At 38.6% G+C, this 138,542-nt stretch overlaps 5 protein-coding genes and 1 long non-coding RNA gene across 7 annotated transcripts; 2 read left to right on the top strand and 4 right to left on the bottom strand.

Annotated features, from left to right (window-relative positions):
- Positions 1-15,712: 15,712 nt before the first annotated feature.
- On the bottom strand, positions 15,713-17,768 carry LOC132556683 (protein phosphatase 1 regulatory inhibitor subunit 16B-like). Its single transcript, XM_060221117.1, has one exon. The coding sequence runs from the start codon at positions 17,188-17,190 to the stop codon at positions 16,507-16,509; it is 684 nt and encodes a 227-aa protein (XP_060077100.1). The 5' UTR covers positions 17,191-17,768; the 3' UTR covers positions 15,713-16,506.
- A 19,064-nt stretch (positions 17,769-36,832) lies between these two features.
- On the bottom strand, positions 36,833-38,035 carry LOC132556671 (rhodopsin-like). The gene has a single exon (XM_060221105.1). It carries the CDS (start codon positions 38,033-38,035, stop codon positions 36,833-36,835), a length of 1,203 nt encoding a protein of 400 aa, XP_060077088.1.
- An 18,930-nt stretch (positions 38,036-56,965) lies between these two features.
- LOC132556704 (uncharacterized) lies at positions 56,966-57,676 on the bottom strand. The gene has a single exon (XM_060221139.1). The coding sequence runs from the start codon at positions 57,674-57,676 to the stop codon at positions 56,966-56,968; it is 711 nt and encodes a 236-aa protein (XP_060077122.1).
- Positions 57,677-59,947: 2,271 nt separating this feature from the next.
- On the bottom strand, positions 59,948-116,538 carry LOC132556717 (uncharacterized). Its single transcript, XR_009554479.1, has 3 exons — positions 116,473-116,538; positions 82,367-82,483; positions 59,948-60,316 (listed from the first exon to the last, which is right to left on the bottom strand). It is a non-coding gene; the product is annotated as an uncharacterized LOC132556717 (long non-coding RNA).
- Positions 86,147-90,252, top strand: LOC132556716 (fos-related antigen 1-like). 2 transcript variants are annotated; one of them, XM_060221159.1, is made up of 4 exons: positions 86,147-86,439; positions 87,392-87,778; positions 88,423-88,530; positions 88,704-90,252. In XM_060221159.1, exons 1-4 carry the CDS (start codon positions 86,347-86,349, stop codon positions 89,205-89,207), a joined length of 1,092 nt encoding a protein of 363 aa, XP_060077142.1. In that variant the 5' UTR covers positions 86,147-86,346; the 3' UTR covers positions 89,208-90,252. The 2 variants fall into 2 exon arrangements, with proteins under 2 accessions (XP_060077142.1, XP_060077141.1); XM_060221158.1 differs by lacking the exon at positions 86,147-86,439 and adding an exon at positions 86,743-87,036.
- Positions 116,539-130,365: 13,827 nt separating the features above from the next.
- Positions 130,366-133,381, top strand: LOC132556703 (uncharacterized). The gene is made up of 5 exons (XM_060221138.1): positions 130,366-130,423; positions 132,041-132,229; positions 132,359-132,663; positions 132,887-132,994; positions 133,190-133,381. The coding sequence occupies exons 1-5, from the start codon at positions 130,366-130,368 to the stop codon at positions 133,322-133,324; spliced, it is 795 nt and encodes a 264-aa protein (XP_060077121.1). The 3' UTR covers positions 133,325-133,381.
- The last annotated feature ends 5,161 nt before the right edge of the window (positions 133,382-138,542 follow it).

Here is a 138,542-nt window from a genome sequence, read left to right as displayed (position 1 = left end):
AACCACTAGCCATAAAGATGGTGTGGAAATCACAAAAGTAATCCAGTTAAATTTTCCAATAACTCTTTCTAAGGTACTCTGAACTATACATAGTGTCATGACTGTTTTACACGGTGAGTAATTCAGATTGTGTAGTCTGTTCGTCCGACCATTCTTTTATATGTTTAGATGGTGAATAATCCAGATTGTGTGAGCTGTTCGTCCGACCATCCTTCCATGTGCTTAAGTGGTGAATTATTCAGATTGTGTGGTCTATGTATCCGACCATCCTTTCATATGTTTAGATGGCGAGTTATGGGAATTGTGTGATCTGTTCGTCCGACCATCATTCCATATGTTTAGATGGTGAATAATCCAGATCATGTGGTCTGTTGGTCCGACCATCATTCCATATGTTTAGATGGTGAATTATCCAGATCATGTGGTCTGTCGGTCCGACCATCATTCCATATGTTTAGATGGTGAATAATCCAGATCATGTGGTCTGTTGGTCCGACCATCATTCCATATGTTTAGATGGTGAATTATCCAGATCATGTGGTCTGTTGGTCCGACCATCATTCCATATGTTTAGCTGGTGAATTATCCGGATCGCGTGGTCTGTTGGTCCGACCATCATTCCATATGTTTAGATGGTGAATAATCCAGATCATGTGGTCTGTTGGTCCGACCATCATTCCATATGTTTAGATGGTGAATTATCCGGATCGCGTGGTCTGTTGGTCCGACCATCATTCCATATGTTTAGATGGTGAATTATCCAGATCGCGTGGTCTGTTGGTCCGACCATCATTCCATATGTTTAGATGGTGAATTATCCAGATCGCGTGGTCTGTTGGTCCGACCATCCTTCCATATGTTTAGATGGTGAATTATCCAGATCGCGTGGTCTGTTCGTCCGACCATCATTCCATATGTTTAGATGGTGAATTATCCAGATCGCGTGGTCTGTTGGTCCGACCATCATTCCATATGTTTAGATGGTGAATTATCCAGATCGCGTGGTCTGTTGGTCCGACCATCCTTCCATATGTTTAGATGGTTAATTATCCAGATCGCGTGGTCTGTTCGTCCGACCATCATTCCATATGTTAAGATGGTGAATTGTCCAGATCGCGTGGTCTGTTCGTCCGACCATCCTTAAATATTAATCAGTGGATCTGATTTTAATTGAATGTTCCAGTTCTTCTGATTCGAATATCAATTAAAAAATATCTCAGAAAGTGGAATTGATCGTGATTATTGGCCGAGACGGCGTTCCAACCTGCCGCTTCAGAAATATTAGAAAATGCATATATAAACATCTTTAATGAGGAATTAATAGTGAAATTCTGTCCCAAAAATGGTACGGGAAGGCAAATCGTACCTGAGTTTGATGGGATATTGAAGTAGATTTTAACTGCTGTTAATTCCGTACCAGGTACTAGTTTATGAGCCGGAAATGCATTGTTCAGTTAAACTACACAAGCTATATTAGATTAAAGGGTAACGAACTTCAACGGTCAAATGGAATAATGTATGTTTTACTGTTACAAAATATACGGCCTATCTACAGTTGTTGTTTACTTGGTAAACATAGATATGCCTAGGACTATTATCTCGCTTCCTGAGAGGTCGATTCAAATAAATCATATTTACTGGTAAGTGACTGTCGGTGTTGATGTGATAGTAAAATTTATTGGAGTTGTCGAAAGGTTTCCACAGAATACTCTGCATTGTATAGTTGTTGTCTGTTAGATGCGAATCAAAATCGAAAAAACGGCTATTCACGATAATTAGATGGAAAATGATGACAGCATCAACACACTGCTAATTATCTGCGCAACGACTTATTTACCTTTTCAGTTACATTGTAAAATCGTTTTGTTTCTCTTATCAGCGTTTCATTTGATATTCACCTTGATGTACAGCTAAATGAACAACACATGTATGCTGATAAGGTAGATTATATAACAGGGATGCGAAGATGATGGCGAAATAATCGACGTGGGTATGCGTTTTATTTCCAAACGGTTCTTATATAGCAAAACAAAATGGAATAAGATGACACCTAAGTTGACTTTGCTGTCTGTGATCGCCATGATAAAGTCCGCTGAGATGAGAGAAGACAGATTACACCATGTTCTCTTGCAGTTGCAAACATTTATAAAGTGATATGTCATTTCCATTTCACAAGCCAATTCCTCAGCTCTGCTATGGCAGTGATGTCTACAGCAGGTGTCATTCTGATGTGGATGAGTATGAAAATAATCATATATGAATATGCGCTCGTGTACTCTCATTCTAACTTCATCCAAGATACGTCACACACAGCCTCTCACGTCTTTTTTTATTTGCGACATTGATAAGAACAGTTAAATCATTAGACAATACTGTGTAATTAAGCGTTGTTATATCTTCAGTACATCAGGTCTCAAAATTTAGGCTCTTGGTATCACTGACGAGCCCGAGACGATGAAACAGTTGTATGATACAGTTTAATTTGTTTTGTTTGGCTCTACTGTATCTAATTATGTTTTTAAAGTAAACGATGATTTTTTTCACTTTTGTGTCTTTTGTACACTTTTATCTATCGTTGTTACATCATCCGTACAGTATACTATAACACAACTGATTTAATCGTCCTGATGATTCCCTTTCTGTTACTGTCTTAACCTGAAACAAAATCAACACATACATTACGATTTAGATCGACATCGCCTGGACCCATAGCTATTTCACTGTTACAGTCAATACAACATAATATAGGAGGTCACCATTGCACCGAACGAGTCTCCGTTACTCAACATGTTGCACTGAATGCGTCATTTCGTTTTCACATCGCATCTTGGACAAGGCCGGTTTTTTTCTGGAGATCAGGTTTTCTCATCAAGGAATGGGAATAAAAAACGAATAATTTATTTTCCTTTTAAAACTGACGTTTTTGAAGATAATTTTCTATTTTTGTAGGACATAATGTTTAAATTTCGACTTAGCCTGATACTGTGTAGCTCATGATATTTTCATAAATATTCGAGAGGTTTGGACGTATTTACACAGTGAAAAAAATGTTGGAAGTTTCGACATGTTAGTGAGAAGGTTTAATGCCAATTTTACAGGTTTATGATAACTTAATCAACTTTTTGAGCTTTTCGTGAGATAGTACATGATGCTTTGAAAAATTTTTATGGTTGCAATCAAAAGCACATTTGATATGATATACTTCGCGCCTTGACATGAGAACGAGGCATGGCTGATATTGATTAATATCTAACTGGTATAGTAGTTAAACAGTATCCTGGCTATCTTTGTATGTTAATTCTGTTGTATTACAATACCTCTGTTACACGTTGTTTTGACCATCCTGCGAAAGCGCCTTCGACTGCAGCGCTTGGTGATGGCTACCTGTGGCACTTCCAAAAGCCAAGCACTACCACATGTTCATCGCCGTATTATTGCCAATACTGAGAAACTGAGCGGCTCTGTCCAGCATTAAAATGGCATGTTTCCGTTCTTTTCCACTTAAGCATGAACATTCTAGAGTAAGGTGATACAGAATTGTTAATCAACTACAGCTAATGTGCCACGAATCTCTATAGAAACATATAACTGCGCGAACCCTAATCAAATCGTGTTTCTTGTATTATTTAAAGTTGGTTGAAATGAAATCGTTAAGTTATTATCGTTTGAAATACGTTTGATAAACATAGAATAGTGTTTCTCGTGTTAACCAACTTTGATGAAAACGAAATCACTGTGTATTTCGTGTTAAATAACTTTAATGAAATAAAAACCCGTGCGTAATTAGAGTATAATGACTCGGTACAATAGTTTGTTTATTAATCATGAAGGCACTGATATTCACCATTAAAGTTCTGGTATTTCCCTTATTAATCGTGGTGAATTGCTTCTTGTTTTGTTCATAAACGTTTCAACACCTTGAAAATATTCATACGCAAATTCAATTATGGAAGTTGTTAGTCTGAAACTCGGGCTATAATGAACAAGTGAACCGCTGAGGGAATTCAATTACAGATATCCAAATTGTGCGGAAATACAAGACCATTTGTCTTCGAAGTCTGTAGCCAATCTCTCTGGAACGCCAATTGTCTGAACACGAACATCGGGCTCGCTGATGAAGTAGAGGAGATTTACGTGTGATCACCACAGACCATTTACGTCTGAGCAGTTAGTAAGACTAGCGCGCCATTAGCACAGTAGTTTTCAGCAATCAGTAGCCGCTTACATCTGGACAAATCATTGATTTTGTCATATGAATGTGAATGGAAAATATAAGTTAATGCGAAATACGTGCGAGACAATCAACTTGTAATAATGTGTTCCGACTTTGTCACAGGGCTGGAACATGTACGTGTAGCCAGTTCGGAAATGTGTCACAAACATATGTAGCGAGTTATCCAAGTACTCTCAACACCTGGTTTTATTTCAGAAGTCTCCGTGTAAATGTTCATAATACTCTAGTCTTAAAGAGTTTGTATTTAAGCTATGAAACCATTACCATGTCGGTATATTCTCCCTTCCTTTTTTTTCGTAACCGTTCATCTGTACCGTTGGTGTTTGGCTAAAGGTAACACTGTGAATTACTCCATTCTTTTCTATACAGTCCTTTGCCACTGAAAATGTGCCACTGAAAATGGACACGAGTTACTCACAGGAAGGGAAAAACTTTTCAAAAAATAATAGAAACAAACAACGGTCATCATGTGACCGGTTGGGGCGTCATGCTGACATGACAGGTAGGTTAAGGTAGTACACCTTCGACGCCATCTTTATATGACTTCAGACACACAAAACTACAAACGAATCTTGTAGAGTTCAACTTCAACTGCTCATTTTTAAGAAAGTGAGATGTCCCCGTTCCTAACATGTGAGATGTCTTTAGCAACATCTTGGATATCAGTCGTCATCTACCAGCAGGGCGGGAATCGATCATTGTCGCATTTATGACTTCCGATTGTCGATCTAACTTCCGGTGGTGAATGTTGGTCCGCCTGATGTCTCGTAATCACGATCGTCCATGAAGCTGGCGAGGGCGGCACGTTATCTAATAAGGATCACCATGTCAGCTTTGTCGGTCGGAGTAAACTGATTACTTATTTCGTTAACGAGGTAAATGTGGACACCCTAGAATGTAGCAGTCTACAGCAGTTCAGACTGACGTGACTCGTCTTTCCAATAAACCACAATCCTATTATCAATGCAAGATTTGTGTCGTTAGCTTCACTTTTACTTTCGCCTCCACAATTACTACAAACTCTCGAATGAGTCTTGAATTTGAATGTCATGCGTCAACAAATAGAGATCACAAACGAACTTTGCAATGCAAAACCGAAGGTAAGGGATTCATTTGTAATATGAAATTTAGTTAGATTCTAATTTCCTGTCACAATTTATATATTTACATTTGAAAGTCCGGCCGTCTGCCGTTGTGACAACTGCGTACCGGACTCTATCGCATAAACGTATAATAAAACCGAGGTGTTCCGAACTATGGAGGTCGTTCGATTTCTTCGGATTTTGGTTTTGGTGTACTGTTTCAGTATTTTTGATACAGGATGGCTAAGGCTAGTTCATTACTTGGACATTTTTTTTCCATTATTGCTATCAAAACTTACCTACTTAATTAATAAACATGGATAACACAGTCAATCTAACCCTAACTGCTTGTATGTCGTCGATTCCGACACATAATGCAAGTAAATTCGGCCTCGACAAATGACATGTTTTGCCTGTGAATGGAGACGACACTTACAAATACACTTTCCAAATGATCTTCTGATGAAACTTCATGCCTATAACTCTCGTGTCGACGCGAACTGTCCGTACTTCTAGCGTCGACAGGTGTTACCGATAAAGCTCGCGTCGACGCGAACTGTCCGTACTTCTAGCGTCGACAGGTATTACCGATAAATCTCGCTTCGACACGTAATGCCCATCCATTATACTTTCTTCTTTCGGCAACACGTATTTAATCCCGCTTAATGCAAAGACACGTGTCGGCACGTCCGACTCATACTGTATGTAAATCCTACATTGTCGCGTAATGCCAGTAGATCTTGCGTCATCACGTGAAGCCCATGACATTCGTGCTTTCTCGTTAAGCTTTCGACAACACGTAATCTCTGTAAATGCATATACTAGTGTCGACGCATCCAACACTTAATGCCTGTAAATCTCTTGATGACACGGGTCGGTGCGTTCGACAGGTAATACCTGTAAATCTCTTTATGATACGTACTTTCCTGTAACTGAAAAAACACGGGTCGGTGCGTTCGACGCGTAATGCATGAAAATCTCTTGATGCGTGCTTTCCTGTAATTGAAAAACACGGGTCGGTGCGTTCGACAGGTAATGCCTGTAAATCTCTTGATGATGCGTACTTTCTTGTAATTGAAAAAAACACGGGTCGGTGCGTTCGACGCGTAATGCCTGAAAATCTCGTGTGCTTTCCATAAATCCCGTAACGAATTTTGATTGATTATGTAAAATGCGTGTTTGTACGTCCGACATCTGAACGTCTCACATAAAGTTTTAACAAACTGATTACCATTTCCTTTGTGTAATGAAAAATAAATGGCACTAACTTTCAAATAACAGACAGCGATAATAAAGAGCTTGTAGTGTATGTATAACTCTCTGTATCAGTTTGTAGTGTTCTGGGAGGGCGTGCTATATACAGATGTTTAAAAATAACGGTTCTTTTCATGTTGTAAATGTTATCTTGAGTGAGCATCCATGAATTAGAATCAACTGACAACTGATGTATACTAACGACTCGTTTGTTCCATGTGGTAGGAACTGTTAGGTTGTAAACTTCTTCCTGATTGAATATCAAAATATGAACAACGACTGTGTGTAGATGTTCCAGTCCGAAACGGCTTAATTTGTACTGAAATTGAGTATAACATGGTAATCCTTACGAAGGATTACACCAGCCTCCATATAAACACTCTTCCAGCGACGGAAACTATTTAAAAAGGGTATCTGTTTTCTCAGGCAATTTCGTATAAACGATTTTGAGAGAATCATACCCGGAGGTTTATTTTGTGTTTGGTGTATTTGTTATCGAGTTGGTTTGAATAGAGCGACTGTTTAACACTATAAGCTGCACCAGCACTAATCTCGAATGCATGCTCTATGTTTCATATTGTGTTATTAACTTAACATCAAAGCTTGTTCTACGAAACTAACTACCTTCTCGGAATAAGGTGGGTACCGCCTACAGATGATGCTTTAATCGAGAACTTTGTAACAATTAAATAACGAAACAACGTTGGGGCTCTTAACACTGACGAGTCTTAGAAGGACGAAGCATCTATATGACACAGTTTCATTCATTGTTTAGTTCTGTCGTATCTCACTCCCAAACGTATTAAAACGTACAGCTGTACACTTGTGTGTCTTTTGTAAAATATTCTCAGCGTCTCAGCGTAAACAGGAAGCTGCGACATTTTGTTATGTTTCCAAGACAACGGTCCCGAATTTGATATAACATCAGGTTATTCTCCAAAGCAACGCGGTGAATTTTAGATCTGATTCTATATCAGAGGAATTTGGATTGGCATACACAATCGGTTTTATATGTTTGGCACGTCTCTCTTATACAGCAATCGGAGCTGACCTGACAGGAAATCGCTTGTAGCAGGCATTATCCCATATAGGCTTACATGTACCGGTTAGATTGATCCTCAGGCCCCACCTTGAAACCGGGATACAGGCTTGGTCAGTACGTCACTCTACGGTACTTATTTTATATAGGCGCCTTTTCCGACGCCAGAACGCACAATGTTTTCTTAAATGGACGATCTGGCATACACACCCAATCCAGGGGACTTTCTTGCAGAGTACATGTAGCTTTCATGAATTAGACCGGCGGTACATGGGGGGCATGGATTTAAGTCCATCATTTTTGGTAAACATTGCTTGTCATAGACTAGTCCTTTGCTGGGCGTCGCCTGTCTTCCACGTGGTGAACATTGCTTGTCACAGACTTGCCCTTTGTTGGGCGTCGCCTGTCCTCCACGTGGTGAACATTACTTGTCACAGACTTGCCCTTTGTTGGGCGTCGCCTGTCTTCCACGTGGTGAACATTGCTTGTCACAGACTTGCCCTTTGCTGGGCGTCGCCTGTCTTCCACGTGGTGAACATTGCTTGTCACAGACTAGTCCTTTGCTGGGCGTCGCCTGTCTTCCACGTGGTGAACATTGCTTGTCACAGACTTGCCCTTTGCTGGGCATCGCCTGTCTTCCACGTGGTGAACATTGCTTGTCACAGACTTGCCCTTTGTTGGGCGTCGCCTGTCTTCCACGTGGTGAACATGATATACCGGTACCACCAGACCTCTTGTTATTTTAGAAAATAGTTAGGCAAAGTAGTTTAGATTCGGCTTTGTGCGTACACCGCTTCTATTAAACTTTACCTTATTTGTGCAATGCATCTATATAACTAGGACTTAAATGAGCAAAGCTTCTGTTAGGTTTTGATTTCCCACTTTTTTTTACCTGCTCTTGTTGCAGGCTCGACGTTTTCTCTCAGATCTTGTAACAGTCGTCAGAAATCTCTTTTCTCAATCTTACCTTTGGGGAACGATGCCCATCTTGATTTATTTTTATGACCTACAGACAAAACAACGATAGCTTTAAATGAAATCTTGAGATTAATGGGGGTCGTCATGGTATGCATGTAACTATGACGATCTATGTTCGATATTCCAAACATGGTCGACATACAGGAAGTCTAGACAAGACACGGAACTGCTATTAACGTTGCTCTTAAAATACCGATCATTAACTTCCGGTTTCTTTCGTAAATGTTCGATCAACTAATTATCTTTTAACCATCAATAGAACCTTTCCGTAGTCGCGTTATAAGCTGTAATTTGTTTCGACTAAGCTGGCAGAGTGATTTCCTGGAATCCATAAGGCCTATATCTGGCACCACGGAATGGCGTGTCGATGACAATAGTCACTTAATAATGGGGCTCCGACGAACTGTCAGCTTCCGTTATTTTATGTGTTTTAGTCAGTAATTGAAATATATGTGGGAAAAAGCACACTAACCAATTAAACACGGTCTAGGTAACCAAACACAAGATGTTTCACGAAGTATTTTTATACTCTTATAATTACATAGCTTTATGTCTATGTAGAAAAGTAGCTGGGAATTTGTTGTTGTTTTTACGCTTTTCGTTGTTTATAACGCTTTGTTCTTTAGCCAATATACTTACAGGTATATATAATGACTGAATAGGCATTATTGATAGACATAGTATATCAGAGAAGGTAGAAGATGTATTCAAAACACATGTATTCTATCAAATGGTTTCCTGATCTCAGTGAGGCGAAATTTTATCTCTCTAAAAGCCGTTGAAGTGTTTTATTTTGCTTCACGAGCAACATTACATCCATAACTCCACTCCCTACACCCACTCATCAATTGTTTGTGGGAGTCACGCCCTATCTTTGAGGAAATATTAGTAAAACTCCATCCTAGTGTTACAGATACTTCCGGGATCGCCGAACGAAAGAGTTTACTTCCCATCAATGTGTACCCAGGAGTCAGGTTGATGTATAGTCACCATTATATGTACTTGATATACCTACTATCTCGAGAGCGGAAATTTATCGGTACGTACCACGTGTAAACACATAAAACTGTGTAAAATGCACCCAATGACTCTTTCTTGTTTATTTCCCCGGAAAAGATAGTCGTGTTGGGGTTGGGGTCTATACTTATCTTACTAATTGAAGAAAATAAAACCTGCCTTTCAGAGACAATGTTGTACTTTTGTGAGATAAATACAGGACTCCTCCCAACATTATTGGTGTACGTGGTGGGACCTAGATGTTTGAGTACTCCCAACATTATTGGTGTACGTGGTGGGATCTAGATGGTTGAGTACTCCCAACATTATTGGTGTACGTGGTGGGACCTAGATGGCCGAGTCCTCCAAACATTATTGGTGTACGTGGTGGGACCTAGATGTTTGAGTACTCCCAACATTATTGGTGTACGTGGTGGGACCTAGATGTTTGAGTACTCCCAACATTATTGGTGTACGTGGTGGGACCTAGATGGCCGAGTCCTTCCAACATTATTAATGTACGTGGTGGGACCTAGATGGTTGAGTCACCCCAACATTATTGGTGTACGTGGTGGGACCTAGATGGTTTAGTCCCCCCAACATTATTGGTGTACGTGGTGGGACCTAGATGTTTGAGTACTCCCAACATTATTGGTGTACGTGGTGGGACCTAGATGGCCGAGTCCTCCCAACATTATTGGTGTACGTGGTGGGACCTAGATGGTTTAGTCCCCCCAACATTATTGGTGTACGTGGTGGGATCTAGATGGTTGAGTACTCCCAACATTATTGGTGTACGTGGTGGGATCTAGATGGTTGAGTACTCCCAACATTATTGGTGTACGTGGTGGGACCTAGATGTTTGAGTACTCCCAACATTATTGGTGTACGTGGTGGGACCTAGATGGCCGAGTCCTCCCAACATTATTGGTGTACGTGGTGGGACCTAGATGGTTGAGTACTCCCAACATTATTGGTGTACGTGGTGGGACCTAGATGGTTTAGTCCCCCCAACATTATTGGTGTACGTGGTGGGATCTAGATGGTTGAGTACTCCCAACATTATTGGTGTACGTGGTGGGACCTAGATGGCCGAGTACTCCCAACATTATTGGTGTACGTGGTGGGACCTAGATGGTTGAGTCCCCCAACATTATTGGTGTACGTGGTGGGATCTAGATGGTTGAGAACTCCCAACATTATTGGTGTACGTGGTGGGATCTAGATGGTTGAGTACTCCCAACATTATTGGTGTACGGGGTGGGACCTAGATGGTTGAGTCCTCCCAACATTATTGGTGTACGTGGTGGGACCTAGATGGTCGAGTCCCCCAACATTATTGGTGTACGTGGTGGGATCTAGATGGTTGAGTCCTCCCAACATTATTGGTGTACGTGGTGGGATCTAGATGGTTGAGTACTCCCAACATTATTGGTGTACGGGGTGGGACCTAGATGGTTGAGTCATCCCAACATTATTGGTGTACGTGGTGGGACCTAGATGGTTGAGTCCCCCCAACATTATTGGTGTACGTGGTGAGACCTAGATGGCCGAGTCCTCCCAACATTATTGGTGTACGTGGTGGGACCTAGATGGTTTAGTCCCCCCAACATTATTAATGTACGTGGTGGGACCTAGATGGTTGAGTCACCCCAACATTATTGATGTACGTGGTGGGACCTAGATGGTTGAGTCCCCCCAACATTATTGGTGTACGTGGTGGAATCTAGATGGTTGAGTACTCCCAACATTATTGGTGTACGGGGTGGGAACTAGATGGTTGAGTCCTCCCATGTACGTTATTGGTGTACGTGGTGGGAACTAGATGGTTGAGTTCCCCCAACATTATTGGTGTACGTGGTGGGAACTAGATGGTTGAGTCCTTCCAACATTATTGGTGTACGTGGTGGGATCTAGATGGTTGAGTACTCCCAACATTATTGGTGTACGGGGTGGGACCTAGATGGTTGAGTCCTCCCAACATTATTGGTGTACGTGGTGGGATCTAGATGGTTGAGTCCCCCCAACATTATTGGTGTACGTGGTGGTATCTAGATGGTTGAGTCCTCCCAACATTATTGGTGTACGTGGTGGGATCTAGATGGTTGAGTCCTCCCAACATTATTGGTGTACGTGGTGGGATCTAGATGGTTGAGTACTCCCAACATTATTGGTGTACGTGGTGGGACCTAGATGGTTGAGTCCTCCCAACATTATTTGGTGTACGTGGTGGGATAGATGGTTGAGTCCCCCAACATTATTGGTGTACGTGGTGGGATCTAGATGGTTGAGTCCTCCCAACATTATTGGTGTACGTGGTGGGATCTAGATGGTTGAGTCCTCCCAACATTATTGGTGTACGTGGTGATCTAGAACATTATTGGTGTACGTGGTGGGACCTAGATGGTTGAGTCCTCCCAACATTATTGGTGTACGTTATTGGTGTACGTGTACGTGGTGGGACCTAGATGGTTGAGTCCTCCCAACATTATTGGTGTACGTGGTGTGACCTAGATGGTTGAGTCCTCCCAACATTATTGGTGTACGTGGTGGGATCTAGATGGTTGAGTCCCCCCAACATTATTGGTGTACGTGGTGGGATCTAGATGGTTGAGTCCTCCCAACATTATTGGTGTACGTGGTGGGATCTAGATGGTTGAGTACTCCCAACATTATTGGTGTACGTGGTGGGATCTAGATGGTTGAGTCCCCCCAACATTATTGGTGTACGTGGTGGGATCTAGATGGTTGAGTACTCCCAACATTATTGGTGTACGTGGTGGGATCTAGATGGTTGAGTCCTCCCAACATTATTGGTGTACGTGGTGGTATCTAGATGGTTGAGTCCTCCCAACAATATTGGTGTACGTGGTGGGATCTAGATGGCTGAGTCCTCCCATGTACGTTATTGGTGTACGTGGTGGGATCTAGATGGTAGAGTCCTCCCAACATTATTGGTGTACGTGGTGAGACCTAGATGGTAGAGTCCTCCCAACATTATTTGTGTACGTGGTGGGATCTAGATGGCTGAGTCCTCCCATGTACGGTATTGGTGTACGTGGTGGGATCTAGATGGTTGAGTCCTCCCAACATTATTGGTGTACGTGGTGGGATCTAGATGGTTGAGTTTTCTGTGATATATTTCGTCAGATTTCGAGATATACACTAGTTACATCGAACCGGAAGTGGATTGTTCGCGTTGCAGAAACCCAGACTTATAAGGTTCAAGCTAGCACATTCTGCCACTGAGAAATAAATAGGTGTAAAAACCGCTGTTTGCATGCAGAACAGTCCAAAGCCATTTTTCTTAATTAACACCGATCTCTCCGAGAGTAACTGCGGTCTCTTTATGGTATCTTTTAATGGACCGCAGTGCACTGTGGGAGATTTTTGTATAGCAGGTGTATTTATGTCGCATACTCGTGTTTAGCTGGTATTCACGTACTTCATCAATAACCCAAATCCAGTAATTGTTCCTCTGTGAATTCGGATTTCAATACAGATTCTGCCCTCTCTCCTATAATCTATCGGGCATGTCTAAAAGTCATGGTAGGTTCTAAACAAGACATATACCGAGACAATTGGTCTGAACAGTTCTGGCTACAGTTGTCATTGTGAATATTCCAAAAAATTAAACTCTCGACAGATTAGTGGTAATGGTAGGTTTACAGCCATAATTATAGAGAGATTCCGTGTAGTAGCGGCCATTTTCAACATGCTGGGGCGTAAGTTATTGAAACAAATGAGTGGAAATACTTAGTTTACAACATTTAATTGCTTTGACACAGATACAAAATATTTTTTTAACAAATTTTTTATCTTTCCGTCACTGTGTGATTTTTGACCATTGCCCGAATGAATTTGGTGCTTTATAAAGGGAGGAATTCAGACTAACGGTCCGCATAAATCGCGGATAGTTAGTGAGAACTGTTCGAACTACGAGACAGCGTGCTTAATCCATCATTGCCCTTGTTAATTTACTCCTTTCAGTATTCTGATTCAGGATTGATAAGCAGTAGAGTAAGGTAGAAACCTTTTTTTTCCTTTTACAATTGCGGAAAAAATATTCTAACTTGTGCCTATTAGTCTAGTTTGCCCGGATGGATGCTCACGAGGGGTTTATTGTTGGAGGAAACCAGAGTACCTGGGGAAAACAGACGTGGTCAGGCAAAAGACTGACCTTTCAACGTCCGTTCGGGGAATCAAGCCCCGGACGTCTGTGTGAAATACGAATGTGTTACCACCACACCACCCGACCACTATGGAGTGACGTATCATAGCAACATTGCCTGAACTACCCGGTCACCAGACTATTGATCAAAACGATAAGGGTATACTTTTCTTTCTTTTTCATTTGCTTGTTTTGTATCCAGGATAGGGACGAACACAAACACTGCAATATGGATATTCATCTCTGATTAGTTCATAGGTAAAAAGGTTTGCTGTATCACATAATTTCATGGATACCCGGTATAACTACCCACATGTACCGCGTGGAGGGCTGTCTGATAGGCTCATGATTATTTTCGTCAGTTTCCAAAAATCTTAAAAAAAAAAAAAAAAAACTCGTGTAGGACTTTCAGCCAGTCAGTACACCAAACGTAATATCATCTATATGATGGATGTACGTTTGAATTTGAATGTCATACAACAGAGTTACAATGCAATTGTGGTGATTGTGATTTTATGTTGTACACTTTTCCCCAGACACTTTACCGTCTGCAGTGGTATTGGATGGGAGAGGAGGTCTAGCGTAGCACGAGAACCTCCCGAGGAGGTGAACATAATAAACACATTTTATCAGTCCTAGCACGTGTAAATATTTAATTTAAGAAGAACACACATGTAGAGAGGAGGCTGAAAGGCAGTTTCATATTTCGGCTACCGTCAGATGCGGAACTACAAAAACTAACTGAATGCACACAGACTCGAGTCCAAAGGAATCTTGAGCCAGTATCTGTAACGTACTGGTTAAGTGGCCACATGTCTCTAACGACTTGTGAGATGAAGTGACGGAAAGTTAATCGAGTCTTCGTCCTGACCTCTATAGTGGTAACAATTGTGTTGGTGATATTTACATATAACCCTACTGTTGTGTTAAAAAGACTTTGTAAATAACAACATATACAGCAGAAAGACTGCGCTGTCATAACTAAAGGCATACAGGAAAGAAAGGTTGTGTTGTCAAAAGTGATGATGCATGGGTTACAGAGGATACGCGGTTCAAAGTTGAAAAACATGTCACAGAGAATACACGGGTCACAAAGGATGCACGGGACACAGATGATGCACGGGTCACAAAGGATGCACGGGACACAGATGATGCACGGGTCACAGAGAATGCACGGGTCACAGAGGATGCACGGGTCACATAGGATACACGGGTCACAGAGGATGCACGGGACACAGATGATGCACGGGTCACAAAGAATGCACGGGTTACATAGGATGCACGGGTCACAGAGAATGCACGGGTTACATAGGATGCACGGGTTACATAGGATGCACGGGTCTCAGAGGATGCACGGGTCATAAATGACCAAACATTGGTCACAAAGGTTGTCTCACCACAAAATTAAACACTGACTTACATGTTACAAAAGCCGTTTTGTCACTGATTTCGGCCTACATGTCATAGATGTTGTTCACCGTGTGTACCGTACTAATCACCGTGTGTACCGTAATGATCACCGTGTGTACTAATCACCGTGTGTACCGTACTGATCACCTTGTGTACCGTACTGTTCACCTTGTGTATCGTACTGATAACCGTGTGTACCGTACTGATCACCGTGTGTACCGTACTGATTACATTGTGTACCGTACTGATCACCGTGTGTACCGTACTGATCACCGTGTGTACCGTACTGTTCACCGTGTGTACCGTACTGATCACCGTGTGTACCGTACTGTTCACCGTGTGTACCGTACTGATCACCGTGTGTACCGTACTGTTCACCGTGTGTACCATACTGATTGTGTACCGTACTGATCACCGTGTGTACCGTAATGATCATCGTGTGAACCGTACTGATCACTGTGTACCGTACTGGTCATCTTGGGATGTAATCAATAAGTTAGGACGAAAATCCTCTACGTTTTGCGTCATAGATAAGGCACAAATTAAAATGGAAACCCTTTCCCGTTTATTGTGATATCAGAAATAGTTCCACCATTACATATCCTGTGTTGACTTATTACATAAATCTTCACACGTTCATTACACATCCTTCTCGCACGCATTCATAAAACATTCACGATTTGCACTAATGAGACATGTTCTCCTCACGTCTGTATCGGCGATACGCACCTCGTTCTGTATAGCTCCGTACACATATTGGCCCGGACATAAATACAATTTATGTTTATGTAAAAATAGAATTGTATCTCTAGCAGATCTTGTGCATGCACTCTCCTGTATATCAACATAACACAGATTTATGTTATTTATAGCAACAGAGATTGGCAAAGTTTACAAATAAATAAAATTATGTAAATAAATTTCCTTCATTTAAATAGAATCACATTTCCTGAGCATTTATTCCAGACATCCTTCACGTGCAGAATTTGGACAAACCCTTCTTTGATCAACGATTTACGTCAAACCTTTTCAGTAGCAAAAAAAAGGAGTAAATTCGAGATGTTTACACAAGTATTGTAAACCCTGTCAATGCTATAGTCCTAATAAAGACATAGACATCTAATTTACATTGTACCATCTAGAATACGTGACGTTTCGGTAACGGTATCTGATCACACACCAAGTCACAACACCCGATGTTTGTTGTGGTAGTAAAATTTCCCTACTAAGAAAGACGTTCCACTGAATATTTCGATACCTGAATGAGAGGTCAAAATGTCAATTCTATAGCTGACGTAATACTGGAGACACGGACATCGTGACAAAGAAGGTGTATGGAGTATCATTCTATTTTCATCATTGGCTTACTTCTTCTCTTTTGTTTGTTGTTGTTGTCAATATGCGTTATTTTGGTACCCCCATTCACAGTGTTTGGTACCACACTCACCTTTCCGTCATTATCCTGTCTCACGGTGAAGGCATATCGTTGCCACACATTTTTCACCAAAGTAAATAAGAATTTCATCACAAACATAACGATTTTAAGAAATTTTGACCACATATTTTGTAACTTAGTAGTGATGACTGTTTGAAGGTACAACTCGGCATGGACACGACTGTACATTTCCATGGTAAGCATGCGGACAATGCTTATATCTTTGGCAACGTCTACAGGTAACTCCATTTGTTTCGTCAAAGAAAAAACATCGGCACCAAACACAAGTAACAAACTGGAGATCTGTAGGAATCCACATGCTGAGGCGGTGTGTAAGGGACTAAATCCGTGCACGTCCTTTGCATTCACATCCGAGTTACCACACAATAACATTTTGACGGCGTCCAGATTGTTGCTGAGAACGGCGTGGTGGAGCGCGGTCAGTCCGACGTGGTTTGTTTGGTTTATGTTAAATTCACCCCTCCGGTTGTGCAAGATATGGCACAATTCACACACGTCACCATCTTGTATAACAGCGCTGAGAACCGAATCAGCTGGAAAGGTGATTTTCCGAGCGTTTCCGCTGGGCATGGTGACGAACTAGCAATGATACTTAAAAACCTTTCAATTAGTTAAATTGATTTTTAGAGAATGTATTTACTTAAGTACAAAGTATTACATTGGCTCGTTAGTGTCCAGTGTTGAATCATATTACATGTTTTCGTGTAAGATAAGGCGCCCTTTGATCAGCGACGCCAGAGCATTGCAATAAGAACTCCTAGAATGACCATATTCTTAAACACATAATTGTGCTCCGATTTCATCCATGCTTTTTACCGGAGAATAGTCATTAGTCAATCTTAATCCTCCTCCAGCTACGAGATCCGCTTAATTAACAGTACAAGGCCATTTATTTAAGACCTTTACCAGCCGCACGCCGAACTCGTGTTTTCATTAGATGCTTTCTACACTAACTCTTATATAAACTGTCGCTCTTAACAATCCTAATCACAGTTGAACCAAGGCAGACAACGATCGAAGTCTCCTCCTCAATCAGCAATTGGCAGACGACATATTTCCTTGTGGATAACTTTCCAACAAACCTGTCTGCCAGAATGGTACGCTGATTATCTCTATCCAGCACGCGGCCCGTTCACTCACCAACACAACGTAATCGGCTGCTCTGCACAGTGGTTTGACCTTTAACCCCATGCAATGTTCATCTCTCGGGGAAGCGCGTCTAGTTTTACTTTACTATAAAGAATGTATACATGCACCGGTTTAGCAGGCGAAACTTCTAATGAGTCGTGTTTTTGCATAAATATACTACACCGTAGTACGCCGAAAGATAAATATTGTAGATTTTGTTTCGGCCCGAAATCTCTCGTGACTACTGTTAACAGAAGTTATTTACGGAGAGTAAGTTTATAAAAATATGATTTAGCACGCAACCTAAGAGCTAACTACATCCCGCCCTACGAAACCACGTGCTGCCATTTGATATCCAGACCGGCTCTTTTATACCATATATACAGAGACGTATATATCACTGAGTAGACTTCGACCTTGACTGGACGTAGTATGGACTTCCGGATCTGTGTTGTGTCGGATCTAAAAAGAGAAAAGCAGAGTATTAAAATCATTAGACACTAGACGTACACTAGTCACAAACAAGTCAGACACTAACCTGCCTCAAGACACCGCCAAAATCTAGAATAAAACTGGACCATAACAACATATTAAACACTAACAAGACACTGGACATTAGCAAAACACTGGGACTAATCCGGGTCATACTAGATATTGGGCACAAACCAGACACTAGACACCAGCACCTCACTGGAATTAGTCCGGGTCATACTAGACACAGGACACTAGCACCTCACTGGAATTAATCCAGGTCATACTAGACACAGGATACTAATAAGACACTAGACACTAGCACCTTACCGGAATTAATCCGGGTCATGCTAGACACAGGACACTAACCAGACACTAGACACTAGCACCTCACCGGAATTAATCCGGGTCATATTAGACACTGGACACTTACCAGACACTAGACACTAGCACCTCACTGGAATTAAGCCGGGTCATATTAGACACTCGACACTGACCAGACACTAGACACTAGCACCACACCGGAATTAATCCGGGTTATACTAGACACTGGACACTAACAAGACACTAGACACTAGCACCTCACCGGAATTAATCCGGGTCATGCTAGATACAGGATACTAACAAGACACTAGACACTAGCACCTCACCGGAATTAATCCGGGTCATACTAGACACAGGACACTAACCAGACACTAGACACTAGAACCTCACCGGAATTAATCCGGGTCATACTAGAAACAGGACACTAACCAGACACTAGACACTAGAACCTCACCGGAATTAATCCGGGTCATACTAGACACTGGGCACTTACCAGACACTAGACACTAGCACCTCACTGGAATTAAGCCGGGTCATATTAGACACTCGACACTAACCAGACACTAGACACTAGCACCTCACCGGAATTAATCCGGGTCATACTAGACACTAGACACTAACCGTACCTTGAAAATGAAGCCGTACCATAGTTAGACATTGGTTACTACCTCGCACACTTGAATTAAACCGGATTATAGCTGGACACTGGATACAAGCCACACAGTGTAATTAAACCGGATTATAGCTGGACACTGGATACAAGCCACACAGTGTAATTAAACCGGATTATATCTGGACACTGGATACAAGCCACACAGTGTAATTAAGTCGGGTTATATCTGGACACTTGATACAAGCCACACAGTGTAATTAAGTAGGATTATAGCTGGACACTGGATACAAGCCACACAGTGTAATTAAGTCGGATTATAGCTGGACACTGGATACAAGCCACACAGTGTAATTAAACCGGATTATAGCTGGACACTGGATACAAGCCACACAGTGTAATTAAGTCGGGTTATATCTGGACACTTGATACAAGCCACACAGTGTAATTAAGTAGGATTATAGCTGGACACTGGATACAAGCCACACAGTGTAATTAAGTCGGATTATATCTGGACACTTGATACAAGCCACACAGTGTAATTAAGTAGGATTATAGCTGGACACTGGATACAAGCCACACAGTGTAATTAAGTCGGATTATATCTGGACACTTGATACAAGCCACACAGTGTAATTAAGTAGGATTATAGCTGGACACTGGATACAAGCCACACAGTGTAATTAAGTCGGATTATATCTGGACACTGGATACAAGCCACACAGTGTAATTAAGTAGGATTATAGCTGGACACTGGATACAAGCCACACAGTGTAATTAAGTCGGATTATAGCTGGACACTGGATACAAGCCACACAGTGTAATTAAACCGGATTATAGCTGGACACTGGATACAAGCCACACAGTGTAATTAAACCGGATTATAGCTGGACACTGGATACAAGCCACACAGTGTAATTAAGTCGGGTTATATCTGGACACTTGATACAAGCCACACAGTGTAATTAAGTAGGATTATAGCTGGACACTGGATACAAGCCACACAGTGTAATTAAGTAGGATTATAGCTGGACACTGGATACAAGCCACACAGTGTAATTAAGCTGGATACAAGCCACACAGTGTAATTAAGCTGGACTAAGTCACTGATCATTAGCTACACGATGGCATTAACCCACACTGGACACTGGTTGTGTATAGAAGTAAAGTTGGCTATAGCTATAGAATTAAGCCGAGCTAAAATTAAGCATTAGCCGCACATTTAAATGAAGCCGGACTATAGCCAGACAATAGACTCTAGCTAGACATTGAAATTCGTTCAGATTCTGGAAACAAGTCAGACCTAAGCAAGACATTGTATCTTAGCTAGAAAACAAACGAGGCCGTGGGACACAAAACCAGCAATGACAAATAGCCATGAACTGGACATAAGCCGGACACTTGCTAGGCGCTGTATAGCCGAACTGTAGCTTTACAGTAGCTAAACACTGGCTTAACACTAGCCAGACATGGGACTCTAGACACTTGCTGTTTCCTGGAGATCAAATTCCACAGGAGGCGACTAATGTGGAAAGGTTGTGGTGTTACAATCATAAGATTCTACTGCACCAGTTGCAACATAGTGTCCTATCTCCGTCTTCACCAATAGCACATCCATTTTGTCTTGGGTCTTAAAACGTCCGTTTTCAACTATGTTCAGTTATATCCATTTTGTCACGCGTTCTTAGAAGTCCGCCTTCAGCTTTTTCTCTCGCGGCCTCAAACGCACCTCATTACATGATATTGCAGTTGCCGAGAAAGTTAAAACAGTGGAAAACAGCAAAGAAAAACATGATTGGAGTTATTTTCAGGGAATTGTAGAGCCTTTTTGATAAACATTGGCTTTCTCGGTCATACCCAAATCAGCAGCCACTGACTGGCAGACAACAGATATTAACGACTCAGTGTGAGTACCCGCTAATGAAACCGTTGCCCAACCCTTTTTGAAGTCTCATTAACGTACACAATTCATTAAGGCGATCGGTGCGCTTCCGGAATACTAATGAGTGTTATTGTAGTAATCTAGGCTGTGGTATTTATGTACTTAATTACTGGGAAACAAAATGTTGTATTTGGAGCAACGTGTTGTCAGTATCCTAAAACTGAGAAACATTACGCTGGCTATACTTAACAATTGCCTAATACATGTTGTCTGTACTCTGACATGTTGTCTGCTGTCTAACACTGGGAAAAAACATGTTGTCTGTATTCTGACACTGGGGAACAACATGTTTTCTGTATTCTGACACTGGGGAATAACATGTTGTCTGTACTGTAACACTGGGGAACAACATGTTGTCTGTACTCTAACACTGAGGAACAACATGATGTCTGTACTCTAACACTGGGGAACAACATGTCGCTGTACACTAACACTGGGGAATAACATGTTGTCTGTACTCTAACACTGGGGAACAACATGTTGTCTGTATTCTAACACCGAGGAACAACATGCCGCTGTACTCTAACACCGGGGAACAACATGTTGTCTGTACTCTAACACTGGGTAACAACATGTTGTCTGTACTCTAACACTGAGGAACAACATGTTGTCTGTACTCGGACTGTGGGAAACAACATGTTGTCTGTACTCTAACACTAGGGAACAACATGTTGTCTGTACTCTAACACTGAGGAACAACATGTTGTCTGTACTCTAACACTGGAGAACAACATGTTGTCTGTACTCTAACACTGAGGAACAACATGTTGTCTGTACTCTAACACTGGGGAACAACATGTTGTCTGTACTCTAACACTGGGGAACAACATGTTGTCTGTACTCTAACACTGAGAAACAGCATGTTGTCTGTACTCGGACTGTGGGAAACAACATGTTGTTTGTACTCTAACACTGGGGAACAAACATGTTGTCTGTACTGTGACACCGAGGAACAACAACATGTTGTCTGTACTCTAACACTGGGGAACAACATGTCGCTTTACTCTAACACCGGGAATAACATGTTGTCTGTACTCTCACACTGGGGAACAACATGTTGTTTGTACTCTAACACCGGAGAACAAACATATTGTCTGTACTGTTACACTGAGGAACAACATGTTGTCTGTACTGTGACACTGAGGAACAACATGTTGTCTGTACTCTAACACTGGGTAACAACATGTCGCTTTATTCTAAAACCGGGGAACAACATGTTGTCTGTACTCTAACATTGTCGAACAACATGTTGTCTGTACTCTAACACCGGAGAACAAACATGTTGTCTGTACTGTTACACTGAGGAACAACATGTTGTCTGTACTGTGACACTGAGGAACAACATGTCTGTACTCTAACACTGAGGTACAACATGTTGTCTGTACTATAACATTGTCGAACAACATGTTGTCTGTACTCTAACACCGGGGAACAACATGTTGTCTGTACTCTAACATTGTCGAACAACATGTTGTCTGTACTCTAACACCGGGGAACAACATGTTGTCTGTACTCTAACACTGGGACAACATGCCGTCAGCACTCAAACATCGGGGAACAACATGTTGTCTGTACTCTAACACTGGGGAACAACATGTTGTCCGTATTCTAACACTGGGGAATAACATGTTGCCTGTACTCTAACACTAGGGAACAACATGTTGTCTGTACTCTAACACTGAGGAGCAACATGTTGTCTGTACTCTAACACTGGGGAACAACATGTTGTATGCACTCTTAAACTGGGTAACAATATGTTGTCTGTACTCTGACACTGAGGTACAACATGTTGTCTGTACTCTAACACTGGGTAACAACATGTTGTCAGTACTCTAACACCGGGTAACAACATGTCGCTGTACTCTAACACTGAGGTACAACATATTGTCTGTACTCGGACTGTGGGAAAGAACTTGTTGTCTGTATTCTAACATTGTCGAACAACATGTTGTCTGTACTCTAACACCGGGGAACAACATGTTGTCTGTACTCTAACACTGGGACAACATGTTGTCTATACTCTGACACTGAGGTACAACATGTTGTCTTTACTCGGACTGTGGGAAACAACATGTTGTCTGGTCTCTAACACTGAGGTACAACATGTTGTCTGTACTCGGACTGTGGGAAACAACATGTTGTCTGTACTCTAACACTGGGGAATAACATGTTGTCTGTACTCTAACACTGGGAAACAACATGTTGTATGCACTCTTAAACTGGGTAACAATATGTTGTCTGTACTCTGACACTGAGGTACAACATGTTGTCTGTACTCTAACACTGGGTAACAACATGTTGTCAGTACTCTAACACCGGGTGACAACATGTCGCTGTACTCTAACACTGAGGTACAACATATTGTCTGTACTCGGACTGTGGTAAAGAACATGTTGTCTGTATTCTAACATTGTCGAACAACATGTTGTCTGTACTCTAACACCGGGAACAACATGTTGTCTGTACTCTAACACTGGGACAACATGTTGTCTATACTCTGACACTGAGGTACAACATGTTGTCTTTACTCGGACTGTGGGAAACAACATGTTGTCTGGTCTCTAACACTGAGGTACAACATGTTGTCTGTACTCGGACTGTGGGAAACAACATGTTGTCTGTACTCTAACACTGGGGAATAACATGTTGTCTGTACTCTAACACTGGGGAACAACATTTTGTCTGTACTCTGACACTGAGGTACAACACTGGGTAACAACATGTTGTCAGTACTCTAACACCGGGTAACAACATGTCGCTGTACTCTAACACTGAGGTACAACATGTTGTCTGTACTCTTACACTGGGAAACAACATGTTGTCTGTACTCTGACACTGAGGTACGACATGTTGTCTGTACTCTAACACCGGGGAACAACATGTTGTCTGTACTCTAACACTAGGGAACAACATGTTGTCAGTACTCTAACACCGGGTAACAACATGTCGCTGTACTCTAACACTGAGGAACAACATGTTGTCTGTACTCTAACACTGGGGAATAACATGTTGTCTGTACTCGGACTGTGGGAAACAACTTGTTGTCTGTACTCTAATACTGGGACAACATGTTGTCTGTACTCTGACACTGAGGTACAACATGTTGTCTGTGCTCGGACTGTGGGAAACAACATGTTGTCTGGTCTCTAACACTGAGGTACAACATGTTGTCTGTACTCGGACTGTGGGAAACAACATGTTGTCTGTACTCTGACACTGAGGTACAACATGTCGCTGTACTCTAACACTGAGGAACAACATGTTGTCTGTACTCGGACTGTGGGAAACAACATGTTGTCTGTACTGTGACACCGAGGAACAACATGTTGTCAGTACTCTAACACTGAGGAACAACATGTCGCTGTACTCTAACACTGAGGAACAACATGTTGTATGCACTCTTAAACTGGGTAACAATATGTTGTCTGTACTCTAACACTGAGAAACAGCATGTTGTCAGTACTCTAACACCGGGTAACAACATGTCGCTGTACTCTAACACTGAGGAACAACGTGTTGTCTGTACTCTGACACTGATGAACAACATGTTGTCTGTACTCTGACATTGGGAAATAACATGTTGTCTGGTCTCTAACACTGAGGTACAACATGTTGTCTGTACTCGGACTGTGGGAAACAACATGTTGTCTGTACTCGGACTGTGGAAAACAACATGTTGTCTGTACTCGGACTGTGGGAAACAACATGTTGTCTGTACTCGGACTGTGGGAAACAACATGTTGTCTGTACTCTAACACTGAGGAACAACATGTTGTCTGTACTCTAACACCGGGGAATAACTGCTGTCTGGTCTCTAACACTGGGTAACAACATGTTGTCTGTACTCGGACTGTGGGAAACAACATGTTGTCTGTACTCGGACTGTGGGAAACAATATGTTGTCTGTACTCTAACACTGGGGAATAACATGTTGTCTGTACTCTAACACTGGGGAACAACATGTTGCCTGGTCTCTAACACTGAGGTACAACATGTTGTCTGTACTCGGACTGTGGGAAACAACATGTTGTCTTTACTCTAACACTGAGGAACAACATGTTGTCTGGTCTCTAACATTGAGGTACAACCTGTTGTCAGTACTCTAACATTGAGGTACAACAAATTGTCTGTACTCTGGCATCAAAACAAATATGATCTGGTGAAAACATATAGATATTACCTCCGAATAGCGTGCTGCCTGTGATTACTTTGATATTTGTCAATCCTTCCCTGGATTTGACATTTCAGTAATAAACAAGATTAAATTGTCAATTCGTATACGTTAACATTGAAAAAAATGATTTTACAATTAATCTGATGGTAACTAAGGAATGGTAATGGATCGATAAGACAGGGAAGGCGGTACAAAAAGGAAGCGACGGCTGATGAATCTTAAATAAAGATGAAGCGATGCAACGGATTTTTAGGAAAACCATTCATAAATATTTATCATGGTTTTTGCAGCACCTATTTTGACGGTCGTAAATGTCGATGATAACTTAAGAAGAAAATCTTGACTGAAACTAAACTATGGAACACAACGGGAAAATATAGCTGTAAATAGTAGGGTGGTCAAAAATGTATTATTGTTAATGGTAGGGTAGTACACGATATACCACTGTTAACGGTAGGGTGGTACACAATATACCACAGCTGACGGTAGGCTGATACACAATATACCATTGCTAACGGTAGGGTGATACACAATATTCCACTGTTAACGGTAGGGTTGTACACAATATACCACTGTTAACGGTAGGGCGGTACACGATATACCACTGTTAACGGTAGGGTGGTACACAATATACCACAGCTGACGGTAGGCTGATACACAATATAACATTGCTAACGGTAGGGTGATACACAAAATTCCACTGTTAACGGTAGGGTTGTACACAATATACCACTGTTAACGGTAGGGTGGTACACAATATAACACTGCTAACGGTAGGATGGTACACAATATGCCACAGCTGACGGTAGGGTGGTACACAATATACCACAGCTGACGGTAGGGTGGTACACCATATACCACAGCTGACGGTAGGGCGGTACGCAATATACCACTGCTAACGGTAGGGTGGTACACAATATACCACAGCTGACGGTAGGGTGGTACACAATATACCACAGCTGACGGTAGGCTGATACACAATATACCACAGCTGACGGTAGGCTGATACACAATATACCATTGCTAACGGCAGGCTGATACACAATATACCACTGTTAACGGTAGGGTTGTACACAATATACCACTGCTTACGTTAGGGTGGTACACAATATACCACTGTTAACGGTAGGGCGGTACACGATATACCACTACCAACGGTAGGGCGGTACACGATATACCACTGCTAACGGTAGGGTGGTACACGATATACCACTGCTAACGGTAGGGTGGTACACAATATACTACTGCTAACGGTAGGGTGGTACACAATATACCACTGCTAATGGTAGAGTGATACACAATATACCACTGCTAATGGTAGGGCGGTACACAATATACCACTGTTAACGGTAGGGTGATACACAATATACCACTGCAAACGGTAGGGTGGGACACAATATACCACAGCTGACGGTAGGGTGGTACACAATATACCACTGCTAACGAAAGGGTAATACACAATATAACACTACTAATGGTAGGTTGGTTCACAATATACCACTGCTTACGGTAGGGTGGTACACAACATACCACAGCTGACGGTAGGGTGATACACAATATACCACTGCTAACGAAAGGGTGATACACAATATACCACTGCTTACGGTAGGGTGGTACACGATATACCACTGCTAACGAAAGGGTGATACACAATATACCACTACTAACGGTAGGTTGGTTCACAATATACCACTGCTTACGGTAGGGTGGTACACAATATATCACTGTTAACGGTAGGGTGATACACAATATACCACTGCTAACGGTAGGGTGGTACACAATATACCACAGCTGACGGTAGAGTGGTACACATTATACCACTGCTAATGGTAGGGTTATACACAATATACCACTGCTTACGTTAGGATGGTACACAATATACCACTGTTAACGGTAGGGTGATACACAATATACCACTGATGACGGTAGGATGGTACATAATATACCACTGGTAACGGTAGGGTGGTACACAATATACCACTGCTAACGGTATGGTGATACACAATATACCACTGATAACGGTAGGGTTATATACTATTTTTTTTTATTTTTGAGGAATCTGATCGGTACGACCGTCGTGACGTAGTATTATCTGTCTTGTTTTAGATCACACTGATTACCTATAAAATTCTGACCGTCACATACCTTGGTAATACATGGAATGTCCACACGTAACCCATTTCACATGTTGATATCTATGTCGTAAAGCTTACGTTCTTCCAGATGTTTGCATCTTGATGCAGCTCGAAGATTTGTGTTCAAAAATATATTGATGCGTCATGAAGGTTCTTGGTGCAAGCGTGTCGGTGTGGAATAATGAAGTTTAGCGAGTCTTCTTATAATTCCAGTGCAATGGGGTGAACACAGTCAATTGAGGATCTTGTATGTTGGATACATCATATTGATATGGCAAAGTTTTGCCGAGATTTGTTTTGGAAGAAACATAAAATTGTATAAACCAGCATAAGAACAGTACACTACAGAATACGTAATCAGGATATCGTCCATGACGAAGATTTGTGTATAAATTATAAGAACAGTACACTACAGAATACGTAATCAGGATATCGTCCATGACGAGACATTACGGCGGTATAAATTCATAAGAACAGTACACTACAGAATACGTAATCAGGATATCGTCCATGACGAGACATTACGGCGGTATAAATTCATAAGAACAGTACACTACAGAATACGTAATCAGGATATCGTCCATGACGAAACATTACGGCGGTATAAATTCATAAGAACAGTACACTACAGAATACGTAATCAGGATATCGTCCATGACGAGACATTACGGCGGTATAAATTCATAAGAACAGTACACTACAGAATACGTAATCAGGATATCGTCCATGACGAGACATTACGGCGGTATAAATTCATAAGAACAGTACACTACAGAATACGTAATCAGGATATCGTCCATGACGAGACATTACGGCGGTATAAATTCATAAGAACAGTACACTACAGAATACGTAATCAGGATATCGTCCATGACGAGACATTACGGCGGTATAAATTCATAAGAACAGTACACTACAGAATACGTAATCAGGATATCGTCCATGACGAGACATTACGGCGGTATAAATTCGACAACGCCTTCAATATTGCGATTTTCCAATGGTTATTCCAAGAAAAGTTATAGCAGAAAATAAACATTTACATTGCGATTTGTTTGTTTTGTGTTGCACATGGCAGATCTAACAAAGCACATGCACGCACGCACGCACACACACACACACACACACACACACACATACACACACACACACACTCTCTCTCTCTCTCTCTCTCTATCTCTCTCTCTCTCTCACACACACACGCACGCATACACACACATACCCACACACATACACACAATGGAATTCGTCAACTAATCATCTGGTTATCTTATATTACGGCCGGCAATGTCCCAATTAATATATGAATAAGGTTTTGAATGGGGAAGATGGACTGTGTCGTAGAACAAGGATGAGGCCATTTAAAGTTTTGTTACTTTGTAATATCAAAATTCTCACTTGCTCTATAAGCATCTACACAATTTTAAAAGCTAAATTAGACTGGAAGCACGGTCTAGAGTGAAGATATTTTGAAGAGTTTTGTAAACACGGAATCGACTTTCGTAACTCTCGTAAAATTTAAAAAACCTTATCTTTTACAAAAATTGGAAATCAAGGTAAATGGAACACACATCTCGAAGCTACGCCAAGACGTGAAGGCAACATGGATGCTTTCTACATAATTGTGCACTTGAGGAATTACTTTTAAGTGCAATAAGACCAACCGCACAGAGATATACTTAGAGAGTTTTGTTTTACTGTAGTAAACGATACCAGGTGTTCTAGCTTTAGCGTACATTATGAATGTGATACTGTTTACAAACAGAGATATTGTCTTTGGTGCAATCGGTTGAGTTAATACTAATAAGTACGGGGTCCAGGGTTCGAATCCTAGCGGAAGCCTTAAATAATGACCAGAACATTGTTTTTTGTTACAATATGTTTTGACCTTTGCGTTGATCGTTCGTCCATGTTCAGAACAGATGAATCCATTTGTAAACGTGACTAGGCAGGTGTCATTTAACAATGTCCCCGTCATTATTCAGTGAGATATACACGTTTGCCTGACAACATTCATAGATACCTGCCTTCTGACTTTTGACCTACCCCAAAGACAGTTTCAGCCCCAATATATCTGACCTTGAATCTAAAAACAGTGTTCAAACCAATTTGACCATAGTTATATATTCGCATTTTATATGTAAAATAGATACACGCTCTCGCTTGTCTAACACGGTGTAAACAATTATCTGTAACCATGGAGACAGATAACAGACAGACAAAAACAACCGGACTTGTCGTTGCCACCATTATAACACATGATACATCAGCGTGTCAGCCACACTATGTACACAAATAATTTACGGAGCGACTCGCGAAAGGTGTTGTTGAACATCAGACACTAGTCCAGGGTTTCAAAGTCTGACTCGCTTACCACTATTTCATGAAGATTATGTAATATTTGAGGAGTTTCAACTCGTTTTACAGGTATTGTGTACATTGACTGTCTTTTTGGACTTTGAACCAAGTGAATTGACTAATGTAAGATATATAATTTGTAAATGTAGCGTTGTGTATGTGGGAAATTCACTGATGAACGTACAAGGTGATGGGATATTAGATTCCAGCTACTTAAATATAAAGTTTGTGTGTTGGGTCATTTTGAATTCAAAATATTGGTATTTCGTCACTTAATTCATACTTTTAAAAGTAGCTGACCAGTTAGGTAGGTCAGAGATTATCTGTCCGACATCCGAGTAAATCTGGGTACAGACTGGTGTTGCTTGTTTTACAAGATCTATCATTCATGCACACTCTTTAGTCTATCGGACTGAAATTGGAAAGATTTCAGCGTGACACCGTGGTACAGACTCTTGTTATTCCCTTGTATGATACGCATTAAATAATAGATAAGTACTAAGCTCATGAGAGGTTAACATAATGTATTTTCGGTAAAAAACATACTGTTACAAGTACAATAGATTCAATTTGCTACTTGGGTAACACTATTGATTTGTGGTCTACGTTATCACAGCACCAGATCTTGACACTCAAAACAGAAACATCAGCACATACCTTAGTGGTTTTATGTCGGTTACCATCAGCCAGAGTTGGTGTTATCAAATATTATCTAATATCACATGCCATATACAATATAGAGTTATACACACACTATTCCTTCGTCTGACAGGACGTAAATGGAGAATGCCATCCACAGCGACAATACGGAATCCGTACATATGACAACCAATATCAATGGAAGCAGGCGTGATTGAGTCTGAAGCTTAATTATGATGATTATACAACGTATGTCAAACACATCTTCCAATCATTTACAAACCCGAGTTTCCCATCAAATACAGAACCACAAATAGTTAGTGGGCAGCACCAAACAAAGTTATTGGGAAAACGGCAAAAGTAGCAAATACATTACCACATTAAAGCTAAGTTGGGCCGTACCGTGAAGTAATGGTAAGAGACGGTTTTACCATGGACTATGGATTCATCCCAACATAAACACCATCAATACAGTTATGATTACATACCGGAAGTGGGTCTCAATTAAACAGTCAGGTCATCGAACTACTGTGATCGAAACCGGAAGTAGATATGAACCTACCAGTCAGGCCACCAAACTACCCTAACAAACCAGAAGTGGAACCGAATCCAATAGTCAGACTATCATGTTACACAACTGCAAGTGAGTTCAAGCCGACATAATGCGGATAAGCTCAAAGCGTGACATTTCGTGATAGTCGTCTCTGCGAATGGTTTTACTCTTAAAGCCCCTCATATAACCACCACTTGACAATACCCAGCTGATGATAACACGTGATGGATTACAAATACTCGATAATATTCAACTCATGATAGGTGATTTAGCTTTTTTGAATAAGTGGTATCATCAAATTAAATATAACGTAACCAAAGTCAATGACACTGATGTAATGTATATGTTAAGCTTGCGTGCTGTCTATTTACCTTAATGGTGTCCAGTCAGTGCTGATCAAGACTGCGGATTCAGGGATGTAGTGGAAATTCAGCACAGGAATGTGATAACTTATACCGAGACCAGGCGTCACCTCAGATCAAATAGGACACAATGTAGATAGATTTTGTATGTATAATATACCTGTGTTTACCTGTACACACTCTACAGGTCCGGTATTAACCACACACACTGTACTTGTTTTAGCATTCCCATGTGTCTGCACGGCTTAAGCCTCCTTTAGAAATAACATTTAAATTAGGGATGGAAATAACTACCTTTATCAGAGCGGAAATTTTACACATTAAGAGACAATCACTGACATTCTGGTCATTCGCTCTGTAGGAAGACGTCCAGCAGGTCATTTCCTCGTTTTAATGAGTCAACAAGTCTATAAAATTGACGTGATAACAACGAATAACGAATCATATGTAAACCAGAACTCACGTGTAAAATACAATAAGATAAGGATTGGTATAATGAAAATATTGGAAGTTACCCTCAAAACCAGTTTTCTTAAAGTGTTGGTATTTATTCACTGTAATGTGAAATATAGAATCGAGAAGTGAACTTCTTACACAATTCTCGATGATAGATATGAGGGTGTCGCGTGCTTGGATTTTTGTGACTTTGTCACGAGGATTTTTATTGGTAGATAATTGAATCGCTTACCATTAATTCATCGACAAATAACAAGTAAAAAGACATGTCATTTTCAGCGATCTCTCTGATGTCTTGTACTGTAAGGGGAAATGCCTAGGGGATAGCATCAACTAATTACGTATGTTATATAATGTAGCGCACTACCTTGACAAAATTGCAGATTGTGAGGACAGTAATTTGCTGTACTATATAAACGCGACAGAACATTTAACACGTATTATAGACCTATCTAACCAAATTTAATCACCATTTGTGAGATTCGTGTCGTTTTTGGTAATGATAAGCTTTCTACTTATCTTTTTGTGCGAAATGAAGGGAAACACTCTCCAATAAATCTCGGTCCCTCTTCGGAAACAGATTACGTTTTAATTACTAACGTACAGTAACAGCGACAATACTGTCGTATAAATGTGTCATCTTGTCCAATGTTCCGATATGCGACGGAGCAACAATGTAAAGTCTAATTTAGCATATAGCCCCGGTCATTTCGTTCTCAACATTAACGAGACTAGGCGGCGGAGTACAATCAGTACTGCATATATACAACCACTTTTGGAATGAGGACAACATATTCATTATAGTTAATAATTCACATCTTTTGGAATGAGGACAACATATTCATTACAGTTAATAATTCACCTCGTCTCCACGAAAACATTGCTTATGTTTTCCAACTATATCATTATCATGAACCTGGCGCTTTCACTAATTAATTGAATTTACAGAGTATCTCATTCGTCAGAGTATCAATTTCTCTAATAGCGGTGATAAAGTTGGTGAAAGCGTGTGTATCGTATAGATTTCATGACCAACTGGAATTTCCAATCACGTACAACATGGGCACTGTTTATATATCAATGGGAAGAGTAGATAGTAATTGTAGACCTTAACAGACAAGAATTCTACGTTATTATTATGGGTCACGCCTGTCACGCCTTTTAAGTATTGTAATGTTTAAGCCAAATGCAAATTACACTCAATTTTATGTCTTTCCCCCATCTTCAACCCTCAACCCTCAACCCCCCCCCCCCCCCCCCCCCCCTCAAAAAAAATAATAAAATTTTATTTAATCATAGATAAACACCAAAGATATCGTCATGTTTAAATATCAATGCTTTGTAAAACAATGAAATTGTATTATGTAAATTCTTTCTTTCCTAAAATTTTATACCAAATCGAGAAAGCAAAAGCAAAACTCTGCTATTTTACAGTACTTTTGAAGTGGAAAAACAAGCCGTAATGACTTTGTAGTAATTTTCTCAAAAACTGAAGTAGTCCTTCAAACCTATCTGTAAGATTCATATATACTTACTACACTCTAAGTATATTCCGCATGTGATAGGAATAGCAGTTGTACTTAATGAGAAAATGAGCTAAACGCACGGTTTGTATCTGTATGTATTAATATCTAAAAGCAATGTAGTAAAATGCCATCATATGCTTGTATGGTACACTATAGATGGATACTGTGTCGTCGGTGAAGTAGAGGACGCTAACTATTCCGGAATGCCTGGTCCTATTATCTTCGTAGTGTCCATGGGTCTCCATGTTCATATTTTGTCTTGGTCGTCTTCTTTATTGTTATACTAGGACAATAATGACTAATGTATTCTTTTTCGGTTTGATTTCATATCATCAGTGTATCCATTTTTTCAGTCGCTTCGTCTAATTATGAATTACCTTTTGACGGTATCTTGATATTTAAGACGTCAGAGGAAGGACCTCTCTGATTGATCAGGCTTGGTGAGATCACCATGTAACGAAGATCTGATTTAAACTAGATTGGTTTCAGCGATACTTACCGACATTTCTCATTATTCGATAAAAACATTATCTGATTTGAGGAATTCGTTAATTATTTTCCAATCTCCACGAAGCGTTTAATCGTTGTAAATATGGAAACATACTTTGAAATCGACGTGATTTTTGACATGTACAGATAGTCAACTAAAGAGTTTGAAATAGGTCAGGTACTGAACAGACGCTATATTCCACAGTTGACACTGTAATTATCTGTAAACAATGGCCACAGTGAGTTTATTTCTTGGAGAAGCTGTCGATACTTTTAGTTTCATTGTTCAATTACAGTACAGTCATGACAACAGTAAAAACATGTTTTACACGAATAGAAGAAAACAGTGCAAAATCTCATTATTCTTAAGTTAAATTTTTTTAGCATTTCAATGATCTCATTGACTGTAAAAGATGACAACTCCAAACCAGCTACCCACTCGGCATTAACAACAAATGATCTCACTACTACATACGGGTCGAGTCAGACATACATGGCAGCCGGTACATCTCAAGCTACCACTGAGACAGCTAGTATCACCAAACTCCCGGCCCCATTTTTTTTTTTTTTAATTATTTGCTAATCTATTTCACTTTCCTTTTAGTTCCTATTTTTGCTTTCCTTCCTATCCTGTGGGCGAGTTGACGAATCTCCTCAGTGTCTTCAGTGCAAAACATACCGAGGTCGATATCAAATACATGTATTTTTGTTATTTTAATCACCATCTTCCATACAACTTGGGGTGTTTTTGTCCGTCATGATGGGCCTTCGGCGTCCATCGGCCGAAGGGATTATCGAGACACCTTAATTTTCACTACCGCTCTCGATTTAGATTTATAACTTTGTATTTGATTTATGTTCTGTGTATGTGGTGTAATTTATATAATATTTGTGTCTTGATAAAGGGGAAAATTTCCTCGAAAATTCACTTATCCGTACTGTCGTTATTACTTTTATATATAGGCTTCACATGATTTTAAATATATTCATGTAGTACGAAATGATAATGAGATTATAACATTTAAACTAGTGAAGCGTGAATAAATCGATAAGCTGAATTTGGTCGCAGTCAACAAAACACCACCAAACCTGCTCACGCCGACACGGGTAACTCACGTCAGCAAGAAACTCGCAAAATTGATCAGCATTGATACGAGTTATTTCCCCTTATATACCCAGAGGTCCATTAAATCGTCTACTGAGGCAGCTCATGGTCAATCATGGTATTTCTGCTCGCAGATATTTAAAAATAAATACTACATCTAGAGAATTTCTCGAAAACATTTATAAGTTTAATTAAAGAATTAAAGAAACATTTCCCTCGGCAGTTGCGAAAATTGGTACTTGGCGTGAATGCGTCGGCGACCAGTATGACAAAAGAACGATGTTCCCCGAAAACAAATTTGTTGATGACTAAAATTTTAAGAAGAACGAATAATGCTTTACTATGTTACATACATGTGTTTTTGTCCAACACATCTCGATCAGCCTAAACCAGTTACTTGTTGCTGTGTTGTGAATAAATTTGTATTATAAATTATGTGGAAGATCATCAGTAATGTTATTATTGTAAGATTTGAAACTGTTTTCAAACATGTATCTTCTATAATAAGCTGTGAGTTTCATCAGCATCAATTCAAAATACAATTATGCTCTGGACACTCTATCTTATCAAAGGGCAATAATTCTGTAATTAAGGGTTTGCATGCCCTGACGTGATACACTGCACATCGTCTGATAATGACCAATGCATACACCTAAGCAGACGAAATTATGCTCTGGAAACAAAATTCTAACAAATGACAGTAGCCCTGTAAGTAAGGGTTTGTGAACCTTGGTTCGAGAACACTGCACATAAACTTACTGAAACAGATGAAATCACGGAGTTTCATGATCCTTGCTAAACTTTACTCAAAGTTAGGTCCCCGGACACGAAAAAGATAGACGGAACGACGGACGGACGGACGAAGAGGTAGCTATATGCTCCCTAAATAAGAATGTGTAAGAATACAAATCCCAAAGGCACTAATCACTGTCTGTAGTGACCAGCCTCACTGTCTGTAGTGACCAGTCTCACTGTCTGTAGTGACCAGTCTCCCTAAACGAGCGTAATACACGTATATACATACACGTGAATGATATACAAAATAAACATCACTTCTCACCCATAAAACGAATTGTATTTGATAAAAACGTATTAAATAATTCAAGCTTCATTATGAAAATATTATTAACAATATTATGACCTGCATATAGTGTAAATGGTTCAACAGATAGAAATGACATGGTATATAGCTGATACAGAGGCTGGACATCTTCTTACATGATTGGCTGTTTGATGAGTGACAATATCATTGATTGGTCGATTGACAGCTTTGCCTATATTTATCTGTCCTGGCGTAAATAAAGTTACTTATGTAAATAGATTATTAGAAGTCTATCTTCAACTATCTTAGAAGTGCAATGGTTTAGTGTCATATAAAGAAATCGTGAACGTCTACCTTAGTGTACTGGATGACCACATGGATCCCAGTGTTAATTCTGACTTATTAGATGTTTCTCTGTACTGTAGATCACTATAAACACACAATTCAGTCAGTTACCGAAGCGACGAGAAGAAAACACGACGAAAACACGTGTCAAGAAAAAGTCCCTATACCTTCTTACCAAAGAACTGTCAATAGTCCAAACCTTACAGAATCGTGTCCTCTTCACTCCACTTCCGGTAATAGCGCGATAGTTACATCCGGTCCAGCGTCCATTACCGATGATATAGGCAACAGAGTGCCAGTTTACTGTGGTGAAAATTCAGTGTTTTGGTATCATAAGGATAATCATACTATAGACCAAAGTTGTCGCACTTCTTATTATACGATTGTAACATGTACAAACTATACACATGAATGCAAAACCATGGTGAACGAGTAAACATATCTACATATAATGTTAAATCTACCAGCACAAAAACAGTAAATATTGACTACCACAATGGGAGAGGCCGGCTCTCCATTGCGTCAATATATCCCCAATGTGTTATTGGGCCTCTTAAGCTTGCGGTTCCGCATTTGTTTGGGCTACTCCGTTCTCTTCGTCGTCATTTTCGGCATACTTGTTAGATTTCTTGTCAATTCTTTTGTACCTGTCGCGTTTACAAAACGTTTTTTTAAGGTGTGTGCTCATGTTTGTATTGTGGAGGAAATATATGATGGGTTTGACGAAGGCCGCAACGTGGGTCATTAAAACGAGAAACCGGATGACGTTAGCCGAAATGACGACATTGAACTCATACAGATCGACGTAGGTGATGATGATATGTGGGTACCACAATCCGATCACCACGAATGTAGTTATAAGGTACGTCTTCACCAACTCGTAGTCGTTCTTTGACAAGTAATACACTCGTTTCATTCCCCCTTCGTCACTTTTCTTTGATTTGTTCTCTTTTTCATCTTCCTCGTCGGTTGAGGATTCGTTGCTCTCGTATCCGTCCTTAGTGTAATGCACCACCTTTCCGATAGTTGGCTTCTTTCGTTTCCTCCCGGCATCTTGGAATTTCATTTGTTGGCGCTTGAGTCTTGCTGAATACGTATCACCGGAAGCGACGTCATTCGTTTCGAGTGCCATAGCACCTTCCGGTGACATATTATCACGCAATTTTTTAATCCGAATGAAAATTAATACGTAGCACAATGCCAGGAAAATAATAGGTATTCCAAATGTGATGGCAGTTGAGAAGTGCATTTGTCTAACGTTTTCGTCGTAGTTCATAGCACATTGGTACTGGTTAGAGAAATACGCCACCTCCCCCCAACCAGAGACCGGAAACAGTGACAAGACCACGTCAAAGATCCAAACAGCACAGACAGCTATGATCAGAACTATCCTTTGAAAAATTTCAAAATGGCGCGAGGGTTTGTAAATCATTAGTGTCCTTTCAAAAGAAAGAAACAATAATGTGTGCATGTTGATGAGGACACAAAAATTGGCAAAGAACTGTTGTAGTTTACATACGTCGTATGACAGCGTCCAGCCGTCCTCAAACACAGCTAGCACGCTGAATGACGTCCAGAAGATTGCTCCCAAAATATCTACAAAGGCCAGGTTCGCCACGAAATATTTGGCAGGAATCCTCATCCTCCTCCGCTGGAAGAACACAAAGAGGAACAGCACATTGGTTACAAGTGTTAGAACCCCAATGGCGGCGAGCGAAATACCGAACCCATATTTCGTTTCATCAGGTGTCGCCATTTTGTGCGTCTGTGAACAAGTGTTTTAGAGAAACAGAGTCAATGCCTAATGTCTGACTGATAAAGTTCTGTCCTGATGGTCTCAATCACGAAGGCTTCTGGCTAAGTTATACCGAGCCGCCATTTTGTCCCGTCTCTTCAATATACAAGTAACACACACGTAATATGTATTACCGAAGGTTGTAGAGTTGAGATACCAACCCAGTTCTTCAAAATCTATTTTACACGTACACCACGAATATATGAATATTGATGTACACAGACCTCCACCTGAAAAAAATCAATAATTAGCATTCGATGGTTCTCAGGTAAACAGCCGTGTTGTCAATATCAAACAGCCACAGGTAAATATATGTTTCAATATTGAGGTCCCGTCCGATTAGACAGGAACGTTTCGCTCCATTAGTAGTGTCTAGTAGTATTCCTTTTAGATAAGAAGTTCGTGTCTTGGCATGTGGGAATGTAGGAACCGTATTTGTAGCCGGTCCATTGGTTTACAACCCTAAGCAACAACACAATTACGATATTAAAGCCCAGTATTGTTGGGATAAGCTTACCGCCAGAGAATTCATTACACCTACATTGTACAGCGGATTGTCAAAGTAAACAGATAAGTAAATGGGTATATTTTTAATGGTCTTTATTAACGTTGAATAGAAAACGTCGATACTTTCGACAGCTATATATACACATGTACATATATACCAGTTATTGTCACGGAGAGACTTAGGACATGATTATAATCTGTATAGGCGAATATAAGTATTTACAATTGTACACGTATTACCAGTTTCATTGAGATTCCACATTAGTCGCCTCTAATACCAGGAAGGATAAAATTCAATCAAAGCTTTATCTGTTATATAAACTCACACGCAAGATACACTTATCTAGACTGTTTCGAGTCACTGATGAAATACTCACACGAGGTATATAAACTCACACGCGAGATACACATATCTAGACTGTTTCGAGTCACTGATGAAATACTCACGTGAGGTATATAAACTCAAACGAGAGATACCTAGACTGTTTCGAGTCACTGATGACATACTCACATGAGTTATATAAACTCACAAGAGAGATACATATATCTAGACTGTTTCGAGTCACTGATGACATACTCACATGAGTTATATAAACTCACAAGAGCGATACATATATCTAGACTGTTTCGAGTCACTGATGACATACTCACATGAGTTATATAAACTCACACGAGAGATACACATATCTAGACTGTTTCGAGTCACTGATGACATACTCATATGAGTAATATAAACTCACAAGAGAGATACGTATATCTAGACTGTTTCGAGTCACTGCTGACATACTCACATGAGTTATATAAACTCAAAAGAGAGATACATATATCTAGACTGTTTCGAGTCACTGATGACATACTCATATGAGTTATATAAACTCACAAGAGAGATACATATATCTAGACTGTTTCGAGTCACTGATGGCATACTCACATGAGGTATATAAACTCACACGAGAGATATCTAGACTGTTTCGAGTCACTGATGACATACTCACATGAGTATATAAACTCACAAGAGAGATATCTAGACTGTTTCGAGTCACTGATGACATACTCACATGAGGTATATAAACTCACAAGAGAGATATCTAGACTGTTTCGAGTCACTGATGACATACTCACATGAGGTATATAAACTCACAAGAGAGATATCTAGACTGTTTCGAGTCACTGATGACATACTCACATGAGGTATATAAACTCACAAGAGAGATATCTAGACTGTTTCGAGTCACTGATGACATACTCACATGAGGTATATAAACTCACAAGAGAGATATCTAGACTGTTTCGAGTCACTGATGACATACTCACATGAGGTATATAAACTCACAAGAGAGATATCATACTCACATACTCACATGAGGTATATAAACTCACACGAGAGATATCTAGACTGTTTCGAGTCACTGATGACATACTCACATGAGGTATATAAACTCACAAGAGAGATATCTAGACTGTTTCGAGTCACTGACGACATACTCACATGAGGTATATAAACTCACAAGAGAGATATCTAGACTGTTTCGAGTCACTGATGACATACTCACATGAGGTATATAAACTCACAAGAGAGATATCTAGACTGTTTCGAGTCACTGATTTGAGAATGAAATGTATATAATCATTATATAATTAAAACTAAATGCGTTTTACTAGTTGTCTGGTCTGTTTTAATCCATGTTATTTTAAATGATATGAAAGATAACTCGAATTCCCGTGTTAAGATCTGCTATATTTTTGTTTAATGTTGGACTTATCAAATATTTTATGACAATCATGGTACACAATATGTCATCATCAATCAGATAATTAAAGTGTATTTTCTTAGAATTTTAGTTCGTCTCGGAACAAGGGGAATAACTCTTTATCACCTTCGTTACACATTTCAATCTTATTGAGGAAGTGTTGACAACGAAGAGATGAATATGAAAAGCGAATGTTTTAAAAACAACACAACGAGTACCAGGTAGGTGAGATCAAGATTTGTTTTAAAAACAACACAACGAGTACCAGGTAGGTGAGATCAAGATTTGTTTTTTAAAACAACACCACGAATGCAAGGTAGGTGAGATCAAGTTTTGTTTTTAAAACAACACAACGAATATCAGGTAGGTGGATCAAGATTTGTTTTAACGGGGATTCAGAATTACAGGATGACTGATTAAATTTCATGTCAACCTTTCCACCGAATCTTTTGGTAGATTTGTACAGATGTGCAGGTTTTGTTAGGCGTGAATAATATATATCAACAACATGCGTTCCTTCCATTTTCTGTACTTTCATTATTACGTAATATATAACTTAAACTTTTGTAGACCGTCACCTAGTTAGACCGTCACCTAGTTAGACCGTGACCGTCACCTAGTTAGACCGTCGCCTAGTTAGACCGTCACCTAGTTAGACCGTCGCCTAGTTAGACCGTCACCTAGTTAGACCGTGACCGTTACCTAGTTAGACCGTCACCTAGTTAGACCGTCACCTTGTACAAAACAAACGATTCTCATACACCTTATTATAAATGTTTCCTGACGTAATACATGTAGAACATAGCACCCTCTTCTCGCATACGAATGACACGAGGAAGGATATAGAGTATAATACTGATATGTGATTGAAATTAAAATCTGACGTCAAAATCAAAAGTTGACATCAACATAACTTACTGGATTTTATGATAAAAATTTTCCCAACTCGGACACACGACTACAGGAAAATCACATTCATTGTGATATCTCACTAAACAACTGAGCCCGAAGACATACACGAGGAAAAAGACATGCGGTCAGACTTGTTTACAAACAATAACGACACAATACGAGCTGTCCATACATTATCACCTGCAATCTTCTGCATCAAAGATTACATTGAAACATCAAGATAAGCAGGAAGTAGAACTGCAAAAATGTTACGATTTGAAAAAAAAAAGTTTTTAGAAAAAATATCGCTCTAGGAAATTAGAAATGTATTGATTGGTTTTAATTGTTTATTATTATCGTCTATGTATCATTAATACGGTTTTTGTTAACCTCGCAACGGAATTCAGATTGCCTTCAAAGAGTTACCTCCCTTCCGTCACCACGACTGAGTCTACATTCGATAGACCGACTTTATGTATCAAACAATTAGACCTTAGCGACAGAATGTCGAATTAACTGTTGCAGCTCACGTTCACTGTCACGTACGTGTTCAGGATCAGGGGATATATCAACATGGTGGTGAAGAAACACACCGAAAACTTCTGACACCAATTCTTAGAATCTCGATGAGTTTTTCTGCAATTTTCTACATTTTATGTCACATGAAACAAAAAGTGTTAAAGCTCTGTTTGAAAGTACAACGGAGCTTCGAAATCAATCTTTCATTAATCCACACATGAAGTATTAATTCAAAATGAAAGTTCAACGGGAAGAACATTTCAACGGGAATACAATGCGTAAATAGACTGTTTATGTCATCTCCATTGAAACATTATTTCATATTAATACAAATAATCGTATAAACACAAAACATTTCAAACGGATTCCACTGCAGTCAAAATATACAGAGGTAGATCTGCAATCTTAATTCCATATCTACATATCGTTTACACACATTTCAATGTTCGTAGTAGTTACCGCCTCGTTGTCACATTTCCGATGAAGATAAGTTTTTAGAACAATAATTCATTTTTCGGTTTGAATTTTTGCAAGGTGTTTGAATACTGCTGGCGATTAAATTTTGTATCTAAAGTGAGCATAACAGTGCTTTAGATATTGTCTATAAAAACGGAAAATGCGTCGGAACCCGGTACATAGCTACCCGATTGTTTACACGACGCAACCTTGATGGGTACCTTCCGGACTACGTACACAACAGTAGCATTGGCTGCAGGTAGAACATCTCATCAGATTGTTATTGTACGAAGTGTGATGATCTGTTTCGGGGAAGACAAAAAAACACTAACTTATTTTCACGTGAATGGTACTGTATATTCACACAACACTCCACGTGTAAGGTACAGTATACTCACACAACACTCCACGTGTAAGGTACAGTATACTCACACAACACTCCACGTGTAAAGTACAGTATACTCACACAACACTCCACGTGTAAGGTACAGTATACTCACACAACACTTCACGTGTAAGGTACAGTATACTCACACAACACTCCAAGTGTAAGGTACAGTATACTCACACAACACTCCACGTGTAAAGTACAGTATACTCACACAACACTCCACGTGTAAAGTACATTGTACTCACACAACACTTCACGTGTAAGGTATAGTATACTCACACAACACTCCAAGTGTAAGGTACAGTATACTCACACAACACGTCACGTGTAAAGTAGATTGTACTCACACAACACTCCACGTGTAAGGTACAGTATACTCACACAACACGTCACGTGTAAAGTAGATTGTACTTACACAACACTCCACGTGTAAGGTACAGTATACTCACACAACACGTCACGTGTAAAGTACATTGTACTCACACAACACTTCACGTGTAAGGTACAGTATACTCACACAACACTTCACGTGTAAGGTACAGTATACTCACACAACACTCCACGTGTAATGTACATTGTACTCACAAAACACTCCACGTGTAAGGTACAGTATACTCACACAACACTCCACGTGTAAGGTACAGTATACTCACACAACACTCCACGTGTAAAGTACATTGTACTCACACAACACTTCACGTGTAAGGTACAGTATACTCACAAAACACTCCACTTGTAAAGTACAGTATACTCACACAACACTTCATGTGTAAGGTACAGTATACTCACACAACACTCCACGTGTAAGATACAATATACTCACACAACACTTCACGTGTAAGGTACAGTATACTCACAAAACACTCCACGTGTAAAGTACTCACACAACACTCCACGTGTAAGGTACAGTATACTCACACAACACTCCACGTGTAAAGTAAAGTACATTGTACTCACACAACACTTCACAAAACACAAAACACTCCACGTGTAAAGTACTCACACAACACTCCACGTGTAAGATACAATATACTCACACAACACTTCACGTGTAAGGTACAGTATACTCACAAAACACTCCACGTGTAAAGTACAGTATACTCACAAAACACTCCACGTGTAAAGTACAGTATACTCACACAACACTCCACGTGTAAGGTACAGTACACTCACACAACACTCCACGTGTAAGGTACAGTATACTCACACAACACTTCACGTGTAAAGTACAGTATACTCACAAAACACTCCACGTGTAAAGTACAGTCACACAACACTTCACGTGTAAGGTACAGTATACTCACACAACACTCCACGTGTAAAGTACATTGTACTATACTCACACAACACTTCACGTGTAAGGTACAGTATACTCACACAACACTCCACGTGTAAGGTACAGTATACTCACACAACACTCCACGTGTAAGGTACAGTATACTCACACAACACTCACGTGTACTCACACAACACTTCACGTGTAAGGTACAGTATACTCACACAACACTTCACGTGTAAGGTACAGTATACTCACACAACACTCCACGTGTAAAGTACATTGTACTCACAAAACACTCCACGTGTAAGGTACAGTATACTCACACAACACTCCACGTGTAAGGTACAGTATACTCACACAACACTACACGTGTAAAGTACAGTATACTCACACAACACTCCACGTGTAAGGTACAGTATACTCACAAAACACTCCACGTGTAAGGTACAGTATACAATATACACACAACACTTCACGTGTAAGGTACAGTATACTCACACAACACTTCACGTGTAAAGTACATATACTCACACAACACTTCACGTGTAAAGTACATTGTACTCACACAACACTTCACGTGTAAGGTACAGTATACTCACAAAACACTCCACGTGTAAGGTACAGTATACTCACACAATACTCCACGTGTAAGGTACAGTATACTCACACAACACTTCACGTGTAAAGTACATTGTACTCACACAACACTTCACGTGTAAGGTACAGTATACTCACAAAACACTCCACGTGTAAAGTACAGTATACTCACAAAACACTCCACTTGTAAAGTACAGTATACTCACACAACACTTCACGTGTAAGGTACAGTATACTCACACAACACTCCACGTGTAAGATACAATATACTCACACAACACTTCACGTGTAAAGTACAGTATACTCACAAAACACTCCACGTGTAAAGTACAGTATACTCACACAACACTCCACGTGTAAGGTACAGTATACTCACACAACACTCCACGTGTAAGGTACAGTATACTCACACAACACTTCACGTGTAAAGTACATTGTACTCACACAACACTTCACGTGTAAGGTACAGTATACTCACAAAACACTCCACGTGTAAAGTACAGTATACTCACACAACACTTCACGTGTAAGGTACAGTATACTCACAAAACACTCCACGTGTAAAGTACAGTATACTCACACAACACTTCACGTGTAAGGTACAGTATACTCACAAAACACTCCACGTGTAAAATACAGTATACTCACACAACACTTCACGTGTAAGGTACAGTATACTCACACAACATTCCACGTGTAAGGTACAGTATACTCACACAACACTCCACGTGTAAGGTACAGTATACTCACACAACACTCCACGTGTAAGGTACAGTATACTCACACAACACTCCACGTGTAAGGTACAGTATACTCACACAACACTCCACGTGTAAGGTACAGTATACTCACACAACACTTCACGTGTAAAGTACATTGTACTCACACAACACTTCACGTGTAAGGTACGTTTTTGTTTCTACTTTCTAGTAACACCTAATTTTCTGTTTGTTAAATTAGAACTTACTCATTCCGCTGGGAAATGTATCGTAGTGTTTATGTGCGCGAAATTAACACGTATTAATGTTAAATTAACGTGGAGTACCAGAGTCAATTTCGGATGATTTTTGGAGGAGAGAAGTGGAACTGTTTGTGTAATAATTGGAAACTTTAAAATTATTGCTAGTCTTAAATCATTAGTGATGCCAGTATACTGATGAATTGACGAGGAACCTATAACTAACGGTATCTGGGCATGTGAGAGATAGAGGCCTAGTCAGTGAAGTTTCTAGGCCTATCTAGTAATAAGGTTTACCCTTAAGATTTTCGTTGTTTGTTATATATTCTTTACAAGTTTTGTTGTTAATATATACGTTATACACAACCGAAACTTTTAAAAACAATCGTCTGTAGAAGGTTGTTCAGAGACCTGAAAATGTAAGCGAAACACAAACCATTGTTATGTTGAATTTGTTTTTCCAGTGTTGATAAACATGTGCATGGAGATACATACACAATCAAATGCTCTGCATAATATATTGGACTTTCGGCCCTATCTTCCATCGTATGAAGTAATTGTATATTGTGGGAAACAGATGGAGCGTCTGTAGATTCCCCTCCCAGCTCTACAACAGCCCCACCCCGTGAAGTGCTGTCCTCTACACAGGCACTTACATAAAGCTGTCACATACCAGGACTATTAATCAGGCGACCTTGCCATTGATGCTGCTCATCATGTCTGTGTTGAATGCGTCTTAAAGACACCGAATATTCAAAGTTTTCCAACCTATATTTGTCAACATTGACAGACTTCTACAGGCTTCGTAAACACGGATAGTGTTTTGCATCAAAAGAAAGACAATTTCTATAGTCGCCAGTAATGATTATACCTATCTGTTTAAATGCATGTTATCCGAGATGGAGAGACATCCAGTTTGAAATCACACGAGGAAACAGTTTTCATCAATTTGTCTACGTGATTACATGTCTAACTTTCCGTCAGTAAAACATCCGTGTGACACAAGAATAAGATACGTGTGTGACACCACATTGTTGACTGAACACTAAACAAACGCGTCTAAAAAGCAACAAGCTCGACAAGACGCAGGAACATGGAGTGCGTCAACCAGTAGAAATATACATTTTGTATACAAGTATACAAGTGATAAAAGAATGTGTGACACACAAATATATACTTCAAAAGATAAACGAGTGTGTGGCATTTAGATAAACGTCAAAAGACTATGTGACACATACATATACATCAACAGATAAACGAACGTGTGACACATATATAGACGTCAACAGATAAACGAATGTGTGACACATATATACGTCAACAGATAAACGAACGTGTGACACATATATATACGTCAACAGATAAACGAACATGTGAGACATATATACGTCAACAGATAAACGAATGTGTGACACATATATATACGTCAACAGATAAACGAATGTGTGAGACATATATACGTCAACAGATAAACGAATGTGTGACACATATATACGTCAACAGATAAACGAATGTGTGACACATATATATACGTCAACAGATAAACGAATGCGTGACACATATATACGTCAACAGATAAACGAATGTGTGACACATATATATACGTCAACAGATAAACGAATGTGTGACACATATATATACGTCAACAGATAAACGAATGTGTGACACATATATACGTCATCAGATAAACGAATGTGTGACACATATATACATCAACAGATAAACACTGTGATACACATATATACGTCGGCTGATTTGCAAAAGTGTTACATTTAAATAAAATTCAAAATACTGAGACACATCTATAAAAATGAATGTGTGACATATAGATATAGGTTATCTGGTAGACAAACGTGTGACAAATTTATTTGCATTACATTACATGTCGATTCAAAACACCACGGGAAAAAACTGTTTTGTGTTTCGGTTGAAAAGGACATACATTCTCCTATAAAGTTTTAATCTTAATGCCGTTCAAGCAGAGATATGTTTGAAATAAATTGGTTAAAATCAGAGGGAGGAGACTTGTACGCCGAAAAACAAATTTCCGTTCAGAAAAAAAAAAAACACAACTTCATTTCTTGTTATAAAACATACGAACTATCAAAGAAGTTAGTTAAAAACTTAGGGTAGGGAACTCAAACTAAGGGCAATGAACTAAAATTTAGGACAGGGAACTCAAACTAAGGGCAATGAACTCAAATTTAGGACAGGGAACTCAAACTAAGGGCAATGAACTCAAATTTAGGACAGGGAACTCAAACTAAGGGCAATGAACTCAAATTTAGGACAGGGAACTCAAACTTAGGACAGAGAACTCAAACTTAGGACAGGGAACTCAAACTTAGGACAGAGAACTCAAACTTAGGACAGGGTACTCAAACTTAGGACAGGGAACTCAAATTTATGGCAGGGAACTCAAACGTACGGCGGAGAACTCAGTATAATGTTATAATATAAAAAAAACACAGAAAGGAAATAAACTCCTCCAAAAAATCTTAACAAACGTTTGACTTTCAAGGAAACACAAGATCATAACGTGGTCATCAAGCACACCACGTTTGAAAACACCCTGACTAATGAAAATAAGGGGGATTAACTCTTCCAAAAACAGTCGAATCAATTAACTCTTGGAGTAGATCTATAAAAAAAGGTTAACGACAGACGGAAGGACAGACAACGATTTACAATATAATGTCCTTCGGCAACAGAAATTTTATATATCAAGGATAAATTAATCAATATTAACAATGGTCGCCAGATCCTAAAATCTTACACTATTTCGGTCAAACTTATCTAAGGTTAATTTCATAATCAGAAATCGTATGTTGGTATCTGAATACCTACAATGTGAGTCCATGAAGTGTTGTAGATCTTATTTCATCTTTTGTTACTCCTGACATTTTCCGTCTTTATGCGATGGTGTTTTATATAAATGTGTCCTAGCAAGATTCAATATTTTCATTACACTCTGAAACTTAATCTGGCAAATGCATTCTTTATATATATTTACACAAATGATTAAATCTATTTTCTGTTTCATTACCATTACAGACGGAAGATTTCAATATCTTTGAATATCAGATACGTAAACCTTCCACTGTGACGGACTAAAAAACAAGATTTCAATATTAATCTGGTCATTTTTATCATGAAAACTCATTATCTCCCATATTGAGAATTCAACAAAACTAGTCGAAACAATACGACGTGCAGTCTTAGTGTGTGACATGCTCCTTTAGACTTTCGCCAGAAAGTACGGTTAATCTATCTATTACACACTATATTCATTTATAATTAATGTCGAAATACAAGGTCCCTACCGATATTTATAATTAATGCCTAGATACTGGGTCCCTACCGATATAATTAATGCCTAGATACTGGGTCCCTACCGATATTTATAATTAATGCCTAAATGCAAGGTCCCTACAGATATTTATAATTAATGTCTAAATGCAAGGTCCCTACCGATATTTATAATTAATGCCTAGATACTGGGTCCCTACCGATATTTATAATTAATGCCTAAATGCAAGGTCCCTACAGATATTTATAATTAATTCCTAAATACAAAGTCCCTACCGATATTTATAATTAATGCCTAAATACAAGGTCCCTACCGAAATTTATAATTAATGCCTATAAATACAGGGTCCCTACCGATATTTATGATTAATGCCTAAATACAGGGTCCCTACCGAAATTTATAATTAATGCCTATAAATACAGGGTCCCTACCGATAATTATGATTAATGCCTAAATACAGGGTCCCTACCGAAATTTATAATTAATGCCTAAATACAAGTTCCCTACCGAAATTTCACACTTGTTGCTGTTTTACTAATGAAATGATATATCTTCTGTTCAAAAAATGAAACGTGAATGTATAATTGTCAAATTAATGGCAGGTAGCGAGTTTCTGTGAAGTGAAACGTTTAAATGTACGAATGAAATGGTGTGTAGTGGTAGATTATTTTCGGGTGACTCACTCTCGACCTTCAACTTCAGCTTATCTTCCAATCTTTCTGCTTCGATAATTTAGACGCTCGTGAAACTCCCAATTCGCTATGTCTGCAACAATTGGCTTTCATAAATTTTGCAACTTATAATGTTCGAATGTAGTTTGTGTAATACAAAGCCTCGGATTGTACTTTATAAACATACGTTAATGCTTCAACCGTCACACAACAGACGTGGCTGTTCGCCGACGCCTGATCGCGTTTACATCATAAACCTGCCGTTTTTATTTTGTAGAATTATGCACAAGTACTCTGTATTGTATGATAAATGTCAGAATAGGATGACGTAATACACATACTTTGAGAGTTAAATCACAGATATATGAATTAACACTTACTAGATGATATTAAATTTTTGATCAATTACTCGGTTCAATTTAAGTCTCCTCATTTACTTCCTAGTAATCATTTAATCAAGTGTCGTTGCTTAGTATTGCCTCCATATTGTAAGGTGTACAACTGAATTATGTACGTTTTTGTTTATTTGATTGTCAGTCTATGTGATGTTCAATTATGTGAACGATTGCCGGTTGACTTTGACCAATGATATTCCTCTTTAGGGAGGGGAGCTCTGTAATGGAGAGTTTAATTGACAGTTTACACGTAGAATATGTCCCCTCGTCACTGAACTGTCACTACACGTAGAATATGTCCCCTCGTCACTGAACTGTTACTACACGTAGAATATGTCCCCTCGCCATTGAACTGTCACTACACGTAGAATATGTCCCCTCGTCACTGAACTGTCACTACACGTAGAATATGTCCCCTCGTCACTAAACTGTCACTATATGTAGAATATGTCCCCTCGCCACTGAACTGTCACTACACGTAGAATATGTCCCCTCACCATTGAACTGTCACTACACGTAGAATATGTCCCCTCGTCATTGAACTGTCACTATATGTAGAATATGTCCCCTCGTCACTGAACTGTCACTACACGTAGAATATGTCCCCTCGTCATTGAACTGTCACTACACGTAGAATATGTCCCCTCGTCATTGAACTGTCACTACACGTAGAATATGTCCCCTCGCCATTGAACTGTCACTACACGTAGAATATGTCCCCTCGTCACTGAACTGTTACTACACGTAGAATATGTCCCCTCGCCATTGAACTGTCACTACACGTAGAATATGTCCCCTCGTCACTGAACTGTTACTACACGTAGAATATGTCCCCTCGTCACTGAACTGTCACTACACGTAGAATATGTCCCCTCACCAATGAACTGTCACTACACGTAGAATATGTCTCCTCGTCAATGAACTGTCACTACACGTAGAATATGTCCCTTCACCATTGAACTGTCACTACACGTAGAATATGTCCCCTCACCATTGAACTGTCACTACACGTAGAATATGTCCCCTCGTCACTGAACTGTCACTACACGTAGAATATGTCCCCTCGTCACTGAACTGTCACACTACACGTAGAATATGTCCCCTCGTCCATTGAACTGTCACTACACGTAGAATATGTCCCCTCGTCACTAAACTGTCACTACACGTAGAATATGTCCCCTCGTCATTGAACTGTCACTACACGTAGAATATGTCCCCTCGTCATTGAACTGTCACTACACGTAGAATATGTCCCCTCACCATTGAACTGTCACTACACGTAGAATATGTCCCCTCACCATTGAACTGTCACTACACGTAGAATATGTCCCCTCGTCACTGAACTGTCACTACACGTAGAATATGTCCCCTCGTCACTGAACTGTCACTACACGTAGAATATGTCCCCTCGTCACTGAACTGTCACTACACGTAGAATATGTCCCCTCGTCATTGAACTGTCACTACACGTAGAATATGTCCCCTCGTCATTGAACTGTCACTACACGTAGAATATGTCCCCTCGTCATTGAACTGTCACTACACGTAGAATATGTCCCCTCACCATTGAACTGTCACTACACGTAGAATATGTCCCCTCGTCATTGAACTGTCACTACACGTAGAATATGTCCCCTCGTCATTGAACTGTCACTACACGTAGAATATGTCCCCTCGTCACTGAACTGTCACTACACGTAGAATATGTCCCCTCGTCATTGAACTGTCACTACACGTAGAATATATCCCCTTGTCATTGAACTGTCACTATCCGTAGAATATGTCCCCTCGCCATTGAACTCTCACTATATGTAGAATATGTCCCCTCGTCACTAAACTGTCACTATGTCCCCTCGTTGAACTGTCACTACACGTAGAATATGACCCCTCAACAGTGAACTGTCACTACACGTAGAATATGTCCCCTCACCACTGTCACTACACGTAGAATATGTCCCCTCGTCATGAACTGTCACTAAACTGTCACTATATGTAGAATATGTCCCCTCGCCACTGAACTGTCACTACACGTAGAATATGTCCCCTCGTCATTGAACTGTCACTACACGTAGAATATGTCCCCTCACCAATGAACTGTCACTACACGTAGAATATGTCTCCTCGTCAATGAACTGTCACTACACGTAGAATATGTCCCCTCACCATTGAACTGTCACTACACGTAGAATATGTCCCCTCGTCATTGAACTGTCACTACACGTAGAATATGTCCCCTCACCATTGAACTGTCACTACACGTACTGTCACTACACGTAGAATATGTCCCCATCTGTCACTACACGTGAATATGTCACTACACGTAGAATATGTCCCCTCACCATTGAACTGTCACTACACGTAGAATATGTCCCCTCACCATTGAACTGTCACTACACGTAGAATATGTCCTCTCACCATTGAACTGTCACTACACGTAGAATATGTCCCCTCGTCACTGAACTGTCACTACACGTAGAATATGTCCCCTCGTCACTACACGTAGAATATGTCCCCTCGCCATTGAACTCTCACTACACGTAGAATATGTCCCCTCGTCATTGAACTGTCACCACTACACGTAGAATATGTCCCCTCGTCACCACTTGAACTGTCACTACTACACGTAGAATATGTCCCCTCACCATTGAACTGTCACTACACGTAGAATATGTCCCCTCACCATTGAACTGTCACTACACGTAGAATATGTCTGAACTGTCACTACACGTAGAATATGTCCCCTCGTCACTTGAACTGTCACTACACGTAGAATATGTCCCCTCGTCATTGAACTGTCACTACACGTAGAATGAACTGTCACTACACGTAGAATATGTCCCCTCGCCATTGAACTGTCACTACACGTAGAATATGTCCCCTCGTCACTAAACTGTCACTACACGTAGAATATGTCCTCTCACCATTGAACTGTCACTAAACGTAGAATATGTCCCCTCGCCATTGAACTGTCACTACACGTAGAATATGTCCCCTCGCCACTGAACTGTCACTACACGTAGAATATGTCCCCTCGTCATTGAACTGTCACTACACGTAGAATATGTCCCCTCGTCACTGAACTGTCACTACACGTAGAATATATCCCCTCGTCACTGAACTGTCACTACACGTAGAATATGTCCCCTCACCATTGAACTGTCACTACACGTAGAATATGTCCCCTCACCATTGAACTGTCACTACACGTAGAATATGTCCCCTCGTCATTGAACTGTCACTACACGTAGAATATGTCTCCTCGTCACTGAACTGTCACTACACGTAGAATATGTCCCCTCGTCATTGAACTGTCACTACACGTAGAATATGTCCCCTCACCATTGAACTGTCACTACACGTAGAATATGTCCCCTCGTCATTGTCCCCTCGTCACTGAACTGTCACTACACGTAGAATATGTCCCCTCACCATTGAACTGTCACTACACGTAGAATATGTCCCCTCGTCATTGAACTGTCACTATCCGTAGAATATGTCCCCTCGCCATTGAACTCTCACTATATGTAGAATATGTCCCCTCGTCATTGAATTGTCAATACAGGTAGAATATGTCCCCTCACCACTGAACTGTCACTACACGTAGAATATGTCCTCTCACCATTGAACTGTCACTACACGTAGAATATGTCCCCTCACCATTGAACTGTCACTACACGTAGAATATGTCCCCTCGTCATTGAACTGTCACTACACGTAGAATATGTCCCCTCACCATTGAACTGTCACTACACGTAGAATATGTCCCCTCACCATTGAACTGTCACTACACGTAGAATATGTCCCCTCGTCACTAAACTGTCACTACACGTAGAATATGTCCCCTCGTCATTGAACTGTCACTACACGTAGAATATGTCCCCTCGTCAACTGTCACTGAACTGTCACTACACGTAGAATATGTCCCCTCGTCATTGAACTGTCACTACACGTAGAATATGTCCCCTCGTCACTGAACTGTCACTACACGTAGAATATGTCCCCTCGTCACTGAACTGTCACTACACGTAGAATATGTCCCCTCACCATTGAACTGTCACTACACGTAGAATATGTCCCCTCGTCATTGAACTGTCACTACACGTAGAATATGTCCCCTCGCCATTGAACTGTCACTACACGTAGAATATGTCCCCTCACCATTGAACTGTCACTACACGTAGAATATGTCCCCTCGTCACTGAACTGTCACTACACGTAGAATATGTCCCCTCACCATTGAACTGTCACTACACGTAGAATATGTCCCCTCGTCACTAAACTGTCACTATATGTAGAATATGTCCCCTCGCCACTGAACTGTCACTACACGTAGAATATGTCCCCTCGTCATTGAACTGTCACTACACGTAGAATATGTCTCCTCGTCACTGAACTGTCACTGAATATGTCTCACTACACGTAGAATATGTCCCCTCTTCACTGAACAGTCACTACACGTAGAATATGTCTCCTCGTCACTGAACTGTCACTACACGTAGAATATGTCCCCTCACCATTGAACTGTCACTACACGTAGAATATGTCCCCTCGTCACTGAACTGTCACTATATGTAGAATATGTCCCCTCGTCACTGAACTGTCACTACACGTAGAATATGTCCCCTCACCATTGAACTGTCACTATATGTAGAATATGTCCCCTCGTCACTGAACTGTCACTACACGTAGAATATGTCCCCTCACCATTGAACTGTCACTATATGTAGAATATGTCCCCTCACCACTGAACTGTCACTACACGTAGAATATGTCCCCTCACCATTGAAATATCACTACACGTAGAATATGTCCCCTCGTCACTGAACTGTCACTACACGTAGAATATGTCCCCTCGCCATTGAACTGTCACTATATGTAGAATATGTCCCCTCATCATTGAACTGTCACTACACGTAGAATGTGTCCCCTCGTCATTGAAATATCACTACACGTGTCAGCGGTCACCATGATATGTATCCTTTTATGGTCAGTGAGTGGTGGCTCGTTTGATGGCGTGCTTTAGTTTGTATAAGTTGAGTCACTTGAAGCGGAGATGACAAATTGTAACATTTCACAGCAAGATGACTATGATATAGTCTTTTTATACATGTAGGTTTTATTAAATTATGATGAACGTTTTTATGGTTAGCTCTGTAAATTAGAAGTGCCGACTGACCTTGTCAATTTGAAGCAGATCACAATTATTTATCAGAAATATTATCCATTTTTAGCTCTCGCGGCGGTTATCCTGTGTAGTGTATTTACACAGCAGCAGATTGGCTTTACTATTGTTTTCCCATTTCGTTTGTAAAACATGTATGTGAAATATTGCTCATTATTGGATAAAATATTATTTAAACTATCTAACTATCAGACGAATTATTAAATGGTCGATTAGAGCCTGACAAAAAGATACCAATATATACCCTTGTTACATGCACACGTTTCTATGGTACACAAATATTAAATTTTCCTAACATTTTTTACACTTGGTACATGTGCACTTTTCTATGGTACACAAATATTAAATTTTCCTATCATTTTTTACCTTTGGTACATGTGCACTTTTCTATGGTACACAAATATTAAATTTTCCTATCATTTTTTATCCTTGGTACATGTGCACTTTCATATGGTACACAAATATTAAATTTTCCTAGCATTTTTTACCCTTGGTACATGTGCACTTTTCTATGGTACACAAATATTAAATTTTCCTATCATTTTTTACCCTTGGTACATGTGCACTTTTCTATGGTACACAAATATTAAATTTTCCTATCATTTTTTATCCTTGGTACATGTGCACTTTCATATGGTACACAAATATTAAATTTTCCTAGCATTTTTTACCCTTGGTACATGTGCACTTTTCTATGGTACACAAATATAAAATTTTCCTATCATTTTTTACCCTTGGTACATGTACACGTTTTCTATGGTACACAAATATTAAATTTGCCTATCATTTTTTACCCTTGGTACATGTACACGTTTTCTATGGTACACAAATATTAAATTTTCCTAACATTTTTTATCCTTGGTACATGTGCACTTTTCTATGGTACACAAATATTAAATTTTCCTATCAATTTTTATCCTTGGTACATGTGCACTTTTCTATGGTACACAAATATTAAATTTTCCTAACATTTTTTATCCTTGGTACATGTGCACTTTTTTATGGTACACAAATATTAAATTTTCCTATCATTTTTTATCCTTGGTACATGTGCACTTTTCTATGGTACACAAATATAAAATTTTCCTATAATTTTTTACCCTTGGTACATGTACACGTTTTCTGTGGTACACAAAGATAGAATTTTCATACCATACACAAGTGCTTATTGATACCAAAAAGATATGATAATTCGTATCTTTTACGGTGCAGTGTTTCGTTGTCGGTTCCTGACAAGTGTACACCTATAAGCACCAACGAAACACAAACGCGTTGCGGTCAATTGTGACACTTATATGAAATATATACCGGACACGAGAAATGTGACACGTGGTCGGTCGGATTCACGATCTTTTTATATATATCCTGTGTATAACACATTTATAACATAAATAATGTGAGACACGATCCGTTAAATACCTTAATTATCATGGTCCAGTTTAGTTATATCTGATTCACATTTTCATACTAAAGGGGGAAAAAAACTTTCTCGGATGACTCCGCAAAAAAATGCTATATAAATAAAATACAGAAATATTGGCAAAGGAAATTTAACATGGAACGGAAACTCCACCTACAGAATCAATATTCAAGAGTCTGAAACATAATTCAAATTCTGCTTGAAAGGTTTTTTTTCTTATTCGAACTGGAGGTAAGGCTGTATATCATTCAAAGTTTCTTCCAGTTCTTAACTCGACCAAAAATACCATAGGGATCATATCCCAACCTAAAATTACTTAACTATATAACTACATAGCAAGTTACAAAATACAAACTAAATGTCAAGACAGTTCTGGATTTCAGAAGATATACGTTATATAAGATCATGCTATTTTCTTTTGCCTAATGTATTGCATGCGTGAGTGACTATATACCTGGTTTAGTCATGGAAGTCAAAGTCCCGTCACGTGACGTAATACATACTGGTACATTTATCAATACCAGTAGCGAGATTGATAAATCCTACGTCAGGTCACCTTGACCTCTAACTCATCAATTGGTCATATTGACCATACCATTTTTTATGTATATAGCCTGACCAAAAACTCCGACCGTTTAGGTTATACCGATTACCAAATAAATCTGCAGTGGACAGTGACGATTTCAGTGACTGGTAGTCTGTAGGGGACAGTGACGATTTCAGTGACTGGTAGTCTGTAGGGGCCAGTGACGATTTCAGTGACTGGTAGTCTGTAGGGGCCAGTGACGATTTCAGTGACTGGTAGTCTGTAGGGGCCAGTGACGATTTCAATGACTGGTAGTCTGTAGGGGCCAGTGACGATTTCAGTGACTGGTAGTCTGTAGGGGCCAGTGACGATTTCAGTGACTGGTAGTCTGAAGGGGCCAGTGGCAATTTCAATGACTGGTAGTCTGTAGGGGCCAGTGACGATTTCAGTGACTGGTAGTCTGTAGGGGCCAGTGACGATTTCAGTGACTGGTAGTCTGTAGGGGCCAGTGACGATTTCAGTGACTGGTAGTCTGTAGGGGCCAGTGACGATTTCAATGACTGGTAGCCTGTAGGGACCAGTGACGATTTCGGTGACTGGTAGTCTGTAGGGGCCAGTGACGATTTCAATGACTGGTAGTCTGTAGGGGCCAGTGACGATTTCAGTGACTGGTAGTCTGTAGGGGCCAGTGACGATTTCAGTGACTGGCAGTCTGTAGGGGCCAGTGACGATTTCAGTGATTGGAACATTACGTACGTAAATGTCTTAACATTGAAAAAATTGAACTCAACGAAGAAAAATATTGAAAAATGGCCAAAATTGCTTCAATATCATCAGACAAAGTGAGTGAAAGGAGTTTTATTGATGTGATTCGACGCGAAAATATGCGGGGGAGGACTTAATTTTTCTCGGTCGTCACGCTACCTCTCTCAGTCATTAGGAGATCTGCTGACTACAATAATATGTAAATCACACCCAAACCATAAATGATAAAACCGCGGCGACAAAGTTTGACAGCCCAAAACTATTCAATAATCTGGCCATACCTACCTGGTATAGAGTCGACATAAAGTGCAATCCGCGGGCCGTCTATTAGCCAGACGCCATTTAAAGTACATCGCTGAAACTTGACTATATCAATCAGCTGACGGAATAGTGTTAAAAGTACATTCTGTCAAAACTTGGGTGTTAAATGTAAACTGACAAATGACGGATAGGTAACGGAAACATAGGATGTCATCTAATTCAATTGATTATAATACAGCGACTTAAGTAGAATAATGGGACAGGTGTTTTATATCAATTTTAGATTTCTGGTTTTAAAAATGACATTTGCTTATTTGAAAAAAGTGAAAAAATAGAAAGTGCGTATTCGTTTTTTATCAATTTTAGATGACTTTTAATCTATTACCTATATTGTTATATTTAGTGCGCTGTGAAATAGCAACCAGGTGACAAAGCCTAGTTCACTCGGTCTGTGAGATATAATCCTGACAGTATCATTACAGAATGTGACCTTTGCCTTGATGATACGCTTCTTCGGTGTAATATGACAAAAGATCTAGCCAGAATAGTGCTATCTAAGTTTGGTAACAAAATGTCCTCCTCACATGAATGGACGAAATCACATTGTGTAAAATACACTGACGATCACTGTGGCCACGAATGGTTTCTCGATTTCATTACGTCAGCACGTTTCGTCCATCATATCTTTGATTTTCCCCGTTCAGTGCTGGTGTGGATCATTCCAAAAAGTACGGGGCTACTTAATGTTCTCGTTCTCTACCTACTCCAGCCCCTAAAACCTGACACGTGACGAATATATCCCACACTTGTTTACCCTCTCCTCAGTATCGAAAATAGATAGCTATTTACCTAACCGGTAACATTATCCTATTGTACGTAATCGGTACTCCTCAAATTTCCCATTACTCTCTGAGAACTCAGTCATCGTAACCCGGGAAAGTAACATAATGCGCTATCAGATGGTTATCTAAGGACTTGTCGTTGTGAAATGATCTGTCATATCGCAGTAGTGGTGATGAACACCAAATACTATAGCGACCCCTGGTCTGTCATATCGCAGTTGTCGTGATGAACTCCAAATACTATAGCGACCCCTGGTGTGTCATATCGCAGTTGTCGTGATGAACACCAAATACTATAGCGACCCCTGGTCTGTCATATCGCAGTAGTGGTGATGAACACCAAATACTATAGCGACCCCTGGTCTGTCATATCGCAGTAGTGGTGATGAACACCAAATACTATAGCGACCCCTGGTGTGTCATATCGCAGTTGTCGTGATGAACTCCAAATACTATAGCGACCCCTGGTGTGTCATATCGCAGTTGTCGTGATGAACTCCAAATACTTTAGCGACCCCTGGTCTGTCATATCGAGAAGTAGTCGTGATGAACACCAAATACTATAGCGACCCCTGGTCTGTCATATCGCAGTTGTCGTGATGAACACCAATTTGTTACTAGTTACTAGTAAAAATGTTGCCGTGTTACTGTTTCTATGTGATGTTGCCGTGTTACTGTTTCCGTGTGATGTTGCGGTGTTACTTTTAAAATTGTATTGCATTTTTGCACAAGGTTTCTCTATTGAAGATCGGATATTGTTCAAACTCTGCATCAGAGCCTGTATAATAATGACACTTATGTTGAATTTGTATGGATTTTAGTGTTATTGGATATGTTCATCTAATGAGATGATGATTTACGGGAATAGTGTGTAGCTGGGTTGGTTAATAGTTTTGTAGGATATCAGTAGCGTTTACCGTTTAAACCTATTTTCGATATATCATTTAATAGTGCATATCCGTGTCCATTACGTGTAATTTAATATCGGATACTAAGTGTACTGTGAGAGTTTTGTTGAATAAAATCACCATATTATCAAACATTGTCATGCATAAATGTAGTTGGGTTACAATCATACAAAACAACAAGTACAAGGCTGTTTTATATCGTTTTTATTATTAAAATCTGCAATCATTATTTACAGTCGTCTCACGTGATTTAAAAAATCACCCGGATTAAAGTAAGTACCAACTGTACAGATGACATTAGCGCCGGCATTATCATGCCTTCAAAGTACAAATTACTATCGATTGTAAAGGTCTTTATAAGGTAAACATGGAGCGTTATACTGGCCTTGTGGTGGCAACATGTGTCACGAGAAACTCAAGTGGCGACACCATAAAAATATAGATACTAGCAAGGTTTTCAGATGATAAATGAAACATATAGGTTTCATTACGAAATATTAAATTTTACTTCTGAGTCTCCGGGCACCTCTTGATATGTAACCTGGAAACTGCGCAGGTACATCAAGATGAGACGTCATCTGTTGGCAAGACTTGAGAGTCCTCGTGATGATGACTGTAGGAAAAAAAACAAGGACACGTGTTAATGTACTAGATTTAAAACACTACTTATCTTTGTTATCACATTTTATATGTGACATAAAAATCACGAGAACAAACGTGACACAGATCGTATTTATAGCCCAGCGCACGCGTTAAAAGCCGCCAAATGGTGACTGCTGAAACTGCGAAATAGTGTAAAATGGACTCAAGTTTAAAATTAATAATTGTTACGTGATACAGACTCATTTATTACTACAACCATTTTATATAACAAATTCTTCGAATTCATAGTTACCGCCTCTAGATTACATATATATTATGTATTCCCAAGAATTCACGAAATTAAAAAAACTTAGGAACTTAGCAATTTCCTCGGGATACATATTTTTTCTCTTTTTATATCCTGGGATACACAGTTGCCTCCCCTTTAGTTAATGTTATCGACCCTGCAATAGAGTTATATATATAGTTATATAGAGGTACATATTGGCCTCTACTTTGGTTACACAGTCGTCTCCCTTGGGAAGTCTTATTTTTCCCTTGAATATACTGTTACCTCCTATTAAATTATGTTATTACCTCGTTTTTGTTATAATTATTTACCTGTGCTACAGATTTGCTTTATCTACTATGTTACAGTTTTATTTTCTTATGTACACAGTTGTCTTCCCTTTGGTTACACAATTAACTCCCATGTGTGAAAGTTTTCTTTTCCTTGGGTACGCAGTTGGATACAAAGTGACCTCTCTTTTGGTTACACAATTAATTCCTCTGTGTTTCAGTTACAGACTTTCCTCCCTTCTGTTTACACAGAAAGTGCCTCTGGAATACACAACACCGGCCGAGTACCGGGTACAGATACACGGAACCCGACCCCACCCCTGTGTTACCTGCTTTTGGTTACATGCTATTTACAGCGAAGACTTGACGAGAAGCAGACAGTTCTGTCGTTAAATAATCAAATAAATAACCAAGTCGTTGACTATAGCATTCTGTTCTACATTTGTAGAATGAATCCATCAATGCATACACTGTAACGCTACAACATATTGAATATATATGGTATGATTCTAACAAACGCATCGTCTATAACAACGACGGGGAAACAGTGTAAGACTACACTACAGGTATACAGTGAAATACTACACTACAGGTATACAGTGTAAGACTACACTACAGGTATACAGTGTTAGACTACACTACAGGTATACAGTGTAAGACTACACTACAGATATACAGTGTAATACTACACTACAGGTATACAGTATACAGTGTAAGACTACACTACAGGTATACAGTGAAATACTACACTACAGGTATACAGCGTAAGACTACACTACATGTATACAGTGTTAGACTACACTACAGGTATACAGTGTTAGACTACACTACAGGTATACAGTGTACAGTGTACAGTGTTAGACTACACTACAGGTATACAGTGTAAGACTACACTACAGGTATACAGTATACAGTGAAATACTACACTACAGGTATACCGCGTAAGACTACACTACATGTATACAGTGTTAGACTACACTACAGGTATACAGTGTTAGACTACACTACAGGTATACAGTGTACAGTGTACAGTGTTAGACTACACTACAGGTATACAGTGTAAGACTACACTACAGGTATACAGTGTAAGACTACACTACAGGCATACAGTGTTAGACTACACTACAGGTATACAGTGTTAGACTACACTACAGGTATACAGTGTAAGACTACACTACAGGTATACAGTGTTAGACTACACTACAGGTATACAGTGTAAGACTACACTACAGGTATACAGTATACAGTGTTAGACTACACTACAGGTATACAGTGTAAGACTACACTATAGGTATACAGTGTTAGACTACACTACAGGTATACAGTGTTAGACTACACTACAGGTATACAGTGTAAGACTACACTACAGGTATACAGTGTTAGACTACACTACAGGTATACAGTGTTAGACTACACTACAGGTATACAGTGTAAGACTACACTACAGGTATACAGTGTTAGACTACACTACAGGTATACAGTGTTAGACTACACTACAGGTATACAGTATACAGTGTAAGACTACACTACAGGTATACAGTATACAGTGTAAGACTTCACTACAGGTATACAGTATACAGTGTTAGACTACACTACAGGTATACAGTGTAAGACTACACTACATGTATACAGTGTTAGACTACACTACAGGTATACAGTGTTAGACTACACTACAGGTATACAGTGTACAGTGTTAGACTACACTACAGGTATACAGTGTAAGACTACACTACAGGTATACAGTATACAGTGTCAGACTACACTACAGGTATACAGTGTTAGACTACACTACAGGTATACAGTGTTAGACTACACTACAGGTATACAGTGTAAGACTACACTACAGGTATACAGTGTTAGACTACACTACAGGTATACAGTGTAAGACTACACTACAGGTATACAGTATACAGTGTTAGACTACACTACAGGTATACAGTGTAAGACTACACTACAGGTATACAGTGTTAGACTACACTACAGGTATACAGTGTAAGACTACACTACAGGTATACAGTGTAATACTACACTACAGGTATACAGTATACAGTGTAAGACTACACTACAGGTATACAGTGAAATACTACACTACAGGTATACCGCGTAAGACTACACTACATGTATACAGTGTTAGACTACACTACAGGTATACAGTGTTAGACTACACTACAGGTATACAGTGTACAGTGTACAGTGTTAGACTACACTACAGGTATACAGTGTAAGACTACACTACAGGTATACAGTATACAGTGTTAGACTACACTACAGGTATACCGCGTAAGACTACACTACATGTATACAGTGTTAGACTACACTACAGGTATACAGTGTTAGACTACACTACAGGTATACAGTGTACAGTGTACAGTGTTAGACTACACTACAGGTATACAGTGTAAGACTACTCTACATACAGGTATACAGTGTAAGACTACACTACAGGCATACAGTGTTAGACTACACTACAGGTATACAGTGTAAGACTACACTACAGGTATACAGTGTTAGACTACACTACAGGTATACAGTGTAAGACTACACTACAGGTATACAGTATACAGTGTTAGACTACACTACAGGTATACAGTGTAAGACTACACTATAGGTATACAGTGTTAGACTACACTACAGGTATACAGTGTTAGACTACACTACAGGTATACAGTGTAAGACTACACTACAGGTATACAGTGTTAGACTACACTACAGGTATACAGTGTTAGACTACACTACAGGTATACAGTGTAAGACTACACTACAGGTATACAGTGTTAGACTACACTACAGGTATACAGTGTTAGACTACACTACAGGTATACAGTATACAGTGTAAGACTACACTACAGGTATACAGTATACAGTGTAAGACTTCACTACAGGTATACAGTATACAGTGTTAGACTACACTACAGGTATACAGTGTAAGACTACACTACATGTATACAGTGTTAGACTACACTACAGGTATACAGTGTTAGACTACACTACAGGTATACAGTGTACAGTGTTAGACTACACTACAGGTATACAGTGTAAGACTACACTACAGGTATACAGTGTTAGACTACACTACAGGTATACAGTGTTAGACTACACTACAGGTATACAGTGTTAGACTACACTACAGGTATACAGTGTTAGACTACACTACAGGTATACAGTGTTAGACTACACTACAGGTATACAGTGCTACACTACAGGTATACAGTGTAAGACTACACTACAGGTATACAGTATACAGTGTTAGACTACACTACAGGTATACAGTGTAAGACTACACTACAGGTATACAGTGTTAGACTACACTACAGGTATACAGTGTAAGACTACACTACAGGTATACAGTGTTAGACTACACTACAGGTATACAGTGTTAGACTACACTACAGGTATACAGTGTTAGACTACACTACAGGTATACAGTGTAAGACTACACTACAGGTATACAGTGTTAGACTACACTACAGGTATACAGTGTTAGACTACACTACAGGTATACAGTATACAGTGCAAGACTACACTACAGGTATACAGTATACAGTGTAAGACTTCACTACGGGTATACAGTATACAGTGTTAGACTACACTACAGGTAAACAGTGTAAGACTACACTACAGGTATACAGTGTAAGACTTCAGTACAGGTATACAGTGTTAGACTACACTACAGGTATACAGTGTAAGACTACACTACAGGTATACAGTGTTAGACTACACTACAGGTATACAGTGTAAGACTACACTACAGGTATACAGTGTAAGACTACACTACAGGTATACAGTGTTAGACTACAATACAGGTATACAGTGTTAGACTACACTACAGGTATACAGTGTACAGTGTAAGACTACACTACAGGTATACAGTGTTAGACTTCACTACAGGTATACAGTGTAAGACTACACTACAGGTATACAGTGTAAGACTTCACTACAGGTATACAGTGTTAGACTACACTACAGGTATACAGTGTTAGACTACACTACAGGTATACAGTGTTAGACTACACTACAGGTATACAGTGTTAGACTACACTACAGGTATACAGTGTTAGACTACACTACAGGTATACAGTGTAAGACTACACTACAGGTATACAGTATACAGTGTAAGACTACACTACAGGTATACAGTGTTAGACTACACTACAGGTATACAGTGTAAGACTACACTACAGGTATACAGTGTTAGACTACACTACAGGTATACAGTGTACAGTATACAGTGTAAGACTACACTACAGGTATACAGTGTAAGACTACACTACAGGTATACAGTGTTAGACTACACTACAGGTATACAGTGTTAGACTACACTACAGGTATACAGTGTAAGACTACACTACAGGTATACAGTATACAGTGTAAGACTACACTACAGGTATACAGTGTTAGACTACACTACAGGTATACAGTGTAAGACTACACTACAGGTATACAGTGTTAGACTACACTACAGGTATACAGTGTACAGTGTAAGACTACACTACAGGTATACAGTGTTAGACTTCACTACAGGTATACAGTGTAAGACTTCACTACAGGTATACAGTGTTAGACTACACTACAGGTATACAGTGTTAGACTACACTACAGGTATACAGTATACAGTGTAAGACTTCACTACAGGTATACAGTGTTAGACTACACTACAGGTATACAGTGTAAGACTTCACTACAGGTATACAGTGTTAGACTACACTACAGGTATACAGTGTACAGTGTAAGACTTCACTACAGGTATACAGTGTTAGACTACACTACATGTATACAGTGTTAGACTACACTACAGGTATACAGTGTTAGACTACACTACAGGTATACAGTGTTAGACTACACTACAGGTATACAGTATACAGTGTAAGACTACACTACAGGTATACAGTATACAGTGTAAGACTTCACTACAGGTATACAGTGTACAGTGTAAGACTTCACTACAGGTATACAGTGTAAGACTACACTACAGGTATACAGTGTAAGACTACAGGTATACAGTGTAAGACTACAGGTATACAGTGTAAGACTACACTACAGGTATACAGTGTAAGACTACAGGTATACAGTGTAAGACTACACTACAGGTATACAGTATACAGTGTAAGACTTCACTACAGGTATACAGTATACAGTGTAAGACTACACTATAGGTATACAGTATACAGTGTAAGACTTCACTACAGGTATACAGTATACGGTGTAAGACTACACTACAGGTATAAATTATAAGATATTTGTATAGCCGACTTGTCATCAGTTTTACATTTTAATAACCTTCAATAACCATTTCGATATCGCCTAAAGTCGAACTACATTTGATGTGACAATATGGATAGATATGTATATACAGTGTATACATATTACGTACAGTATTGTCAGGTGATCGTGCAAATTTCTGATTTCTTCTCCGGTGTTCTGAGAATTTATCATAATAAGCCAAATCCGATCATTTTAAATCATTGTTTTGTAGCGGGAAGTTCCATAGCTTGTTGTAATTACTTGCTGAAGGTCACTGAGTACATGTTTATATAAATTCCTGACTTACAATCTACGTACTGTTATATACAAAGTGGGTTTAACAAATCCATCGGTATGAACGTACGCACGAGATCGACGGAATTTGTCATACAAACGATGTTGTCATCCTGCTGAATCAGTGAGAAAACAACCACAAGCGTTTCTGTTAGAACTGCTTTCTCATCAGCCTCTATCCGTTCTAATCACTCTGGTTTTAGGGCAACTCGATATCGCTCGCGAATATTTAAACGTTGGCTTCATTTTTTCTCTCATTTCTCTATTTTCTTTTTCACATTTATACTTTCAATGTTCACTAATATTTGTCAGACATGTGTATTCATTGATGAAAGTTGTGAATTAAAGCTGACTATAGATTGTTTATACCTGGAGCTGATCAATAAACAAAGATCAATACGGTGAGTGGTTCACAATACCTATACATGCACTGTCTATATATAGAGCATGCACACAATAGTCTTAATATAGAACATGAAGTACGTAGGGAATTCCGACAGAAAACATGAGTCTACCGATGCCGTTGAATCAGGATGGCAGTGGGCGGTAAAACGTTATACGGAAGAATGTACTTATTTAACAGGTCCATTCATTATACTTCCTCGTTTCATTACGGAAGTGTTTCAGCGTAATTGTCATTTTAATCCATTAACGATTTTATTATAACGGGTTTTTCGACATTAACGTATTGAAGAAATGTACAGCTTTCGTGCATTAAACATTTTTCAATAAATAGTTCATTGTTTATTTCTGTGAAGTTTTCGAAATTAAAAAAAGATATATATATATATATATATATATGTATAAATGATATATATATAAATATGGCAAGGTAATAGCATGCTATGTCGACATAACTATATCGATTAATACATGTCGTAATAACGCGACAGAAATTTCATCATATAACATTTTTATGACAAGATAGGTTAACCTCCTGCACCGGACTGTAAGGACTTAGCTGTGGGGTTGAGGAATCGTGAGATAGCATGGACTTAACCGTGGGGTTGAGGAATCGTGAGATAGCAGGGACTTAACCGTGGGGTCGAGGAATCGTGAGATAGCAGGGACCTAACCGTGGGGTCGAGGAATCGTGAGATAGCATGGACTTAATCGTGGGGTTGAGGAATCGTGAGATAGCATGGACTTAACCGTGGGGTTGAGGAATCGTGAGACAGCAGGGACTTAACCGTGGGGTTGAGGAATCGACGGACAGCAGGGACTTAACCGTAGGGTTGAGGAATCGACGGACAGCTGGGACATAACCGTAGGGTTGAGGAATCGACGGACAGCTGGGACTTAACCGTGGGGTTGAGGAATCGACGGACAGCAGGGACTTAACCGTAGGGTTGAGGAATCGACGGACAGCTGGGACATAACCGTTGGGTTGAGGAATCGACGGACAGCAGGGACTAAACCATGGAGTTAAGGAATCGACGGACAGCAGCGACATAACCGTGGGGTTGAGGAATCGGGGGACAGCAGGGACTAAACCATAGAGTTAAGGAATCGACGGACAGCAGCGACATAACCGTGGGGTTGAGGAATCGGGGGACAGCAGGTACATAACCGTGGGGTTGAGGAATCGGGGGACAGTAGGGACATAAGCGTGGGGTTGAGGAATCGGGGGACAGCAGGGACTTAACCGTGGGGTTGAGGAATCGTGAGATAGCATGGACTTAACCGTGGGGTTGAGGAATCGACGGACAGCAGGGACTTAACCGTAGGGTTGAGGAATCGACGGACAGCAGGGACTAAACCATGGAGTTAAGGAATCAACGGACAGCAGGGACTAAACCATGGAGTTAAGGAATCGACGGACAGCAGCGACATAACCGTGGGGTTGAGGAATCGACGGACAGCAGGGACTAAACCATGGAGTTAAGGAATCGACGGACAGCAGGGACTAAACCATGGAGTTAAGGAATCGACGGACAGCAGCGACATAACCGTGGGGTTGAGGAATCGGGGGACAGCAGGTACATAACCGTGGGGTTGAGGAATCGGGGGACAGTAGGGACATAAGCGTGGGGTTGAGGAATCGGGGGACAGCAGGGACTTAACCGTGGGGTTGAGGATTCGACGGACAGCAGGGACTTAACCGTGGGTTTGAGGAATCGTGAGACAGCAGGGATATAACCATGGAGTCATAGATTCGTGTACTGGACTCAATTATCAAAACAATAACATTGACATGACGTATCATATCATTATGTATCATTGATATTCTCCAGGACCTGATTTTCTCAGTGGTGACTGACTCCTGCTGAAGTCATCCGGGGACACTATCAAGTTTGGAATTGAGGGGGAATATCAAGTTTGGAGTTGAGGGAGAATATCAAGTTTGGAGTTGAGGGGAAATATTAAGTTTGGAGTTGAGGGATAATATCAAGTTTGGAGTTTAGTGAGAATATCAAGTTTGGAGTTGAGGGAATATTTTCTACACGTGTACTCTTATTTCTTGTATCACTGACTGATGTTTCAGTATACTGTAGAGAGGCGCCATCACTACTAATACTGACCTGGTCCTACAATGTCATAAACACTCCGGGACAAACACACATGCAACAGGTCCCTAATCTGTCGAAAGTTTGATAAAAACGTATCTGATAAGTCCCCATCATGTTACCATCTCTCTCGTATACATCAAGCTCCAGTTGCTCAAAGTTACTTAGAGATAACCAGTGGCCAGTGAAATACTCAAATTGCTGCCACTGAACAAACAAAAGTTTAAATTGTAAATTTAACCCTCATGATATATCAATCTTCCCTGTCTTAATACAGCTACAGCTGTGAAATGGTAATTAATATTCACAATATAGTTTAATTCATGTTTGATAAATTTACTTATCACTGGCTATCTCTAAGCAGCCTCAGAACAATTGATGTCAGGGCGTTATCAGGTTCTGTATAGCAGAAGAATTTTTAATTTTCTTTACTTTATTGATTATTGATACAGAAAAACTCTTTAACATATCATTTTCATAATTATATTGAGATGGAGAATTTTTAGACATGTCTCTGTGCTTGCTCAATCTGCACGCAGTAAGGGTTCAGATTACTGCTGGCTATCTACCAGGCACGATTTATATCCAGCAGACTTTTACACTGCGGTCATCAGTTGAAGTTTAAATAATCCGTGTTTATTTTTAATATTTGACATTTGAAGGTTATTGGTTGTGGCAGTGTCTGTTTTTATTTATTTGTATTTAGGTGAATAGTGGGACCTTGACTAAGTGGTGGTGAGTCATCCCGTCACGTCCCAGTGAAGATGTAGGTATAGTTCTATATATACACACTCTCCTGGCACCGCCAGGCACATCATCAAACTATAACGTTTCATAAACTTGTTTTAGGTTTCAGTTTTGTAAAGATAATATTACACATTAATAAAATGGTCTGTCGCCTGTCGTGTAAGATTCTTACAATGGTAACAACACTTAGTGACCATATCAAACTCGAGGTTTTCTTCCAAAATATTGCTCTGATGTCCTCGTCCAAAAATGACCATACAAGTGAAAAATGTTAATCATCAAATGATCATAAAAGTGCAATGTGTAAATAATATCAAACTGACCATACAGGTGCAATGTGTAAATAATATCAAACTGACCATACAGGTGTGATGTGTAAATAATATCAAACTGACCATACAGGTGTAACGTGTAAATGATATCGAACTGACCATACAGGTGTAACGTGTAAATGATATCAAACTGACCATACAGGTGTGATGTGTAAATAATATCAAACTGACCATACAGGTGCAATGTGTAAATAATATCAAACTGACCATACAGGTGTAACGTGTAAATGATATCAAACTGACCATACAGGTGTGATGTGTAAATAATATCAAACTGACCATACAGGAGTAATGTGTAAATAATATCAAACTGACCATACAGGTGTAACGTGTAAATGATATCAAACTGACCATACAGGTGTAATGTATTAGACAGAATTGATCACACTGGTTATAATCAAATTGAAATTGACTATAAATGTTGTATGATATTCAAACTGACCATATATTGCACTGTCCTAGTAACACGTGTTTAGTTTATTGTGAATCCGTTTTATTGCATAACTGCAATCTCATATATGGTATATTATGTTTATGTTGTTATATATATATTCCCGGCCTTGTATCATCAATGATAACACACATGATCAGGTGAATACAAACATGTAATATAGTTATATCACAACCTATCGGTGCATCCCTGACAATAGTAGGATGTATGACAGTCGCATTTTTACAATATTTTCCCACGACAATAATACATCTCAGTCACAAAGGTTTGTGTATCATAATTCCAATCATTTCCCTACCTAAATGAGACTACTGTTACTGTCGTACAAACTCACTTTCACTGTACCGCCTCATTAACACCGAGCCTGCGTGACTCATTCAATTCTCTAATTTAAATTGTTTAAATCTAGACATAGCTTTAGTACACGTGTTAAACTGACCCTGTTTTAACATTTAAAGCTTGCGTGTGAAACCTGTAGAATCTACATTGAGACTGCTAGCATTAGCCCGGGTAAAGGTCACCTGAACTTGACTAAGGAAACAGCATGGACGACACATCAAAGGAAACACCATCTTGTCTTAACGGTGCTGCAATCCTCGGTCGTGATTACGGAGTAAACGCCCGAGGAAACAGATAGGGGTGGAGTTTTAAGCCAGGGCGTTCTCTCTTTAATAGTCCGCAATCACACAGGGTGGGAAAACTTACAAAATAAAACCATTTATGTGGTCATGAAGTTAAAAAGAAACCGGGAAATGAAAAACAGATTTGAAAGTTTCGTTTAGATACTAATTGAACGGTTTGCCGGTTTAACTTAATCACTACGAGAAGTAAAGGAGGGAGGGGAAAGGAGGATGATAAGGAGGAGGTTACGGAAGGGGGAGGAGGAAGTGGAAGGAAGGACAAGTATGATACATAAAGGACAAAATAAAATAGGTTTTAGGACCTAAGATTTCCATGTTCACTTTATCATTAGTTTTATAGTTTAATGTCAAGGTATTACAGCCAAAAGGGTGTGAGTATTCTCTGCTTCATGTAGTGTCTTAATCATGGTTGTTGAAATATCAAAGTGTGGCATTACGATGGTTGTCAAATGTTTAAAGTGAGTCCTGAAGATGGTGGTTGAAATATATTAGTTCGTTTTTAAAGATGGGTTTCGCCATATAAAAAATGCATCCAAAAGACTAGTATCGAAATATGAAAGTGCGTCCTATATAAACGTGTCAAAATGTCAAAATATGTCTTAAAATAGTTGTCGAAATATAAAAGTACTTTCTAGAGGGAAGCGTTGTGAGAATTGGCATCGACACGTAAAATTGGTGGTCAGTTCTGTTGCTGTTTATATTTCGATATCAACTTGATAAAAACAGAATATTTCTTTATTCAGGTTAAATTATGACATGAGTGAATGACAGAATGCACCAAAAACATCCTCAGTTTTGCAGTATAGTTCAATGCATGTAATTGGTTATACAGGTCTTTATGACAACTCCAGGATGCTCGGATTGATTACACAACTAAATAATTGATTTCAAACGCTTTTGTCAAGATACACAACGTAAATAACGTGATGTCAGTACATTGTGTGTATAACGTAATGTCAGTACATTGTGTGTATAACGTAATGTCAGTATATTGTGTGTAAAACGTAATGTCAGTACATTGTGTGTATAACGTAACGTCAGTACATTGTGTGTATAACGTAATGTCAGTACATTGTGTGTAAAACGTAATGTCAGTACATTGTGTGTATAACGTAACGTCAGTACATTGTGTGTATAACGTAACGTCAGTACATTGTGTGTATAACGTGATGTCAGTATATTGTGTGTATAACGTAACGTCAGTACATTGTGTGTATAACGTGATGTCAGTATATTGTGTGTATATCGTGATGTCAGTACATTGTGTGTATAACGTGATGTCAGTACATTGTGTGTATAACGTAATGTCAGTACATTTTGTGTATAACGTAATGTCAGTACATTGTGTGTTTAACGTAATGTCAGTACATTGTGTGTATAACGTGATGTCAGTATATTGTGTGTATAACGTGATGTCAGTATATTGTGTGTATATCGTGATGTCAGTACATTGTGTGTATAACGTGATGTCAGTACATTGTGTGTAAAACGTAATGTCAGTACATTGTGTGTTTAACGTAATGTCAGTACATTGTGTGTATAACGTGATGTCAGTATATTGTGTGTATAACGTGATGTCAGTATATTGTGTGTATAACGTAATGTCAGTACATTTTGTGTATAACGTAATGTCAGTACATTGTGTGTTTAACGTAATGTCAGTACATTGTGTGTATAACGTGATGTCAGTATATTTAGTGTATAACGTAACGTCAGTACATTGTTTGTATAACGTGATGTCAGTATATTTAGTGTATAACGTGATGTCAATATATTTAGTGTATAAAGTAATGTCAGTACATTGATAATGTGTATATGGTCTGTGGTATTCCAATGTCCGGTCGTAAGAGGAGACGAAAAGAAAACCTCTTACTACTTAGAAATGAGTTTACTATCTTTTATGACAATGGCTGTTGCGATAGCGTTAAGCCCCCTCCCCCACCCCTACTCGCTCCCTTACAAACGGAATTGTACGTAAAATGGACTTCATCAAACGGACATGAAAAAATGATGTAACAAAGGTGTGTTAACGTTCCAATACACGAATGATTACTTTTGAAGAAAAAGTTATAGTTTATCTTTCACTTTGATCATTGACCAAAGAAAACGGCCAGTGGTCTGAAAATTAAAAGCTTCACAAAATACCAATGATGAAATTAACTAATTTTTGATAACCTCCTAATCAAGCAATGCAGTTTTCCGTATTTAAACTTTGACAAAACTCTACAAAACTTTCTACATGAGGATATGACGTCATCATTCCGATCCTTACTTTCATTTTCCACAAGTTAATTGATATTGATTATGAATAGGCGATAAAAATGATTTTTTTTTCATGCAACATTACTTTATTTGCTTGTTTGCCTTCTCTGTCTTTGCTGAACACCCAGGGTCATTTTAAAACGGAATCTTATTGGAGAAGCTGGCGGTTTCCTCAATGAACAGCGTACAGAAGGCCCGTTGCACCGTCACGCAACACATATCGTTAATGCAATACTTACTTTATTATTTAAAAATTCATGTGTTCATTTATAACTTGTTTATTTAAACCTTATAAAAAATCGTGTACACACCATATCACATAAAACGGTAGGTCATCAGTGTCCATCATATCTTATAAAATAAAACGGTAATATCATCAGTGTCCATCATATCTTATAAAACGGTATGTCCATCTTATAAAACGGTAACTGATAGTATCATATCTTATAAAACGGTAAGTTTCAGTGTCCATCATATCTTATAAAACGGTAAGTCATCAGTGTCCATCATATCTTATAAAACGGTAAGTCATCAGTGTCCATCATATCTTATAAAACTATAAGTCATCAGTGTCCATCATATCTTATAAAACGGTAAGTCATCAGTGTCCATCATATCTTATAAAACGGTAAGTCATCAGTGTCCATCATATCTTATAAAACGGTAAGTCATCAGTGTCCATCATATCTTATAAAACGGTAAGTCATCAGTGTCCATCATATCTTATAAAACGGTAGGTCATCAGTGTCCAAAAAATAAAATGTCCATCATATCTTATAAAACAGTAGGTCATCAGTGTCCATCATATATTCTCTCTCCGGTAAGTCATCAGTGTCCATCATATCTTATAAAACAGTGTCATCAGTGTCCATCATATCTTATAAAACGGTAAGTCATCAGTGTCCATCATATCTTATAAAACGGTAGGTCATCAGTGTCCATCATATCTTATAAAACGGTAAGTCATCAGTGTCCATCATATCTTATAAAACTATAAGTCATCAGTGTCCATCATATCTTATAAAACTATAAGTCATCAGTGTCCATCATATCTTATAAAACGGTAGGTCATCAGTGTCCATCATATCTTATAAAACGGTAGGTCATCAGTGTCCATCATATCTTATAAAACGGTAAGTCATCAGTGTCCATCATTATAAAACGGTAAGTCATCAGTGTCCATCATATCTTATAAAACGGTAAGTCATCAGTGTCCATCATATCTTATAAAACGGTAAGTCATCAGTGTCCATCATATCTTATAAAACGGTAGGTCATCAGTGTCCATCATATCTTATAAAACGGTAAGTCATCAGTGTCCATCATATCTTATAAAACGGTAAGTCATCAGTGTCCATCATATCTTATAAAACGGTAAGTCATCAGTGTCCATCATATCTTATAAAACAGTGTCATCAGTGTCCATCATATCTTATAAAAAAATAGGTCATCAGTGTCCATCATTATAAAACGGTAGGTCATCAGTGTCCATCATATCTTATAAAACGGTAAGTCATCAGTGTCCATCATATCTTATAAAACGGTAAGTCATCAGTGTCCATCATATCTTATAAAACGGTAAGTCATCAGTGTCCATCATATCTTATAAAACGGTAAGTCATCAGTGTCCATCATATCTTATAAAACGGTAAGTCATCAGTCATATCTTATAAAACGTGTCCATGTCCATCATATCTTATAAAACGGTAAGTCATCAGTGTCCATCATATCTTATAAAACGGTAAGTCATCAGTGTCCATCATATCTTATAAAACGGTAGGTCATCAGTGTCCATCATATCTTATAAAACGGTAGGTCATCAGTGTCCATCATATCTTATAAAACGGTAGGTCATCAGTGTCCATCATTATAAAACGGTAAGTCATCAGTGTCCATCATATCTTATAAAACGGTAAGTCATCAGTGTCCATCATATCTTATAAAACGGTAAGTCATCAGTGTCCATCATATCTTATAAAACGGTAAGTCATCAGTGTCCATCATATCTTATAAAACGGTAAGTCATCAGTGTCCATCATATCTTATAAAACGGTAAGTCATCAGTGTCCATCATATCTTATAAAACAGTAAGTCATCAGTGTCCATCTTATCTTAAAAACAGTAAGTCATCAGTGTCCATCATATCTTATAAAACGGTAAGTCATCAGTGTCCATCATATCTTATAAAACGGTAAGTCATCAGTGTCCATCATATCTTATAAAACGGTAGGTCATCAGTGTCCATCATATCTTATAAAACGGTAGGTCATCAGTGTCCATCATATCTTATAAAACGGTAAGTCATCAGTGTCCATCATATCTTATAAAACGGTAGGTCATCAGTGTCCATCATATCTTATAAAACGGTAACTTATAAAACGGTCATCAGTGTCCATCATATCTTATAAAACTTATCAAACATATCTTATAAAACGGTAAGTCATCAGTGTCCATCATATCTTATAAAACGGTAAGTCATCAGTGTCCATCATATCTTATAAAACGGTAAGTCATCAGTGTCCATCATATCTTAAAAAACAGTAAGTCATCAGTGTCCATCATATCTTATAAAACGGTAGCATATCTTATAAAACGGTCATCCATCATATCTTATAAAACGGTGTCATCAGTCCATCATATCTTATAAAACATCAGTATCATATCTTATAAAACGGTCATCAGTGTGTCCATCATATCTTATAAAACGGTAAGTCATCAGTGTCCATCATATCTTATAAAACTATAAGTCATCAGTGTCCATCATATCTTATAAAACGGTAGGTAATCAGTGTCCATCATTATAAAACGGTAAGTCATCAGTGTCCATCATATCTTATAAAACGGTAGGTCATCAGTGTCCATCATATCTTATAAAACGGTAGGTCATCAGTGTCCATCATATCTTATAAAACGGTAAGTCATCAGTGTCCATCATATCTTATAAAACGGTAAGTCATCAGTGTCCATCAGTTATAAAACTCCATCAGTATCATTATAAAACGGTAAGTCATCAGTGTCCATCATATCTTATAAAACAGTAATGTCATCAGTGTGTCATCATGATACTAACATACACACATCGACGACACGTGTAGATTATCACCCGTGTTGATATGCGAATCATCATTGTTAAGTTGTGTCAATGTACATATTATCAGTGTATATATCTTATAAGTTGAATCTAACGTACCAGGACGGTATATTTACCGTCTGTTTATCAGATCAGCTGTTTCCTTCAGAGTTCACCGGGTACATAATGTGTCGACTGCTGATCAGGTGATCGGAATATTTAAAATATTTCTGCAGTCAATAAAATATTTCCTGTTTGAAGAATTACAGGTAAACAGTGTGACGATCGACCCTTATAGGGAAGGGTGCTGACCACTCCCGCGTAGAGTAGGTGACCTGCCGTAAGACACGATCCAGGCATGCGGTACTGAGATAAACACTAAATTTAGAATTTAACAATACCTATAGTACAAGCAGGACTTATTTTCAGTAATATTTCGTCCGGTCACAAGAGCACAGCTTTCAGGTAAGGTATCCATTTTTCAATTTATACGATCGAATATCAGACTATTTTATGTATTCTATTACTATGATATATATTTATATCCACTGTTGTTACTGTTGCTTACGTAACCAGCATTAAGTATGGACAAGTCGATAAAAATTATCGGTTATAAATGATACAATGTACATACGTTATAACCCGTATCACAGATATCATTCGACGTTAGATAGTCCTACATTTTAACACTTACCACAGATATCATTCGACGTGAGATAGTCTTACATTATAACCGTTAAGATATATCATTCGACGTCAGATAGTCCTACATTATAACACTTACCACAGATATCATTCGACGTCAAATAGTCCGACATTATAACCCGTATCACAGATATCATTCGACGTCAGATAGTCCTACATTATAACCTTTAAGAGATATCATTCGACGTCAGATAGTCCTACATTATAACACTTACCACAGATATCATTCGACGTCAGATAGTCCTACATTATAACCCGTATCACAGATATCATTCGACGTGAGATAGTCCTACATTATAACCCGTATCACAGATATCATTCGACGTGAGATAGTCCTACATTATAACCTTTAAGAGATATCATTCGACGTCAGATAGTCCTACATTATAACACTTACCACAGATATCATTCGACGTCAGATAGTCCTACATTATAACCTTTAAGAGATATCATTCGACGTCAGATAGTCCTGCATTATAACACTTACCACAGATATCATTCGACGTCAGATAGTCCTACATTATAACGTTTAAGAGATATAATTCGACGTGAGATAGTCCTACATTATAACACTCACCACAGATATAATTCGACGTCAGATAGTCCTGCATTATAACACTTACCACAGATATCATTCGACGTCAAATAGTCCGACATTATAACCTTTAAGAGATATCATTCGACGTCAGATAGTCCTACATTATAACACTTACCACAGATATCATTCGACGTCAGATAGTCCGACATTATAACCTTTAAGAGATATAATTCGACGTGAGATAGTCCTACATTATAACCCGTATCACAGATATCATTCGACGTCAAATAGTCCTACATTATAACCCGTATCACAGATATCATTCGACGTCAAATAGTCCTACATTATAACCTTTAAGAGATATCATTCGACGTCAGATAGTCCTACATTATAACCTTTAAGAGATATCATTCGACGTCAGATAGTCCTACATTATAACCTTTAAGAGATATCATTCGACGTCAGATAGTCCTACATTATAACCTTTAAGAGATATCATTCGACGTCAGATAGTCCTACATTATTACCTGTATCACAGATATCATTCGACGTCAGATAGTCCTACATTCTACTGATTTACTATCACAAACAAGATTAGTAAAAATCTAATTAATCCTCCAGACGGGGGATTGCCCTGTCAGGACAATCTGCAGTCGAGAGAATTTTAATTATAAAATTATAATAATCAAACGTCCGCTATTGCTATATTGGAAATTCGTATTAGCGCAAACATTTGTAAATGTGCCCTGATGCTCCTGTCAGGAATGATATTATGCTAAATGTGAAGTGGAGTAGAAACATTTTTTTGTAATTATTTTGAAAAGTGAAAATGATAACACGCGATTAAAGCGTTTAAACAATAACAATTGTTATCAAATATGCATGTATGTGTCAAAAGGTTCGTAAGCATTGGAGTTTTAATCAATACTCCGAGAGTCGTCTGATACAGCAAGTGTTACTATAGATTTAAATCGTCATTCGCCACATGCTGCATTCATTGATAATAATACAATAATGCTGTGAAATAGACACAGCGTAACGCCCATGTGTAATGGGATTACACAGACACGCCTAGATTACGACATTCTTACGGAAACCCGTGTACCGGATAGGTGGTGGTGGGCGTAACTTTACAAAAACCAGGGAGTTTACATACATCTGCAATTACATAAACGACTTTAAAGAATTTTGTGAAAACTGAAAGTAAGCTGGAGTTGCTGCGTATGTAAAAAGTAAGGCAAAAGGTTTGCTGGGTAGGGACGGGGTAACGGGAAGTGGAGGTAATGGGTTTCCAGGTGGGGACTGAGTAGGAGAGAGTAGAGAGAATGGGAGTGAATGTAATATTGAAGGTAATGACATTCAAGGTGGGGATTGGATGGGGGTATTGGGGGTTGTGGCTTTGGGAAAGAAAAAGTAACGTATGATGGGTTGAAGAGTGGGGCTTACCGACTAGGTTGGGGATGGAGAAGGGGGAGCTGCCGAATGAATATGGGGGAGGGGGGAGGTAAGTGGTGAAAAGGGATATAGATTGTTGTGAAGTGGAAGATGGGGACAGAATAATACGGACCATTAGACATCAGTATTTCCTTAGACATGCCACAACATGTTAAGCATCCGAACAGTACAAAAATAATCTTGGAACAAAATAGACAACAGAATGAAGCCAAGATTGTAGACACTGTTACCATACACTAACCTTCTTGGTACGTTATAAAGTACAAACATGTATGACCACAAGAGTGACGTGTAACATAACTAGAGACCAGTAATTTCTATCTTGTGTTAGTAAAATAAGTTATTTCATCACAGTTATTGCATTATGACAAAGTAATGGTTCGTTTTTCTCCGTATGATGCTCAGAATATAGTTTTTATTAACAGCTCATTGCGCATTTGGCGAAATATCAACACACATCCGTAAACATCGTAAACAGATGTATGTGTACCATACGTTCTTTGTCGCGTATCTTATTTTTGTTTACGTTTAGTGGGATTTATGTGAAAACCATGTTTCGTCAGATTTATTTTTATCCTGTAGCCTTTTGCGTTTCAAAATATTGATGTCTTGTACAAGGTTTTAAATGGACTGTTTCGCATGTAAGACGATGGTTATGTATACATAGATCTTCTATACCATTTCCACGTGTATTCTTTTGTAACTGTGCATGAGGCATTTCTAATTTCCTGGTGACAACAATCGACACAATCCCTTCTCTCACCCCTTCTGATGACAATCGCCATGACCCCTTCCCTCACCCTTCCTGGTAACAACAATCGCCATGACCCCTTCCCTCACCCTTCCTGGTAACAAAAGTCGACACGACCCCTTCCCTCACCTCCCCCCCCCCTCTCTCTCTCTCTCTCTCTCTCTCTCTCTCTCTCTCTCTCTCTCTCTCTCTCTCTCTCTCTCTCTCTGAACCGTTCCTTCAACCTTCCTGGTGAAAATAGACATGAACCTTTCCCTCACCCTTCCTGGTAACAATAGACCTACCATTCCTTCATCTCCCTGGTGAACCCTTCACTCTCCCTGGTTCCTTCAACCTTCCTGGTGAAAATAGACATGAACCTTTCCCTCACCCTTCCTGGTAACAATAGACCTACCATTCCTTCACTCTCCCTGGTGACGACAGACCCACCATTCCTTCACTCTCCCTGGTGACAATAGATCCACTATTCCTTCACTCTCCCTGGTGACGACAGACCCACCATTCCTTCACTCTCCCTGGTGACAATAGACCTACCATACCATTCCTTTACCCTCCCTGGTGACAATAGATCCACCATTCCTTCACCCTCCCTGGTGACAATAGATCCACCATTCCTTCACTGTCCCTGGTAACAATAGACCTACCATTCCTTCACTCTCCCTGGTGACGACAGACCTACCATTCCTTCACCCTCCCTGGTGACAATAGACCCACCATTTCTTCACTCTCCCTGGTGACAATAGATCCACTATTCCTTCACCCTCCCTGGTGACAATAGACCCACCATTCCTTCACTCTCCCTGGTGACAATAGATCCACCATTCCTTCACTGTCCCTGGTAACAATAGACCTACCATTCCTTCACTCTCCCTGGTGACGACAGACCTACCATTCCTTCACCCTCCCTGGTGACAATAGACCCACCATTTCTTCACTCTCCCTGGTGACAATAGACGCCGACACTATGATGATGATGATGTTTTTATCAGATTGAATGTAATCTTTAAATGAACATTTCGAGAGATAAATTGTAAATTATATCCATCCAATCAGTTGAAAAATCTACCAAATAAGGAATAAAACTGAAATTTGATCTCTTTGAATATTGCTGTCGTGATCAAATTCTCAAACACAGTCTTGTTCATCTCAGCATCAGCAAAACAGCCCGTCAGGTAGCAATTGTGTTCCTAAAAGGGACTCCTATCCTTTAACCGTTCACGTTTATTTAGATTCAACTAAATCTAAGAAATAAAACGATGAAAGGGCGCTAAAATTTTGTCCCATGAAACCAATAAACAAATTCAGCAAGCATGTACATTATCTATATCCTTCCTTAAACATTACTTGATACTTATTTAGGGAGAATTTATACATAAACTATTGTCATATATAAAACACAAAATTTATAGTCTTGTTCAATTCCGCCAAGTTAGACACAAACTTTACTCGACAGTTTTGAAAAAAGAACTAGGTGGTTGTATACTTTATATTACAGATATTTGTATCATAGCAACAAACTATGTCGTATTTGTGCTATTAAACAACATTGTAAATCAATGTATGTTATTAAAACACAGTATGATATGTGTCGTGACTTACAGTATTGATGAAATATGAAAAAAATAATATAATAATAATTCTGGATTTTACTGAAAGATGTATAAGTTTTATTACAAGGTTTTGTTGGCATGTGTTCAACCAGTGCTCAATAACTTGGTGTGGTTAGATAAAAACAAATAAAATGTATGATCACCAAGCTTCAATACATCATTATTTACTAAAATATCACTACAAAATTAAGGATGTTCTTGTAAACAACCTAAAATTCAAACTCTTAAAACCTAACAACACATTACAATAATATCTTATTAGCGCGGCAAACATCGAAGTTTACAATAAAACACATTAAAATATTGCCAAACATAATCATGTCCAGTCGGACTCGGCTAACGAGACACTGTTAAAAAGTCATGGTTATCAAAATAAAAAAACGTATCTTACGTTATATTTAAAAACTACATTACAAAACAGAATGTTTACGCCTCATCATAAGATAAATTGATTTTGTTAAAAGATATTGAGTTTCTTCAGTTTATAAAATACACAAAAATTATCTTTATCACTAAAAGTGTAAATTCGTTGCATAACGTACAGGCTTTTTCGAAGAGTGAAATATGAACATCGTTGTATATAGGGCATCCACAGAGAAAATGTATCTCGTTTATTGCAACATAATAAAATAGATACAGTCAGGTCAGTAATGAAAGCAGATCTAGACGTGATCTAATTAAAACCATCGATACAAGGTGGGTGAGAACGCCGACACGTTATATTTTATTAACTCATCATTACGATAACATTATATAATTGATAAATAGAGATACGTCTTACTTTGATATCTGATATACTGACATGCTCTTATAGATGACTTGACGAAAAAATAAACTCCTTGAATCAGGAAGTGACAAATGTTTGGGATATTTCTGGAATAGATTCGGCAATACTTACTAAAGGCAAAGCGACCAATGATGACGTCAAATCGCATGAAATTGACATTTGTTTGTACAGCAATAGCTCGAGGTGTTCCGACGGCGTAAGTGACGTAGTCGGTTATAGGAAGGGAAGCTATAAAAAACAAGTTAAAAACACGGTAAAGAAGATAGCTTCCTCGTTATATATATATAGATATATAGATATTTCAATGTATATACTAAGTACAAATATGTTCAGGTTTAATAGTGAATTAGATATGTTAATATAGTACATGTAAATAGTATTTGCAATTATGAAAAAAGTTACCCTTCAATCAGTCTGTTTGTTGAACTTAAAATTTATAGAAAAAAAAGAAAAAATGACCAAATTAATAAAAATCAATAAAAATGAAAAGAATTTTATATCGTGCAAGTAGTGAGTAACCAGATCGATAATATTGTTGCCATGAAAAGTCTGCAATGGCGAAAGACTAGAAGTAAGTCAATATATATCCCCAGCCCAGCCTCGACGAAGTAAACTACTGTTGTTTTTTTGAGAATTGAAACCCTCACGATACAAACGGGGAATATTAATGCACTTTTACGTGAAGTTTTCTTGAATGTTTTAATCTTTAATTTATTCTTTAAAAACAAACTCCAAAAACTGTATCAAACGAATGAACTTACGAACAGAACAACCATGGTATCGTTTTAAAAGGAAAAAACAACGCTAACGAAACAGTTTCTTATGTTACGTACTTAGATATATATATATATACTTGGGGATATCGTAGGAATATAGTATACATCAAATAGATAGAAAAAACTTATATAAAATCAATAGAATACAGTATACATAAGATAAATAGAATCGCATAAGATAGAATAAAATTGACATAAAATAAATAGAATACAACATACATATATAAATTTACATGAGATAGAAAAAAACATATAAATAAGAACAGCATACACAAGATAATTAGAACACAGCATACATAAAATAAAAAGAATAAATAAAATTAACATAAGATAGAATAGAATTAATGTAAAACCAATAGAATACAGTATATATAAGATAGAATAAAATTAGACATAAAATAAATAGAATACAACATACATAAGAAAATAGAATAGAATTTACATGAGATAGAAAAAAACATATAAATAAGACACAGCATACACAAGATAATTAGAACACAGCATACATAAAATAAAAAGAATAGAATAAAATTAACATAAGATAGAATAGAATTAATGTAAAACCAATAGAATACAGTATATATAAGATAAATAGAATACAGCATACATAAGATAAATGGAATACAACATACATAAGATAAATGGAATACAACATACATAAGATAAATGGAATACAGCATACATAAGATAAATGGAATACAACATACATAAGATAAATAAACATAAGATAGAATAAAATTTATATAAAATCAATAGAATACAGTATATGTAAGACCAATAGATTCAACACTTTGTAATTAACCAATGGGGAATTGTCTACTTGGAAAAAACTTTCATGGAAGATAATCTGCATTTGATAAGCAAATCTTTGTGAACAGAGTTAAAGTAGAAATTATGACTATAAACATATTAAGATCAGATACCAGATAGGAATACCCTCGCCTTTTAAGTGTTATTTGGTTGGTTAAAACGTGTACTCGTGATTTCTCAGAATGTGTCCGATATTGGATGACCAGGGATACTGGTCTATATAAGTTACCAATTTAGGAGAAGTCACTTTGCATCCCAGATATTGTTAATTTAATTAATTCATGTGATTGTTTTCTCTCCTTAAATAGGCAATAAGACACTCCACCTCTTTGGTGAAAATATTAATCTATATTCTGAAAATTATGTTGCCTTAACTAAAGAAATAATTACCACAACCAAATCATGGCATGACCTGCATATTTATATACAACTTCGTGTACATTCAATATTACAGTTTTTTTTATCTGTATCCCTTCTAGAGAAAATGAGCGGAAACGAAATTATGACAGAAAGACGACCATGGGTAGTCATGTTTGATAACGAAACAATGTACAATATATATGCTCCTGGTTATCATATTTATATGTAGGAGCATAAAAATATAGTTTTTCAACCCAACGGAAATCATTTTCAAATGTAACAATTTCCTTCCTTTTTATGGTTTATTTGATAGAGACGAAATTCACTGTTGTTAATTAAATCGGACGAGGGATGACAATACATGTTAACTACCCAGTTAACTTTTCAGCAAGTCACTGTCCGAATGTTCTACACGTACATCAAACGAACCTCCTATATTGAACCAATTATTAAGAGGTCAATTTCCAAATTCAGTCCAACTGTCTTTTTCAAATAACAATACTTCCTGTTTGAAAATGCTAGTGTTAGTTATAAATCTATATCTATAATCACACGTAAAACTCAGCTGTTTACAAATATTGATTTCGAAATCTTAAAAATTACGAAATATTTGGAAGTTGGAGAAAAAAACTGTTTCCAAACACGATCTGTTATGTAACCCCGCATTTACAATATCACGTACCAGTGCAATGCCGGTGTACTCCTACTTAATTTGAATAGAGCTAATCTATTTTTATCTGACCTACTTGTCCCGGTGAGCATTGTGATCCAGGTATGGAAAATGCCCCGGGATATATAGTCAGTAGAGTAAGGTGTAAAATCTAGGCCATTCAAACAATTTAAGCTGAACAAGGACAACACATAGCAGGCAGTAATAATGTAATAATACTTCAAGGAAGATGAACAATTCCAGTACACCCCTCCCCCCTCCCCCGGACAATTAAAATTTTTTTTTTTATTTTCAATCGTTGAAAATCAATTAATCATGAACCATTCCTATCATTGATTTGCCCAGTATGTAAGTGTTTATAACAATAAAACGAACCTTGTATAAACAAGGACGAAACCCAAGTAATTTTTCAGGAGACCCAGAACACCTTATACCCAAAGTTATTGATTCGGGCTACGTATGCATATACTTTCTAAATGGTCGCAGTCTTTTTATAACTTCACATGGTTTAGTGTTTAGTTCCTACTCTAATACGGTTTTGGTCATGAATCTATATATATAACTCGAAATATACATCTAAGTATGTCGTGTTTTATGTACCAAAGTAGATACACACATAAACACAATGTACTCCAAAACTCCCTCATCTGTATCATTGTAGCTACACAAACACAATGTACTCCGAAAATTCATCATCTGTATCATAGCAGTTACACAAACAAAAATTAGGGTTGTATCTGAACAAATGCAGACCAGCTTAACTTTAGTTTAGATATAATTTATCAAATAAACTTGTTTGAGGATATTTAATGGGCCCATAAAAGTTTAACCGCCGAAATGGTACCTCATTTGCATGTTCAACGGGTTACACATTCAGGTCAGTCAATCTGTACATAGTGTTCCCCAAAATATTAGTCATCATTTAAAACCGTATATAGTACATTCCTAAAACGAACACGCTTCTTCTATGGCGAGTTCTATATTTTGTCTTGTTTATCTGGCTACGGCTGAATACACACATATACGTATGTGGTATTGTTAGGCCATGTGTGCGTAAACAACTTAATAAACATTAGCATTGACGTCACTCGCCGTCAAGGTGATTCCTTATTTGGATGTGTCATGTGACATTTTCCGAATGAATTTCCATTTGAAAATCCTCTAGAATTATCATTGCAATACACTAAGACCTAATCTGAAGATAGAATATGATGTCACTTGGCTAAAAATAGCGGAGTGAGTCATACTTAGCTCTCGATCATTGAATCACCATGTATATAAGTTGTAGTGGGTATATTCCTGCTAACATTCTTTGAACCACGAGTGAGTCATACTAGGGAAGCCTAGGTCCCAGACCTCCGGAAGCCAACAATAGCCTTACTGTACACCTACTGACTAGAAAAGTGACTGTCATCCCAAGTATTTGACAGGTGACTCGACGTGAACGATATTATTGTTGGAGGTTTTTTACCAGAATGTTTGAAAAGGGAGAAAATTACAGCGAGGAATCAAAATACGTGGCGGACATTTTGTCGTCCATGGCGAGTGCTGCGTCAGTAAATAGCTCAGTAAGTTATATTATCGTCAAGTCTGCTTTAACAATTATTTTGTTTTATTTAGTTTGTTTATTCTGCCTGTTTTTCATTTTCAAATAAAGGCGTTCTCATTGTTGCTGCTTATTGACATAATTGTTGGTCTCCTTGTTATAAAAACCCACATGACCCATTTATACACCAAGCACATGAATAAAGCCGGTCGCGGCATGTATAACAAAGACCAGTTACTTGAACAGCCAACCAGAACGATCAAGGGTCATGACCTTTGACGCATGCGCGGCGTATCGAAATACATGTGACATGAGGCATACAAATACAAGTGTGAACTTATATCCTTAGCATTTTGTCACTGCATTTGTGTGTGAATGAATGTGTTTAAGCGATAACAGTATTTTCCTGGATTATAGAAAGGTCAGGACAGGTCGACCGGCGTGTTTGGATAAATTTATCTCGTGTTTGGATAAATTTATCTCTTGTTTGGATAAAGTTATATCGTGTTTGGATAAGCTAGTGTGCAACATGTGGCATTATAATCATAATTCGTATTACAACAGAAACCCTCACCATCAAATGCATCAATATCATGCTCACAATCACAGGCCGTCGCCGGTATGTACTTCAGTGACACAAAGTGTACTTACACAAACACACAGTGTTATATTTATTAATATCATCGTTTTATTACTCTGGTATAAACTAATGAAAAACTTGAAAACTTTTGAAAAGTTTCAAAAAGTTTTGCAATGAGAGAAAAACTTGTTTCATTTGGTAGTATTAGAAATATATATATATATCAAAACAATTATTGGAACATGAACATAATCAAGTCCAATTATTTTAAATTGGAACATTTGTATTTTTCATTAAAACTGATGTAACGTTCCTAACTCATTGTTCAAACTTTCTTCGTGGTTTTAGATGTTGATTAATCATTTAATTATAAATTTGTTTTTCTTTGTTGTAGTATTCTGTGCCGTCGAACTCTTTCGTCAGTGGAATCACCTCTATGCCTAGCCTTACCCCCACCACCCTAGCCAACATTGAGCGCACGTTCATCGAACTACAGGCCGTCCCCGCGGTCAATGCGTCCACAGGCCAGGACCCCCACACCCAGAGTGGATTCGTACCCCCTATCGTTGACCCTGTGACGTCAGAACGGTCAAACGACGCCTACGGAGACTACGGAGACAGTAACTCAGCCTCCGATCCTGAGTGGGTTCCAGTAGCAAAGCGGTCAAGGATTGAATTGTCTGACGGATCCAGTGCCAGCAAGACCAGTGATCCGATGTACTCTCAGGTCACTACCTCCGTCCCCCCGGGTCGCAAAAGGCGTGGGGCAAGGGATGTCAAAGTAAGTTGAAATGTGTTAATTGATTTACAACACCACCACAAACCGTGGTGAAAAGATAATTAATTGTTCCAGGTGCCGCATAGCCCAAGGTAAACTCTATTACACATACGATAAAAATAATAGCATATATATTTCTTTTCCGGTAATACGTTTTCAAGTGTTAAGAGTGACATAGGATATGAAAGACAGTGTGCAACCGGGCGTATGCACAGGTAATGGTGTGTGGTAGATAACATCTTTGGGAGACTTAACCTCGCTCAGGTACACAACCAAACTGCAATCAATGACTCCGGGCATTCATGTGTAACTTGGATAAAAAGTCTTGAAAATGAAAAAACCTTTGGGCAGGAAAAAATAATTTAGCCTGTCATCATATTTGCACCCATCAATCACGGGATAGCCAGAGGTCATTTTCCTATCTATGGTAATCTGACCTGTCTGTAATAATTGATACTCTGTGACATATTGGAAATTGAGCCTTCAGAAATGTATGAAGATAGTTGATCGATTGACAATTATCCTCACATTTCTGAAATAACTTTCATTGATATTGTATGAATGTGTGTACATATAAGTATAAACTCATTGGTCTCGTGTGACGTTATGTTACAAATATTTACAGATTCCTTGTTTGTATTTTCCAGCTTTCTCCTGAAGAGGAAGAGAGACGGCGAGTCCGACGAGAACGCAACAAAGTGGCTGCTGCCAAATGTAGACAAAGACGAGTTGATCATACCAACCGCCTCACAGGGGTAAGTTGTTAGTTCAACTTCTGTATTTTTTTTATATATATAAATAGACTTATTTTTTCCGATGTCTAGTTGTAACACATTACTTACACACTTCATCTGCACGCGGTAAATCTTTTACTTATGTTGTTTAATTCTGTATCTGTAATTCACCTTAATTGTTTCTAACATTGCAGGAAACCGACCAGTTGGAAAGTGAAAGGGACGACCTTGAATCAGAGATCCAGCAACTTCAGCAGCAGAAAGACCAACTCGAATTTATCTTGCAAGCCCATCAGCCTCTCTGCAAACTGGAGGAACGAACACAACAGCACCAGAACGCATCCCCATCCATTACAATGCCATCAAAGGTTAAGATAAAGAAGGAACCGGGCGTGGACGGTAGGTCCACTACGTGTCCCATGGGCAAGGGTACGACAACAAGCACCACTGGCATGAGACCAAGCTCTCTGGACATCAAAACGGAGGACCGAAAGAAGGTTACCGTTACCAGTGCTACTGGAATTCCGATTACAACGCCCTCTAACGGCTTTTACTTTGCCATGGATAGCATGGTTGACCATACGGGATTAACTCCCATCACTAACGGCCCCACATCTAGTTGTGGCACAGAGGCCAATAGAACTACCAGTGAAAGTAGCTCGGAAAATGTGAATTCTCCGACACTAATTTCCCTCTAGATCAAACTTTAGGAAAATAGATCTACTGGAAGCCGAGATTGGAATGAGAAGGAAAAACAAAGTTCTTGATTTCTTATGAAATTTGGGAATTTCCTCATTTTTTCATAAAAAACCAGACCTTGTAAACAATGTTCTGGACGTTTTCCACTTGATGTTTGACGTGCTTATGTACTGCTGGACGGTTTGATTTTGAGTACACAAACAGTTTATTTCAATTTTAATGTATTTATTTGACGGGAGAATGCGGGAAGTGTTCCTCAGCCAGTATTATTTTTGTTGTATGTTGCAATGAAATCGAATTGGTATGTCATCGTTCTAGTGTCGTGCTATTTTAATGGAATTTAGTCATAGGTGGCGCCTTATTCGTAATTAGTAGTCCTGGTTTCATGAATGTTTATGCTATTTGTCAATTGCACGCTTGAGCCATTAGTAACATAGTTCGTAATAACCATGTTTTGTTAAAGTTTTTAAACGTGTTCAGTTTTTTTTTCAGCTAAATGAAGCCTTATCCTTGTCATAACTACTGTTAATGTTTTAAAGTGTTGATAATTTTAAAACTAATTTAGCTGAACGTGTCTTGTTAGTGTACGTGCGGGTCACGTGACCGAAGAGTAATACGTGTTTGTGTGTGATATTACGAAAGCGTATATGTGGCCTATACATATTTACACCTGGGTAGGGTTGAACTTTCAAGAAATACTTCAAGATATTGAAAGCTTGTACAAACGCATTCGGCATTTTTCAACCCAATTTTTATGCATTTGAAAATGATCTCCGCAATCATATTGACGACTTTTGTATATGTATGTTCTAAATTTCAAACGATAAGTCACTAAGATATTTCAAGTATAATATCTTGGCAACAATGAGTTGTAAACGACCTTTACCCTTGTGTCCGAGTCCAAGTCATGCAATGCAAATAATAATACAAATTGTTACGGATACAGCATCAATATATTACTGCTTCCATTTTTTTCATGTTGTTCAATTTATGAATTTTTGTACTGACATTTTATAGCAAAATAAAAAAAATGAAGAAAACTTATTCACAATGATCACTAGTATTTTTTTATGAGAAAGGTCTTCAAGTGAAAACGTCTCCCTTTATAAAGAGGTCAAAAAGTCAAACTTGACATCAAATCGAATACATACAGACATCAGGGTAAGGACACATAACTACAGACATCAGGGTAAGGACATATAACTACAAACATCAGGGTAAGGAGACATTACTACAGACATCAGGGTAAGGACACATTACTACAGACATCAGGGTAAGGACACATAACTACAGACATCAGGGTAAGGACACATAATTACAGACATCAGGATAAGGACACATTACTACAGACATCAGGGTAAGGACACATTACTACAGACATCAGGATAAGGGCAATACTACAGACATCAGGGTAAGGACACATAACTACAAACATCAGGGTAAGGAGACATTACAGACATCAGGGTAAGGACACATAACTACAGACATCAGGATAAGGACACATAACTACAGACATCAGGATAAGGACATTACTACAGACATCAGGGTAAGGACACATAACTACAGACATCAGGGTAAGGACACAACTACAGACATCAGGGTAAGGACACATAACTACAGACATCAGGGTAAGGACACATTACTACAGACATCAGAGTAAGGACACATTACTACAGACATCAGGGTAAGGACACATAACTACAGACATCAGGGTAAGGACATTACTACAGACATCAGGTTTAGGACACATAACTACAGACATCAGGGTAATGACATTACTACAGACATCAGGGTAAGGACACATTACTACAGACATCAGGATAAGGACACATAACTACAGACATCAGGGTAAGGACATAATACTACAGACATCAGGGTAAGGACACTACAGACATCAGGGTAAGGACACAATGCTACAGACATCACAGTGAGGACACATGACTACAGACATCACAGTGAGCGTTATTACGGACCTGTTATTTTACACAATGTTTTCCCACTTATCCCGTATCATCACGAAAATGAAGATTCATTGTTGACATTTTAGAATCACACTAGAAAGCGACAGGAACGTGCCACTTCCGGTTTCGTCCTGGGTTGATTGTGTATCCGGCTATATACGCAGCAAGCCGGAATTTCGATTTAAGACGGTAATCACCCAGTGGGTTCTTTCTTAGTCGATCGCTCGGCCTTAATCCTACTTATACATGAAGTGATCTTGACCTATGTCCGGAGATGTGGTCAGTACACAATGTGTGCTTTATTTGTAAGGATCCTGACAAATAGTAGCTAGAAATATTGTATAGTAAACAAATGTTGTTTACATTCCGGTTACTGGTAACCATTTTGTTTTATTTTGGCGGTTCCTGACATTCTTCGCTCCTTTATCTGATTGCGGTGGTTTCAGGTGTAACATAAGTGTTTTCCTCTCATATCTCGCATCCTCTTGAGTATCATGATCATTAAACCTTAGATTGCGAGATGACCTTTGGTCATTCTGCCAATACCTCTAGGATAAAGACAGCTTGACGGATTTCACTTCTGAGGGAACTGTCTAGTACAGGTTTCATTTCCTCGTAATTTACTGGTAAGAAACAGCTTCCGGCGAGTGATAATTTTCGCTTTACCTTGGTGATTTTCTATAACGATGCGTTAACATAAACGTCTGAGCTGGCAAACGTAATTACGTCACAAATTGAAAAATGGAAATTAAGATTGAATCAGTGATAAACAGAACATTCAAAATGAATTAAATTCTGAGTTGAGTAATGATGTCTGATGAATAATTACATAAGTAAACGAGAGTATAATGACATGCTTCACTCGTTGAACTGATCAATCGTTTAGAAGGAAAATAGGAACATGTTTTCGATAATCATTGAAATCTACACCAGGTGGGGAGGTGACTGGGTGTGTTTCACTTAAAGAAACTAGATGTATGTCCTTAAGATCTGTTTACATCTCATTAAAAACACCGAGGACTTTTATCATATGCTGTAACAAAATAACACGGGTTATACAAACAGCTTCGCCTAACATAAAGGAATGTTACTGCCAACATACAGATTAGATATTAAATACGCTTGAGATTAAATAATGCTAAAATATCAGATTCCTGCAAAAAAGCATGCTTGATGTTTTATGATAATTTACATATATCAATTTCAAGATAGTGTATTATTGGTGTTGGATGCAACAGGACATTAAACCTCATCAATACTCGAGTACATGTTATAATCCTGTCTTGAACATTTTGCAGTGCTCTTGTGATGCACATTTTGCAGTGCCCCTGTGGTGCACATTTTGCAGTGCTCCTGTGAAGCACATCTTGCAGTGCTCCTGTGATGCACATTTTACTGTGCTCCTGTGATGCACATTTTGCAGTGCCCCTGTGATGCACATTTTGCAGTGCTCCTGTGATGCACATTTTGCTGTGCTCCTGTGGTGCACACTTTGCAGTGCCCCTATGATGCACATTTTGCAGTCCTCCTTAGATCAATTTCTCATGACAGCAAAGATGACACACGGAGTCATATTTATTGGCATAATTACATGAATGTAGTTCAAAAGAAAAACGAAAAGTTATAAGTATGCGCGACAAATCCATCATTAGCGAAGCATCCATTTGTAATGACTCGGCGGTGAGAAGTACCGCCTGCGGTACAGACAAGGTCTGTGCCAGTGACAAATTAAGTTGTCGTAATTAGGGTAAGGGTAGGGTGTGTGTGTCCCTGATATGGGACAAACTGAGATAAATACTTTAGTCGGGCGGATTTACATACTTTGGTATGTAGGGTAGGGGATAATTTTGGTCCCCACCGTTGGACGAATTAGATACTTTGGTGTGACAGAAGTAGGGATGACTGAAGCCCTAAATGGATAGAGATTCTTTATGATGTAGGGTAGGAGTAGAGATTCTTTATGATATAGGGTAGGAGTAGAGATTCTTTATGATATAGGGTAGGAGTAGAGATTCTTTATGATGTAGGGTAGGAGTAGAGATTCTTTATGATGTAGGGTAGGAGTAGAGATTCTTTATGATATAGGGTAGGAGTAGAGATTCTTTATGATATAGGGTAGGAGTAGAGATTCTTTATGATATAGGGTAGGATAGAGATTCTTTATGATATAGATATAGGGTAGGAGTAGAGATTCTTTATGATATAGGGTAGGAGTAGAGATTCTTTATGATATAGGGTAGGAGTAGAGATTCTTTATGATATAGGATAGGAGTAGAGATTCTTTATGATATAGGGTAGGAGTAGAGATTCTTTATGATATAGGGTAGGAGTAGAGATTCTTTATGATATAGGGTAGGAGTAGAGATTCTTTATGATATAGGGTAGGAGTAGAGATTCTTTATGATATAGGGTAGGAGTAGAGACAGACATCGGTTATACTAGAACGACTTTAGCCCTTAATTTTGGATAGGCTGAAACAGTTTTTAGTAAAGACGCCGAGTATTATTGTAAAAAGGACCGTGGATTTGTAAAGAGATTTTGGCTCCTTTTTCTGTATACAGACTGGGGGACCAGATATGTACGGTACATATAACATAGTTAGAGTCGCCACGTTATTTACCTGTGTTATCTAGCCTACCTCGACCAGCAGACTTACTCACGCCGAAAACATGCGCGGTATTTAAATATTTTCGATGTCCAGCTTTATAGTTTGAAATCCTTTATATCTCAAAGGTAATATTTTCAAAGTCCGTTTTGATATTTCTTTTCATAAGATGATCAGATCTACTTTGATTTGTCTCAAATTATTATCCTGAAAAATGCGGCGATTTAAAAAGTGTTGAAACTGAATCTCTCTAATAAACACAATATGTCAACAACCCCGCGTAAAATATATTACTTTATCGGCAAAATAAAGCTCGTGATTCCGAAATCTTTCATTGACACATGAAAGTTATTTCGGAATTTAGCAATTTGTCGAAACAGTACAGCGGAGATTATGACGGAATACTCGTCATTCAGACACTGGTACGACCTGGTAATGTTATTGTACTGTAAAACCACTAAAGCCAATGTTGAAAGGGAAGTACCTTTTTTTACATCTATCTCGCCAACGCTGTGATTTTAGGAAAAATTAGGTACACCTGCATGAATGTTGAAATTTAATTTCCTCATTCGATTATAAATCAACAAATTTTCCATCCAATAGAAGTATCTGTGTTCCGATTCTATTTAAGTAGCAATATGGAGGCCATGTTGGTGGTGAATGCACTCCAGTCATTTTACTTTACAATTGTTCTTAAAACATTATATATATGTGTGCTGTATTAATTCTCGATACCACATTTTTTTGAGAATAAAAATGATTTGTTATACAGGTGTGTTGTGAACGGTAAAACAAGTGTTGGGTAGTAGCATGGAAAATACCCACCATATAGGCCAAACAATGGAAGTTTTTGTTTCGTTCACTAAAAAACCAGGACAATCCATGTTTGATATGCATATGTTTTACATCAAGTGTACGGATGGTTTCAAACCTGCTGGCGCTTGATTAAGAAAAGAAACAGAACCCACCCTGATTAGTGAGAGAGCGAGAAGTGGAGGGGATGGGGGTATGTAATGTTCCTTCACAAGTTGTTTTATGAGTGGGTAAAGATTGTGGTCAATTTTTTTAGTTAACAAGCAGTGCCAAATACATACAACTTAATGGCAGACAAAATGTATACATACTCTTAGACTTTGACATGTCAAAAAATTCGACGTTACAACAAAAACACATATTTGGAGAGTATGACCGGTCGGAACGTTGCAGAATTTACCAAATATATAAAGATATCAGTTAAATGTGATTTGTTTGTTATTAAAGAGGAAATGCAAGGAAGCGTTATCCTAAATACATGGCTGACTAGTGTTGATAAATGTGAAAAATCTATAAAAACCATATATAGCCTGCTTTATTTGTCATTTGACATTAAGCAAACACATTGTATATACATACAACTCTACGGGGTAGAGTACGTGCGCTCCTGTCAACATTGACATATATTACAGACCCCTAATTATGTCTGGCCGACATCCCAACACTGATATGTTAATTATAGCGCTTAGCACGACATGATGGATTCCGGCAAAACCAATGTGATAACACAAGGTTCGAACTAAGGTCAATGGCGCACAGGAGTCGAACTAAGGTCTATGGCGCACAGGAGTCGAACTAAGGTCTGTGGCGCACGAGAGTCGAACTAAGTTCTATGGCGCACAGGAGTCGAACTAATGTCTATGGCGCACAGGAGTCGAACTAAGGTCTGTGGCGCACAGGAGTCGAACTAAGGTCTATGGCGCACAGGAGTCGAACTAAGGTCTGTGGCGCGCAGGGGTTGAACGTGGGTTCAAAGCACACCATGGTCGAAGCTAGCTTTGTATGACCACAACATAATATAGATATAACGTTGTAGGCTCATATGAATGGAACCTAGGTTGTCATTGAGATCGCATCAAAACAATGAAAGAAAGGGGTCCAACCTTGATATCAACGTATACATGTCTAGTCACAACACGGGTGTCTAACGATTGATTTACACTTCGTTATATAGGGATAGAGTCTAGGGTAAAACAAACCCCACCGGACTCAAACTTCAACACTAAACACTTTAGGGGAAAACATATTTTCAAAGCACACGTGGGTGAATCAAGTGTACAAGAGCAGTAAGAGTGAATTCTAAGTTAATACACATCCGGGTGAAATCCAGGTTCAAAGCACACATGGGACGTTAAATTCTTACTTTGTAAAATAACCTCATGTTTTACGCTATACTCGTGACAGAGCGAAATAAATAAATCTGATTCTAAACTGGTAAATCAAGTTACAAAACAAGGATGAATTCTAGGTCAATACAATGTTTGTCTCATGCAAGTTATCAAGTGGTAAATCAAGTTACAAAACAAGGATGAATTCTAGGTCAATACAATGTTTGTCTCATGCAAGTTATCAAGTTAAACAGCGATCGAACATGGCTTAACCTTGAACCAGTTCCAAGGGGTCGAAAAGGGGCAGAGCATGGACCTCAATCGACCCGTGAAACTGTCACACTGTTCCAACAATTTGATATATCAGTCTGTTTTAAAAGTGCTCTGCGGGTTTTCAAAACGGTTTCCAATAAAAAAGAATAACACTTTATTGGTATTGCAGTCGTTTAGTCATCATAAATCGGTGTTAATCTGTATTTCTACTTCGACTTAAAAACCCATTACCGTCAATATATCCTCTAATGATGAGTATTAAACGTACTGACAACATGTACATACTACAGCACTAATACCAATCACGGTTTTAGTGTAAAACTCCAGTTTTATAGTTATATAAACATCATTACAACGTTCGAACCTCCAAGTCTTGTTAGTTTTGTCAGTGAAATATGGCCTAGTACGATCGGTCATTCTGGTCCTGACCTACTGATATGTTCCCATACTTACAACCATTGGTCAACTGGTGGTCATTTCTATATTAAATAAAAATAAAGCTGTCTACTATTTGATTACTACGAGCTGAATATGTCGATATCTGATATATTAATTATCTGTGTTATCTGCGCCTAGAAATATGTTCAGAGTAATATTACAAAATGTAATAGTTAAAAACATACAATTTAATTAACTATTGTAATTGTTAATCAATATAATTGATCACTTAAATGATAAAACGATTCTGGTCGCGCGCCACGTGTCAGCACGTGACTGTGTGAAGTAGTAGGAGTATATGATGGAATGCTGAACACAGAACAGTGGTTTCATTAAATATTCCGACAAAGATGTCAACTAATTAAATCCTGTTTATTTACATTTAAGTTCTTCTGCACTGCCTACCATCCTATCACAAGGATTTTTTTTACATTTATTTCTGAATTCGTAATGTCATATCTTCATCAAATCAGCATTGGAAATATAAAACATTTCTCTTAAAAGTTACGTATGTGTTACTCAGATCTACAGCCCTTATAATATAAAAAAAAAACCACTAAAACAGGAGCAGTTTTTCCTTCTCGGGAGTTACAACTCTTGTCAAAATAATATATGGACCAGGGGTTGAAAATCGTGCCGAGTCCCTGCTCCGCCTCAATAATTATATCTTCTTGATGTGTATATATGATTTTGTGGGACTAGATAAGTGCACTTCCCCATCTAGATTTTGATTTTTCTTTCGATCAATTTGGATTTTCTTCAGTCGCCTCCTAGACTGAAAAAACTAGACCCTTATCATCACTGACGAGTCCTAGAAGGACGAATCAGTTTTACCGTCACTGACGAGTCCTAGAAGGACGAATCAGTTTTATCGTCACTGACGAGTCCTAGAAGGACGAATCAGTTTTACCGTCACTGACGAGTCCTAGAAGGACGAATCAGTTTTACCGTCACTGACGAGGCCTAGAAGGACGAATCAGTTTTACCGTCACTGACGAGGCCTAGAAGGACGAATCAGTTTTACCGTCACTGACGAGTCCTAGAAGGACGAATCAGTTTTACCATCACTGACGAGCCCTAGAAGGACGAATCAGTTTTACCATCACTGACGAGGCCTAGAAGGACGAATCAGTTTTACCATCACTGACGAGGCCTAGAAGGAAGGATCAGTTTTATCGTCACTGACGAGCCCTAGAAGGACGAATCAGTTTTACCATCACTGACGAGGCCTAGAAGGACGAATCAGTTTTACCATCACTGACGAGCCCTAGAAGGACGAATCAGTTTTACCGTCACTGACGAGGCCTAGAAGGACGAATCAGTTTTACCATCACTGACGAGCCCTAGAAGGACGAATCAGTTTTACCATCACTGACGAGGCCTAGAAGGACGAATCAGTTTTACCATCACTGACGAGGCCTAGAAGGACGAATCAGTTTTACCGTCACTGACGAGCCCTAGAAGGACGAATCAGTTTTACCATCACTGACGAGCCCTAGAAGGACGAATCAGTTTTACCATCACTGACGAGCCCTAGAAGGACGAATCAGTTTTACCATCACTGACGAGGCCTAGAAGGAAGGATCAGTTTTACTTATTGTTTGGCTCTACAGTATCTAACTATACGTTTGTTTTAAGAGGTGCTATTCATTCATATCTTTTGTGTAATCGTTAAATATACAGATATTCCTTAGTTATACATGCGCGCGGAAGATCAATTTGTGTGCTGGACAATTTTCTGATTGGTATCAGATCAAATATAGATAACATGACGTCATCAACAGACAAGTGCGCATCTTACCTAAAATATCGTTTGACTCATACAGCCTTAACCCCAGCGTCCGTAGTACAGTGTACCGACGCTCCCTCTGATTGTGACACCGATAAGCGTTAGGAAGAATGATAATTATTACGTGATTAAAAACTCGTCATTTTCCGTGTCAGATGCACACAAACCTTATTTCACCCAGGCAACTGTTTGGTACAGACATCTTTTGGGGTTACAGAAAGATAGAGGGTACATGGTACATATTGTAACTGTCGTATGAGTTACAGAGATTGTATTGTCCAGGTAATGGAACTGTATTATTGTATTAATTGGTTCGTCCCTTGTGTATATCGGTTTTGTATTCAAGTCGAATGTATGGTTACAATTTTGTATATAGGTCAAGTATATGGGTACAATGTTATACGTAGAGAAGATCGAGTAGATGGGTATTTTTGTACATGTAGATAGGTCGAGTATATGGGTATATTTGTACATGTACTTAGGTCGAGTATATGGGTATTTTTGTACATGTACTTAGGTCGAGTATATGGGTATTTTTGTACATGTAGCTAGGTCGAGTATATGGGTATTTTTGTACGTGTATTTAGGTCGACTATATGGGTATTTTTGTACATGTAGATAGGTCGACTATATGGGTATTTTTGTACATGTAGCTAGGTCGAGTATATGGGTATTTTTGTACATGTAGCTAGGTCGAGTATATGGGTATTTTTGTACATGTATTTAGGTCGACTATATGGGTATTTTTGTACATGTAGATAGGTCGACTATATGGGTATTTTTGTACATGTACTTAGGTCGAGTATATGGGTATTTTTGTACATGTAGCTAGGTCGAGTATATGGGTATTTTTGTACATGTAGCAAGGTCGAGTATATGGGTATTTTTGTACATGTATTTAGGTCGACTATATGGGTATTTTTGTACATGTAGCTAGGTCGAGTATATGGGTATTTTTGTACATGTATTTAGGTCGACTATATGGGTATTTTTGTACATGTAGATAGGTCGACTATATGGGTATTTTTGTACATGTACTTAGGTCGAGTATATGCGTATTTTTGTACATGTAGCTAGGTCGAGTATATGCGTATTTTTGTACATGTACTTAGGTCGAGTATATGGGTATTTTTGTACATGTACTTAGGTCGAGTATATGGGTATTTTTGTACATGTAGATAGATCGAGTAGATGGGTATTTTTGTACATGTAGATAGATCGAGTAGATGGGTATTTTTGTACATGTAGATAGGTCGAGTGGATGGGTATTTTTGTACATGTAGATAGATCGAGTAGATGGGTATTTTTGTACATGTAGATAGGTCGAGTGGATGGGTATTTTTGTACATGTACTTAGGTCGAGTATATGGGTATTTTTGTACATGTAGATAGGTCGAGTGGATGGGTATTTTTGTACATGTAGCTAGGTCGAGTATATGGGTATTTTTGTACATGTATTTAGGTCGACTATATGGGTATTTTTGTACATGTAGATAGGTCGACTATATGGGTATTTTTGTACATGTACTTAGGTCGAGTATATGGGTATTTTTGTACATGTAGCTAGGTCGAGTATATGGGTATTTTTTTACATGTACTTAGGTCGAGTATATGGGTATTTTTGTACATGTACTTAGGTCGAGTATATGGGTATTTTTGTACATGTAGATAGATCGAGTAGATGGGTATTTTTGTACATGTAGTTAGATCGAGTAGATGGGTATTTTTGTACATGTAGATAGGTCGAGTGGATGGGTATTTTTGTACATGTAGATAGATCGAGTAGATGGGTATTTTTGTACATGTAGATAGGTCGAGTGGATGGATATTTTTGTACATGTACTTAGGTCGAGTATATGGGTATTTTTGTACATGTAGATAGGTCGACTATATGGGTATTTTTGTACATGTACTTAGGTCGAGTATATGGGTATTTTTGTACATGTAGCTAGGTCGAGTATATGGGTATTTTTGTACATGTACTTAGGTCGAGTATATGGGTATTTTTGTACATGTAGCTAGGTCGAGTATATGGGTATTTTTGTACATGTATTTAGGTCGACTATATGGGTATTTTTGTACATGTAGATAGGTCGACTATATGGGTATTTTTGTACATGTATTTAGGTCGACTATATGGGTATTTTTTGTACATGTAGCTAGGTCGAGTATATGGGTATTTTTGTACATGTATTTAGGTCGACTATATGGGTATTTTTGTACATGTAGATAGGTCGACTATATGGGTATTTTTGTACATGTATTTAGGTCGACTATATGGGTATTTTTGTACATGTAGATAGGTCGACTATATGGGTATTTTTGTACATGTACTTAGGTCGAGTATATGGGTATTTTTGTACATGTAGCTAGGTCGAGTATATGGGTAGTTTTGTACATGTACTTAGGTCGAGTATATGGGTATTTTTGTACATGTAGATAGGTCGAGTATATGGGTATTTTTGTACATGTAGATAGGTGGAGTATATGAGTACAATTTCGAACCTTACATCTCAAGAATATGAGTAAATCTAGAATAAAGTTTGTCTAGTTGGCATAACATCTAATATTTAACTTTGCACACCTATCACACAACCAGACGATTATTGGTCGCGCTAATACAATTTTCACAGTAGAGAGGGAAAACTGTAAGACTCTTACAGTATAAGGATATTGAACACAACAGTCTATGAATGATCAATTTTCAGAGCGGACATGTATTTGTTGTCCAATGTTTAATTGTTTATATCAGCTAAACATTAGGAAACTATTCCTTCCTAAAACTCCGGAAATGACAGACGTCCGCACAACTTGGAATATGCTATCGACAACGACAACGGTTTTAAAATCAATCCCACCCACCAAAACTTTCGTCTCCTTTTTATATCACTTTGTCAAAACTGATATGACAAATCTGTTTGTTTATTTCAATCACAAATAATGATTTCATTTTGTATTATAGAAAAGTAACTTTTCAAAGTTCCTAGAGTTGTTCCAGGGTCTATGATCAGGAAGTTCACCAGGAGATAAGTTATGATTGAAAACGTTTAACGAGAAATTTCCAACCCAGGAATAATTCAGGGAGGGGCCAATTAGTACTACATATGTATTATTGTACCTGATGCACGTGTTGCTTGTTAGCTGCCACCCACGTGTAGCGGTAATACCTAGCTCTACCGCGCATGTACACGTGCGTGCATTGCATTGTTCACAAATAGTAAAGAGATGGTCAAGGACAACATCGTGTTAGTCATATTGGGTCACAATAATTGGAGTATACCTATCATAGTTACTTATAAAAATATTAAATATTATGTGTATGTTGTAACTTTGACATAGAATATAAAAAAACCCAAAAAACCCAAAACCATGAGGTCAGAATTAGCATTTAATTACTTCCCTAATCTACATATTGTGTTTGTGTATCATGATTTACTTTACTATGTAGGTAGGTAGATTTATATCATGAATCTTATTGTCACTGGTATTTTCTTCACGAGACGAACTGTTCTCGTAATTTTCATGGAAATTAAAAATAAATAAATAAGAACATCAAAGAAGTAAAATAACGAATGTGCCATGACGTCATCTTAGTTAAAATAATCGTGGGCGATGGACATCTGACCTCTGTAACTGACCCGGCGTCGAGAGTGAGAGCTCATCTCTCAGCTGTTTATGAAGTGCAAACACTTGGCAGTTCTCCAACACAGGATGACACAGAGTGTCGCCCGGATCTACAGCATCCGATACGGAAACAAACTCGCTCCAAGATAAAAGCTAATTTTAAGTATAATAATACATGTCGGGGTTTTAGTCGTATAGAATGTGAATATAACTTTGCGATCGATGAAAAATGGCGGCTACTCTGATCCCGGATATAAGACTTGGAAAATGTTCAAAACAACCGGATATACTGAAAGAAGATGTTAGAAGCGTTTCGTTCTAGTTTGGGACAGAAAGTACGAAGGGGACGCTGTTACAATAAGTACATACACAACAGTTAAAAGACAAAAGTACAGTGTTACACTGCCGCCCATTGCTGTCAACATTACGTATCGTAATAAGCGGTTATTAGTACACGAGAACCACACATTGGGTGTAAATGACGAAAAGTCATGAAATACGCATGCGTTCTAATTCTGAGTGGTATGTTGTTGTCAGTTATAAATTGCGAGAATAATCATCGAATACTGAAAAAATGTAATCGTGATGTCAGCAGTTACTAAGAATCATTATCAAGATTCCAATATCCTCGTTCTATCTCCAGTCCCCACCATTCAACTCCCAGTTTCATTCTATATTTAGAGCCCCCTCCCCCTCCCCCCGCCTCACCCCCGCTCTCCACTTCACCTTTTGTCTCCTCCTCACTCCAACTATTTTCTGCGCCCCACCATTCCAACTCTTGTCACCTCTACATTTTATCCCTAGTTGCCTCCCTTTTCCAACTTTCCCTTCCCTCCACATTCTGTCCCAATATTAACTGCCTACAGAATCCCACTTTATGCTCCCTACATTTCATTTTTATCCCGCTCTATATTCCTATCCATATAGTTCCTCATCATGTCTCCAATAATTTCCTAATTATCAGTTTTGTATTTGTCCCCATTTAGTTTCACGTTTCCTCCTCGTTTTGTCCACTCACCAGATCCTCTTTAAATTGTGTAGTCAGACCCTCTCTCCAATGTATCATCAGTCTTGCTCCTCGTCATTGTGTCACGAGATCCCCTCCACACTGTGTCACGAGATCCCCTCCACACTGTGTCACGAGATCTCCTCCACACTGTGTCACGAGATCCCCTCCACACTGTGTCACGAGATCTCCTCCACACTGTGTCACGAGATCCCCTCCACACTGTGTCACGAGATCTCCTCCACACTGTGTCACGAGATCCCCTCCACACTGTGTCACGAGATCTCCTCCACACTGTGTCACGAGATCCCCTCACCCTCCACACTGTGTAACGAGATCTCTTCCCACTGTGACACAAGATCCCTTCCACACTGTGTCACGAGATCCCTCACCCTCCACACTGTGTCACGAGATCTCATCCACACTGTGTCACGAGATCCCCTCCATACTGTGTCACGAGATCCCTCCACACTGTGTCACGAGATCCCCTCCACACTGTGTCACGAGATCTCCTCCACACTGTGTCACCAGACCCCTCCCTATTGTGTCACCAGATCCCTCCGTATTGTGTTACCATACATCTCCCTATAGCATCACCAGATATCTCCCTATAGTGTCACAAGTCCCCTCCCTATAGTGTCATCAGATTTCTCCCTATAGTGTCATCAGACATCTCCCTATAGTGTCACCAGACATCTCGCTATAGTGTCACCAGACATCTCCCTATAGTGTCAACAGACATCTCCCTATAGTGTCACCAGACATCTCCTTATATTGTCACCAGACATCTCCCTATAGTGTCACCAGAAAAGTTTGAAAAAACTAGATAATATAACGTGATACGTGTATAGTGAAGTATTCATCATTTAGAATACGAAAAAACCTATATTCCTCGCACCTTCATATCAGCAAGAAGCAGACACCAACGGCAATAATTGTATACAAGAATATCGACATAGTGGCGTTAGAATTCCTGGATACATATCGTAGAAATACATCGGTTTTGATATTTTAAAGGCAATTTGTACATACTATTACTCAGTAAAGTGTACTTAACTGACATATACAGTTAGCAAATGAATCAACGTAGGAAAATAATTGAAAAGAAGCTAATTTTTGGAAAAATATAATTGTGTAACTGATATGAACAAAAGTCGTACCAGAAGGTTTTATGTAGAACTGCCATCATATGACCTTGGTTATTACAGATAAACAAACAGAAAAACGCCATCATATGACCTTGGTTATTACAGACAAACAAACAGACAAACGCCATCATATGACCTTGGTAATTACAGACAAACATGCAGATAAACGCCGTCATATGACCTTGGTTGTTACAGACAAACACATAGATAAACGCCGTCATATGACCTTGGTTGTTACAAATACACAGACAAACGCCATCATATGACCTTGGTAATTACAAACACACAGACAAACGCCGTCATATGACCTTGATTATTACAAACACACAGACAAGCGCCGTTATATGACCTTGATTATTACAGACAAACACACAGACAAGCGCCGTTATATGACCTTGGTTATAACAGACAAACAGACAGACAAACGTCTTCATATGTCCTTTGTTATTACAAACACATAGACAAGCGCCGTTATATGTCCTTTGTTATTACAAACACACAGATAAATGCCGTCATAGGACCTTGATTATTACAAACACACAAACACCGTCATATGACCTTGATTATTACAGACACACAGACAAGCGCCGATATATGACCTTGGTAATTACAAACACACAGACAAACACCGTCATATGACCTTGATTATTACAAACACACAGACAAACGCCGTTAAATGACCTTGATTATTACAGACAAACACACAGACAAACACCGTTATATGACCTTGGTTATCAGAGACAAACATGCAGACAAACGCCATCATATGACCTTGCCTATTACAAACACACAGACAAACGCCGTCATATGACCCTGGTTATCACAGGCAAATAAATAGCAAACCGCCGTCATATGATCTTGTTTATCACAGACAAACACACAGAGAACGTCGTCATATGACCCTGGTTATCGCAGACAAACACACAGAGAACTGCCATGTAGTGACTTTGGTTATAACAGATATTTGCAGGGAGACCAACGTCATATGACATTGGATATTGTTCACAACTTACCTATGAAAATCTGTCGTAATAAATCTTGTTTTTTTCTGTTGAAACTCGCGGAAGTAAAGTCGTGATTGCGTCGTCAATCGGTGTTATTCATTGTAGTAACATTGAAAAGCAATTAAAACGATTGACACAACCAGCATTAATTTCACATGCACTAGGAATGCATAAATCAAAAATACCTATACATGTGCGAAATGGTGCACGCTGTCCGAATTTAATATTAACTTTTCTAGATCGTCGCCAGCATGCATATCATTTTAGGCGACTATTCAGGGAACGCTGTTTGAAGTGAATTAATAGTCCTAGATAGTATGCACTGTGTAAATTTGTCTACAAAGCTGTACTGTACCGCTCCAGGAAATGTATATCATTTACACACATTTGTCTGCATATTACATGTATATGTACGGAAGCCATCTGGCTGAAATAGCATAAACTTATTTCTGGAAAGTGATTTATCAGGCGACCAGCACTTAATCACTTGTACCTGGTCTTATGACGTTTTGGCGACCACTTTGTTTTTATCGTTACATGTTGTTCACTGCTCTAATACTTCGAAAGAAATCGAATTCAACATGGCTGAATGGTAAGCTTCTTTAATTTCAATAAAACAGCACGGAGCTAGGGTTAGAAGAAACATGCACGTAAAAATACAGTGAAAATGTCTAGCCCCTTTTGAGAACCCAATTACAGGATTTAAAAATTTTACTGATGAAATTGAATATTGTTACGAATTAGCCATTTTGAAACCAATCAGATGATAAAATGTCGGCTATGACTTGAGAGTGGCGGTCATCAGTTTATGAACAGCTGGCCACATTTACCCAATACGCTTCCGTAGTATATGGTAAAGGTCCGGATGATTCAAAATAGGGCTGATGTACCGCGTGGCATGTAATTAATTAACAACGTTTATAAGAATGCGGTAACACATTGTATTTGGGAATTTTTTGTTGTTGTTTATTCCAAATGTTACATCATAATGTAAAGTTTGTGATTTATTTTCATACATGGCGTGTAAAAATGGTTTTCTAACTAAACGAACACTGCCGTGACCACCTGAAAATGTCAATTTAGTAAATCAATTTGTCAGTTAACAATGTGTCAGAGTTGTCGGTGACTCTAGAATTCACACAACACTTATCTCATCCTTATCTATAGTCAGATAACAACATCCATAACTGTTAAATATATTAGCTTGTAAGATTTTAAACGTCACCATTTTAGCATAAAGCTTAAATACACACAATACAGTGAGTCATCCTTGTACAAAAGGCATTTAGATGTACAAGGCATATAAAAAAACTGGTATGCAAGCAATCATTTATCTGTTAGCAGTGAATTGACATCGATACCAACATATTTAGCTGATCATGAATTATATATATAATATATAAAATTTGTATATCTATATATATATATAACAAAACAAAATATCAACCATACTAGAAAATGTTTACCCGTACATAAAGAATCTTATACACGTATTTTTGTTTAAACTTAAATTTATGATTGTGTATTTCAGAGGTCCATACATCATACAAATACAGAAACAAGGATATAGTACTTATGTCAGTCTTTAAACTGTTAGCACAACAAAGTAACTGATAATAGCTCATATACCTATGTGTGACTGGGAGGATACCTGATGGTTCATCACTACATAAACGTATGTTGTACGATAAGGAATTATCATTTTATATCTAATTAATTGTCCTGTTTTTAATGGAAAATCATTCTCATCGGAGCTAGCATATGATAACTTTTGAAGGGCGAGGTAACTGAATTTGAAAAAAATGCGTTTGTATACATAAGTATACATACATACATAAACACAGCTAATTTTCTGTTTTAAAGTAAACAGAGTTGTCTCCTCACAGCTCGTGTCTGGCATCACACTGACATATACGGCGTCTCTACACTATATATATAGTACAAACGGATACGTTAGTATAGAACACGCCTCAATGTAAATCTCTGTTTGATGACTTACAACAGTCTCACAGAGATTACCTTGTAAACACACATTAGGAATATGGCGAAGTCCGCGACGATTTTCAAAAAAATGTTTTCTCATCAATTTGAGTTCAATGATAATATAATCGTTCCACTACCTTTAAATATACACAAAATATATTCACCCGTCAAAAAAAACCAACAAACGAAACACACAAAAACCCCGCCAATTACGCTAAGGAAAAGTAAAGTGGGTTTTGTTCTTACAGACAGTGCATACGACTTCTGTGCAACTGATGACTTTCTCCTCTGTATCTCGTCGTGTCGTCAGAATGGAGGCAGTTACAGCAAAATATTGTACAAATGGGAACACAGTTATTGGGTATATATACCTTTAAAACCGGTCTCCCCTTTAAATGGAGACTTTAGAATGTACCTATAGTACTAATGGTGATGAATTTGTGGTATTCCTAAGAGTGCTTAAAACCACACTTCAGACCAGTAGATCAGTGAACCCCCATGTGAGAGATAAACCCGACAACTGTAGTTGTAGAGTGTTAAAACCACACTCCAGTCCAGTACATCAGTGAATCCCCATGTTAGAGATGAACCCGACAACTGTAGTTGAGATTTAAACAAATAATTACGAAATTATTTTATTATCAAATTTTAACCTCTTTAATTCATTATTGAATAAAGAATCTGACCTAACAAATTGGTTAAATACATTGTTAATATGATACTGAAGATTTGTGGGCAATAAGCGGATGACAGAGTAAAATGCAGGAAGACTGTCAGAATAGCCTCCCCTTGACAAACTGGTTGTCTGACGATGCAAGGGAGATAATGTCACACGCCCATTGTGGGCAACCTTTTGAGATAAAGTCGTTAAATACCCGTATAAACATTCATGGAATTTACCAATAATTATGAATAGAAATTTCAAATCAGAAGACGTGAGATGGTCGTCAGCACGTTCTCAGAACGGAAAACAACGAAGCATAGACTGCATTATTTCATTTCTGATATAAGAACGCGTAATTTCTTTATTCCATTTCCAATCGAAATGTCAAATTATATATGACTAAGTATGAAGAATACAACCTCCAAAATCAGGTGACAGCTTAAATGGTGTTTGTTTTACCATGTATTTTCATCAGAAAACTCACTTTATATCTATAAGTATAAGCAGGCGCGCGTGGTAATATTTGTACATGTGTTTGTGGTCGTAGCAAGTGTGTGTGTAGTGACGAGAACGTGTGTGTGGTCGTAGCACGTGTGTGTGGTCGTAACACGTGTGTGTAGTAACGTGTGTGTGGTCGTTAAATGATCGGAGTAATGTCTGTGACTCGTCTGTCAGATATGAAGTCTAACCGAATATGTTAAATTAGACAATTGTACGTAAGTATGAATAAATAAATATATATCCCAGGTACAACCTCTTAACACGTGCAGTAGTATTTCCTGATACACTTCTCTATAAAAATCAACAATTATCACGGTTCTTTTTTTAGAATCTATTACGAAAGCTTCTTTATACTATTAATAGATATAATTATATTTCTGTCACCGTTTATGCTTGTTGTGGACCTTTGAAGCTATAGATTCATTTCAACAACACAACGCAGTCCCACACATGCAGGCGACCGTTCACATCGTCTTCTTTCTTCCTTTATAATGTTACATTCGTTCAGTTTTTATTTATTTGAAATATGAACAACCATATTTATCAATATGGAACTCACCATCCCGTATAGATAAACATACATTTATATATAAATATCGTTACTGTTGAGGGATTTTCTAACATTATACAATATGACGTTTACACATGTTCACGTTAGAAAAACGGGACAACATAATACGAGATACCGAAATGACCCAAATCAGGCACACATACCGCCAGATATGGACTCTCTGCGGGTTTACCTCACCATTGTAAATATATCAATATAATTTAGGATGGATAGGAAGATTATGTTAGAAATAATCTATATATTTCAAGAATTTAATCGAATGTATGGTGTGAATACAAAATTCTGCTCCATCAGATTTAGTCAAGTCTGGTTTTGAAAGTACAGGTACCTTAAAAGCTTATCCAATTATTCCTAGTGATATTTAGTATTCTCTAAATAGGAGAAAATGGACAACGTAATTATGTAATCTCCAGATAAAAAGACAGTGTTGTTTAACATATTTTAACAACAAATCCATTTATGTCTAAAATTGAGTTAAAGAAAAACTCACATTGTACCTTTCAGTGTAATTTAGGGAGTGTACGACCAGGAGTGGGTATGTAGGAGGTGTATTGGTGTACGACCTGGAGTGGGTATGTAGGCGGTGTACTGGTGTACGACCAGGAATGGGTATGTAGGAGATATACTGGTGTATGACCAGGAGTGGGTATGTAGGAGGTGTACTGGTGTACGACCAGGAGTGGGTATAAAGGAGGTGTACTGGTGTACAACCTGGAGTGGGTATGTAGGGGTTGTACTGGTATAGGACCAGGAGTGAGTATGTAGGGGATGTACTGGTGTACGACCAGGAGTGGGTATGTAGGAGATATACTGGTGTATGACCAGGAGTGGGTCTGTAGGCGGTGTACTGATGTACGACCTTGAGTGGGTATGTAGGGGGTGTATTGGTGTACGACCAGGAGTGGGTATGTAGGGGGTGTACTGGTGTAAAACCTGGAGTGGGTATGTAGAAGTGTACTGGTGTAGAACCTGAAGTGGGTATGTAGGAGGTGTACTGGTGTACGACCAGGAGTGGGTATGTAGGGGGTGCACTGGTGTAAAACCTGGAGTGGGTATGTAGGGGTTGTACTGGTGTAAGACCTGGAGTGGGTATGTAGCGGATGTACTGGTGTAAGACCTGGAGTGGGTATGTAGCGGATGTACTGGTGTACGACCTGGAGTGGGTATGTAGGGGTGTACTGGTGTACGACCAGGAGTGGGTATGTAAGAGGTGTACTGGTGTACGACCAGGAGATGGTTTGTAGGGGTGTACTGGTGTACGACCTAGAGTTGTGATGTAGTGGGTGTACTGTTATACGACCTAGAGGTGGTATGTAGGGGGTGTACTGGTGTACGACCTGGAGTGGGTTTGTAGGAGATGTAGTGGTGTACGACCTGGAGTGGGTATGTAGAGGGTGCACTGGTGTACGACCCTGAGTGGGTATGTAGGAGGGGTACTGGTGTACGACCTGGAGTGGGTATGTAGAAGTGTACCGGTGTAGTACCTGAAGTGGGTATGTAGGAGGTGTACTGGTGTACGACCAGGAGTGGGTATGTAGGTTTACTGGTGTACGACCATGAGTGGGTATTTAAGGGGTGTATTGGTGGACGACCAGGAGTGAGTATATAGGGGATGTACTGGTGTACGACCTGTATTGGGTATGTAGGGGTGTACTGATGTACGACATGGAGTGGTAATGTAGGGTTGTACTGGTGTACGACCGGGAGTGGTAATGTAGGGGTGTAGTGGTGTACGACCTAGAGTTGGTTTGTAGGAGGTGTACTGGTGTACGACCAGGAGTTGGTATGTAGGGGGTGTATTGGTGTACGACCAGGAGTGGGAATGTAGAGATGTACTGGTGTACGATCTAGAGTGGGTATGTAGGAGGTGTACTGGTGTACGACCAGGAGTGGTAATGTAGTGGTGTACTGGTGTACGACCTGGAGTTGGTATGTAGTGGGTGTAGTGGTGTACAACCAGGAGTAGGTATGTAGAAGTGTACTGCTGTAGTACCTGAAGTGGGTATGTAGGAGGTGTACTGGTGTACGACCTTGAGTTGGTATGTAGGGGGTGTAATGGTGTTCGATCTGGAGTGGGTATGTAGGAGGTGTACTGGTGTTCGACCTGGAGTGGGTATGTAGGGGGTGTACTGGTGTACGACCTGGAGTTGGTATGTAGGGGTATACTGGTGTACGACCGGGAATTGTAATGTAGGGGTGTACTGGTGTACGACCTGGAGTTGGTATGTAGGAGATGTACTGGTGTACGACCATGAGTGGTCATGTAGGGGTGTAGTGATGTACGACCTGGAGTTGGTATGTAGGAGATGTACTGGTGTACGACCATGAGTGGGTATGTAGGGTTTGTAATTGGTACGTGTTGTGATGTTAGGAAGGATGTCGATAACGATGATAACATAATGAGGAGGTATCTATAGCATAATTTGATATGAGCTGTCATAATGCTTTGATAATGATCATGATGATGACGACGACAACGACGACGACGACAACGACGACAATGAATGTAAAGGGTACATCAATATATTACCAATTCACCAAATAAATATAGAGTGCCACTCATTAATGAGTCAAAACTCAGTACAGAGCACATCATTCCTTTATCAAGTCACCAAATAAATAGAGGTTACCATCTCATTAAAGAGTCAAAACTTAGCACAGGGTACGTCAATCTATTATCAAGTCACCAAATAGTACCAACTCATTAAAGAATAAAAAATAGAATGTTTATTATAGAGTACACCAACTAATCATACAGTAAGTCAAATCCTAACGGAATAAACTCAAACATAGTATATCAATTCATCACATACAGTACGGAAATCGTTACAGAGTAAGTCCACTCATTTTAGAGTACACAAACTTCTAATAAATAAGTGACAAGTTTATAATGGCGTAAATAAACTAATTATGGAGTAAATCTATTTTATAGTGTTCGTCGAATCCAAACACCATCTGAACCAGTCACGGCCGCTCTAAACTATGGTAGGGGGAATAACTCGTGGAAGATTAGAGATAAATGGTTAGAGCATTGCCGAACACATTCTCAAAAGAAGATCCGAGTTATATGATGCTACGCGCCTTACCTGTGACAATTATGTTGACGGACCGATTCCTGATGTGCTGGTGGCCATTGACAAAAGACTTCACCCTAATTGCTCAGGTCAGAATGCGATACACGTACATAGCATAACGGCTCGTTTTAAACAACGTCACGAATAAGTATCAACTTGTAGGGTACACACACGCGCAATGAGTACGTCAATATATAGGGTACACACACTAGTAATGAGTACATCAATATATAGGGTACACACACGCGCAATGAGTACATCAATATATAGGGTACACACACTAGTAATGAGTACATCAATATATAGGGTACACACACGCGCAATGAGTACATCAATATATAGGGTACACACACTAGTAATGAGTACATCAATATATAGGGTACACACACTAGTAATGAGTACATCAATATATAGGGTACACACACTAGTAATGAGTACATCAATATATAGGGTACACACACTAGTAATGAGTACATCAATATATAGGGTACACACACGCGCAATGAGTACATCAATATATAGGGTACACACACGCGTACTAGTACACACACTAGTAATGAGTACGTCAATATACAGGGTACACACACCCGCAATGAGTACATCAATATATAGGGTACACACACTATATACATCAATATATAGGGTACACACACTAGTAATGAGTACATCAATATATAGGGTACACACACTCGTAATGAGTACATCAATATATAGGGTACACACACTATATAGTACACACACTAGTAATGATACATCAATATATAGGGTACACACACGTACATCAATATATAGGGTACACACACTCGTAATGAGTACATCACACACTATAATGAGTACATATATAATATATAGGGTACACACACTGAGTACATCAATATAGGGTATGAGTACATCAATATATAGGGTACACACACTAGTAATGAGTACATCAATATATAGGGTACACACACGCGCAATGAGTACATCAACTTATAGGGTACACACACTCGTAATGAGTACATCAATATATAGGGTACACACACAATATATAGCACACACTCAATGAGTACATCAATATATAGGGTACACACACTAGTAATGAGTACATCAATATATAGGGTACACACAAGTACGGGTACACACAAACGCAATGAGTACATCAATATACAGGGTACACACACTAGTAATGAGTACGTCAATATACAGGGTACACACACTAGTAATGAGTACGTCAATATACAGGGTACACACACTCGTAATGAGTACGTCAATATATACGGTACACACACTCGCAATGAGTACATCAATTGATAGGGTACACACTCTCGTAATGAGTACATCAATATATAGGGTACACACACTAGTAATGAGTACGTCAATTTATAGGGTACACACACTAGTAATGAGTACGTCAATATATAGGGTACACACACTCGTAATGAGTACGTCAATTTATAGGGTACACACACTATGATAGGGTACACACACTCGTGAATGAGTACATCAATATATAGGGTACACACACTAGTAATGAGTACATCAATATATAGGGTACACACACTAGTAATGAGTACATCAATATATAGGGTACACACACTAGTAATGAGTACATCAATATATAGGGTACACACACTAGTAATGAGTACATCAATATATAGGGTACACACACTCGTAATGAGTATATCAATTGATAGGGTACACACACTCGTAATGAGTACATCAATATATAGGGTACACACACTCGTAATGAGTACATCAATATATAGGGTACACACACTAGTAATGAGTACGTCAATTTATAGGGTACACACACTCGTAATGAGTATATCAATTTATAGGGTACACACACTCGTAATGAGTACGTCAATCACACACTCGTAATGAGTACATCAATTTATAGGGTACACACACTCGTAATGAGTACATCAATATATAGGGTACACACACTAGTAATGAGTACATCAATATATAGGGTACACACACTAATGAGTACATCAATATATAGGGTACACACACTAATGAGTAATCAATGAGTACATCAATATATAGGGTACACACACTCGTAATGAGTACATCAATATATAGGGTACACACACTAGTACACACTGAGTACATCAATATATAGGGTACACACACTCGTAATGAGTACATCAATATATAGGGTACACACACTCGTAATGAGTACATCAATATATAGGGTACACACACTAGTAATGAGTACATCAATATATAGGGTACACACACGCGCAATGAGTACATCAATATATAGGGTACAGGGTACACACACTCGTAATGAGTACATCAATATATAGGGTACACACACTAGTACACACACTAGTAATGAGTACATCAATATATAGGGTACACACACGCGCAATGAGTACATCAATATATAGGGTACACACACTAGTAATGAGTATATCAATTGATAGGGTACACACACTCGCAATGAGTACGTCAATATACAGGGTACACACACTAGTAATGAGTACGTCAATTTATAGGGTACACACACTCGTAATGAGTACATCAATATATAGGGTACACACACGCACAATGAGTACATCAATTTATAGGGTACATACACTCGTAATGAGTACATCAATTTATAGGGTACACACACTCGTAATGAGTACATCAATATATAGGGTACACACACTAGTAATGAGTACATCAATATATAGGGTACACACACTCGTAATGAGTACATCCATATATCCCCTACACACTCTAGTTATGAGCAGTTCAATTTATAGGGTACACACACTCGTAATGAGTACATCAATATATAGGGTACACACACTAGTAATGAGTATATCAATTGATAGGGTACACACACTCGCAATGAGTACGTCAATATACAGGGTACACACACTAGTAATGAGTACGTCAATATACAGGGTACACACACTAGTAATGAGTACGTCAATATATAGGGTACACACACTCGTAATGAGTACATCAATTTATAGGGTACATACACTCGTAATGAGTACATCAATTTATAGGGTACACACACTCGTAATGAGTACATCAATTTATAGGGTACACACACTCGTAATGAGTACATCAATATATAGGGTACACACACTAGTAATGAGTACATCAATTTATAGGGTACACACACTCGTAATGAGTACATCAATATATAGGGTACACACACTAGTAATGAGTACGTCTACACACACTCGTAATGAGTACGTCAATATATAGGGTACACACACAAGTAATGAGTATATCAATTGATAGGGTACACACACTCGTAATGAGTATATCAATTTATAGGGTACACACACTCGTAATGAGTACGTCAATATATAGGGTACACACACTCGTAATGAGTACATCAATATATAGGGTACACACACTCGTAATGAGTACGTCAATATATAGGGTACACACACTCGTAATGAGTATATCAATTTATAGGGTACACACACTCGTAATGAGTACGTCAATATATAGGGTACACACACTCGTAATGAGTACGTCAATATATAGGGTACACACACTCGTAATGAGTACATCAATATATAGGGTACACACACTCGTAATGAGTACGTCAATATATAGGGTACACACACTCGTAATGAGTACATCAATTTATAGGGTACACACACTAGTAATGAGTACGTCAATATATAGGGTACACACACTCGTAATGAGTACGTCAATTTATAGGGTACACACACTCGTAATGAGTACATCAATATATAGGGTACACACACTAGTAATGAGTACATCAATATATAGGGTACACACACTAGTAATGAGTATATCAATTGATAGGGTACACACACTAGTAATGAGTACATCAATATATAGGGTACACACACTAGTAATGAGTACGTCAATTTATAGGGTACACACACTCGTAATGAGTACATCAATTTATAGGGTACACACACTCGTAATGAGTACATCAATTTATAGGGTACACACACTCGTAATGAGTACATCAATATATAGGGTACACACACTCGTAATGAGTATATCAATATATAGGGTACACACACTCGTAATGAGTACGTCAATATATAGGGTACACACACTCGCAATGAGTACATCAATATATAGGGTACACACACTCGTAATGAGTACATCAATATATAGGGTACACACACTCGTAATGAGTACGTCAATTTATAGGGTACACACACTCGTAATGAGTACGTCAATATATAGGGTACACACACTCGTAATGAGTACATCAATATATAGGGTACACACACTCGTAATGAGTACGTCAATTTTGAGTATATCATACAAGACTCATTGTAGTATAATCAGAATTCGTGTTGTAAACAAGAATGAACTGACTGTGACTACAGCTCTTGATTACATCAGCACAATCTCTGGTGTATTTGTCATTAAAGTAATAGTTTAAGATTAATCTGTGCTAGCTATGGTAACATTAGGTATAGTTCTTAATTACTTGGTCACAAACACTATGAGCTCGAGCTGTAAACGTTGATCTGCACACAGGTACTAAAAAACACTTACCTGAGTCGACGTCAATGGCATTTCAACACACGTCAAACTCGAGTTACCTCCCTTCCATTACCCATGATCGCTGTAAAATGAAGGTAAAAGGTTAAACTTCTATATAAGGCAATACTGTGTTGTGTACTGTAGGTAATGGCTATATTTGGGCAGACAACAGCTCACATGGCATATGTTAATGAATCCCCCTTCGCCTTGACCTGATAGTTCTATTGAGACATGTCCATAAAAGGTATGACTCTATTATGATATACCATACCACTCTACCAAAGGATCACATAACTAACACACAAAACCCGGTCTCTATTGTAAACAACAAAGTACACGTGTTCAACACCTAAAAATCCCCAATACGAATGTATGAATTAGTTCTGATAAACCCAAACTGCGTTATAGAAAAATTCGGTGAGAAACATCGGGCTGCCAACCAGTTGTAATGGTGTGCTTGATAGTACTATCTGACCAAATAAGGCTAAACGGGTTTGAGAGGGATTTCCAAGAAAATTGCTGAGCGCTACTGCTGCGTCAGGGAGTTCATTACAATATTATAACCAGCTGGAAGGCCAAGAGTTCGGATGGTGGTGAAACAAAGATGACAGGTACGTGAAAACGTGTTCATAAAATCTATAAAGTATACACGGGTTATAGAGTAAGTTGGCGTACATCGTTATTTATCATATATCCCTTTCATGTGGTGCATGCTTTATATAATATTTTTCTACAAGCATTTTAACAATAGTATTCATGTCACTTATGATGATATGTTACAATGCGGCCTCTCTTTATTTAGAGTTCTGGTACAACATCCTCAAACTATATTAATTATAAAAAGATTTATAAAGTTCAATGACATATTAAACAGTACAATAACCACACTGTACGACAAAGGTCAAGGTGAAAATAACCATACTGTACGACAAAGGTCAGCGTGAAAAATAGACTGTACGACAAAGACCAAGATAAAAACAAATACACTGTACGACAAAGGTCAATGTGAAAATTACCATAGTGTACGACAAAGGTCAATGTGAAAATTACCATAGTGTACGACAAAGATCAAGGTAAAAATCACCATATTGTACGAGAAATGTCGCAGTGAAAATAACTACAGAGTACAAGCAACAAAAATGTTAACATTACTACACTGTGCGACGAAGGTGAAGGTCGTAAGATATACAATGAATGACAGGAAGTAATTGAACTCCTCGACAAATATCAAGGTCAATGTAACTTACGAATGCTTGATATCACGATAATTACACTGTTTGACCAAAATCAAGGTCATATTGACAGGTTACTGTACAGGTATCCACTGCGTCGGCATTACTAGGCCAAGGTTACTGTACCGGTATCTTGTGTCGGCATAACTAGGCCACGGTCACTGTACAGGTATCTACTGCGTCGGCATTACTAGGCCAAGGTTACTGTACAGGTATCTTGTGTCGGCATAACTAGGCCACGGTCACTGTACAGGTATCTTGTGTCGGCATAACTAGGCCAAAGTTACTGTACAGGTATCTTGTGTCGGCATAACTAGGCCAAGGTTAGTGTACAGGTATCTTGTGTCGGCATAACTAGGCCACGGTCACTGTACAGGTATCTACTGCGTCGGCATTACTAGGCCAAGGTTACTGTACAGGTATCTTGTGTCGGCATAGCTAGACCACGGTCACTGTACAGGTATCTACTGCGTCGGCATTACTAGGCCAAGGTTACTGTACAGGTATCTTGTGTCGGCATAACTAGGCCAAGGTTACTGGACAGGTATCTTGTGTCGGCATAACTAGGCCACGGTCACTACAGGTATCTACTGCGTCAGCATTACTAGTCCAAGGTAATTTTATAGGTATTTTGTGTCGAAATAACTAGGTCAATGTTACCGTAGATGTATCTACTGTGTCGATCATAAATAGGCCAATGTTATTTTATAGGTATCTAATACATTAATTAGGTCAAGGTTACAATGTACATATACGATTGTTTTCGTTTATATATGCGGCAGCTGTGTACGAGCTACCGAAATTTGTGTTTCCACCTGTGAATTTATTTTGTACATATTTCAATTTAAATGTCAATATTATACAGACGTGGAGTTTAGGACTTAGAAGCGTGCCTGTTACGTATCGATATCGTGTACATAGTTTGAAGTTTTGCCTGTGATAAGGGTGTGCTATTTATGACATAACTATGTGTACTTTTTCTAGTGTGAACCTGATATGTTGTATATTTCACACAGTTAGTGGATGAAATTGTTCATGACACTGTAATTGTCTAATGGGGCGTGACCATGATATCTTACCGTGACCTACCTGTTGGTTTACCTGTTAAGCATTCCATCAGTTAAGTTGGTCCTGTGTAAATGAGTAGATGACTAGGGGTGATGGCTGTTGGTGGTGGTAGGGGAAATGGGGGTGAGTGATGGTGAGTAGGGTTGGTATTTGGTGGTGGTGGGGGAATGGGGGTGAGTGATGATGAGTAGGGTTGGTGGTTGGTGGTGTTAAGGGGAATGGGGGTGAGTGATGGTGAGTAGGGTTGGTGGTTGGTGGTGGTGGGGAATGGGGGTGAGTGATTGTGAGTAGGGTTGGTATTTGGTGGTGGTGGGGGGAATGGGGGTGAGTGATGGTGAGTAGGGTTGGTGGTTGGTGGTGTTAAGGGAAATGGGGGTGAGTGATGGTGAGTAGGGTTGGTGGTTGGTGGTGGTGGGGGAATGGGGGTGAGTGATGGTGAGTAGGGTTGGTGGTTGGTGGTGTTAAGGGGAATGGGGGTGAGTGATGGTGAGTAGGGTTGGTGGTTGGTGGTGGTGGGGGGAATGGGGGTGAGTGATGGTGAGTAGGGTTGGTGGTTGGTGGTGGTTGTAAGGGGAATGGGGTGAGTGATGGTGAGTAGGGTTGGTGGTTGGTTGTGTTAAGGGAAATGGGGGTGAGTGATGGTGAGTAGGGTTGGTGGTTGGTGGTGGTGGGGAATGGGGGTGAGTGATTGTGAGTAGGGTTGGTATTTGGTGGTGGTGGGGGAATGGGGGTGAGTGATGGTGAGTAGGGTTGGTGGTTGGTGGTGTTTTGGGTAATGGGGGTGAGTGATGGTGAGTAGGGTTGGTGGTTGGTGGTGGTGGGGGGAATGGGGGTGAGTGATGGTGAGTAGGGTTGGTGGTTGGTGGTGTTAGGGGAATGGGGGTGAGTGATGGTGAGTAGGGTTGGTAGTGGTGGTGGTGGTAGGGGGAATGGGGGTGAGTGATGGTGAGTAGGGTTGGTGGTTGGTGGTGGTAGGGGGAATGGGGGTGAGTGATGGTGAGTAGAGTTGGTAGTGATGGTGGTTGTAGGGGGAATGGGGGTGAGTGATGGTGAGTAGGGTTGGTATTTGGTGGTGTTAAGGGGAATGGGGGTGAGTGATGGTGAGTAGGGTTGGTAGTGGTGGTGGTTGTAGGGGGAATGGGTGTTAGTGATGGTGAGTAGGGTTGGTGGTTGGTGGTGGTAGGGGGAATGGGGGTGAGTGATGGTGAGTAGGGTTGGTAATGATGGTGGTTGTAGGGGGAATGGGGGTGAGTGATGGTGAGTAGGGTTGGTAGTGGTGGTGGTTGTAGGGGGAATGGGGGTGAGTGATGGTGAGTAGGATTGGTGGTTGGTGGTTGTAGGGGGAATGGGGGTGAGTGATGGTGAGTAGGGTTGGTAGTGGTGGTGGTTGTAGGGGGAATGGGGTGGTGATTGGTGATGGGGTTAATGGTAGTAGTGTCGGAGGTGAGAGTGGGGGTGAGGGTAAGGGCGAGAGTTGAGGTTGGGGTGGTGATGGGGTGGTAATTGGAGGTGGGTGTGGGAGTGGGGGTGGGGTTAATGGTAGTTGTTGGTGGGGGTGTTTGGAAGGTGGTGTTGTTGTGGGGGTAAGTAGGGTTAGTAGTCGATGGTAGTGGTAGGAGGTAAATGATTGGTTGATTAGTTGGTTATAGATGTGCTGAATCTTATGTCGTAAACAACAGTCCATAAAGGATTAATACCATTATAACCTCCCAAGACTTTATATGTAAATCTGACACCAGAAAGTACCTCGACACCTGTTGTCAGTAACAGTAAGTGCTATGTTGATATTTTGTATTCCTTATCTACTTTTTCTCATTGCTGATAAAACACACATCCTGGTCGGGCTAGACGACTACCTCTGAAAAACAGCGCCACTGGGGAGCGAGTTCGACTCTCAACAATTCCAATATCGTCCTTAATACTGTATTCTTTTTTTTCCAGAATAGTGTTATTGTCGGGGCATCAAATTTAATTGATAAATGACATACAAACGGTAATTTAGATATTTGATTTTAGAGAAATACCTTCGGATTGTAAAATCACGAAACTTAATTCGCTGTTAGAATGGATCTATCGACCTGCCCGATCATGTTATGAAGACCCGGTGTGAATCAAAATGCTTTGTAAGCATGTGAACGGGCCAACCTGGGATCTATTTACGGCAAATTTACTAAGGAACGTTCTAGATTGTTCTATGTTCGATATATCGGTCAAGGTCAAAGCTTGGTAGTCAGCCAGCGTGAAACTTGAAGATCGTGTTCGGTGTATATTTAATTATATTTGTATAAATGACGGGTTTTCTATATATACAGACAAATATAGGTAGTGTCTACATATAATTATACCCTGCATACCACTCTAATTGAATCCTTGTAGTCGAAGACTTGCTCAAGTCCTTATTTCATTTGTCTGTCAAATACATGTTACTGACAATCAGAGCACATATGTATCCGTTTCACCACAATACAACTATAAACATTAGAACCATTCATTGAGATGCCATTATGCTGGACATCTTCGGAGTTAAAAGTCGAGCATACAGGTATATTTACATCCAATACATACCTGGCTTTCCTTTCACATTCTATCTCGAACACATGGTGAACCGTGTCAAGTTCAGCTCAGTTTGATTTGATGTAAAGAATACCTATGTTTTACAACAATAGAATGAATCTAATAGCGAAGTCCTTAAATCTCAATCAAATATCACCACGCACAGACCAGGACCATCACCATGTATCATCACTGATAATACACACTCGCAGTAAAATTTTAGTATTTCATACGATTGGACATTACAATATTTTACAGTAACTTTGACGTTAGTGTCGTTTGTTGTTAGTATGGAGAGGTCGTTGTTTACAAGTGGATTATTGAGTTAGTATGGGGAGGTCGTTTTTCACAGGTGGGTTATTTAGTTAGTATGGAGATATCGTTTTGAAGGTGGGTTATTGAGTTAGTATGGGGAGCTCGTTTTCTACAGGTGTGTTATTGAGTTAGTATGGAGAGGTCACTGTTTTACGTGTAAGTTATTGAGTTAGTGTAGATTGGTCGCTGTTTACAGGTAAGTTATTGAGTTTGTAAGGAGAGGTCCCTGTCTACAAGTAGGTCACTCAGTTTGTGTTAAGAGGTCGCTGTTTACAGGTAGGTTACTTAATTTGTGTTAGGAGGCCGCTGTTTACAGATAGGTTACTCAGTTTGTGTTAAGAGGTCGCTGTTTACAGGTAGGTTACTCAGTTTGTGTTAAGATGTCGCTGTTTACAGGTAGGTTACTCAGTTCGTGTTAAGAGGTTGCTGTTCACAGGTAGGTTACTCAGTTTGTGTTAAGATGTCGCTGGTTACAGGTAGGTTACTCAGTTTGTGTTAAGATGTCGCTGTTTACAGGTAGGTTACTCAGTTCGTGTTAAGAGGTTGCTGTTTACAGGTAGGTTACTCAGTTTGTGTTAAGATGTCGCTGGTTACAGGTAGGTTACTCAGTTTGTGATAAGATGTCGCTGTTTACAGGTAGGTTACTCAGTTTGTGTTAAGAGGTTGCTGTTTACAGGTAGGTTACTCAGTTTGTGTTAAGAGGTCGCTGTTCACAGGTAGGTTACTCAGTTTGTGTTAAGATGTCGCTGGTTACAGGTAGGTTACTCAGTTTGTGTTAAGATGTCGCTGTTTACAGGTAGGTTACTCAGTTCGTGTTAAGAGGTTGCTGTTTACAGGTAGGTTACTCAGTTTGTGTTAAGATGTCGCTGGTTACAGGTAGGTTACTCAGTTTGTGTTAAGATGTCGCTGTTTACAGGTAGGTTACTCAGTTTGTGTTAAGAGGTCGCTGTTTACAGGTAGGTTACTCAGTTTGTGTTAAGATGTCGCTGTTTACAGGTAGGTTACTTAATTTGTGTTAGGAGGTCGCTGTTTACAGGTAGATTACTCAGTTTGTGTTAAGATGTCGCTGTTTACAGGTAGGTTACTCAGTTTGTGTTAGGAGGTCGCTGTTTACAGGTAGGTTACTCAGTTTGTGTTAAGAGGTCGCTGTTTACAGGTAGGTTACTCAGTTTGTGTTCAGATGTCGCTGGTTACAGGTAGGTTACTCTGTGGACAAGTAGTCGGCGATACAGATATAGGTACAGATAGTGAAATAGAGTACACCTAATCAGGTCTGTAAACATTAATATCATAACACTTCAGTAGGTTACTGGTAAAGCTTACACTTGTTGGTAAATAAATATTACTCACACCGGCGTGATGAGTCATCTTCAACATGAAACATCAAAGTGTTCGCTGATAAATGCGTATATACTATTATAGATATTAGTTGTAACAAATGGAAAACTTCGTAAGAGAACACATTATTATCTATATATCTGGATAACACTAAATCCTTATATATCCAGTAAAAACACTATTTCCCTAACGACATACAAAATACCGAAGTCTGGACATGAAATTCTTCCTTATGACAATCTGATTCTGTTTATAGGATGTCTTTAATATAATTTCCATAAGGACGGTTTGCATTAATAAAAGGTAAATGAAAATATACGTAAGGACGAATTTCAACTCTGTTGTCAAATACGAACACATCATTTACCGTCATACCCTCCAGTAGCAGCACTGTCAGAAGTTTTCGCGAGTTTTGTTCTCACGAAAACCCGGTTATGAGCATTAATTGCCTTTTATGAATTTTCCTAACCACCATCATGTATGAAGAAAGCTATTGTTTTTTTCCCAGAATGACGATAAAGTAAATGAATCCTATTATAACCAGTAGTTTTAATATTTTCGTCAATTTCAAAACATGTTTGTGTCGGAACGTACAATAAACCTTCACACAATGACGTAAAGATACGTAAATATTGGTTATATATGAGTTACAATACGTATTGTTTATATTGCGTTAATAATTGTGGAAGTTGACAGTTAAAGGAGCCGTGTGTGGTATTCCGGTAAGATCTGATATCTGAATAAATATTCGCTGTTTCGGTCGATGGAACAAAAATCGCGATTGAACGAGAATACAGCTGTGAAGTAGCGCCACTAAACTGGCTAACTCGCCATCGTGTTTTGATGCCCACCAACCGGGCCTGTCTGTCGTCTTTCGCCTGTCTTTAAACCGTTATTGGTTATGACTATTTCACGAGAAGAGCTGTATGGGCCTTTTTCAAAATTCTCATGAAGGTTTCCTTGGTCCCTTGTTGTAGCCTTTTGAATTTAGGACTGATCAGAAAAAGGCGATATGTCTGACAGGCTGCCATCACGAAAGTTTGTTATCGCTCTATTTCCTGTTGGTTCTCTATTAACTTTTAACTATGTTAAATAAAATGACTGACAGGCGACCATCTTGGATTTAATGTTTCCTCTACCTTAGCTATTCATTGAAAAACACTGGTCAGAACATTGTCCATTTTCCTATAAAGGTTTCCTTTTGGTCACTTGTGCCTGTTTGATTTCGTGACTGATCAAAAAAGCAAACTGACTGCAAGGTCAACATGTTGGATTTTGATTTTGAAAACACTAGATGGGTCGTTCTCAAATATTAAATGTAAACTCCCCCCTCCCTTGTTAGATTGATAAGAGAAACACCGAAATGGCTTACAGGCCACCATTTTGGATTCTGATTACATTTAGTTAAAATTTCCTAGTTGTATTGATTCCTCCTGTGTTTATGTTTTATTTTTTAAGAGATGGGCGAAACAAACTGTCAAACATCCATCTTGGATATAGTCTACGGACTCTAAGCAAATGGGAGGAAGAAAAGAATTGGAAATATCTAGCTTATAAAAGAACAATACGATCGTGGGCACCACCATTTCTATGGGATTTCTTGTCTTTCTTCTCCAAAGCGTTTGTTTTCGCTCTCTTGATCTTTTGTGTTTAAGTCGAGGAAAGTGCAATTATTGAAATTTCGTCCGATATTTTGACATGCCTGTATAATTGTTTGTAAACAAAATGAAATAAACTACCCGTAGTCGTTCCTGTTGAATTACATACCCTGATACCATTCGGTTGAGAACTTATACCATGTCCTTGTGGACAAATTTAAAAAAAAAGTCATCTGAAGCTACAATCTTTCCCTTATTACCACTGTTACATTTAATTATCGCTTGGTGCCTGTTTCCTTGTCAAAGTTTTCAATTGGTTGTCAGTCATTTTCTATTTCATATTTAAAATATCGAATTTTTATATAACGTTCATCGAGATATATCGTTTACTCGAACAACTTTTTTTATAATTATCCGGACATCATGTTTAATCGGTTTGCCTTAATCATATGCAGATATGACTCAATGTCGACAGATAGTAAGCTGTGACATAAATACGGCCAGGTGTAAATACAGACAAGTGGTAACATACTGTGTGATTCACGGTTTGTTTAGATCCACATCACCACTGTAATTCATTGATAAGTTTACCTGTGCAGGTATGACAAATCAAGATGGACACACCTGAGACAAGAAATCTAAATCACTCTTTACTAGTCACTAAGTGTCAAGGTCATAGTAGAAAGGGTTCGTCACTCCTTATCAGAAAATGTATATTTCGAAATAGACAATAGCAAAACATATAATCTATCACGTTATGTCATTGAGATCACCGATAGACGTCACACCTTTTAAATATCTGACAAAGTTTAGATACTCAAGACAGTTGGTTTGGTGCAAATACTCAAAGCTACGCAGTGTTGTAGTTTATAACAGAAAACCTTAGAAATAAATATCTAAAGGATATTTTGTAGGATTCTTTCTCGAACTTTCTAGAACATAAATGTGACCAATATTAGCAGTCTTATCTTGTGCTTTTGTTGTCAGTGCTAATCATGACGTCAATACTTCCAGCTTTCTATTAGTAAGTAATGCTAATTGTAACGTCAATATTTCCAGCTTTCTCTTAGTAAGCAATGCCAATTGTGACGTCAATATTTCCAGCTTTCTCTTAGTAAGCAATGCTAATTGTGACGTCAGAATTTCAAGCTTTCTCTTAGTAAGCAATGCCAATTGTAACGTCAATATTTCCAGCTTTCTCTTAGTAAGTAATGCTAATTGTAACGTCAATATTTCCAGCTTTCTCTTAGTAAGTAATGCTAATTGTAACGTCAATATTTCCAGCTTTCTCTTAGTAAGCAATGCTAATTGTGACGTCAGTATTTCCGGCTTTCTCTTAGTAAGTAATGCTAATTGTGACGTCAATATTTCCAGCTTTCTCTTAGTAAGTAATGCTAATTGTGACGTCAATATTTCCGGCTTTCTCTTAGTAAGTAATGCTAATTGTGACGTCAATATTTCCGGCTTTCTCTTAGTAAGTAATGCTAATTGTGACGTCAATATTTCCACATTTCCCGTAGTAAGCAATGCTAATTGTGAAGTCAGTATTTCCGGCTTTCTCTTAGTAAGTAATGCTAATTGTGACGTCAGTAAATTAGTTATCGGGACTTATTGCGATAAAGTATTGCCGCCATATTATAAGATACATATATATATATATTAGTGGTTATCGTTAGTTAACAGCTTAATATATGAGACTTGATGTGAAATCATTCATCTCATATTGACATAAACCTGTTAAATCTCGTGGATAACATTGAGTAAACTATCGCAGGTACCAAATAATACTCGAAATTTTCGGGAGGATTACCATGTTAAGTTACTACCGTCACTCATATACACAAGCTGGAAAATGCGAAGAATAAGATTTTAACAACTTTTTCATTTTCGGCTTGTAATTCTTTGGTAATTAAAACACAAATCATCCTTTAGCAAACTTGCGAAACTACCATTATACAAAATCGCTGCTTTCAAATACAGACTTTGTGGAAAATCGTTTATCATCTTTGTCTTTTCTTCCTTTCAAATGTGTGAAATCGATGAACATATAAATAAATATTGAAACTTAACAGATATATAAGGAACGGTGAATTATCAGAACAGTTAGTTAAAGGGGCATCACCGTAAAACATCGATTTTATAACTGTTTGTACGTGGGTTTTTTTCAATACTTCCCGTTCTATGCTATTCCGATATTCACGGTCGTTTTCCAATGTCAAGCTTGATCACTTCTTCGGTTCGGGAAACCTCTCTCAAATTTAGCGCTGATAACGTCACGCAAGTTTTGAAAACGAGGCAGTTAATAACAGCACCTGATTTAGTTAAGAGTGTGATAAATGTTATTTGATAACTCTCAGTCAATTCAGAATTACGAAATATGTAAGATTTATCTTCCCCGGATTCAAGCGGGAGGCCATTTTTGTCAGTTACAGACGAATTTGTTTTGTGCGCATGCGTTAACATATATGACGCAAAAATGACATTATTTAGACTGTGGATCAACAGGCAGTGATTTGCCATTTACAATTATCAAGTAACCTGTTTATGTGCATATTTCTATTCAGCGGAAAGTGTCAGTCATTGTTCATAAGGTGATGATACACTTGATACTTATATGCAATGTTAAAAAACCAGTAAGAAAATGACATCGTTTCACTGTGATGTCGCTTTGAGAGAAAGTTGACATCGAATTACAGCTTTCGTTTGTCCTTTCATGGAAACAACTGCGAATTTCTGCTGAAAGTCTATCGAAGTTTATTGAAAATGTAGGTCACACTGACTTATAAATGTTCTAAGCATGTCATATATCTTTTATATATCACCGTAAGGTATGCAACGTTTCGGTATTTTCACCTTTGGAATGTTCATATCTATGATTTTGAAAAAAAGCGTGCAGAAAGGACAGAATATGAAAGAAAAATAGAGAAATGTTTAGCTATAGACGTCTCAGATCTGTAACATGCATCAATATTCTGTCACCGTCAAAATTAGGCAATGACTGGTGTATGGTTCGACTGTCACATGTCCTTTATACAATAGATGACTAATACAGGGTAGCTACAGAACATTGATCTCACAATTATCGATCACTGAATGGTGTATTGGTTATTTTGAATAAAGGGACCCAGTACACCTCAGGGGCAGCGGGGCGTGGATTATTGCACTGTTACAAAGCTATTTGAATAGATTCCAAATATAAATTGCTCATCGGTATGTAATAGTACATGTATTTAGACTTACGACAAATCTTGTTACGTGAAAATAACACAAGGTTTGGTTTTTCGCTTCCTTCACTCCAAAACAATTAGGGATATTTCTCTTCTCCTGACACCCAAAAAGAGCTTTAACCTATTTTATTGTTTTTAAACAAGAAGATTGAACACATGTTATTCTAACTAGTTAAGTCGCTTTCTCTGAATTCTGAAGATACGAATTAACAAGCAAATCAAGTGACAGGTAGTGTTCATCACTGCCTGTGTCACAGTGAGAAAAGCGACCGCTTTATCACGATAGTTGTGGTGTCTTCGAAGGTTCGTATAGTGATATTTGCCGTTTATAATAGGAAACTGGATATCCATGTTGTTGTTGAACCTCAAAGCCATATCGATATATGTACTTGCCAAAAACAAGGATCAGATCTAGATATTGCTAACCAGTATCGTGTATTAGTTTGTTCTGTGTTACAAACATTAAGAAGTACAATTAAGTATGTTTAAGGGTAAATACTTAACTTGGAGTTGTATGTAGCAGTTTAATCCTTCTGCAAGGAATTCTTTGTAATCAATCGTGACACTGTGTCCAAAGGCTTGCACATTTTACAGAATACTGTTGAATAAAACGAAACACTTACAACATACATTGTATCCCTTCAAGCATCCATGTGGAATAAAAGCATAAATGTCTTTAATAATTCGGTTGAGCTTTAAAAACAAACATATACATTGTATACATATAGGACATGAAAGACATGTTGTCGGAATGTTTTTAAAAAATAACTCCCATAAAGGAGATCGCGTCTAATTTCATGTTTCAGACTTAGGAACCGTCACTCTCCGCAAAACAAGAAAACCGTGTCAAACAAAGAAGGCCTTGAAAGGTCCCGATTCGGCATGGACCTTTAATCTAATAAAGCATCGTCAAATTTTCTTTACACGTATGTGTGTGTGCAGTATTGTGAAATTAACCTCGGAGACATGTGTTTTCCGAACCGTCAGTAATATTTTGGAAACGTGTGTTTTCGGTATCGTTACTGGGTTTTTTTTTAGACACATGATTTCTGTACCTCCAGTTTAATTTTGGAGACATGTGGTTTCTGCACCTCCAGTTTTATTTTGGAGACACGTGGTTTCTGTACCTCCAGTTTAATTTTGGAGACATGTGGTTTCTGCACCGTCAATTTTCTTTGAAAGACATGTGGTTTCTGCACCTCCAGTTTTATTTTGGAGACAGGCGGTTTCTGTACCGTCAATTTTATTGTGGAGACACGTGGTTTCTGTACCGTCAATTTTACTTTCGGAGACATGTTGTCTCTGTACCTCTAGTTTTATTTTGGAGACACATGGTTTCTGTACTGTCAGCTTTATTTTGGAGACACGTGTAATTTTGAGAGGTGTGTATTCGGTAACAACACTTTAATTTTAGAAACATGTGTTTGCAGTACCGTGCGTTTTATAATGTATTGAATGTGAAACATGTGTTTGCAGTACCGTGCGTTTTATAATGTATTGAATGTGAAACATGTGTTTGCAGTACCGTACGTTTTATAATGTATTGAATGTGAAACATGTGACAGGGTCTTTTTATCTCATTGGTGTTGATTTGAAGAGGATTTTGGCACTAGTATCATGGCTAGTGTAGTCTTCTCACTGTTCAGGAAACGGATTGATAACAAGTGTGTGGAACTTGGACAGTATCATCCTACAGAAAACGGACGGACAGACGGATTGAGTAGCTAAACGCTAGCCTTACTCTAACATAGTGAGCGGCAATGTTGGTATGGTGTGCCGGCTGTATGTAAATGAGATCATCACGCCGTAGCACGTGATCACTAGGGACACGTTGTCAAACGGTGGAAAAACCCAACAATCTATTTTTAAAACATTACTCAGGAGTACATTTATATATTGTATACAAAAAGAACGCAGTGTATGTATAGCCATTGCACAACTTGTCCTAGTTACATGTAAAATTTACATGCCGGTGTTTTAAACTCCCGTGTATATATTTATTCTGACGAAATGGTTAAGAATGACTTATTTCAAATTACGATGAAGCAGTAATCCTATAAAATGTTCCTAATACAAAAACGAATAAAAATACTCTCTGTAATTTCTATTTTCAAATGAAAAGGGGTTTGAATGTGTGTTGTATGTCTACACAGCGTTATTTTTGTATGATTAACAATGAATGTCTTGGTATCTTGCAGTTTTATACGACATGAAAGCAACAAGCATAGATTAAAGAAAGTTTACATTAAAATTAATTTAACTTACCTGGCTGTTTCTTCACTGCCGCCTCTACAATACAGTCAAACCACACTGAAATAACTGCATAAACGACATACAATTGTCAGGTATTTCCAGTTGCACTATTTTTGAAATTTTAATACTTTAAATAAAGACTCAATATAAATTGATATCAGTTCTGTATCCTTTAATCGGTAAAATACCAAACTCACCTCTGAGCAAGTAATAATTGTATCGTAGAAACGCAGTACTATTTAGTCCTGAGCCATGAATGGAATATCGGATCACCCCATTTTTACTACAAATAGCATAAGTCTGTAAGAGGCCCATGCGACTATGAGTCACGAACTTAGGCAGGTATTAGTAGCCTGTTCCACGCTGTTCAAACCAACGAGTAATACCGGCCACGTGTCCCCGTGTTTGTTTACATTAGTCGGCGCAAGAAATATATTATTGAACTAAATATTTGAGGAAATGTTCTGTCTTTGGTTTTAACTGTTTGATTTCTGTGATGATTCAGATTGTGTTTTCTTGAAGTTTATCCAATGACAAAATGTTTGAAGCTCAGCGACTAGGAGTACATGTACACAATACCGGCATTCGTATGTAAATGAGAACGGCCATCTTGCCTGCCCTAATTCATGACGTCAACACAGTCACATGAGTGTTTCGTCATCTAAAAATAGATATTCGATCCTTAGTATTTAAACTAAGCCGGAGGTATGTTGTCCGCATTTCCATGACAGGCTTAGCAAGCAACAACGTCGATCATATAGCGTTTACTATTTCACAACGGCTTGCAATTTGGAGTGCTACTTTATGTATGAAGGAATTTACACAAACAGCAATTCTACAAGGAATTTTTATAATTTGCCATTTTGAGGTAAGCAATATTTTTACCGGTGATTTCACGTTAATAGTATTGTCACCAAAATATACTGATGGTTATAGTACAGATTTGTTTGTAAACAAACACATGTAGTATGGCATGCAGTACGCGATCAAGCATGCCTAGAAAAAGACGAGTTTTTGGTTAAACCGAAGCGAGAATAAGAAGTTTACTAAATGCTTCAGTGTACTGAGACGAAACGATTGTTATTTATCTGTTGTTAACCCAGGTAACGGTAATAACAATGATTGTCTTTGATTAGGTATTGATTATTTGGTGCGCGCTGCGCGGAATATTCACACGTGCACTTCGCAACTATGGAAACAATTAACATTTATTTACGGTACATCATCAATGTACCTAGTGTTATTGTTCTTTTTTATTTATTTATTTTTAATTTTTGTATGTTTGAGGAAGTTAAATTGTTTTATTGTTGCATTGAATATATATATATATTTGTTTTAAATTCGATGTTATATTTGTGACATACAAATTGTAAAACCATAAACGCACAAATATTTTATCAAAAAAAAACCCAGGTTCGTGTGTCTGTTTAGCTTGATTGTTTTTAAAACGTTTCACCGACGTCGGTGTTTCATTGATAAACGCTTACGAGGCAATTTACATAGGAATGAGGTTATAAGGAGTGGTCGTAACACTATATCGTGACTGAAACTCTACGATTCATTGATTTTATACGTTGATACGGTTTCTTGAGTTGAACTTTAATCATATGATGAATATTAAATGAAATGTTTTCTTTTGTCTCTAATGCGAATTTTTTGATAATGATACAGTGCATGAATGTATGTTTTTATAATACACATGACAATACATATGTGTATAAAAGAGTAGATATGATGTATGGTAGATTACTGGGGACTTGATCAGGTATAGACCTGTACAATTTCCCTATTTTTATGTATATATGTTTCCTAGCAGAATATTATTTCCTTAACCGAGCGATTCCTAAATCTCCCATACTAAACCAATCATTGATGATTTTCTCTTCGATAATTCACTTTATGCAGCCAATCACTGACAGCCTCCCATGAAACCAAACCCCAATGCACCGCTTAGCCAATCACAACAGTTTTCTTTATTTCCAATGTTTTGTTTCAGACTCAGAAATGGTCAAACAAACACAGAACGATATATTGGACATGCTGATTGGCTCCGGCTCTGATTTGAGTGAATATTTAACTCCTGAAGGTGACGTGATTGGCTATTCTGCATACAGAACAATGGATTCCACCATGGATTTCCTTGACGACAATGTCGTAGATCCAATGAATGTGGCTCTCTGTCAAGGTTAGTTAAAGTCTTCATATCACGTGCCGTTACTGTTTCAAACAGCTTTATATATCAAATGTTGGATTGTATAAATAGGAAACTTATCTATATAAACCTGTTAAACTTCAAATTAATCTCTTTTTTCAGATATACAAGAGACGCCTGAACCATCTGCCGAGATAGAGGTCGAACAATTACAATTCACATTTGACCCTTCTGAAACATCTATAGAACTCCTCAAACTGATAACAAATACTTCTGAAAATGAAGATAACCCATCTCCATCATTAGAAAGCGTGTCGGACTGGAATGAAGTTGGGGCGGAAACGGAAGTGGAAGAAATAGTGTCGCCAATTTTGAAAGCCGAGATAAATAACAGGATCCGGAAACGCAGACGGGTGGAGGGGAAGGAGGAACTTACGGAACTGTTTGTGGAGCCACCACCAGAACAGGTAAATAATTTGGCCCAGATATTTAATGATGGATAGGGTATAACCATGTAAATAAAACCAGTGAGATACTGGATTATGTATCCATATATGTGTATGGATGCAAAGAAATCGATGTAATTTGATAGAGTCAGGTGACATGCAAGAAAAAAGCAAAATATTTAACCTTGATATGTTAAGTTTTACCTGGTTCAATGTTCTTAACTCATTACGTCATATTTAACAGTTGACTGAGGAAGAAGAAAGAAAAAGGATAGAACGCCGAGAGAAAAACAAACTGGCAGCACAGAAGTGTAGGAGTAAGAAGAGGAAGGTGGCCGACACTTTAGAGGCTGTAAGTAAACGGTTCACTTATCAATAATAGTGGCTTTAATTATACAAGTATGTTCATCATACAATTGTCGAATTATATAATAAAAGAAATCAAAATACTTTTTATATCTAATTACTGTCAGCTGATTATTGTTGAAATGAATACCCTTTCAAAACCCTTTGCATTGTTTGCTTACTATAATACTTATCTCTACAGGAGACTGAGAAGCTGGAGGAAAAACAAGAAAAACTGAAGGACGAGATTCAGCGGCTTAGAGATGAACGAGACCATTTGATGGAACTGGTCAAGGTTCATTCCTCGGTTTGCCCAAAAATGAAATCCTCAAAATGAACATATTGTTTGACGATTGAACCCCACCGATCTTTGAGGCAACCTCATGCTCTCAGAACCAGAGACATATATTTGTAGCTAGTCAGAACTGACTATCTCAAGAATCGTTCTTTCGAGAGCTATAATGTGTTTCTAATGTGGTGCTCCAATCCGTGGTTTGAAGCGGATATTTCACCATACAAACATCCTTGGCGGATATGAGTATACTACAAACATGGTGCTCAAACTGATTCTCGTCATAAAGGCAAATCTGCTGATCTGTATGTAGGAAATCGAGATTGACACCGTGGCGCTATTTAACGGAAGTTGCGATCTAAAAGACAAACTGATGCAGATTTGCTCTGTATTTATCTCATAACGTTTACAAACTCATGGCATCTGAAGAACTGATTACATTAGCTCTATTTACAAAGTTCTTGTTTTCAATCAGAATTCATCAATGATACTATGATGGCAGCTCCCTATGTTTACCTAAAGTTGGGCCACCCTTGGTAGAAGTTGTCTCCTCAAAAACTCTGGACAAACCTTATGACCTCTATATTTAGAATTTATAGGATTTTAATTGCATACGCTTAACATCCTTAGAGATGACAATGAAGAAGTGTGATCCTCTTGTTTAAAAGCGAAATTTACCTAATACTCACAAGGGAACAAATGGTGACGAACTGTTGTTCATTGCTGGCGTAAGGTATCAACTGCCAGTGAAAGATATTCCTGTTTTGGCCAGTTTGATCCAGTTCGGATCTTGTTATAAAGAGTGAAAAAATCAAACGACTGAGTTATTCGTCGGTATAACCTGAAATAGTGATGTACAGATGTCGTTATGTAATAGAGACATGGCTCAGTGATTTCAGACGAGTCACCCTGGTCACTGTTACCAAGGTAATGATTTGTTGTAAGATTTATGTCTGATGAACTTTTCAGTGTGTTTATTGTTGTATCGATATCACCATTGTTTACTCGAAAAGTGACTTTTGAACCATGAAAGAATGGCGCGTGTTTATTTATAGGGAGGAATGCCTGTTAAACCGGGCACACCAATGACCTCGTGTGTGGCCTGTGTGTGATGTGAAAATGTTAACATTTGTACCAACTCATTTTGTTGTCTGTTGTTTAGTTGGATTTAAGTATTAGAAATCTATAAGCATTTATAAAAATAACTTTATTACAATATTTTTCGTAATAAAAATACAAACAAAAAATATTTCTGTTTACTCTTTTGTATCTCGAACGTATTGACAAGTTCACTGATAATTACTGACGGAAAATACAACTAATTACGGACATACAGTCCTAATTACTGAAATAGTCCTAAACAGAGAAACAGTCCTAATGACAGGTACTGACCTAATTACTGAAATAGTCCTAAACAGAGAAACAGTCCTAATGACAGGTACTGATCTAATTACTGAATAGTCCTAAACAGAGAAACAGTCCTAATGACAGGTACTGATCTAATTACTGAAATAGTCCTAAACAGAGAAACAGTCCTAATGACAGGTACTGATCTAATTACTGAATAGTCCTAAACAGAGAAACAGTCCTAATGACAGGTACTGATCTAATTACGGAATAGTCCTAAACAGAGAAACAATCCTAATGACAGGTACTGACCTAATTACTGAAATAGTCCTAAACAGAGAAACAGTCCTAATGACAGGTACTGACCTAATTACTGAAATAGTCCTAAACAGAGAAACAGTCATAATGACAGGTACTGATCTAATTACTGAAATAGTCCTAAACAGAGAAACAGTCCTAATGACAGGTACTGATCTAATTACTGAAATAGTCCTAAACAGAGAAACAATCCTAATGACAGGTACTGACCTAATTACTGAAATAGTCCTAAACAGAGAAACAGTCCTAATGACAGGTACTGACCTAATTACTGAAATAGTCCTAAACAGAGAAACAGTCATAATGACAGGTACTGATCTAATTACTGAAATAGTCCTAAACAGAGAAACAGTCCTAATGACAGGTACTGATCTAATTACTGAAATAGTCCTAAACAGAGAAACAGTCATAATGACAGGTACTGATCTAATTACTGAATAGTCCTAAACAGAGAAACAATCCTAATGACAGGTACTGACCTAATTACTGAAATAGTCCTAAACAGAGAAACAGTCCTAATGACAGGTACTGACCTAATTACTGAAATAGTCCTAAACAGAGAAACAGTCCTAATGACAGGTACTGATCTAATTACTGAAATAGTCCTAAACAGAGAAACAGTCCTAATGACAGGTACTGACCTAATTACTGAAATAGTCCTAAACAGAGAAACAGTCCTAATGACAGGTACTGACCTAATTACTGAAATAGTCCTAAACAGAGAAACAGTCCTAATGACAGGTACTGATCTAATTACTGAAATTTGTCCTAATCAGTAAACACGTAATGGTTGTCATGCTACCTTGATTACCGAGGTTACGTCCTAATAACTAAAGTATACAGATATAATGATGTAAATTAATCATTTATAAAGTAGTATTTGAAAAGTAATTTTTATCACTGACACAAAAAATGTCCTTACTACTCACAAAGAGTCCTTATCAAACAAGAGGATACTCCTATATACCGATACATTGTAAGAATACTCCTAAATACTGACACATTGTGAGGATACTCCTAAATACTGACATTTTGTGAGGATACTCCTAAATACTGAGACATTGTGAGGATACTCCTAAATACTGAGACATTGTGAGGATACTCCTAAATACCTACACATTGTGAGGATACTCCTAAATACCGACACATTGTGAGGATACTCCTAAATACCGACATTTTGTGAGGATACTCCTAAATATTGAGACATTGTGAGGATACTCCTAAATACTGAGACATTGTGAGGATACTCCTAAATACCGACATTTTGTAAGGATACTCCTAGATACTGACATATTGTGAGGATACTCCTAAATACCGACACATTGTGAGGATACTCCTAAATACCGACACATTGTGAGGATACTCCTAAATACCTACACATTGTGAGGATACTCCTAAAAATCGACACATTGTGAGGATACTCCTAAATACCGACACATTGTGAGGATACTCCTAAATACTGACATTTTGTGAGGATACTCCTAAATACTGAAATCCTTAAAATCCTTATTACTAACTTACAATCCTAATGACAGACGAACCATCCTAATTACTGACATACAATCCTAATGACAGACGTACCATCCTAATTACTGACGTACAGTCCTTATTACTCATGAACCATCGGAAGTAAGAATGTACCCTCCAAACAACTGACGTACAGTCCTAATTACTGACGTACCATCCTAATTACTGACGTACAGTCCTAATTACTCATGAACCATCGGAAGAACGAATGTACCAACCGAACAACTGATGTACAGTCCTGATTACTGAAGTACCATCCTAATGACTGACGTACAGTCCTAATTACTGAAGTACCATCCTAATTACTGAAGTACCATCCTAATGACTGACGTAGAGTCCTAATTAATGCTGTGCCATCCTAATTACTGACGTACAGTCCTAATTACTGCTGTGCCATCCTTATGACTGACGTACAGTCCTAATTACTGCTGTGCCATCCTAATGACTGACGTACAGTCCTAATTACTGCTGTGCCATCCTAATTACTGACGTACACTCCTAATTACTGCTGTGCCATCCTTATGACTGACGTACAGTCCTAATTACTGCTGTGCCATCCTAATGACTGACGTACAGTCCTAATTACTGCCGTGCCATCCTAATGACTGACGTAGAGTCCTAATTAATGCTGTGCCATCCTTATGACTGACGTACAGTCCTAATTACTGCTGTGCCATCCTAATGACTGACGTACAGTCCTAATTACTGCTGTGCCATCCTAATGACTGACGTACAGTCCTAATTACTGCTGTGCCATCCTAATGACTGAAGTACCATCCTAATTACTGAAGTACCATCCTAATGACTGACGTAGAGTCCTAATTAATGCTGTGCCATCCTAATTACTGACGTACAGTCCTAATTACTGCTGTGCCATCCTTATGACTGACGTACAGTCCTAATTACTGCTGTGCCATCCTAATGACTGACGTACAGTCCTAATTACTGCTGTGCCATCCTAATTACTGACGTACAGTCCTAATTACTGCTGTGCCATCCTTATGACTGACGTACAGTCCTAATTACTGCTGTGCCATCCTAATGACTGACGTACAGTCCTAATTAATGCTGTGCCATCCTTATGACTGACGTACAGTCCTAATTACTGCTGTGCCATCCTTATGACTGACGTACAGTCCTAATTACTGCTGTGCCATCCTAATGACTGACGTACAGTCCTAATTACTAGTGAACAGTCATATTCAATATGGTACACCGTTTTTATAACCAAATCGTGCTATACAAATCATTACAGTGAAACCTTTACTACCGATAAATAATAACATTTTCTTAAAATTTGTTCCAACTACTTTTATGCACTACAAGTGTTTCCATTGAAAGCTAAATAATCAATTGGAAATAATAAGAATTGATTGGCCGTGCCAAAATAAACAAAAATCTGTACTAACTTCTGTAAATTATCTAACTATATGAAAATAAACACATTTTCTGAAATCTCCCCAAATGCCTTCTTATTTACATTTAACACCGTATGGTCACTGCCAAAACAATGATTTAGGGAACCAGGAAATTTTGTTAAAACATTACATTATACGATAATATCAGATTCGAAACGTGCTCTAATGGAGCGTGGCATGCTAGTAAAGCCACGTCAGAAGTCTGGGAATCTGATGTAATCCTGTTCGTATGCTTAGTGTATATCTACATGGACATGCTGTGACATCAGTGGGCAGTGGGCAGTGGACAGTCACCATCAAACTTAATGAAACGTGAGATCCAACTAATTTTGACAAGATAAAACAGAAATAAGGCCATTATTGTTTTCCGGCCCTCTCTAGTGTCGCGTGATCATTGGGCATGAAGATATTGAAAGATTATTGACCAAGTTAAAGAAAATTGCTAGAAAAACGAAAATATAATATCGACATTTATTTTTTTTATTAAATCATAATCACTTTTAATGATTTTTCTTTGTTATGTCTAAGTGGAGTGAACAATTATTACCGGTGTGTTCTAATTTGCATACACATGAGATTGTGATGGAGATGATGACGTAAACACAAACATGCCGTTTATGTTTTGATTTATACAATATAGTTACATTTTTCAC

Source organism: Ylistrum balloti, unplaced genomic scaffold (assembly GCF_031769215.1).
Source record: "Ylistrum balloti isolate Yb309-2 unplaced genomic scaffold, AGI_CSIRO_Ybal_v1 Utg370584, whole genome shotgun sequence".
NCBI lineage: Eukaryota > Metazoa > Mollusca > Bivalvia > Pectinida > Pectinidae > Ylistrum > Ylistrum balloti.
Note: the sequence above shows the minus strand (reverse complement) of the source record. Positions and strands in the feature narration are given on the sequence as shown.

Excerpts from the sequence above, each read along its gene's own strand:
- LOC132556683 (XM_060221117.1), bottom strand. The coding sequence starts at position 17,190 with ATGCCCAGCGGAAACGCTCGGAAAATCACCTTTCCAGCTGATTCGGTT.
- LOC132556703 (XM_060221138.1), top strand. The coding sequence starts at position 130,366 with ATGAGTCACGAACTTAGGCAGGTATTAGTAGCCTGTTCCACGCTGTTC. Across the intron at positions 130,424-132,040 it reads CACGCTGTTCAAACCAACGA|ACTCAGAAATGGTCAAACAA; the intron begins GTAATACCGGCC and ends GTTTTGTTTCAG. Across the intron at positions 132,664-132,886 it reads TGGAGCCACCACCAGAACAG|TTGACTGAGGAAGAAGAAAG; the intron begins GTAAATAATTTG and ends CATATTTAACAG.
- LOC132556671 (XM_060221105.1), bottom strand. The coding sequence starts at position 38,035 with ATGGCGACACCTGATGAAACGAAATATGGGTTCGGTATTTCGCTCGCC.
- LOC132556704 (XM_060221139.1), bottom strand. The coding sequence starts at position 57,676 with ATGTTCCAATCACTGAAATCGTCACTGGCCCCTACAGACTGCCAGTCA.
- LOC132556716 (XM_060221158.1), top strand. The coding sequence starts at position 86,797 with ATGTGTTTAAGCGATAACAGTATTTTCCTGGATTATAGAAAGGTCAGG. Across the intron at positions 87,779-88,422 it reads GTGGGGCAAGGGATGTCAAA|CTTTCTCCTGAAGAGGAAGA; the intron begins GTAAGTTGAAAT and ends TGTATTTTCCAG. Across the intron at positions 88,531-88,703 it reads ATACCAACCGCCTCACAGGG|GAAACCGACCAGTTGGAAAG; the intron begins GTAAGTTGTTAG and ends CTAACATTGCAG.